Source organism: Falco peregrinus, chromosome 6, assembly GCF_023634155.1.
Source record: "Falco peregrinus isolate bFalPer1 chromosome 6, bFalPer1.pri, whole genome shotgun sequence".
Lineage (NCBI taxonomy): Eukaryota > Metazoa > Chordata > Aves > Falconiformes > Falconidae > Falco > Falco peregrinus.
Window position 1 is genome coordinate 54,764,722 of NC_073726.1, and position 115,983 is coordinate 54,880,704.

Genomic DNA, 115,983 nt, shown 5'->3' on the forward strand with positions numbered 1-115,983 from the left:
GTATCAAGTGGCCCATTAAACTATACAGTTTATAAACATTAAAATACATGAATTTAAATTACATTTAAATTTAATATGGCAAGACAAATATAAGCAATTAGACAAAAGATGTCTCAAGTAATTTTGAATATTATTAGAATTAATTCTGTTTTAATAGGAATATTGAATGTAAATAAGATTTTGATTCTGTATTTTAAAAAATTTTCAGAATTTAACATTTGAGAAGGTAAAGCTGTGAATGTGATTACAACCATGACCCTTTTGAATATTTAAAATTTAAACAGAACTATATAATTTCAGTATATTTTTTGAGAAAGATGTCATTCAAGGAAGCTTTGAAAAACAGAGATGCATATATTTCCTAAATATGGTGCAGTTTTTACCACCAGAACTGAAGCATGTAGCACTGAGTTAGCATACGCATCTGGGATTGGGGAAATACTGCATTTTTAAGTACGTTCTGAGAAGTATTGATAGTTTTTTTTCTTTTATTTGAAAAATAAAGCTGTACAGTGCAAACCCATTTTTAACATAATAAAAATCATAATGTAATACACAAAACAATTATATGTACAATCTTTCATGCTGCACTCCATATCAGACTGTTATTACTATCTGTGTAACCGCAGTTATTTAGATGTCCTATTTCACTACCCATCAAAATAATCTATTAGTTTTGCTACACAACCATTCTGGACATACAGCATATAAAATAATAAGCACTATTAAGAATGAGTTTCTCCACCTTCAGCACATGCCTTCATAGTTGGGTGTACACAAAAAGAACAACTTTTCTGTTCACCAGAAGCTTATGAGCACTTTTATAAGAGAAATGAGCTCTGAGTAACCAAGTTATTCTGCAACCACAGCTCCAGTGAGTATTTAAAAATTAGGCTGGCCGCAGAGTACAGCTAGATTTTAAACTGCACATTGCAGGATCAAACAAGATTCTGTTACTGAGCTAGCAGATCACTGTACAATGGAAGCTCTTAGCTAGCCTGAAGCATCTTGGTTTTCCTTCCTCAGCAACACTTAATAAAAACAAGTCCTGTGATATTTCCATCAGAAAGCACTTGCCAGCATGAATATGTTTAGCCTATGCAATCTGTGTACTTGTACAAGTCACAGAGAGAGGTATATGGCATTTCAACATATAAGGTGCTGATGTCTAATGAAACTTCCGGTGCTATACTTTTCTCTCCCATTTTCAACTGTCGAGGTGATCTGCGTTCAGTACTAGGTATGCTTTTTTTATTCACTCCTTATTTGAGTAAGGAGTTTCTGTGATTTACCTATCCTTAAAAACAAAGAATTATGATCTTAATACAACAGTTCTGTAACATTCTGTAATTTCTGGTGTAAAGAGTGTTTATTAACGCAGGATTGTAATTGTATGTTTTTTCTCCCCCAACATTTTCATGACTTTGTAAAACATGTTATTTGTTACAAAGAAATAAAATGTAAATCCGTATCTGCAGAGGTGAGACCAGGCAGTAATGCACACTCTTGCTCTATTCAAGACAAAAACAGTTCAGTCATTAAATTCAGAGACCTGGGATCAGATTTAGAATCCCTTGGTAACAGTATTCAGGACGATGATGTTTTTTAAAGTAACATATTGTATTACAACTATCCTGTACAGTAAGTTCATGTATTAAAACTAATTTCAGACATGAACCGAAGGAAGGACCATCAGTAGCATGTACCATAAGTGGATGAACCTAATCCTGACAGGTGCTGGAGCAGTGAACCCTAACCAGGCTTTAGAAAACCGCTGATTTGGGAAGCCAAGAGGGGATCAGCATCTCTCAGTATCAGGCCCAGCACCGTTAACTGCATGTTAACATTTAATGCTGATGACCACTATACACATATATCAAGCGGTGCTTACACTATTATTAAAAAAAAATACATTATAAAAAGTAATACCTGGTTCAGAATTGATACTATTAGTAGACACTACTGGACTAATTGCAGAGGGAATAGACCCAACCCAGAGCCTGGCAGAATCATTGGGAATATAAGTTTCTCATGAAATAAAAACATTTTTATATAAATGACATTTCATTAATTCTTACACTGCCAGCTGCAATTTTTCTTTTAGCAAAAGATTATGAGCTTTCCTGTTAGTCTTTCAAATTTAGAAACTGCAGCTGCTTCAAGTCTCACTAAAGATGGCCTAAGATTTGTTACTTTCCTGGTTAACACAAAACTACAATGATGCTTCCTTGTAAACCAAACTTTTGCAATCATTCTGTCTATGGCAAGGTAAGAATTAAATATGTGCACTCATGTTGCATGCATTGAATCAAGCTCTTTCAGAAAGATTATTTGTTCCCATTAAAACCCCAAGGTGTTGCAAGCTCTTTTTATAAGTACTTTTTAACAGCTTCACCACAAGGGCACATGCTTTTAGTTAAAAATAAAACAAAATGAAAATAGAAATAAAATAGCATATAATTCTCTGAATTATTTCTGGGTTTTTAGCAGCCACCTCAGCAAGTATTTCTGAAGTATAACGATGCCTTTCCTGAGGCCACAGAATATGGCCAAATTTAAAAATCTTCCTGGTCAACAGAAAACCAGTAGCCAATAGTTCTTTAGACTAATTTTCTAAATAAAGTCAGCCTAATTTGGGGAGGTGGGTTAGTTAAATATTTTTCAACATAGCTTATCTCATTAGAGAAGGAATATTGACTAGTAAGTAAGATTTTAGCACAATTCTGGTGTGTTACTTTTCTATGCTGGTTCTCATTTAAAAAATACTATGCTGTATTAAGACAGCTTTTATTTTCTGTTTTGAATACAATAGAACAACAATACTTGTGGTTCACTTTCAAAGCTTTGCATAAGTTGGAAATTTGAGTATTGTTCCATATTTGGTAAATATTAAAATTTCCTCTTTTTTAAAATCACCATATTATTTACAATACATTGCACTTCTGAATTTTATTTAATAACTGTGCAATATATGGTTATAACTCTGTGACTTCCTATTCAATATTGTTCAGGTTTGTCTAAAAAAGTTCCAAAGACTAATTTGTTTATATATTTGGACTCTAATGTTGAACATGAAAAGGCCAAAAAAAGGGGAGGATTTTCTGTGGTGTTCAACAAGTGGCATTCTACACAATTAGTTTTACACAACAGTGTTTTATGTATGCATAATTATATATCTTGATAATAAAACCTTTCCCAGTCAAAACTGCAGATAAAATCAGTTTTTTCTCAAAAGGCTTTTAAAATTGCATAAATTTTGAAACCTTTATAATAATCTTGCATCACAATTCTTCATATTTTACAGTTACATATTCAGAAAATGTGAATGTATTTTTTAGATATTAAAAAGTCAATTTTATATAAGGGTTGCTAACATCACTGTTACTATAACTTTTCCTCATTTGGGATTTTTTTTGAAAAAATTATTCCAGTAGTTCGGCCCTAGAAAATACATACTAGTATACTAGTGATACAAAATAAATTGGTAAGTTTGGAGATGTATTTCAAAACGTCATCGAATTCGGAATCAATTTCAGGGGGGAAAATCCTTATCTTTTATGGTGAAAATCATACAGGCAATATTTTAGAGTCAGATTAGCAATAAAGAGAATGTTTTCATTATTTTAATCAAGATAACTTTTCATCTTCCACGGGTCATGTTTGGAAAGATTTGGTTACACTCCAGAACAATAATGTTAAAAATCACCAAGTCAGCAGCCAAAATGAAGCAAGACCTTTTAATAGGAGTGGTTAGGTAACGATAAACATTTTATGTGATTTATGGTGGACTGCATGCTTTTCCCTTCTTTATGTCCCAGCAACTGAAGTTAAAAAACAAGCCTTCCAAAAACAAAACCAAACTAGCACATACTGCAGCCTTCTCACTTACAGGTCTTGCAGCAGCCATCATTATACATCTGCACAATTCCTCCATTCTAGGAAAATAAAAAAGAATATATCAAAAAAGACTGTGCCCAATGCAAAGATGAATTATATCTCAAGACATTTCAGGTTTTAAAGATGTCCAACTAATACAAAACAGTATCACTGAAATCAAGAGAATTACACAGTTATGTATCAGCTGAAGGTTTGGTTCACAAATTCTTTACAGCCTTTGACATTGACTTTTCACTGCTTATCTGATCTCATCTAGTCTCCTTTGAATAAACCACTTAGTTTCTATAAGCATCTTCTCATATCATCCACTACCATCTGTTTCCCCATGAGGATAGTTTAAAAAATTTGTATGTGTAACTTTGCTGATGATGTAAAAGGATTTACACTGATCATATGTCAAGAAGAAAATTAATACCTAATAAAGTAGGTCTTTACAACATTTAATATAGATATATATGTATACACACTTTTAAAAGTGCAGAATTTCAGAATCATTCTTTTTCTCAATTATAGTCTTTGGTTTTGGTTTCTGCTAAATGTACTTGTTAGCTAGAAAGTAAAAATGTATGGATGTGAAGAAAATGGCCATTTAAAAGAGAGCGGCGTGGGGGGAGAGGCTGTCGGAATCTGTCAGAATGGATGCAAGCAAGAAACAGGCACCCACAATTTTAGTGCATAACCTAGAACTGTGTATCAACCAGACAACTGAACGTAAATAGCACTCTTAAAATCCAGACAAAGACATTTTTAAGCTTCCATCTTCTCATGCTAGCATGCATTTTTTATCCCATTACAGAAAAAAATATGTAATAAGTTGTTCAATAACTTTTTAAATAAGCACTTAAACTCAGCACTTTAAATCCATATTCCTAAATTGGCTTGAGCTGCCTGTCAGAAGAGCTTTCTCTTTGGCTACTGATTCAAGTCTATGGTCGTCACCTCTGAAAAACAGGTCAGATCGATTCAGGAAGTTAATTTTAGGGCTCCATTCTTTAAAATTGTAATCATTATTACTTAGAAAAGATCCTAATAGGTAGTGACAAAAGAGTTCCAGGCAAGAAACTCTAGCATAACGTAAAAGTAGAAAGGCATTAATTTCAGATAAAATGCTTTCTTCAGGATTGGAAGAAATAAGGACTTTTTTAAACAAGTGGAATGGATAAGTAGGACTTATGCTAAGGTCCTATAAATTATGCTAAATTTATAATCTGTAGTCAAGGCAGCAATGGTACTTAGCCTCTCTACATGTATATTTGCTCTATTATTACTTGTAGCTTATATTAAATATATGGTATACTGCAAGTGCAAGAATGATAAGAAATATTACAAAATTAGAGAAGTATTAAGTTAGAAATTAAATTGTAAACAAACATGTAATGTATGTAAAGCATCCACATTCTTCAAACCAGTTTATATAAGTATGCCAAATTTACATTTTTAGATATATGAAGTAGGTAGATAGTCTTTCAGGTGTGACAGTTATTTTATGATATGTTATACAAAGTCTAGTTTAAGAGATAATAAAGTTTATATACACTCTGCCATCTTTCTAATCTTTGCACAACTTAGGGAATTCTTAATATAGCCCACTTTTACATGCAGCATTTCTGAATTGCTTCATCCAATTTATTTAGTGAATGTGTACTATGAACTTGGCAATTCCAAACAGAAATCAGACACAGTGGTTAGCACTTTCTATAGTGGTAGTCAAGCATACTTCCAATTCCACAATATTTTAAAAGCAGTCATCATTAAGACCCAAAACTAACTTTCATACTTCTCACAGATATTTTGGCAGTCAAAAAGCAAACAGGAACACAGCAAACAAGACTGAATTGCTCGTTTACATGTTTTTACTTACCACTTCTTTAGTTTAAAGAAAGTGCATGAGGTATGCATGTGTTGTCAAGTGTAAGCCAATCTCCAGATCAGTTATTGTCACTTACCTCACCCAAAGTACCCAAAGTACAAACCTTGGTACACTCCCTGTCATTAAAAGGGGGACAGACAACACTTGATCCCAGTATGATAGCCCCTGCAGCAGCCTTTGTGCAGTTGTAGTTGGTGCAGTTGGAGCTCCAGGTGCTTCCTTCCTGAATATATAAAACAAAATCACTGTCAGGAAATATAGAACATTTCAGCTTTACCTCCAACCTTGAATGTCTGTAAAAGCGGTGCCCTCACACTATGGTACCTGTTGGAGTGAAGAGTTTGTTGCAGGCTGCCCATAAGGGAGCAAAGGGAAAGACCGTCCTCTAATGACCGGTGGCTACTCCTCCCTGGAGCCATGGCTCTGTTCTCCAGCGTGCTGCTGAGCATGGGTGTCCTAGTGCAGAATGAAGAGGCTCTGTGCCAGAAAAAAAGTCTGATGGTTTCTTTTGCTCCAAAAGCAATGGGAGGTATGAACCAAGTTGTGGCCACATTTGAATTCCCTTGTATGTGGATGCTGGAACACATCATCGGGATCCTGAACCCCTGTACTTCAGTTTGTACACTTCCTTTCTGTTGAAACCAGGATGAGAAGAGTGGCCTTGGGAAGAGGGAGACACAGTAGTCCTGATGTAGAATCAGAAGCTCCCAATGCAACTAATGGACAGTGTATGAGTTGGAGTTACAATTTGAACCCTACCCTGCACTTGGAGCATATCCAGCCTTAAGTAAATGATGACATTTGCATATCTTTATGGAAAATAGTACAACCAATAAAATTAAATAAGGTGTTCACCCAGTGTGAAATGGCAGGTCTTTAAGTAAACACACTTTTTTCCTATCATATGAAGCAAGACTCACAGCATGAGTTAACACAGAAGTGACTGTCAGACACATGTTTATCATATCATTATAGTTATTTTCTATCTCTGTCTAGAGGCACTTACCTCATACACAATTAGTGTTCCATTCTTAGTATGAAAAGAACAGGACACATTTTGACAGTACCACAAGTATAGTGACTGGAGGAAGGAATACATATTTGATGCTGGAAAGAAAGGAAAGCAAAAAAAGGAGAAAAAAAAAAAGCATTTTATAAACATACAGTATATGAAAATTCGTTGTTTTCTGAAACTAAAAATACCAAGAGAAACAATATACAGATGGATGGATGGATATGATTATGTATGCTGCTAGAAATTGCCTCTGAAAATAAACCTGGAGACAGAAAATACATATCATCATTGTTAAGTTCTCAAGTTCTGGCTGAGCAAACAGGACTAGCAAAAGTTTTCGCTTTGACTTTTATCCTGATTGTGTAGTTGTGTTCACAAACTGCATTATTCCTGTATTTTAGGAATACTCACAGCTTCACATTGCTGGGAACAGTTCACCATTGTGAAATGCATAGCATTGTATCCTATGTTCTGATCTTTCTCTTGCAAACACTGCACAGTGTCACAAAGGTCTCCATCCAAGTACTGAATCACTGACTGTCCAGGATTCAGTACTGTGACCTCTTGGAAGATGCACACATCATCCTTCTCTAACACCAAAAGAAATAAATGTTACCAAAAGGGGAAAAAAATCCCCCAAGCAAATTAACAGAATCACTGTGAAGACAAAAGTAGGGCAAAGTCCTATGTTCTGCAAAAGTATTCTAACTTCTTCTAGACTTGATTGGTTTGTGGGTTTAATTACCAAACAAGGGGGGAGGAGGTATAGTTCATCTTAAGAAACTGCTACAAAATGCAAAACTGCCTAAAATTGATGATGTTCCTGCTATGGAAGTAAAAAAATAATATGTTTTTCTTATTTTTAATATTCAACATTGAGCTAAGTACATTATATGATTTATGCTGCACATCACAAAATGTAGCCTTTCTGTCAATTAAACTAGTATGTCTACAATTACCTGTGGGACAGTAATATGCTCAAGCTGTACCGTAACTCTGTTCTGTGCTCCCAGAGGCAGTCTAGCCTGGGCTGCAGTCAGGATAGCAGCATACCTCAAGCACCCTCATGCACAGCACAGCTGAAGTCTAGCCTTCACAGAGTAGCTGAGTGATGGAAGGGAGCAGAGGTCTAATCTTAAGACTGGGCACCTACCCTCGTGCTGGCTGGACAGATCTTTTGCTGTCATGTGAATGTTGTCTTGGTTGTGGTTGATGGTGGACTAATAGCAGTCACACCACTCACATGCAGCTAAGGTTAACAGCCTGCTTCCTGCCTGCCTTGCACCAGAAGGGCCATGCCTGACTCTGAAAGCATGGGCAGTTTTACAACACTCCTACACCCCTCCAGAACAGACACAAAATGGGTTAGAGGCAAAGCATCATATTGAGAAATGAGAGAGTAATTGCATAAGTAGATGGACACCCATAAAAACAAGATTAAAGGGTGTTTACATTTGACAAGGTTATCGTGGTCATATTTCTACTTTCTCTGCATGTACGTTTTACTAAAAACTGAAACAAAACAACTAGGAATATGGAAAAGTTACTGCAAATGTAGTGAATGTATCCACAAACACTGGAAATACTACTATCTATTTTTTTAACTTCTCCCTGAATTAAAAAGATAAAAGAGTTTGCAGTCATGCACAATTAAATGAGTACTAAACAGACATTTTTTCTCTAAAAATGTAAAATATTACTTTAATCACTTCCACCCCTGCTTTCATAAAAGAGAAAAATTGCAATGTACTCAAGAAACAGTAGCACGTTCAGAGTTATTAAATGTATTTATCTCTTTAAAGAGGAGTAAAGTACTTAATTTCCTCTAGGAATGCATATGAATAGCAGAGTCCCTAAACAGCAATATTTCCGGAGATACAAAGTTATTGAAATAATAAACATATTAGCAAAAAAACTGTGTCCTATGAATTTTCTTCCAAAAGATAGGTGAAAGCTATTGAAATTTGCCACACCTGTTTAGACTTTACATTATGGAGTCCTCATATAAAGGGAAGAGAAGGACAAGCTACTGGCATTTGATAGGTAAAATATCCCTGTCACTGTGGTAATAACGGGAGTCTGAACATTCACTCATAATTATTTTCCAGATTCCAGTCCCTATTATGAGAAAGTATGTGAGAAGCAAAATATTTATGACTTCTCATATTGGCTAAATTCAATAATATTAAATCATTTTAATCAAAACCATAAATGATTAACAAAATAACACATTTCTCCAGATGATATGTAAGATCATAAAGCTCATTCTTCATTACTTATTAAAAACAATTGGGAATTATTTACGTGGAAAACCTTCCAGCATATTGTTTTGAGTCAACATTGAACAGAATAGTATTACAGTTGGTTTTCTTCTTTTGACATCTTACAACACACAAAGTGAAATTTCCCCAAGAATAGCTGACAACACTGTGCAGACACCTGATGGAGTTACACGCTTGAGCTGGGACTGGGAGGTAGTCCCAGCCTGTCCCAGTTCAGCCTCATCACCCTTTACAACTGATTGAAACAAGGAATGGAAAGGGAGAGGGTAAGGGAGTTGCACACCATTAGTAAATATCTCTAAAGGACAGTGCTTACCAATCTACAGGTCAGCACAGTAGTGTTTTCACAGCTACGTTCTGAGAACAAGAAAACTGTGTTAGTTTTTATTTATTAACTTTTTTAATAAATAAAAATAATAAATAAATAATAATTTATTTATTAACTGATATTATCAATTAGCTTTTGTTAACAGCAGTGGCTAAGGAATAAAACAATATTTACCACAGTGCCATTCTGGACAACAGTGCCCAGGTATTTTTTTCTCCACAAGTGTCATGTCATCTGTGCAATTCATAGGAGGCTCAGAACAAAGATCTTCATCACAAACTAAGTGGGGGGAAAAGACATGTAAGAATTTAATCAAATTTCCTTTGAATTTTCCAGCTTATATTTCTCTTGATAAACTACTTCTAAAATAATGACATTTTAAATAATTTTAATTGTGTTAATTGCCTTAAAGCACGTTTAGATTTTCAAAAAACATCACACAGGAATCATTTAATATTGTTTCGACTTCAGAGTCACTCAAGCTGATAGCCGGTATTAAAGACAAATAAAATCACAGCTTTTGGAGAACATGTTTTTTTTTCTCCCAGCTAAAATTTGCTGTAAAGCACATTTCTATACAACAGAGAGCAACTGTCCTCCTGGAATGATTCTAATAAGAAGATACCTGCCTGCCTTATTGGAGGTGGCTTACTGGGACTCTGAAAGAAGACCACATATGAAGATCTAACTTTCTACCTGCCAAAATGTGGCAAAACCAGTGCCAAACACCTTTGCAGAAACTTTCACCTAAGTGCAAGTACTAGGAAAAAGAAAGGAACAAAATAGGGAACCACCTGAAGCAAAAACTGCTAAGATCCAAACTTACTGGAAGACAATTCAATTCATTAAAATTACGCAAAGACTGCAACAGGACAAGAGTTAATCTAAATTAAGCAGTTACACTTGTAGACATTACTTAAGAACATAAAGCACAATTTCTGTGCTTCACGAAGCTACCAAAGAGACTACATTACACTGCCAATATTTTTCTTCTGGCTGCTCATTGTTCAAATGGCAGTCAGCCTCGCAGTATTTGAAACCCTTGCCCTACTCCTTCCCTTAAAAGCTAAAAGTGCAAAGAAAATGCCTAAACACTAATGAATGGTACAACAGAGGAACAACAACATAGAAGCTATTTTATTACAGGTGTTTTATTATATGAAAAATTATATATTTATACTCCCAAGGATGGGATTCAGTTCCACATTAATGTATTGGTGTTGAGATCACCCTGAAAGTAGCTATATGCTGTCTGATGTACTAAATAACTTCTCCAGACTTCATTTGACTGGGTTGGTTACACCACCACTGAGTACATGAAGAACTTTGAACCTATCTCAAATGCAGACACCCTCTTTTTGATCTCTTAATCTCTGTCTAAAGCTCACCCCAAATGTTGAATCAAACCATTCTCCACACACACAGCCTGTCATTTTTACCAAATTTGCTAAGATACTGAACTGACAACAATTACACTTACTGCAGTAGTAATGAGGACAACAGTAATGTATGGTATTAAGGTCCACAGTGAGAATTTCCCCTTCATTACACAAGGGAACAGGCTTAATACAGGATTCACAAACTAAATTAAAAAAAACCCCAGACATTTACAAAGTTTTACATACTAAAAAGTTAGCATGTGAATTCTTTTTAACAGATTATATAACAAGTCATATTATGTTTGGTACCTGGGTAACAGTAACAGCTTTTATGGACTGACATTCAAATACAAAACCATAACAAAGATCAAGTATGATGTTCAAAGTTATGCTGGAAATAAAAGATCCCAAACCCCAAGAATAATTCATGCTAAAGTCAGCCTGACCTGTGTGAAGTCCCACTGACCTATCCAAAAATTCCTGGTAAGTTATTAGTTCTGGAACTACAGACTGCTTTTGTAAATACTTAACTATTCCTTAGTTATCCATGAAGATATCAGAGGCTTCTTAACACAGAGATAAGAGAAACAACAGGGATCTTCCTGTTTTGCTTCAACAATAAATTGATCTTCTCTGCAGTCCAGCTGGGAAGCCTTGAAACAAACTGAAGGATCACATTCTATAGGATATGAAATAAACACTATTTTAAAAAGAGTCACAGAAACAATACTAAAAAGATAAAGAAAATAAGTTCTACATCTACTCAGTAAAACTAAATACCACAAATAGACTGTAAATCAAAAGTGACACAGAACACAAACACAAAAATGTATTGGAAATTGTGGCCTGGTGCTATTTACAATGTCCCATTCTGTTAACAAAACAACTTGTAAGGCAAATTTTCTTACAATACATAGTACAAGTGTGGAAATTGTCCCAGTAACTGTATTTTTGTATTTCCCTTACCACATCAGTACTGTGGACAGCAGGACAGGGGGTGGTAGCCTATGACTAATTTTTCATTGAGTTTGCATGTTGGAATAATGGCATCACACAATGACATGTTGAATTCTGTGGGATAAAAACCAATCAAATTTAACATATTTGAAAGATGCAAGTGCAAGTCATATAGCTCAAGATATTTATACCATCTGTTATAGAGCACCATAAACTAAGAGCAGCCCTAGTCAGCTTAAAGTGTACTCCATACCATCATGTAGATCTCCAAGCTCAGCCCAGGGCTGGTGTAGCTCTATTCATGTGGCACTGTGCAAGTACAGTTATATCCCTCATCGAGTAGGTATTTACTTGCTCTGCTTCCTACACATGAAGCCAGCTAAGATGACCCGGTGAAAATATTCCCTAAACAAATTGACAGGACAGTGTTTGTTACAGGTAGCTTAGCTAATGAGCAAAAGCAGTCTATCAGCTGGACCATTTGTTGTTGTTTTCCTTGAAGATGTTATGAAGAAGTAGGTGTCTTTTGCTCAACATTTTCAGAGAAATAAATTTATTCCTTTTTCTAACAACCATGGCTAGACAGAATATTAGTATTCAGTGATCAGCTTACAGAATAATGCTTCTGGGAAACAGCAGTCGGTCAGAGGATACTGCTCTTGACACCAAAGCACTAATAAGAAAAGTGAACAGGCTCTGATGACTGCCCCAATTACCAAGGTACTTCTATCATCACGTATTTATCAATTTCTTTTGAAATTCCACCCAAGAGCTTAAAAACTCATTTTTAACAGAAGATTTGTTTGACTTAGAAAATTATTTCAGTGAGTCACTTCTTACAAAGAAGCCTACTTTGGTGGCTCAACCACCCACAAGTACCTAAAAATCACTTCTGAAAAATGTTACCTTGAACCCTGTCTAAAGATTGTCATCTGTCAGAGAAGTTACTGAAAACAAGTGTGGTACGTACCACAAATTTCCTTTGGGCAGCAAGCGCTCTCTTCACTGACATGGACAATAACTTCCCCTTCTCTTTCACAGAGTGGGGATGGATCCTCGTTGCATTCATGTTCTACAGCAACAATGCTTCCATTTCCTAAACAGTTGTACATGCAACAGCTTCTCATGGACCCATTCCAGATCTCCCCAGCAGAGCGGGGTTGTCCTTTGTTATCTGTACATGCTGAGAGAAAAATCATTACATCCCTTCAACAAGTAGAGTGCAGGTTTCCTGCAAGCAACTATGAATTGCATAAAATTATCGCATAAGACTGCTGTGCAGCATTATGATCAAGGAATCCAAGAAAAGATGATGACCTTATAAACTCCAAATGAACAAATGCTTTGCTATGAGTGAAAATAAATAATGAGTACAAGGGAAAGAACCTGCCCATGCTGTTCCTTCCTGAGTACTCCAGGAAAGAAAGCCTGAGAGCTATGAAAGAATTACTATAATTTTTCCCTAACAGGAGTACATCAGCACTGGGTCTTGAATCCAAGTGAACTGAAAGCACAAACTGTGATAGCTTGAGATAAACTAGACTCTGCTGAAGAGAGCTGTACAAGATTCACACTTACTGAGGGCTGATACAGAACTTCAACATCACTTACACTGAGCTGCAGTTAATATTAGCACATCTGCAAACCACACTGTCCTGCTGCACTTACTACATTTTTCTTCTGGTATACAGCGGTCAGAGTCTGTTTTATGGAGAATAGTGCCATTTTTACACACACAGTCTTCCCTTAGATAGAAACAGGGAGAATCTTCGTTAAACCATTTATTCAAGCACATCTTAGCTTCACAGGGTTGCACACAAGGCTGGTATTCCTTGCCCTCAGGACAGCTCAGTGCTGCAAGTCATAAAAATAGGACATTGAGTATTGCTGTTATTCTTTCAGCATTTCATTGGATAAACAGTGAGTGTATCACAGAAAGCATGCATTTATATTTTTAACAGTACTTTAGGTAAGTAACTCATTCAGTCAAGATTAAAACTGATTCATGGAACTTTGACTAAAACAATACATCTTAGGATCTTGTTCCCTGATTTACTAATGATGTGATAGAACAAGGTGGTACTTAAAATAACAATAGAAAGAAATATATTTTTAACTCATCGCTAAATACTGCAGCAGTATAATGCCACATTGGGGTATAAAACATAGCTATTTGCTTAAAACAGTAATCAGATGTCCTCCATTTAATGCAGATGTTGTACTTGTTGCATAAAGCCACATATGCAGAAACAGCATCACACTCATAATTCCAAAAAAAAATACTGTTGATCCACATCTTCTCACAAGACTCCTGTGGTGACACCTAGGAACGTACTGTAATTGAGAATTAACAGTAAAAGAGTTTTCTATAATTAAAATAAATAATTAATTACAAGAAATAATACAGCTGCAAGGGAAAAAATCACAAGCAGTGTCTAAAGTAAAAAATACCATTTTGTTCAGAATACGCATTCTGCAAAATTAAACTGCCAGAATTTTGTATGCTCATTAGTAGGCACAGAACACTGTCCTAATGAAACTGTCACAGTACTTGCAAGAACTTTTACATTATAGCTCTGTCAGCTAAAAGTCAACGATCTCAGCTAAACATTGCTTCTATACCCTCCATAAATTCCTGCTGTGAACAAATTATTACCAAGTTTTCTGTTTCTGTGTCTATAGGACCCGATAGCCTACATTACTGGGTCTAAATGCAGTTGATGCAACCTATCTATTTCTGGTTTTGTTTGCATAAGCTTGTAACAAGGTGGAAAAGTCAGATTTTGTTTCATTCTGCCTGTTCACTACTGTGCTGCAGCCCAGCTGTCCCTGTGATTTCAGCAAATCTTCAAGCTGTCACTCATTTCTGCCATGAAGTTCATTAGACAGATGACTGTTATTATCCTTGTACAGTTGCTTCATGCCTGTGAAGCGCATAATACACTCCATCTACTCTGGCTCTGCCACCATCATGTATATGAAGGAAAACAAATTTCATAATGGATTAACCAGATTCTTGGCAATTTTGATGGTATGCCAGGTTTTGCTAAAAAACAGGAAAAGATGCAATTGCACTGTATCTGAGGCTGAGTCCTCCTGGGAATATATATGAAGAGGAATTCTGACTATTCAGATTCTTTTAATTATTTTTAAATGAGATATGTTAAAACAATTATGAAAAGCATCCTGCTACCCACTGGTGCTACTCTCTCCCCTTTCTTGATTCCAAACCCTTTACCACTGCTCCCTCCCATTAACTTTCTGTGGCAAATATCTATTAATCTTTTTTTTTTAAAAAAAAAAATCCTCTTTAACCCCTTCCTTTTAGAAGAACTCCCTCCATTTTTTTTCTACCTGGGGAGAGTGAGGAGAGGTCTTGGGAGTTTGAAGGAAGGGGCTCAGCTGCCTGCAGTACCTTTAACAGCATTTGTCTGTCATGAAAACCAGAGAGTAACACAACACAAACCAAGGTGTCTGGACACATCTATCTCTGAGAAAGAAAGGGCCGCTTGAGCAATTAATCCTGATTTTTAATTTAGTGGGAAAAGTAAGTCAGACCTCAAGAGATCTGGGGCTTTCTCATTTCCCATTCTAGGAAGCAGCTGGGCTACACTACCCACCTCTAGGGGTAGTTTGCGTGCTACAGCTATATCCCCATTAGAAAGTATGGTGTCCATAAACGGACTATAATGATTTCTGTGAGAAATGCTACCAAATTGTTAACATAATAGTGACTACATAACATTTGTTTCACTGGAAATTTCTTTAGTCCAATCAGTCTCAGACTGTATGCGTTGCTGTTGTAGGCAGCAGAAGCATGAGGCTTTCCATTCTAGTGACCAATGTCAAGCATAAAAATAATTTTTGGAATGTGTTGGTGTTGAGATGATGAATTGGTGTCTCTCCTTTGAGCTTTGCCTGCTGAATAATTTAAGAAGCAGCGCAATAGCACAGGGATCCGTACAGATGTGTTTTTACAATGGACAACATGTCAAAAGTATTAGAAGCCAACATGACAGACGTATTACACAACCCATCCAGCTGTAAACTCATGAAAATAAGAAAACATTACAAATGTACATATATATCTCACTCTTTTCTTAACTATGCACCTTTTATTTAATTTGCAATTGGAATTTCTCTGATCTTTGTACTCACTTTCTTGTGACAAGGGATGAAAATGCTTCTGTTTAACAGTTCCATACAGTATATGCAGTTATCTTCAGTACAGTTTCTTACTGGCCTCCTGGTTGTTACATCAAGTGATTTCTCAATTTCTCAACTCCTAATGAAGAGTTCAATTTCCTCCATATTTGTAATTATTGTCTTGATTTGCATTTTCAGGTCATCAGTAGGGTCTCCATTACACACTCCTGGAAACAGAGCATCATATTCAAAGCACAAACAAACATTCCACATTACTTCCTTTGGGAAAGAAAAGTGCACTTGATAAGGTAAGCTCAATCAGGCTCACCTGTGAGAATTAGTCAACTGAATTTATAAATGGAGCTCTATGTCCACTGCAGTTCCAGCTTTCTACTTGTGATTTTAGTTGTTGGCTCAATGGCTTAGCAAAACAAGCAGAACTAGGTCTAGAACTTTCCTTCTGTTCAAACAGAATACGGCAATTTATTTTAAACACTTTGTTTATATGCGTATATAAACCATATCTGAACTGTTTTGTTTGCTTTTAAAAGTAGAAGCGGTTTAAAAGATTATAAAAAGTTCATTTTCCTGTTCAATATAAGGTAGATTCTGTAAAATTACAATGCACCAGAAAATGAACATTTATGATAGAATAAAGTAACTCTAAAATGCCTGCTTACACATTTCTATGCAATTTATACTGGTAGAGTAATAAAAAGGCTACCAGGGAAGCCTAAAACATGCTAAATTTACTATCATTGTAATTTAAGTCTGGGACACTGCAGCACAGTTTTGGACACTAGATCCAACCTTAAGAGAACTGAATTTAGATTCACTATGCTCAGGGGATTTGGACCCTTCCCAAGAAACACCTTTTACCAGGATTTGCATAGCAATAAGCTGTCACTGCCATTTTCTCCCATAATCACTGAAATATACTGTCACTATCTGAACTTCTTCAGCAACCAGTTTTCCATTGAAAATTTTCCCCTTTACTTGACTTCAACAATATCCTTAAACACAGGCAGAGATCAGTAATTTTTTTAAAAGTTAATTAGATACAATGATCATTACTTGCTCTGCAAACTTTATTAGCAAGCAGTGCTTTGAAACAGAATTATTGATTCATTATATTAATTACTAGAATTTCAGAAGCCCACCTCAAATAGGATTGTCAGTGTAGCTAATGGGGCTTACAAGGAGAGCTATGAGGACAGCAGTTCACAGACAAAAAAGGGAGGTGTAAATTTTAAATGGAATACTATTAAATAAGAAAAAAATTTCCACCACAGCCTCACCACAAAGGTCTTCTGTCTTCATTAATGTGTTAGAGTAATCCATACTGTATATCTATGATGTCTGTAATGTGAGCCCACTTGATGCTAATTCCAGCTGGGGTATTAATGACATACATTGCACCAGTATCCTGAATACCGAGTCCTCCTTTTGAAAATGGTAATGACTGAATTACATAGTCCACTACTATCTAAAATAAACCAAATACATTTTAGGGATAAAAACAGGTTCCAAAGACGTATTTTATACATCTTTACATTTTATGGCAAAATATATTTTTTACAACCTCCACCACATATAATAACAGTCACAGTGCTTAAAGCACAGAGCTTTCCATCAGTGATATTTCCTATAACTGTAAAATAATTAGGCATGAGATAAAACAATGATACAGAAAGGCCTGTAATTAATGAAACAATAAATCTTATTTATCACATATTGTATGATAAAACAAAATAAAAACCCCACCCTCCCAATTATTCAAAATTATCTGTTCTAACCCGTTATTGACTAGCAGGAAAGGCACCCTAAGGATTTATCATGTCTTGGAACATTTCTGTTTGGTTCTAGGGTTTTTGAAAATATGGTCTCAACTATAAATGCTTTTGCAGCTTCTTTAAAATCTCAAAAGAACTTTGAAGAATCCTCTTGGCTAAATGACATAGAAGTGAAGCATGGTATCAGAAGTGTATATTTTTTTGCTTCTAGCATACCATGAATTACTGGGAACCTGAACTGCAAAAGTAATCCTAATCCTGTAGTACATCCATTATAAATCTAGTCTATTGCATTCTACAACAGAATAGCTCTCCAGCTATCTTTTAAGTGGGCACATGCTATATAGTGGTGATATATACTTACTTTGCTTGCTAAACGATTGGTAAGTACTTTATATGTGCATGTTGTTACATTTAATTTCTTAAAACAGAGTCCTGAAGTGCTTGCAGGGGGAACCTTGAAAGAAAAGTGACCAACAAGTTTAGTTACTATTGTTTTTCTAATACTGCACCAGTGCTATAAGGATTTTTTCCAATATGTGCAATATTAATGTATTTTATAATTAGTAAAAGAAAAAAGTACTCACTAGATTTCTTATTGAATTTGCACTCTGGAAAACATGAAAAATAGATTAAAAGTGCAATGATAACTAGGGGCATTCTTATTTAGCAAAAATAAGTTGCCTGTTTTCTTTGTGTTTGAAGTTCTTCTACAATCAGCTTCATAATTAAACTAATATAGCATATTTGTTATAAATAATAAAAAATACACATTTCCCTGCTAATGTAGTGCAACTTTCTATGAACTCTTTCTGGAAACTTGATTTACTTGTTAAAGATTTAAATCAAAGGGGGTAATGTGGAAAATAACACAGAAAAGATAACACAATGTCCTGAACAAGTTGAATTAAAAATACATAGAAATACAATGGTCATGCCAATAAAATCCCCTGCCTTAACTTTGATATCACTGCTATTTTACCAAGGCATCTTTCTGCACAAGATTGCAGCTCATATATACCATACCTCAGCTGGCTTTTAACTAAACAGCTTTACCATTGAGAGCAACTCATTACCGGCATTGGAAGATTCAGCATATGCCACAAAGCCCTTCCAAAAACTTTTTTAAAGAACTACAGGTACAGACTTCTAAATGTGAGCTGCGTTCACACCTTTAGACTGCAACCAAAAAACAGTGAAGAGAGCAATTTAAAAGAAAACCTCTAAAACAGTGTAAGACTCAGGACTTAAAAATCAAGTGTGCAGTTGCCCAGCGAGAGTAGATAGAAGATCAAATAGGGGTGGGAAGGAAAAAGCCCGATGAAGATCCTCATCAGGAACTTTACCCGCAAACCAGAGATGGAAATACAATCCAATTGTTCAAGGGCTACATAAATTAGAACTATGGACAATGTAAAGGAAATGTATGTACAGATTCTAAGGATGAGACTAAACTGGCAGTCTAAAAATAAAGTGGCTGGATCCCCACTGTAGGCAATACAGAGAGTTAGACAACTACAAAGAACAACTTGTCACACTAATCCCGAACTCATTAGTACCTTCCTAAAATGACTACAAAATACTTTTGTGACTATTCAAAATATTTTAGTATTTTAACCATATTTTAAAGTACAAATTCAAGTCCTCGAGAAGATTTGTGGGTGGAGAGCCTGAAAGAAGACATGCAGATTCAGAAGTTGTGTCACCCTTGACAATTTAAAAGGAACCTGCATTTTAATTTCCTTATAACATAATATAACAATTACTATTTAAACTGAGATATTTTTTTTTATCTACGCAGCATGATTAATCATGGTCCCTGAAAATTAAGTAACTTGACATTTTTCAATGGGTATGGCTTCTACTGGAAAGTTCTAAGTGACATTTTTGCAGAATTTCATACCTATAACACAAAAATATTAAGAAACTTAAAATTATTGTGGAAATGCAAGAATCTTACCTGATTAGCAGGACATTTTTCAACACGAGCAACAATAATTTATGCTGGTAACTTAACTAAAATGTAGGAAGCCATATTACAGAGGGCTATGTTGTTTCCATCAAATGTAATAACACTCAGTTCAGACAGTACAGAACATTAACCTAAAAAAGAGCTGTCATTTAATGAGGTTACCACAGAACTGAATACTGGGCATTAATAAAAACTTGCATTTTTAGCAATATTTGCTTTTATACATACATTCATTTATACATTGATGACCCTGTTCTGCAGACAGCTTACTGAGCTGTAAGCAGAAGCAAGTATCTTACGTTACTCAGTGGAAATACTTTTAACCTACTGCTATGTGCCCAGCATAGGGGGGAAAGCTTAAATTGTTGAAAATTTTCACTAAGTCAGTGTTTTACAGGCAAGTTCAATGAATCTGTACATTGTGAGATAAAATATATGCATTGAAATAGGCATATTTTTGAGATACTGGTAACGAGAGACCAATCTGTCTTATCTTGAGGCAAATATTTTAAAGTGAGATATATTGGTGTCAATAATGATACAAAGTTTTTAAGCTGACTGCTCTTTGGCCCTTTTGTTCCCTTTGCAGACAGTCACCTGCTGATTCCAGCAGTTTCCAAGTATGAGTAAAAACTGTAGTTAGATCTAACTGAAATTTGGGGCTTCTGTCTTTCAGAAAATGCCAGTATTTAATTTTTTCTTCACAAAATGTTGAAATCTCAACATTTCAACAATAGAAATTCTGAAAAGTCTCAGCTGGAAAATGTTGATGTTCATGTTGCAGATTTCATTTCAATGTTTTTATTAAAAATAAATTATTTTTACTCTCTTGAATGTTAATTCAAAGATACCAAAGTGTTCAGTATATTTCATTCTGTTTTGTTGATAAACAGCTCTTTTAAATTCTTTCCAGTATTCAACCTCATAGTCCCACTGTAATAAACCCTTAATTTGTTACTCGAAATTTACAGATCAAGGCTCTAGGTTGTATTTAAAAATAAAAGAGTGACTTACAGGGACATTCCCATTCTGGAAACAGCTACCAGTGTTAACTTGAACTGGCATTCCTCAAAATCCACAGTCTGACTTCTGGCACATCTTTAGGGCAGTTCCTTGAAAGGTTGTATAGCATCCAACCCATATTAACACACACATATTGGCTACATTTGTTGACAGGTTCAAGGTATCTTGGCTATCATATATGGAAAAAACAACCAGAATCAACTTTACATTTATTGCCCTTATGAAGTCCAAGCGCTTACATGTTCATCACCCTGCTCTGAGACAGAATCACCAAATCTATGTGACCTCTCATCAGTTATTTTGGAATCAATTGCTTGCATGTGGTTGTAACAGGTGGCAGTGACATCCATTCACCCACAACCTTCCTGTTCCATCTAGCTTTGGCGGAATACCCTATGTACAGCATTACGCATTGAGGCTACATGTTATATTCAGTAATAATCTGAAGCATTTTAAGAAATACAGAATCATCCATCATTTTAAACACAATGACACAGAAACAAACGGAAAAAAAGGAAGATGGGGTGAGATTATGCAGAAATCCAAAAATTCCATGGACTATGGTTTTTTCTACACCTCAAATATCTTTCGCTATCTAGAATCAGCACATAGCATTAAAAGGTGTTTTTTTGGCAAAGCAATACATCCAGGTTGCAAAATGTACCAGGGCAGTATAAGAGCAGTGATACAGAAATCCTCTAAGAATAACTGAGTATTTTAAAATATACAAAGAAACAAAAGTAGTAGATATTTAAAATATCCAGTATTACACACATACCATAACAGAATGTATGGAAAACAATATGTATTTTAACACATAGGGGCAAGTAAAACTGATCATACCACACATTCAGAAGATGTAGACATCAGCGCATGCATCATTGTATCAAAGGAAGCCTTGTCAGCTACAGCTGTAGTTCTTTCTGTGCTTACCAGAGAAGTTTGTGTTTCCACAGACTCTGAAGAGGAAGGCAGAACCATTCCACCACTAGAATGAGATAAATCTGTTATAGTTCTGGTCTGCAGTTCTGTGGGCTCTGATAAACTGAAATAAGGTTTAATGGTTTTCTGTGTTGCGATTTTGGACCAATCTGATGCTGTTACATCCGGGACTCCAGAAAGAGATTTTTTACTGAGGTGGTATTTCTTGAAAAAGCCACAGTCTGAACTGCAGTTACTGTCAAATAAGGCAAGGAAGACTTCTCAGTTATGGTTGACTTTGTCTTGGTATCATTTCTCTCCTCATGTGAAGTCTGACCACTTCCAAAATTATCCACAGTTCTTTCAAATGAGGTTGCATATTTAACTTCTGAAGCTGTAAATGAGGTACTCTTCATCTGTGACAATGGACTTGTAGTACAAATTGTTTTCATGATCATAATTTTGGGAGTTTCTTTGGCATTCTGTGAAGCTTGAGTCACTGCAGATGTAAATAAAGATTTGTGTGACACATGCACAGGTGTTCCTATGGTGGTAGGAACTGAAGCCATATAAAACTCCAAATCGGCAACAAAAGAATCAGTAGTTTTTGTAGTAATCCTAGAGGCCGTAGTAGTGCCAGAAGCAACTAGTAAACTGGCTGGAGAGTAGGTGGTGTTTTCGCAAAATATAAGATGATTTTAAGGATGTAGTGTTCACTGTTGTGTTCGTGATCAATGTTGTAGTGGATTCAGTGATGATTCCAGCTGATATGGCTGATATCGTTCCATCTTCTTCTGAAGAACTTACCGAAGAACTCTGTTTTCCTAGAGAAACAGTAGAGATATGAGTGGTCTTAGGAGGAGGTGGGGACATAGAGACCCCACTGCACTGGCTTTCTAAAGTGGCTTCAGGAGCCGTAGGCATTAGTAAAGAGGGCATTACAGTAGATATCTTTAGCACTGCTGAAAGGCTTGTAGAAGGGTTTAAAGTGAATGTAGGAAAATGTATAGAAGAAGTTGGAAAGTCTGTAACTGGACTTTTTGAAGTTCCTTGTGTATCTAGAGATGAAACTGATGTTTGGGTAGCAGTTATATTTTGTGTTAATGATGGTATCCTACTGACTATGGGAATCAATGAAGAACTTGTAATATACGATGTCACGTAAGATGGTACTGATGTTGATAATGCGATTGTAAATAAAGATGACAACTTTGTAAGAGAAGGATCTTTGGGAATGAAAATGCCTGAACTTTGTGCCACAGAGTCAGTTTTCAATTCCGCGTGTGAACTGCTTGGGTACTCTAATTTCTGAAGTGGTTATTAATGTGGCATTTAGAGGTAATGCCAGTGTCCTAAGGGGGAAGACTGTAGCCATAATGGATTTCATTGGCTTTTTAGAAATAGTTGACATTGAAACAAAATCAGTGTGCATTATGTATTTATTTCTGTCGAAGCTTTCCTTGATACAGACATATCAGAGAGTGCTGGATTGACTAGAAGAGTGGAAGCAGCAGAAAGTATTTTTTTTGGAGGCAACAGTGACATCTGCCATAGCTTTGGGCTTCAGGGAGGTAGTCAGAGAATGCACTGGTATAGATATGCACTGTATGTTACAGAAGGACTCAAAGAAGTGTTTATAGGGATTTGGGAAGCAGCTTGAGGTGAAAATACACTCCTTATGGCAGAGCGGCAGAAACACTGCCTTTTACTAATGGAGATGTCTGCTTGGGAACAGTCACTGGAATTTCTACTGAAGATAAAAATGGCTTTGGAGAAAAACTAGCTAAAGAACTTGCATTTAATGATATCAGAGAAGTTTTAGACAAGAGTTTGGCTGTTTCAAAATATGAAACTGTGATTAATTGAGGAAACCTTGTCTCCAAGCTTGCAAATCTAGTAGTCATAGGAATATGAGGAGCAGTTGAAGTCAGTGCAGGAAAGGGTGCTGGGCGAACTGCAGTTTGATCAACACCAGACCTAGTTCTAACAGACAAACTAGATATAGGAGAAGTAGATGTGCTTAGTGTCAGCTGCGAACCTAAGAGAAATACAAGTCTTGTGACAGTTGCTCTGCCAGCCAGCAAAGCAGGCAAAGACACTTCAGAGGATACTGCTGCTCCCTTAGAATGACTTACTGAAGGACTCCTACTCTTCCCAATCCCTGAGGGCAGCTCAGAAGTAACAAAAGATCACTTGGAGATTAAAGTCGTTAATGCTGAGTTAGGGGGAACAGTTCCTGAGTGGTTAACGTTTCGAGTGGAAATGGATCTGCCACTAGGGATGTGGGTGTTAATAATGCAGAACGTGTTGGAATAGGACTTGCACAAAGCAGGGTTGTTGGAGTTGCTGTTGTAATGGGTAAAGTTACAGATGCGGTAGAACTGACAGTATGTGATGTGACTGCTGGTACTTGAAGAGCAGTTGGAAAATCTGTTGAAGAGATGAGTTTGGAAAGGACAGTAGGGCTGGCTGTGCTGTGAAGTACATCAGAAGGCTCCACTGTACTTGGTAATGAAAATGTTGAATAGGCGGCAGCATTAGATGCTTCCAATGACTAAAAGTCTGTAATGGCCTCTGCCCTTATATTCATTCCCCTTAAAGTTGTGTTTGCCTTCACAGTTACTTTGTCTGTCACACTGGTATGAGTTGACTGAGTCCCTGAAGTAACAAATAAAGGAGGTGTCTGAGGAAATCTCTCCGTAGTAGCACCCGTGTGAGAAATTAACAATGAAGGTTTTGTTCCAACTGCTGATTCTGTAGGTGTCACAGGTATGCCTGAAAGGAAAAATGCATGTTTCACTGTCTTTTATGGATTATTGGTAAAGCAAAATAGCAACATCTATCTCTGCTCAAAAGCCACTGAAATATTAGCAAATCAGAGCATCATTTTGCTGAGAAGATAACTTGCCAATGGTTCTAGGTTCACCTGAGGACTTTGAGGAACTCAACTGACTCAAGAAGTTTTCTAATTTTCTTTGTAAATGCAGTAGCTGATTTTTTATTATCAGTGAAGCCTTTGATTTTGCAAAGCAGTTTTGAAAAAACATGGGTATTCCATGGAAAATTTAGTAAATCCAAAATAGTAAAATATTTGGAATAAATATATTTTTGGAAGGTAGTATACTATATGAGATAACTTTGTACTAGCAAATATCAAGCATAATGAATTTAATTCAAAACTTGTAAAGTAAAATAAGAGACAGAATTAAAATTTAATTGCTATGTTAAGAATATTATATCGCCAAAATAAGCAAATTATATGCTAACTTCACTCATCAAAAACTACCAAATAGATGCCCTGAATTTGTTAGTGGTAGCTTATCAACTGAAAAGTCTGAACTTCTCACCACAAAAGTATTTCTTCCATTTGGGATCTTTTTCTCATATACATATGATATGCTAGCAGTATATAGTTAAATATAGTTGTGGTGAGTATAACACTATCACAAAAGGTTATGTTTAACACACTATTAGACAAATTAAAGAATTCAACTTTAGAAATGGCTTGATTGGATGTAGGAGATGTATTTTGGATGACTGGAAATCGAGTCTATGTCCTACAGAGACATTCTTCAAAAGAAGGAAGTTCTGGTAAAACATTTAATAAAAAAACATCAATGTACATTTGATTAAAATATTTCCTGAGATCTCTAGAGTGATTTCTAGGATTAGACCAATATAATAAAATATACTTACAGTCTCCTGGATAAACACATTTAAGCGCGACCTCATCAAGGATCATGTTTTTGGGACAGTATGGCAAGCATCCATCAAGCCTTTAAAATATTGTATAGTTAGTTCTAAAACCATGGTAGAAATAATCTTAAATTATTTTACTCTGGAAAAATGAAACATTTGAATGTCTTTCCCCATCAGAGTTCCGAGAACTTACCCGTGTAATGGTGAAGACAGCATTTTGAGGCATTTTTTAAGGCCAAAAAGACATTGAACAGCACAATTCTGTTTCTAAATTGTTAATCAGTTTTTCACATGGGCTGACAAACATGATAACTTTGGACTATTCTGCTTCCACAACCAGGTGGAAGCTTAGATTCCTAAGCAGAAAGGTTTTCCATCGGATGAAGAACTCCACAAGACTTCTGTTTTACCCAAATATGTTCATTTGAGATGTTAAAATACTTAGACTGACTCCATAGAAAGTCTCATTCTTGTGCACTTTCAGCATAGGAGAATGTAGACAAGTCCATCAATTCCATTACTTTTCATTTTTAGGAGATTTTTAATAAGAAAATCATGATATGAACAACCACTATGCCCATATGGAAAAAAGCTAGGAATACCAACAGAGAAAATTAGCAATATTACTAACATTCCCAATCATAAACTGCATATGCCTAGGGAGGTAGCCTGAAATTTAAAATACAATTTTCCACTCAATTTCATGCCTTGAGTTTTTAGGTATATTTTCTTTTAGTTTGTTGTGGTTCCATAGCTGCCAAAGATCTGGGGAGGCAGGAAATCTTGTTACTAAGTAACAAGATAACATCAGCCCTGTGAAATCCCTCACGGTCATACCAATGAGCATCTCTTAGTGTAAAGTCCCTTCCTCTTACAGGAGAGGGCCTGGTCCACTCTTACCATTCCTACAGGTTTTGATCTCTGTCATATAAACACCAGAAGGATAGTAATTTACAGCATCATGGGATGCTGATGTAGGATGTGAATATCAATCCATAGAAGGGAATAGCCTTCATTTAATTTAATAGCTTTCTACTTAACAACTACCAGAAGCTAATCCCCTGAGCTAAATGCAAACCCTCTTATTCTTCTGTTGGAAGATCACATGTAAACAGGAATGTATACTGTGGGAAATGAGAGGCTTGTTACAGACATTTTCACGTAACTTCTGAGAGTTGCTTACAAGAGTGATACTGAAATTTGAATGAGTGAAAAGGAATGGATATCGCAGCTGCAGTAATTTTCAGAACCCATATGGTACACATTAAAAAAAATTACAGTAGCAATATGAGCTTAATTTTACTTACAGGGGAAGGAATTTACATGCTATTCCTTCAAGATCACTGCATGTTTCAACACAAGGGTTAGCATAAGATTCATATCACCATTCACACGCTCTTCTATAAGGCACAGATGCACTGAGTTCTGAGAAAGAAGGAAAAGGTATTATTTATTGATTGTGTAGTCAAAAAGCTATAAATTTGTAGCTGTTTCTATAATGTACATTGGGGTTTTCCAAAAAATGAAAAAATATCAACTAAGTACAGAAATTCTTGAGAACTTTCAAATAGATGAGGTTTTGTTCATTTTCAGTTTGAAGTATTTAAAATTCAATCAAGCTAAAAGACACTGAAGCTCCAAAGATACAAACAGCTACTCACTGACTGTATATTCTGTTTAAAAACCATAAAATCAGTAAAACCTGGTGAAGGTACTGCTGATTGCAGAAGCAATACAGTTATCCCGTTCATTTAAAAGAACAGCTATCTATAGCTCACTAACAAAACATTAACACACATCTTTCTGTGACATGCCACATTAATTTTGAAAGAGTAAAGCAATGAAAATATGTTTCAAAGATAAAGTGATCATCATAGCTGCAAAACTTAGGAAATAATAGCATTTGGAGGCAGAATGGAAGACAAAGACAGAATAATCATTTTAAATAGGATGAAAAGTAGTTACTATTACTGATGAAAGACAAGTGCTCTGAAGGCAAGCAGAAAAAAAACGTACTTATCCCTGGGCATTATGCAAAATTTACCTTCAATACTAAAGCTACTCAAACATTTGAATTCTTCTGAATCATCATACTTTGCCACTTTAACACCGGATGAGGTAAGAATGATGAAAAAGCCTTTTTTACTGTGCAGTTCGAAGGCACTGAGCCCTGGACTCCAGAGACCTTGGTGGTGGAAGAAGGTGGCCTATCTCCGAAAGGAGGCACTTGCCTGCCACTGTTCCGACCCAACGGTTTCATTGTCGTATAAGTACAGAAAGTAGTTTGGACTTTCAGCAGATTCAAGGGAAACGAGAGAGCTTCCACAGAAGAAGAAAAAAAAAAAGTAAGATTTTCAGAGAAAACAACTTAAAAGTGAGATTAAAATCTATATGTTGGCTGTTAAGTGGCTCCTTTTATAGAAATGCTTTTCTCCAAAAAAAAATATTCAGCTTTATGTAACACAAAAAAAGTTAGAAATGCAGAGTCTAAAGGAGACCTCAAATGATCACATATTCCAGGGCCACCAGACAGCTAATCAGTCAGATCAAAACTACATTCAGCTTACTGCTACCAGCCTTCAAAATGATTCATAAGCAGTCTCAAACTGGAAGGTTTTTATCAAAGTTGGACAATTGTCTGATAGTTCAGCTGTACCAAAATTCCATTAGCAAATAACATCATGCATATATTTTAAGAGCATGCTTGACTTCACCTTGAGATCAGGCTTTTTTTACCTACATTCATATTGAGCAATACAGTAAGAAAATCTGTGGCCAAATGAAAGATTCGACCATCTATTTGCTCTACCCACGCCAGAAATCAAAGGTGAAGAAAATTCTCTGAAAGTTTAAGAACTTGGACAGAGACTGACTTTATATTTGGTTTTCCAATTGAACAAAATCTTGAAGTGTCTTTAATCTAGATGAATACTATCTCATTCCTTACAGATGTGAAAACTACATGTGTAATGATATCATGATGTACTGATATAATGAATGTTTTACTTCCACTTTACATCAGCTGGAGAATTGACAAGACTGAATTAATTCTTCTGTTCCATATACTTTCTTATTTCAAAATCATATCTAAAACCCTAATTTCTCTACTGCAAAACTGTCAACTGTGAATATAGTTTCAAATCTTACCGTGAAGACAGCCTTTCTCTATGTTGATTTTTGAGGGTATGGGATTTTTTCAACTAATTAAAATCCATGAGAAAGCATTGACAAAATCTGTATTGATTTAATTGGCACAAACCCAATGCATATGAAGACAGGAATATATATGAAGAAGGAAAAATACTTATTTATTTTTGGTTGCATACTTTGGATCAGTCTCTGGTGAGTGAAACATAGAGCTTAAGAATAACTGTTCACCTAAGAAACTCCCTTCTACATTGTATAGAGACGCTGCTCACTAACAATGCAGGAGACAGATTGGTTGTTCTAAGTTGCACATATTATAGTCCACTGAAAGTCACAATAAAGAGGAAAAGATAAAGTAGAAGTGATTTTACTGGAGACAAAAATATCCTGCATTTACCTTCAGTGTTGATATTTGCTAGATACACAATTTTTCAGTTTCCAGTTATAAAAACTCATTTTTTTTTCACAAAGGAACACTTGTATTTTGCAATAATTCAAAAGCAATCTTTGAAAAGTCAACTTTAAAGCTGACAGTGGGGTTTTCCAATATTTTTTAAAAAAAATCAAAAAATCAGTATTCCTCCTCAATTTTTAAATTGGCCACTTAATCCTCACCAATTCTAATAATTAAAAATATAGAGACTACTTTAGAAGATGCAGGAAAAATAATTCATATAGTTTGAAAAATATGAATTGCCATTAGCAAAATTGTTGAAAACACTTACATAAATCTTTATCTTTGAAAAGACCTGGAGTAATCATGAAACTGAAAAATACATTTTCATATGCTCCAGTTCTAGGCAGAGGAAATATCCTTCTACTGGACACATTGGCTCCTATAATTGTGTTGTTCTCTCCATAACTTGCTAAAATATAGGGTCCTTCATCAAGACTTAAAGGAAAAAATCAAAGAGAAAAAGAAAAATCCTCCTTGCATAACATATAAAACTTAAATCTTTGTTGACATAATATATTGCCTTAAATATTTCACCATACCTGGAATCAAATCCGTTTGGAACTACAGCTCAGTGCCTCAAGGTATTATACTGGAGCGGGTCTATCTATCTGTTCAATGTACTCCCTTATTCTTTCCTTGCTGCCCGGAATAAAACAGATACAAAGTGAGCACAAAAAAACGTGGGTGGCTGTCCTCACAAAATGACCTGCATAAGAAAGCAATCTGGGCTGCTTTGATATGGCGTGTAGTCTTTTACAAGTCCTTATTTCTATACTTTGAAAGAACAACAGAGCAACTTTAATAACAGACACTGAAGCTACTCTAAGATCTACAAGGCAATTCCCCTCCACAAAACAGTTTTCAGATTCAGCTCTAATTCAACTTTTGGCAGCAATATTGCTTAAGCAGCTGTCTAGTTCATCCTCTCCCACAAACCACTCGCTCCTGCCCCCCTACTGCCCATTTATTATGCCATCCTAAGTGCTTCAGCGGTGAAGTGGTCCAGCTGAAAAATAACCAGCTAATTTTTCCAGTCTGGTTTACCACATCGTAATTCAAAAGCTCATACCAATGTAACAGTGACAACAGCTTCAGCTGATTCCACTGCCAAAATAGCGCTGGCCTAACCATGGCCCTCAGCAAACCCTTGGAGCTATTTCTGCTGGGCTGGAAAGGCTCACAGGGATACATGCAGATATAACAGCATCCATCTTTGTCACTATATCCCATTGAAAGAACCAAGAGCAGCATACTTCTAAAACCTCACCTTGTGAGTAACAAACAAAATGTGTAAGTTTAATCCTTACAGTGAAAAGACTGAACCCCTTCCCAATCTAAGACAGCTCCTTTCAAATATGACTCTTCCAAGAGGGAAGGAATTCTCATAATGAAGAGATTTGGCTCAGCTAGAAGTTAAACATCAATTTCTGAAGAAAACCGCATGAAATAACTTATGGCTTTATACAGAAACTATGTTGGAGCTCATATACACATGAAGTCCACAAGCTTGCCACAAAATGACCACTTTTAAAAAAGTGGTGAGACAATTTATCTTAAAAAGGCTCTTTATCCTCAAATCTTTCAATGTTTATCCCTACATATTGACTGACATTTTGCCTATGACTTGAGCAAAAGCAGAAGTGAGCTGTAATTGATAAAGTTTCCATCAATATTCAACAGTTTGACATCATGCAGCACAAAAAAGGAATCAGAGGAGCCGTCCTAGTCCTAAAAGGTATTTTGCTGCCACTTGATGGTGAAACCATGCTCAGCACTGTGCTTAACTAACCCTGGCAGGCTGCTAAGCACCACACACCCGCTGGCTCACTCTGCTCCCCAAGAGAATCGGAGGGAAATAACTGAAAAAACTTGTAAACTCATAGGTTGAGATAAAGAGAGCTTAGTAAGTTCAAAAAGAAAAACAAAGGAAAACAAACCTAAGAAAAGTGATTCAAAAAACACCAGTTGCTCGCCATCAGCTGACCGATGCCAGCTGGACCCTGAACAACACTAGCCCCAGCAAACTTTCTCCCCATTTTTTATTGCTGAGCATGACGTCTGTAGTGGGTTTGCATGGCAAGGTTTTGATGGGGGGGGGGGGGGGGGGGCGGGCTACACGGGTGGCTTCTTTTAGAAGATGCCAGAAGCTTCCCCCACATCCAATGGTGCCAATGCTGGCTGGCTCCAAGACGGACCCTCCACTGGCCAAGGCTGAGCTAATCAGCAACAGTGGCAGTACCTCTGGTATAGCAGATAAAGAGAAAAAAAAAACAAAATTTGCACGAGCAGGAGAGAGGAGTGAGACTATGTGAGAACAACAACCCTGCAGACACCAAGGTCAGTGAAGAAAGAGGGGCAGAAGGTGCTCCAGGCACCTGAGCAGGGATTCCCCTGCAGCTTGTGGTGAAGATCTTGGTGAGGCAGGCTGTCCTGCTGCAGCCCATGGAGGACCCCACACCAGAGCAGGGGGACATCTGAAGGGGGCTGTGACCCCGTGGGAAGCCTGCGCTGAAGCAGGTTTGCTGGCATGACTTGTGACCCCATGAGGGACCCATGCTGGCATTCTGTTCCTGAATGGCTGTACCCCATGAAAGGGACACACACTGGAACAGTTTGTGAAGTACTGCAGCCCATGGGAAGGACTCACATTGGAGAAGTTCATGGAGAACTGTCTCCCATGGGAGGGACCCCACGCTGCAGCAGCGGAAGAGTGTGAGGAGGAAGGAGCAGCAGAAACAACGTGATGAACTGACCATAACCCCCATTGCCCATTGTCCTGTGCCACTCAAGGGGAGGACATAGGGAAACTGGGAATTAGTTAAGCCTTGGAAGAGGAGGTGTGGGGGGAAGGTGTTTTTCTGATTTGAATGGTAATAAATTAAACAAATTTCCCCATGTTTTCAATTCTGTTTTCCCCATGATGGTAATGGCCGAGTGATCTCCCTGTCCTTACCTCGACCCACAAGCCTTTCTTTATATTTTCTCTCCCCTGTCCAGTTGAGCAGAAGAGTGATAGAGTGGTTTTGGTGGGCACCTGGCATCCAGCCGGGGGTAAACCACTGCAGTGTCAGATGGTATGGAATATCCCTGTGGTCAGTTGGGGTCAGCTGTCCCAGCTGTGTCCCCTCCCAGCTCCTTGTGCATTGTCAACCTACTCGCTGGTGGGGCGGTGTGAGAATCAGGAAAGGCCTTGACACTGCGAGCAGTAGCTAAAACATGGGTGTGTTATCAACGCTATTTTCATCACAAATCCAAAATATATCACCATACTAACTATATGAAGAAAATTAACTCTATCCAAGACAAAACCAGTATACCTTATACTTTGTGAGTAAGACAAAATTCCCTATTGCAAAGAAATTAGGAGAATTTAACTATACCCAGCCAGATCTATATGCTGTTACTGTACTAGGCCAGACTCCATGGAGGGGGAAAAAATCATCCACTATGTGATGCTCATTATAGGATGCAAGTCACTAAAAAAGATGTGTCAAAAGTCACATTCATATCATTGCATTTAGTCAAGTTTCCCTTCCTTTTCAGTATCTTGCTCCCGACTGAGCACATGCACAGTATCCAAGTATAAGACAGGATGCCACAGGAATTGAGTCTATTAAATGAATACCATTCTCATTTTAAGGAACCATTCCTTATGGTACAATACTTGTGAGACCTGTGCATGAAACCTATCAATTTCAAAATATAATAGGCCCCAGTTCTGAAATTTAAAGTACAAGCACAAGATAACATCCTTCTAGGGCATCTCCTTGACTGCCAAGATATGCTGCTTGGTACATTAATCCACCCACACACTGAATATGATGAGGTTATTAATTGAGACATTAGGGATTACTAAGATAATTCAACACAGCTGGGATACTGACCTTCATTATTAAAACTAGAAGCAATGTTAAAACTACATATACCAAGTCAAAGAAAAAGCCCATCAATTAATTCAGATGAGTTTTTAATTGAACCTGAGCAATCTCTTTTATATTTCAATGAAAGAAAGAAAAATAAAACAAAGTAAGCCACTTCATACTGAAAACCCAGAAGATAATTGCATAGTGTGACAAATGTTCATAAAATTTGAGGCTTTTTTATTTTTTTCCAAAAATCATAGCATATTACTTATTATTCTGTTTAATCTCAACTCAGTATCATCAGAGATGCATCATATCCACCCCATTAATTTTTGCAGAAAAGGACTTTAATTTACCTGTGCCAAAGGCAATTAGTTCAGTGAGGTGAGAATTCAAATGGTAATAACCATGTATAACCTTCTAAAAGGCACAATTATGTGTCAGCATTTGAATTCCTTACTAATGTAGGATTGTCTATTTGTGTTTATATAGGAAAAATCTCAAGTAGTACATGAGATGTTGCACAGAAGAATGGTATTTTAGCTACCCATAGCAGAACAGGAGAGAAGAAGTCAGTATAATGACCTAATGATATTAAATAAACAAGGAATATGTCACAAAATACTATACAACACTCCAGGCTGCTTATACTAGTCATCTCTCCTTTCTAATGGATTTGAAGGTCCAGTGAGCTCAAGGGATTGTGACTATGCGATCCTGCCCTAGGGAACGAGGAGAACAGAAAAGAGAGAACCTCTACCACTGCTGCAGCTGACAGAGGTTCTTCTCAGCACAAGCTATGAAGGCTTTTATTTGCAGTGTGCACTGTATCATATTTCATCTGAGATGCAAGATGTATTGTTTTGCTTACAACTACTATGATATTTGTTTCCATGCTACCTCTGTCCCTGGATATAAAGCAGAAAGGCCCATGGGGAATTCTTTTGCTAACTTTGCTGAGCTCATTAAACTCACATAACCAAATGAGGAGTACCAAAAAAAAAAAAGGAAAAAATAATTCTAACCTTTGAAAGAGAGAAATGTTTACTATGTTTTCTTCCAGGGTTAGTCTGAATGAACCAATATAATAATAATATCTCTTGGGTATTCATTTTGAAAGGAGAAACAAAATAGAGGTGGGTGTGCGTGCATGTGTGTGTGTGTGTATAAGATAACGATCTCAAAATAGCATCATACAGAAAGAAAGATGATAGAATATTACTTCAAAGATGCCTTCTGTATTCTAGAGTGGTCAATGTGGGGAATTATCTGCAAATAAATGCTTTATAAAAATGGATTTGATTTTGGAATGGGGAGTACAGGCTTGTTTCTAGCATATAGCTAGCTGGTTTGCTAGAAAACATGAAGAGTAAGTGTATTCAGCAAGGTACACAAATATGAGGATGAATCAAAGACAGCAATATCAAATACTACATACCTTGATTGTAATATTCACAGTCGTAAGCTAAAAGAAAAAGAAAACAAGCACATTATTATTACCAAGTAACAACAGGATCTATGCATATCTGCATCCTGAAAATTTAAAGTTTACTTTCATCAGAGGAAGCTTAATTTCCCATAATGTATTTCAGTCAGTGACTTTATTTCCTTAGGCTTTTGTTCAGTGACATGCAGCTGTATTTAAATAGATGCGCCATGACAGCAGACCTGAAACATGAATTATTCTACAGCCAAGAACGCTTCTTACTGCCATTGAAAAGTTGAATGGACAGAAAGTCCTTGCAGCCCTACACAGACCACTGGATGTACCTCAGATCTGGTAGACCAGTTTCCAACACTGGCACACCCTGAGTACAGCCAGTCCTCTTCAATAAGACAGCAAATTTGGCTGTGTAAGACTAACAGCTAACACACAGACAGCTTGAAAAATGTGAAGAACATTTATTATCCACCTGCTTCTGGCATATTTCTATTACTGGGCAGCAAAAGACCAAAGGTGCCTCAAAGATGACTTCTGGTGTGAGGCCAACCCAGGTACATACCACAGAGCAGAGGAGATCACCAGTGAATCGCTGCTCCTTGCTGGCAGCACTTGTGGGCATAAGCTGCAATACTGGTACACAGGCACTCGCAGTCCCCACCAAGATCGCAGTTGCATGTATCTATGTGACAATTTTTCACAACAGAAGTTATATCAGTCTAGGGGAAAAAAAAAGAAGGAAGAAAAAAAGAGGGCTGGTAATTTAGTTGCATGAGCTGTACAAATTCCTGTGCCACCTCTGGATTGACTGAAAGAATTTAACACAAAAATAAGTATTTTCTAAGGTTGGGGTACATTCCTATACAAAAAGTACACTTCGAATTATTAGCTAGTACTTACATTACAGTCCAAGAGAAGGTTTCAATCAATGACTGTTAATATTGTCTGTCCACACACTTGCTGTTCATCAATTTTGAGGAGTATATTGAAGCTGGCTGTTCCGTTTTTATAAGGCAAATGCTGCCATCTATAGTCATCCTGTCAGTTTTGCATGAACAACAGCAAAGAGCTACAGCTCTGATTATCAAGTAATTAAAGTAATAATTTGTAGAAGGGGTTTTGGTGAGGGAAAGAAAGCTTGAGCATGCTGGTGACATTTTGCAGAAAAATGTTTCTGCACTTATCAAGATTTTAATATACCTTGCCTGTAAACCTTCGTTAGATCAGAAACCACATCCTCACTCTAAAATCCTATCACGTTATTTCGTGGTTTTACACAATACACTATTTCTTGGATTTTGATCATCTTTTTTGTAGTGTTGAGCAATATTTCCAAAATTGTTCTTATTCAACACATGGAATGTTTAAAGCAATGCTTTTCTTTGGTTTAGACTCTGGTCTAGATCAGTTGTAGAGCACTCAAATGGCACACATCAGATTACAGAAATACCATCACAGTAACAAAGCAGCACTTATCTTACATGGAGACAGCTTCTCAGCTGGCAGTTGCTAGAAGCTGGCAGGGATACAAAAGCTGGTTTTCTGCCTTCAGGAGAAAGGTGCCATTTTGCTTTCATTCTTTTTCTAATTTTGAAAATAGGGGTACCACTGGGATGGGGGCATGTGTTTTAGCTCCATTGAAAATGGCTGTAATAGCTTCGCAGGAACCACCAAACCACAAATTGGCTCCGAAGAGATGAACCTCCGTCTCATGTCTGCAGGACAGCATCTCTCCATGGATCAGCAACATCCTGCTGTTGTGACAAACTGGGAGCCTTGGGTTAAAGCTCCTGCTGAGTTCAGGAGTTATGAAGACCTTTTTTTCTGCAAGTGTTGAGGCTCCTTAGCCCCTGTTGAGTTCAGTGCTTAGCTGGGTAACTGCAATCCATCAGTCACTGCCAGCCAGAGATGCAAGATTTTGTCTCCCTGAAAACAGGGTTTTCCAGCCTCAGCTGAACTCTGAGGCTGCCTGTTCCATGGGCGGGAGCTTGGCTTCATGCACAGCAGGGCCCTCCACCGCACAGTGGGAATGAGTGCTAGGGGGCTGCTCCAAGCATGGCCTGAGATACACATCTACACCTTCTGTTCCTTCCATGTCCCCAGTGTCAGTCTCTGCTTGGGCTTTTTTTTCTTGGTACCCAGTTCAGCACCCGTGCAGCCAGCAGTCAGCTGCAGGTATCCTTGGCAGGAGGTCATTTCACATCACATTTGTGAGTCATATTTTCACATGCTAATGAATAGGTTGCAAAAACACCTGAAAGGTGTTTGCTTTACGAGCTGTCCCATACAAAATGGATATGTGCATGTGAAAATACTTGACTACTAATTGAAGAACACGTTTTGCAACTGACATGCATTTTTTAATGTAATTATGCTAATTTTTATGGCATAATGTTTGCAAATTTTAATCACAGCATGGATAACCTATAGAAAATTAATGTTTAAGAGGAAGCATCTTTCTCTCAAAAAGTTCCATTTTTATTTATTATGTTCCCCTTTGAAAATACACTCATTATTATGTTCTCAGGCACATGCTCAGAAAATTCTTTACACAGTAACTAAAGTCAACATTAATAAATCTCTTGGGTTAAACTACTGCAACCTCCTCTTCAGGCAAATTCCTAACCATGTTGATATCAAACTTCAGTCCTAAAAGTCAGGAGGTTCAGCTGGGACATCTAATGATCTCATTTAGTATTAATAGTCATAAAAAAAAGAAGAGACTGAGACAAAATGTCATAACAGTTCTTGCTTGCACAGGTGAAAAGAAGCCTTCGATAAATTTGGGGGGCTAAAATCTGAAATAGGGGAAAATGTATAGAGCATGTTTTGCATTGATAAAGGGTAGACTGAAATGGAATAAAAGATTCCCACACAAACTATTGTTGTCCCCATCTTGTCTAGACTGAACTTAAGGAAATTCTTGTATTCAAGTCCCAGGCTCAGCCAGGTATTGGGAAAACAAGGACATCAAAATTAGAGGTTTTGACAATAAGCAGATGGTGAGCTGTCAGCCAGTTAAAAATAGTGATAGCTCTGAAGCTGAAATCTCACTTTCTCATATTTATTTTTATATTGATCTGTATGGTTAACAAAATAAAACCATTTGAGATAAGCTGTAGGCACTTTACAGAAATGCTTATTTTAGAATTCTACAATATATACAGAAGTCTTAAAAATGTAGCTACCTATATAAATAAAAGATATAAATAAAATGTAAAGAGAACAGAACCTTGATTATCCAGTCTACTAACTCATGGCTCTCAGTTATCACTATTATGTTTAGGCTCCACTCTTGAAAGGAACAAAAAACTCTGCACAAACGTAGCCCACCCACACAGAGATACTTGCAGGGCTTTATTCTGTATCCTCCACAGCATTCAGACTGAGGGGAATGTCAAGAAGAAATTAATTACTGGAATTTTAATATTTTCCCACATGAGAACACATCTGGGATATTTAATAAACTTCCCACATTGCGACAAGGTGCAAAATGGAGCATTCCTTTTTGGCATAAGGGAACTTGCTCTGATGTACCTCACATGGTCTTAGTGTTTGATTTGGGCTCTTGCACTTAAAACCAAGCAAAACCACCACAACCATAAACATTTATACAAAGGTGTTTTGACCATGGATTCAGGTACACTATGGTATCATATAATTCAATATCTGCATACCCAGAAAACAAAATGAAAGTTTAATTGCTATCTTCATCTTCACCTTTCCCTGATTTGTTGTTATAATTGAAAACATTTGCACAAAAAAGAATCTTTGTGTTTTGCTCTAAGTACTAAAATGTTCCTGGTGTCTGCTCAGTGCATAAAGACAAAATGTTTTCTTTGTGACACATTGTAATCATTACCAGAGCAACCAGCTGTAAGATCACAAACAAATACATGGTCAAATCCATTCCTGGTGGTTTTGCATTGACTTTAAATGGAGTCACACTACAGATGGATTTAGCCCTGTAAGTTCAAATAAAGAAGCAGCAGTAGGAAGAGATCAACCCATAAAAAAACAGAGTCAAAGATCATCATGATAACTCAAAAATGGCTAAGGTATAACTTCTCTCTTACAGCCTCCTTTCAAGAAGAAAAACAAATGAACAGAAAAATATGACAAAACGACACTCAGCTCAGAAAATACAAGTTCACCCAAAACCATACTGTCTTGGTGCAGCAGGGAAGCCCATGAGGGGTAATTATGGATCCATAGGCATCACTGGGGTGTCTCGACATAGCCTCTGCTGCAGTGCAGTTGCCCACCTACGCTGCCCTCCTGTGTGGATGCTCGGACACTGAACTGCCGTTGGGGGATGTACTGTCAGTGCCAGGAGGGAAAAAAACTGGAAGCATCCCATGCTTCACAGTGCCAAGGCAAGCATGTTTGCCAGTAGCAGGGATGGGTTCTAGGCCTCCGGCTATCATATACTCCTTTGCAGTATTTAGAGTTAGCAGAAAAGATGACCAGGATACATCTCTATGAAGGCCAAAGGTCCTTTCTGAAAAAGTCCCTAGTGCTTACTGCGGAGGCAGACAAAGTATCAAGTCTGGGTGAGCACATGCTGCCTGTGAGGCCGATATTGAACTCAGATCCTGAGTGCTCAGGCAGCCACAGAAATCAGAAGATTATGTGACAATTTAGGAAAAAAAAAATTATATATATATATATATATATGGCCAAAAAAAGGCAAGTGCAAAATTGGGCTGCATAAGCAAAGGTCACAGCATCCTAGAAATTAGTGTGCTATGCAAACACTACACATGTTTTTAAAGCAGCCACTGAACTGAGAAATTGGAAAAGAAAAATTCATACAAAGTGTTTACACATTTCTTTACGTACCACCTTCCAGATGAGCAGTATAATTACCAATACTACACATTTGCCTTGCTTGCTCACACAATTTAAACACTTTATGTAAAGTGAAATAGATCCAAAGGGAGAGACTGAGGGAGAAGCTTCAAAATTTTTACTCCAAAGCAGAGTAGGTATCATATTCTTTCATGAGGTGAGAGATTTTGGTTCAATTTCCTGCTGTGAGTCAAGGAGAGAACAGATTAAAAACTGGTTCTCACAGGAGACTGCTATACAAATATTGATGTTTCAGGAGGTTCACAAGGCTATAAAACCTTATATCTTCTCAGCACAAATTAATAAAATACCTGTTCTCCTGTGCTATAAAGCACAGTTGGGGTCATCCACTCTCTACAGCCTCTTTCCTTCTCAGAAACCCAAGCTTCCATACTGGGTTCTGCCTGTTGCTGTTCTGAGCCTTTTCTGTCTCACCCTTTCACCATCACTCTTTTGTCAGTTTGTCCTCTGTTTACAAACTGCAACTAAAAAAAAAAAAATCACCTTTTTTTTTCTCCAGTGTTCAGAAAAAACTTTTTACCCAGCATTCAGATTCTATTTACTTTCATCTTGATGCCTTGAACACCGGAGAAATTACAATCATTTTTAAAATTGGGGTGATTCCAAAATATCAGAAACAATGTATCTAATCTTGTAGAAAATTGGATTCCAGATAGCTTTGATAATTATCTTATGTAAGGAAAAATATTTTCTTCCCTAAAGAGATATTTTAGTTTCATTTACATTCAGTATACTTGCTGTCATGCAAGACATTATTAACACATTTCACATCTACAGACACAGAAATTAAAATGTCCTCTTATACACTGACCACAAGTTTAGAAAATCCCTATACACCATGTGCTTATAACATGTTCATTTATAAATTAAAATATTATCATTTTTTTTCTAAATTTTTACTTGACATGGGACTTAACTGTCCTAATACCCAGCTGTCTCCAAATACCTGTGCATTTCTCACTTCCATGTTGTTTGATGTAATCAGATCATTTGAAGTATATTTGTCAAAATTTCCACACAAACCTGCTAGTTTACCCTAAAAGAGAAGGATTTATTGTTTTACATATACTAACAGTCAATAATCAGTAAATATTACATATATAATAAAAAATTATTAAACTGAAAAAGGTGAATGCAACTCTGACTTAAATTTTGAAAATATCTGACACTCTGCTACACTTACAGTTCCATATTGCAAATAACGTTTGATAGAAATTTGTTTTTCTTTTTTTCTTCCTGTATTCCATAACCTGTTCTTACAGTCTGCCTATGAAAAGGGACTGGAATCTAGGCATACTTTTTTCTGAAAGCTTAGGAGTGCATCCAATCCAAAAGTCAAAAGTTCAGTGATTTACCTCATGATTGTGAAGCCTGACTAGTTGTTATCACTAAAACTTGCTGCCTCTAATTTCAGCTCACAACAGCAAGAACATTTTGCAATGCGTTTACAAAAGAGACAACTGCAACTGTTTTGTGTTAGGGCATGTGCTGCTGATGGAAAAAGTATATATACATGCATACAGAAAAAGATACTTCTGCACAACAGTAAAATACTGAGTTGGATTTCTAGGGTGCTGTGGCTCTAATTAATTCTTTTTCCTTAATTTCTGCTGCAGACATAGTCTTACTGAACTGGAGACTCTGAAAGAAACAGTCATTGGAAACAGAGCTTGAGATATTTGTTGCATGCAACCTGCAGAACTCAGCTCCCTGCTAACTTAAAATTAGAAGAATTTTTCAGTATGTGTATTGATGGCTGATACATCAGCTTTTATGTGAAGTAAGCATTTTATGGCTATTGGGTCAAAGGTCTATAATAATGTTGTTTTAAAACCAGATGAGATGGTCATTGTAACTTTGACTTACACTTCAAAAAATCTGATACATATTGCAGCATAGAGTACTTTCTTTTATTGGAAAGAGCCCCCTCTCAGTACATGTGTTCATGGTTAAGACAAAGCAGGAATGTAATTATCAAATGTGCAGATAAGGTTACTCTGCCAGGACCCAAAGACTGAGTTGCAGAGACACCAAGGCAGATGATGATGTAGGAATGGAACAGCGAAGAGCAACTGGCAGGAGAAGGAGTCATATGTTCTTCCCTGCATCATGGCTGAACCCTGTCACAGTATACTTATTAGGTTTAAACACAAATTTTTGTCTAGATCCTTTCCTGTATCTTATTTTCTTAATTTAAACCCAAGATGTGACTCCACCTGTTCATCTCAGCAGCATCTACTGCATCTCAGGGTGCAGTTCCATCATCAGCCTAATCCAATCCGCGCTACAAACCTGCTATCTTTCATGTTGCTAGATATGGAAGCTTCTTTTCCACTGACTTCAGCGATTATGAAAATATGCAGTGAACTGGGTAACTCAAAACTAACACCCTGCTCCCATCCCCAAAGTAACTTTGAGTCAAAGCTTAATCACTGCATATCTGGAAGGTTGCAATGTGTGGAGCAACAGAGTAAACATGTATGTTAGAACCACTCCTTCTCTTCAGAAGTTCAGCCATTAAATCACATTCTCCATCTCTTCTTACCTGGGAAATGCCGGCAGCTGAACACTGGATAAACAGCTGTATCACTGGGAAAGTTAGTCATGGTAAAAAGTTATTGGGTAAGTGATCTCATCACAGATAGCTACATAAAATCGCAGGGTTTTATTTTGGCTCAACTTCCAGCGAAGTCCAATTTTAACGTGCATCATTGTCTTCCTATCCCACAGAATTGTAATGTCTGTTCTGGAAAATGTATCCCAGTATAATATCCAGCCTTCCAAAGGTGATAGATTTGTTTTCCTGTCCCCTTAAGGTCTTCTGACAGAACTTAATATTTATTAAGATTTAATAAAGTTATACTACAAAGATAAGCAGTCAATTAATAACAAAATTTATAGTGAAGAATACTTTAGCGTATAGCTGGATCAATAATATTACTATAAATGTTGTTTAATATTTTCATATTTTGCCTTTTCAATCCTTCAGGTTTGCTTTGACTTTGTACTTCAGTTTCCCTTTCAAAACCAAGTGGAAAGAAACAAATGTCAATATGCTTCAGCTGCTCGAGGCTTTTGAGCAGCCTGCTTTGTAGGACAAATAGAACTTGGGGGGGGGCGGGGAGGGGGGGGAGAGGAAAAAAAAAGATCTTTCCTGTGACCCTGCTGCTTTATCCAGGCCTAGGCACTTGTACTATGTTAACTCGGAGAGAAATTTTCCAAAACACATACTACTTTACAATTGTAATTTTACAATGCTTATCTTAAAGGGCAACCTGAAAAGGAAAGAAAATAACTAACCTGCTTCTCAGAAGGTTCACTAAAATAAATCTCAGTGTCTCCAACTGTGATGAAAATATTCTTTGAGCAAACAATATCATTGTCAAAGCACTTTTTGTTCTGAGAAATTACAGATATATTTGAGTTATCTGTGCCCTGAAATATGAAGAAGAAATAATTTTAATTATAGATTCAATTGCAATTCACTCCTGCAGATTTATTCCAGGCTTACCATCACATAAAATGGATAACTTAGTATTTGCACATCTTTTAAATTAAATTTAAGAAAGCTACCAAACAAGGAAATACAGTTTTAATTTCAAAGCTGAACCCACAACCAACTCAAACTTTGGAGTTAAACACATAGAGCCATTACATTCAGCTGTGAGCCGTCTTTCTGAGGACGTCACAGAGGATCAGCCTGCCGCTAAACTAAGTGTCTAGTTTAGGCTTTTAAAATGTGCTCATACATGGAATTCAATATTTACTGCACAGTATGGTTGTCAAAATCGAGCCATCAGATTATAACATTTTAGAGCCAGTGCAGCAAAAAGGCTGTTGAATGCTGAACATTAACCCAAAAGCAGAAATTCAAGGCAAAAAGGTACACATATACTCCAGATCTGATGCAGATCACATTCAAGAAGGATTCCAAGCAGCCTCGGAGGTCATCCTTAACCCTCTACCAACCAGAGTTTATAGATAGCTATTAAATAAATCTATAGATTATACCTAGTTCTAGAACAGTTTCTTCAGTGTTATTCTTTGTTCCTTGTGATGAAAGCATGGTTAAGGTAGAAAAGAAAAAAACTGGGGTTTATTTTTCTCTAGGCCTCATAGATATGCAAGCACACACCCATGTACCATTTTCAAATGGCTGAGCATGAAATGTCATTTACAGATTCTTCCTTTCAAACACATCTGTTCTGTACCTGTTTCCTTAAATGTTTGTTTCTATAGATCATCTCCCAGTGTTTAAAATAATTGCCCTCTCATGGAAACTTTCAGTTGGGCACATGAAAGTGTATGAACAATGATCCTACCTTGAGCAGGTAAGCTTGCCAGTCGCTGACTTAGTCATACTCCAATCCATCAAAGGTATAATAACGTCGATCACCATAAATAGTGCATACAGCAGGACAGGGGTAACTAGTGCAACTGAATATCCCTCTCCAACAAACACTGTAAGGAAGATTAACAATCAGTATCAGGGTCTTTTTATTTTCAAGAAGCTTTCTTGGGTTCTTTATTTCAAGTTGCACACAAATTCATGAAAGACAGTTAGTTCTCAGACTTTGAAACACAGAGCTATTCTATGGATTGCTTCTGAAATGATTGGTGATGCCATGGCAGAAAAGTGTTGAGCATCTTGCCATCAGCACATATGTACAATAAAAATGCATAAGAAATGAATGCAAAATCTTGACATTTTTATGGCTTATGCAGGTATTTCCATCGTTGCCTCCAGTATAGGTTAGACACCATGCCACAACACGCTTATTGCTAAAACATCAACGATTTATTTTTTCTCAAGAAATTTTGATAAAAATCTGTACATATTCAATACAAAAGAACTCCAGTTGCTACCTCTAAGATTTCAGGGTATCAGACAAGTACAGAATGAGTTTAAGAAATAAATGCTGATATTTTGCAGGATTCCTTCTCCTGTCAGCTACCTTCAATGACTTACATGAATTTGTATGAAGGTAGTACTGACAGCCTCCAGTTTTGCTTGTGTAAGAGTATAAGCTCAGTTGATTTGCCAGTGAAGTTTTTAACTAATTAAATGTTACCATGCCAAACTGTTTATTATAAATATATACTTAATATTTTGACTAACAAATTATAATGGATGAAAAACTATTTTGTGTCAGTATGAGTCAGGGAAGGCTCCTTAAAAAAGATGGTGGGTGCTAGCCCATTTCCTAGTTCTAATGCCCATTTCCTTTCCTTCCCTTCCCTCTCCTTTCCTCCCCTTTCCTCTTCCTTTCCCTTTCCTTCCCTTCTCTCTCCTTTCCTCTTCCTTTCTTTTCCTTTCCACTTTTTTTTTTTTAATGCCCATCTTTTCCCTATACAGTTGCCCGTGGTAACTAACTCACACTGTAAACAGTCCAGTTCCCAAAACAGCAGACTCTGTGTGTGTGTCTGTGTGAATCTCTGTGTCTGTGTGTGTGTGTCTGTGTGTCTGTGTTCGTGTGTGTCTGAGTGTGTGTGTGTCTGTGTTCGTGTGTGTGTGTCTGTGTGTCTGTGTTCGTGTGTGTGTGTGTCTGTGTGTCTGTGTTCGTGTGTGTGAGTGTGTCTGTGTGTCTGTGTTCGTGTGTGTCTGAGTGTGTCTGTGTGTCTGTGTTCGTGTGTGTCTGTGTGTGTGTGTGTCTGTGTGTCTGTGTTCGTGTGTGTCTGAGTGTGTCTGTGTCTGTGTTCGTGTGTGTCTGAGTGTGTCTGTGTGTCTGTGTGTGTGTGTGTGTGTCGCATACCAGTCTGAGACGGAATTCTGAGAACAGAATTAAGACTCAAAACGGAGGCAAGAGGCAAGGAACTTTATTTGCCCAACAATAAATCTGCGAATGCAAAGGGAGAGAGAGCAAGAGATAAAGAGAGAAAGGAAGGAAAGAAAGAAAAAAAAAAAAAAAAAAAAAAAAAAAGAAAGAGTTCAGAGCAATAGCTACCACCCCGGAGCTGCAGTGTCATGACAGTCCGATTCGTTTCCAAGTCTGGTGGGGTGATGTTCCATCCAGTGTTAGTTTGATCCGGTTTTTTATAGAGTTGTTACAAGCTGTTCTGCTTAACCACACCCTCCACCCGGCCACGGTGTACCTGCCCAACGTGGTCCTCAGGGGCCTCCAGGCACCTTGATCCCCCTGACCCCAGGTCTGGGCACACGCACAGGGGTTTGGTTGTTTTGCAGGATCAGCCTCCCCCGTTGCTCCATGGTGTCAGTCGGTCTCCGTGGCAGTAGTGTTCACAATGTACAGATAGATCATTCACTGTGCTGATGGCGTGAGCTTCCTGCCATAGCACCACAGCAATGTTGAGACAACACATCTGCTGTGGCGACGGTGGGTCTCACTGGAGCCGTCTCCTACCCTGCGTGTGTGTGCGCCCGCCCGTGTCTTCGTGTGGCTCTGTGTCCGTGTCCCGCTGCTGCCACCCAGCGGCGGCTGCCGCCGCGCCGCAGCCCGCCCCGGGGACAGGGGACAGGGGACAGCCGCGCCGCCGCGCCCAGGCCGGGGTTGGGGTTCCCGCGGGCGCCCGCAAGAGGGCCCCAGGCGGCACGCGCCCCGCTCCCCCAGCGGCTCGCGGCGGCGGCACGGGCCCGGGGCTCAGCGGCCGCCTGGCAGGCGCCGGCGCCGCATCCCCAACAGCGGGCGGGGGGCGGGGAAGGGGGGGGGGGGGCACCGCGCGCCCCCCGAGGGACACAGCCCACGGCAGGGTACGGCCGTGCCACACACGGTTCCGTAGCGCCCCACAGCCATCGGCTGGTTACCGTAAGGAACACGTGGTGGATCCCTCCGATCCAGCCGAATGCCCAAGTAACATTTCTGTAATGAGGCACGTTATTTTTTGTTCGCTGAGATGGTGGAGAAACAAGAAAAAGCCTGTGAGAATCAACAAAGTCCAACTGCATAAACCAACAATACCTGGCCATATGTTCTAATATGGAACAGCGAATAACTGCCATCCGACAGCAGGGCATCATCATTCCTGCATAACAGATGATGCAATTCATGCAATGAGATGGTACAGGTGAGTAAGTATAAAATCGTTAAAAATGTGAAATATTATGTATCGAAAACTCGGGGGAGGCAGAATTTGCAGGGCACACATGGAGAACCGGGCATTAAGATCAGACTGTAATACGAGAAATCCAACAGATCTCATGTCAACAGTGGTTACACTTCCTGTTTTTTTTTAACTTAAAAAACACCTGCTGAGAAGCATCTCTTGGGAGAACAATCTGTATGGAACCAACCTATCACTCAACTATGCTGGCCTCCTCCCCATGCATTTTACTGTTTTTATACTCCTCTTCCAGCAAGAACAGCACAGAAAAACTACTCCCCGAGCCGTAAGAACCAAACCTAGGGCAGTTACCTTCCATGACTTTCCCTGTTTTTCAAAAAAATATTTTTTTAAAATCTAGACTTGTCAAGCAGCTTGTACTTCTGTCAGCTGAAAAAAGGCAGGACGAGGGCGGAGAAGCAAGCAGTTCACAGTGCAAAACGATCCCCTTTCACACAGAATCCACACCAGAGGGATCGGATGCTGAAACTCGAACCCCATGTGTGACGCAAGAACAGCATAAACAGAGACATTTTAGTTTTCTCTGAAAGCATAAATGTCGTATGACAGTTGCAGCACTCTTTGGTTTCCTTTACGTCCCCCGTTAGAATTCTTCCTTGCTTGAAATTTTACATTAATCATAACTCGATTAAAGAATTGTTTTTATTTTTCCTGTCAAGCTGGAAGCAGTAGGAAAGAATACACAAAACTGACCCATAGGGGTAAGAAAAAAAAGTAACAAAATATTTTTGACATTATTTAGAAAATGTATGATCTATCAAATCTGATGATCCAGAAGGCCTGCCCTACTGCACTGCATCAAAGGGCAAGCAACATGGATCAGTCTTTTAGGTCCTTGATATCCTTAGGAGACCACGGATACGTCTAACAAGAGCTTGAATAAAGGTGTATCGTGACCGAACCTTGGAATATAAACCTTCAATGTCCAAAAGCTTCTTCTGCAGAGATTCACCAAAGCTGTTTGTGGCTTCAATCTGAAGCTGAGAAACAAGAGATTTGTTACAGTCATCAATAGAAAATCGCATTCTGGTATATCAACTTATCCATCATCAACTACCTGTTAACCCTTTCATTACAATTTATCCTCTAAACCGCTTTCAAAAGAATGTTTTTTCTGACTCCCCTAATAAGTACTACTTCCATTCTTCCCTTATGCTTTTCTCTCTAAATTATATAACGGATAGCTTTTCTATGGAGGTTTTTGGGTGACTGCATTTACACATTACCCAAATATTACCACCTTACAGCCTCTCTAGCCTTCTCTAAATTTAGGAATTAAATTTATAGTTTAGGAATTAAACAGCTTTATAAAATTCAGCTTCTTCTGTTACAGTCATACAAACACTTCTTTCAATTAAAATTTTCCTAGTCCCTTAAGGGCCGTTTAGGAACTAAGAGTCCACAACATTTTTTCATTAATACATATGTAAACAATCACTGAAAATATTAATTACATTCTAAGTATTTTAGCAAAATGTTACTGTATATTTTACTTTTGAACAAATGAAAAAAAGATACTTCATCACAAAACACACATACTACCTTTCTTATAATTCTAGATCTTATAAAGGTACTTGAGACTGAACAGGGCTTTGACAACAGGGTTTTTTCTGCACAAACAGCAGTGGAAATGTCAGTGGAATTTATTAATAAAACTGATCTTTTCTCCTGTCACCTCTGCATCAAATTTACACAAACTATTAAATCACTGTGTAAGCAGAAATCACTTTTTTGCTGGCATTCACATTTTATAGCTTACTCTGTTTCTGTTACCCTTTTTGATCTCATTTCTCTACAGCCTAGCTGCAGCTGACCTGTGGTAAACAGCTATAGGATCACAGAAAATTGGGAATCCTGCCCTCATATTGCAAGTCTTTGAAGGATCACTGATGTTTTCAGAGAGCTGTTACTTAAAAATACATACTGTTTGACTGGCTTACAAGAGAAAAAGAATGATTTTTTTTTATATAAGTTTAGTTCATTTTTCATTTAACTTTTTATATTAAGACTTTAAAATATGTGTGCAGCAGCACAACTGCTACGTGCTTCACAGCACTTTCCAAAAAATTTTGCAACATTTCACTAATCCTAAATTAAGTTATATCCTGTTGGTGTTACCACAGGTTATTCAATGATAGAAAAACTATAGTCAGACTGCTCTTGATAGCTGTATGGCAATCAAGCACATCCTGTACTATTCAGTAGACTGGCACCTCTCACCTGTTCTATATCATGTTGGCTCACTCGATTCAGTCCACTACTGAAATCCAAGTTAGGCTCCGAAGCAAAGGAATCTAGTGATAGAAAATGATAGTTAAAATTATGTTGGATGCTCCATGCTATCTTTTCCACATCAAGTTATACAATGAGTTTAAAACGCAGTGTTCCAAACTGGTCAGTAAATTTCTGCATTAGAAATAACACTGTTTTTTTGGCATAAATGATTTAGAGAAAATACCTTAAGAGCCATAAATAATTCTGATCACACAACATGGCACTTTAAGCAAAAAGCTCCTCCCCAGATCACTTCTCCCTCTTTGATTTCCTTCCATTCCCAATTTTTAATTAATTTTACTTTCCTTTGGAGGTTATGTCTATGATTCAACAATATTTGTATTGCCAATTCTCCAGCAGAAAATCCAAAGGTATGCCAAATCCAAAACAAAATCTCTTTTATTTAATATAAATGGCAAAAATGTTAATAGTAGCAAATCAGTTTTAAAGTTAACCATCAGAAGTTATTCAAAGGCACTTTGATGTCTGAGAATACCTCGCAGCCTTCCTTTTTTAAATGACATCCTGGAGGACAACAGAGGGTCTTGGGAGTCAGTGGGTGTGCAGTGCAGTAGATAGTGTTCCAGATGGCGCCAAAGAATGAAGAGGCATGTTTCTATAGTATCTGTAGACACGTCTAAGTGAAGGAATCTCACTTGGTTGTCTTTAGATTGTACGTTTACTGTATGAGCACATTTACATACTCTGAAATGGCTGAAGATGTTAGCTCACCTGTGTGTCGCCTCAGGCAGAAGCTTCTCACCCCCACTGCTATGGCCTGGTAATGGATCGCTTGGACTCTCCTTACCTGCTTCAGTGCAGTGCTGGCTAGGTTACTTGAATGACTGCTACTCACCCTGAAGGAGCTTTAAACCAGCACTCTGCACCAGAACAGAGTATGAATGCTCATGGGATTTGTAATGACAGCTCAGTTGCAGAGACAGTGGATTAAAGCAGAGGTTATAAAGCTGGGGATAGCAGTAACATCTTAAGTTACAACAGGTAGGTCTGCAAGAGCACATCTTTCCCAAAGTAGGTTTCAGAGGAAATTTTCATCTGCTGCAGACTATTTTATGCGTGACTAGTTATTTCCATGGAATTACTGGTGTTTATAACATAAGGTTTATGCAAGGTTCACTGTAAGACTGGAAAACCCAGTTGCTCTGATAGGCACCTCAAAATTATTTTTCAAGATATTTCTTCCACCACACTTGTACATATACAAATGTTTAGTGGATCTGGATACTGAAGAGTTGGGCTGTAGTAATAACTCCTCCATTATTATGTAGAAAGTCATAGCAGAGTCTCCATGATGAGAATTACCAACTTGAAAATGCTAACATTCTGACAATAGCAGAACAATACCCTCTAATAATTTAATTCTCAGTTCTTCAAATATCCTTTTTGCAAAAAGTGTTGTTTGAAATGGTCAGAAGTCTAGGTAAAGAGAACCTGTTCCTAATATTATGCTTTTCTGGAGCATCACCTTGAGACTCATTTTAATTTTAGAAGGATACAAGAACAGAGAGAAAGCAGCTTGGCTCGGTTGTTTATTAGCTTCACCAGGCGTCGCCTTGCCAAAACGTATTTTTGGGAAGTGGAGATTTTGTCAACCCCAGCTGGCATAACTGACTGACACAGCTGTGATAAGAAGAGGAAAAAGAATAAGACTGTAGCAAGTCACAGAGCATCAAAAGAAATAAGCAAATAAAATTACTTATCAATATCTAGAACTTCCTTCTCAGCTGCTATTTCTTCAAAACTGCGCTCTCTATTTTGAATTTGCATAACCTTGCTGACCAAAAAACGGAGAAATAAAATGTATCCCCAAGCAACTGTAATGAAAATCACAACTTTTACAAAGTTAATCCCAGTATCTTCCATCAAGTTTTAGGTCACTCATTTTATGGACCCCTCCATCAACAGTAGAGAGGAATATGCACAAGAACTGGAACTATTTACTCATCTAAGATGCTTTGGAGTCTCTGTTACAGCTATGTCTAAGTTACAAGCAATACAGTCAGAAGAACTATTACCTCTTTTATTTCATCTGGTGGGAGCTGTTCCACATTCTGCAGTTTGTTAACACTCTGACGATGGCTATCATAATAGCTGAAGAAATCACTAGTGCTCTGTTTCAGCAGGTATATGATAATGCCCAAGCCAGGCAAATGCCAGTATGGGACCACCGGTGCTTGTGTATCTAGAAAAGGTGATGAACAAGTTATAATAAATTTTAAAAACAAAACAAAAAAAAGAACAGGAAATCAATAAGGTATGCTCTCTGTCAATAAAGTAGTGAAAGACGTGAAAGAGCTGGCAAGTGTGCATTTTATGCTTCTGTGTCAGAAGTAATGCAAGTGAAAGTCTAGGCAAAAGTTCTGTGACTGCCGTACTAGAAGGTAGTCAGCATAGTACAGTACACACGAAATGTAACTAGACCAGAAGACTTACTATTTAAATATTTTAAATGCTTAGCTGCATAACAGCACACTGAACTCTTTCCATGTGGCATAATGAAGAGTTCCAGTCAGCATCTAAACAAGTCTTGCATGCCATAAATGAGGTTCTATGGAAAAAAAATATCCTCACCTTCCCCTGTCTTGTGCTCCTTATTTACCTACACATTTGTTTCTGACGTTTGCGATTCTGAGGCTGCCATGGGAAGTGAATTAAAAAAGATTTTTTGGTCACGTTTGTTTTAACTCAGATTAGTTTCCTGATTTGGCTCAGTTCAAGGCTGTGCAAGCATGTGTGCTAGAATTAGAAAATGGGCAGCTACAGTACTGGCACAAAGTGACTTAAAGTGTATGTGAAACTACAGCCTCTGGTTCATTATTTCCTCCTAGCCCAAATGTCACATCATTCAGTCTCATGAAATAGCAAGCCAAAAGTCTCACCCTGACGAGGCCCATCTCGGTTGGTTGATTCTGACAGGCTAGGAGTAAACAGACAAACAGCGTGCTGAAAACTGGGGGCGCTTTGCAACATAAGTGACTCACAGTATTCCATCACGTTTGCACAGATCTGCCAAAAAAAAAAATGTCAACATGTCAGTTACAATACCTACAGGCTTTGGAGCATTAAATTTTAAATGGATAAATGTCAATAAACAACATGTTTTGCTCCCTCTCTCTTCACCAGAATGTGATGATTCTCTTTTCTGATCAGGTATAGAGCCTCTTTTCTATTTCAGGTCTAGGACTTGCAACCTTGCCTCTTTCCCAAACCTGCTAGTTAAAATTTCTGGTCAATTTTAAGTCCCCCCTTCATTTTGAAAATTGCTGATCAATTTAAGGTTTCGAAGTTCACGGCATTTTTTTCCCCAAAATAATAATGGTTGCTAATGCAAATTTAAGTAACCACATTTTCAAGGTTTACTTTAAATAGAAATAAAATGTGGGATCCTATACCAAACTAAAAACAGTGTAGAGTGTTACCGCTAGCATATGGAAGTACAACAAAGCTAAACAAATCTGTGCAGCAGGAAGAATGTCACAACTTGAGACTGAAGGTTCTAGCAGCTTCTTGTGTCCTTACCTGTTGCATGGCCAACTCTATTTCATCCCTTCTGTTCACTCTGTCTCCCTCTGCATTATCATCTTGCAGTTTAAACTGACGTAGTCTGTCTGAACCACCAAACCGACTCAGAAGTCCTAAGCACTGGCGCTGCCGTAAGAAATGAACATTTTAATTAGTATCTCGACAAATGAAATGCACAATTCTTTTCACTTAAGTGATACCTATCCCTTAAAACACAATAGCAAGACAGCAATGCATATAAATTTCTGTTACAAAGTGCTAGAAGTTGTAAAAAACACAATATTTTAACCCAGATATAAAAACTAATGGCACCCTAAAACAGTTCCTTGAGAAATGAATGCAATTCAAAAGTGCATAACTTTATCTCACGTCTCTTCCAGACTATTATACTCACTAGCATCAATGACAGTTTAGGTTTACCCTTTCCCACTTAAAACAACTTTACCTATATAGACAAACTAACAAAATCTGAATATGAAGATAATAACCTCCATAAAAGTAGAGTGCAAAAACCAATTCAATAGTTTTATAAACAGAAGTAACAATCAATAAATGTGTTTTTAGTTTACATGTGGCTGTTAAGATCACCAAAGTGCCTCAGACTGTACGTCAATTTTGTGTGGAAAGGCAAAAAGACTTATCAAAGTTTAAAGATCTTTTTGTAATTACTTTTGGGGAAGAGTAGACCACTTAAATCCTTTTATTACTGGATGAAAATAACAGGACAAACTAGAGAGAAAAATGACAGAAAAAGCTGACTGATTCACACAGTTTTGGTCAGAACAGGTCAGTTTTCCAACTACCTAATTAAAACACCTTATAACAAAAACAACACAAAACAACCTTTCTGCTTTCCCATGGGAATTTCTTGCTGGCATGATGCAGCAGAATACCAAGTATCCCAGCATTACAGCATTCATTTACAGCTTGGTACTTTGCCAGGCTGGTGAGCCTTACAGTTCTGTCAAAGTGTACAGAGAACACTCCTCTTGCAACCAGAAATATTTGATAGGGCAGCCCCTTCTACGGGTAGTTTTCAATGAAATATTTCCTTATGAAAGTCCTTGTTCACATGGACCACAAAGCTTCAGAAACATTGATGGATGCTGAGCTGTAAAGAGGGTCTGCAGTGATAGCTGTTGAGCAAGACTTAGTTTATCTTGGCTTTCATTCTGATTTCTAAGTCAGGGTTATTTTTAAACAAGGAGGAAATAAATAAAACACTAGCATGTCTGATACTCCAGTTGTTGAGCTGGAGACATGCTTGTGGCAAAAGCGGTAACAGAGTATTTCTGCATTACTTGACCTGCTTTGCTGCTGACCTCAAATTCTTCTCCACATAAGGTAAATCCTAAGCTAGGGAGGGACACAAAGTCCCTGATGCAACCCTGATGTTACCAAACGTTATCTTTTCAACTGGGGGAGAGGGGCATGTGACACAAACAAAAAAAACCCAACCCAAAAGAAACAAACCACCAAAACCACATGCCACATAAACCACCGCACTCACACACAAACCACCTCCATCTCCCCCCCAAAAAACAAACTACCACATATTCTTCTTAATGGTGGAAAACATCCCTTTCATAACTGCTACTAGTCAGAGTAAAAAACCAAGAGGAAACCCATCTAACAACAAATCTAAAAGGACCAGTGTTAAATATACAACTTCACTACCTGAAATCGGCCTATATGTCCTTGTAGCTCCATCTGCGTCCCTTCATTAACATCCATGTCCAGCTCACTTAGCACTCCTGGTAAGAGATGCAGCCATTAAATTAACTGGGGTTTGTTTTCATGTTTTTAAAATAAACCAGATTTATGCAGTATGCACATTTAAATACAAGCACTGATTAGAAAAATTTCAGCCAAATGTAACAACTCAGATTTTGCACACTGTTGGAGGAAAACACTCAAATAGGAATGCAGCTACTAGGAGATGCATGACAGCATGTAGCTTACTGTTCTGCTAAGTAATTAAAAGGGGGGGGGGGGGGGCGGGGTGAGGAAGGGAGGTTAGCCTGTAAATTGCAGCTGTTGTGCAAAGCTCAGTATACTGTAAGCAAATAAATGTTTGGGTTCAACCTACAACTCCTTTCTATTGTAGGCAGACATCTCTCCTGAACAGCCAGCCATTAAATCAAAATAGAGAAGTTATTTTGAAATAGTAAGCAAGTTTTCTAGCATGCAGAAGTAATCGCTACATCCATCACAGTAATTATTAGTCCTCTGTGAAGATAAGTCACCCAAAAGAAGTGTCAGTATGCTAATCCACAGTGCTTCTCCACAGAAACTTCCTTTTTTAAATAAATAAAAATGGGTAAGACATTAACAAAGATACAGGTATGCAAATAATTGTCAGCCTTCATTTCCTTAGTCACAGAATCTGCTGAATGAATATTCTTTTTGAAGATACCACACGCACTTTGAACAATACTATGTGCAAGTCATCTCAAAGACAAAAAGTACTTACTGTCAGGTAGCTAAAAGAAAACGGGAAGTCAAATGCATATGGATAAGGGCACTGTGTCCACTGCAAATCTACCATACTTACTTCAAGAACAATTATTTGACATTTCTTTATTTTTCCCAGAGCTCTACATGTCAAGAAAATTCTGTACTGTAGTAGGTATACCCTTACATATCTTATCTTACTATTTCTTTATAGAAAACCAAGCCCGAGATTCATGCAGATGTAGCTACAAGACTTCAAAACTACAGTTCCTACCAGGCAAAGCTGCCTTGCTGATTATTCCTGTCAAGGAAGCCAGCTCCTGCAGAGATCCAACACTAACATCTTGACACCTCAAGATTGCCTGGATAGTATCTGAATGGGAAATTAGAAACTGCAAAACCTGTACCACAAAAAGAAAAGGGAAAATATGAACGACTAAAAATTTAGCAGTGAGCAGAGGAAAAAGCAATGCTTTTACTTCTGGAGAATCTTAAAGTGATCTCCCATACCAGTAAGGATAGTATTTTAGAAAAAGCTTACTCTCAGAGCAAAAGGACACATAATTTCTTTGAATGAGAAGTAGCAGTGCTACTCCAGCATGTTTTGGAACTTGCCTGTCCTGCTGCCTGCAGGTGTTGTGCCATGCTGGATGTGAGGATCACTTGGCACAGTTGAAGAGCGGGAAGAAGAATCTGGCGATAACGTTCCACTGGAGCAGGAATGAAGACTGGTGGATCTCTCATTCCATAGATTCTTAACAGGTTTAAAAAGGAAGAAAGATAAAGATAAGAAGATAAAAACAGTGCAAGAAAAGTGAAGCCGACTAGTGAGGCAGAGCCTCAACACACAATCACCCTCAAGAACATGGAAACATTCATATTTCAGTAATAGCTTTGTACTTGAACCGAGTTTTTATTGGAAAAGCAACACATTTATGATACACCTGCTGCAATTTACCTAGAAAGCTGCTGTGAGACATTTTCTCTAAGCAGAGAAAATTACTTCTTTGTACCATACCATATTAAATCAGATTACTTTGTTGCAGAAATATGACATGTTTCCTTTACTTACATATAAAACTAAATATTCCCAAATATTTTAAGAAGAGGTGTGCTTAATTCTAAAGCAGCTAATAAATATAATCCTCTACAAATGCCCTGTAGGTTTCATATAATCTTACAATTATATGATACATCTATTTGGCACTTTAAAACACAGTACTTGTTGAAGTCTTAAATTTTTCCAAAGTGTTTGAACCTGCAGTATGTCACCAAGAACTGTAAATTTAAAGCAAGGATCAAGGTTTGAAATCAGCTAGGGTGATTTCCCCTAATATGCAATTTCCTCCTCTGAGATCTCTTAGTCACCTCACAATGACTAATAACATGGCAACACATCAGGAAACTTGTCAAGCAATATATAACTGACTTTTTTTTTTAACCACATCATAAAGTATTTCTGAAACATTTGCTTCACTGCTCTCTCATTACTGCCTTATGGGGGAGGATGAACTCCACACTTTTTGTTCACCAACTGCAAAGCCCCCAAAAATAATTTTAAAGTGTAGGCTGGTTTTCAAACATTATAGTCTAAATTATTTAATAATAATAATAATCATCATCATCATCATCCTCCATAGACCATTCCTATCTAAAGTATCAAAGACATTTTCATATAGTCTAAAGTAACTGGGCATAGAAGTACAACTTCACACCCACTTATTTGGAATTTTCTCTCAATAAAAGGTAGTTTTAAACTGAACTGAGAGGTTAAAGAAACATACACACACACACACACACAGAGAATAAACCCACAAATTATTTACTCGAGACTTGTGGCTGTAAGAAGATACCATATGCTTCCAAGACTACGTTACAATTTCAAAATCATCTAGGGAACCAACACTTACCCCTGATGGTCTGTTTCAGGTCGCATGTCATATACTTGACACTGTGCCAGCCTCACAATCACTCCAGACCGCAACAGCTCCAATGCCCCTTGCTGACTTTTAGCTACTCTAGTGAGGAATGCCTAGAGAAGAGCAGAGAAGGGTAAGTATTGGGCATTCATGATGAAACTTACAACTATTATTTTCTCTTGATTTTAGCATAATTTCAAGTACTGTTATTTTAGTAAAATATCTCTGAGTACAATCAATGTGAAGTCTATTCAAACAACTTTTATTTAATAAAAAAAATCCCACCACCATGCCACAAAATAATTTCTGAAGTGCTATTACCATTTTGGACTCATAGGTGTACAGCGCTTTAAGTAAAGGGGGCTGAGGTGTGAGCAAGCTCTGAAGAGTCAGATCATCATCTGCTAGGCTATCCACAAGCACTTTCAGGTAACCACTATTGGACAGATACAACAGCCACTGCTGCTGCTTGTCTACTGAAATGATACGATCAAGCAAAGCCAATGCCAGCATCTGGGATAGGGGAAGAAAAAAATATTAAATCTATGAGATCAATGAGATTTTTAACAAATACATAGAAATATGAAAAGAAGTTGTTCGAAGCAACTGCTTAGCTTAAAAGCAGAATGCATTTCTGCACTACAATTGCAATTCTTTATATGAAGTCCTTTAAGATTTCCTGACTCTTTAGTATAGTATGAGCCAATTATCTTTATTATTCTTTAACAAAATACTGATATTGTTGACCAATAACTATGCTAAAATATTTTCATGAAGTATTACTACAAACACTATTACTATTTCAAACTAGTTTGCATTCTGACTAGATTCCTGTCTACTGAAGTTATTTCCAGAAGTTATTTCTTTCTGGTCACCAAACCGCCTCAGAGTAAGAAAATAAACCAGTAAGACTATGATTTAAAAATACTAACAAATAAATGCCACAGTAGTTCACACCTACAATTTTTTGCAGCAGTGCTTGCTAACTTCAATTTTAAACAATAGGACACACAACTTTTTTAAGAAAAAAATAATATGCATGTATGCCCCTGCTTTCAACAGCTTGAAGGATGAGGGGGAGGACAAAAACATGAAAGAGATTAACAAAAATGTTCTAGTTCTACCTCATGAAATTTCCCCTCTCTGCACAGCACTGAAATGCTCTTTAAAACAACAGTGATTGCAAAGGAGTAGATTTATTTACCCGGCCTATCTCATGACCATCACAAGCATCACGACAGACCACCTCCATGAGAGCTGCCCCATAAGTCTCAATAGTTGCCATGTTTTCCCGTTGCAGTTTACTAAACACATCTTCAGGAGCTGTCAGACGTTCCCACATTGTTTTTTGAGCTGTAAAAATGCAAATAAAACACAAAATGAAAAATGCAAAGATGGGCAGCTTAGCATTTAGCTTATCAACAGTACAGCCAAGGCTACATCCTTCAGGGCATTCTCTCTTCCTTGCAACTGAAATGCCCCAAACAATGGACTGAGGTTTTCAGTTGAAGCACAAATGTTTTCCTACAAATCCATTCTTTCCTGAGTATCACACACAAACCAGCCAGAACAAAAAAGGTATGTGCCTGTATACATACACCGCCCTTGTAGACAGTATGCTTAGAATAATTCTAAGATTCAGTACATGTAACATAGAAGATCTATTAGGCCTAAGAACTTTCACTGGGACCAAAACATTCAGTTTGAGGGAAGTAAACAAGGTGACTTAAGTGGGAAAGGGCTGAATCCAAAGCCAGATAATTATAAACTACAAAGGGGTTCTAACAAATTCATAGGTATGTTTTTTACTACTGTAGCTCAAAATGCTGACACATAGCAGTAGGGGTCTGCATGCACAGTTACTAGCCTCAAGTTTCTTTTTCAATCCTTATCCAAGCTCTAAGATTAAATAATTATTAGAAACACTGATGAATCAGGTATTTAAGCCATTATCAGAGAGAATGTGGTATTCACCATAAGCTCTCTTGGTTAAGCAGCAACTCTGGCTGGCTTATTTTTTTTGCTTATTTTTTTGGGGGTGGGAGTGATACTTTTTTGTTTGTTTGTTTGTTTTCCCCTTTGTAGTCTTCAGCTAAAGGAACAGAAAAATATGAAATAATCTTTGGGTTTATTGTGGTAGTTTTTTTAAACAGGATCACTGTGGTATGAACAATCATAGAGATGAGAGGGCAATATTTCTACAGTCGGACCTACCTGGGAACAGTTAGTTACAAGTAATCTCCAGTCCTTTGACAATTTTGTAGCTATGATGCATAGCTTTAAAATGGACACAAATGAAATACCTTCTTTAGTGCTGGAGGTCAGAAATTTGATGTCCTCATCCAGAACAATACATTTTGAATGCCTATGTAGCTAGGCAGGTCAGGACAGAGGATGATTTGCATCTTTTAGCATAAATAGCTAATTTCAGAGGCTCTTAGAGTAAGATGTTTTCTATCTACACAATTCTATTTCCAGAAGACAATTCAGCATGCAGAAACTGTACCACTCAGGGTTTAATAACAGGGGTTTTTTTGCTCTTCTCCATAATACAGTTGGACAATACCTGCTTCTAAAGTGTCTGGTTCATCTGGTCTCTGGGCAATCTGTAAATAGTAAAGCAATGATCCATAAAGGTGCGTCCTCACTCTCTGGAAGCCGCCACCTGTTAACAAGAAACATTCACATTTAAAACCAAACAGATGTGAATTCTGTAATGCCATCTTCCACTGGCACTTAATTTAACCTTCCTATGGCAGTCCTGGAAGAAATAAACGAAACAACTAGATTTCTTAAGTCAGAGTTCTACTGTTTGCATAAAAGTGTATTTATTAGTAAATTCAGCAAGTTTATGCTCCTCCCAAAAAGTGGCAATATGGAATTCCCTTCACAGTCATTTACATGTCTCTCTGCTGCTTGTTGTTCAGATAAAAGAAACAGTATGACTTTATTCTTGTTAGTAACATGACTTCAATGTATATTAATCATGTAAGCTCAACAAGACTGTAAAATAAAAATCTTCATTGCACTAACAAGAAGCAGCTCAGACCATCTTTTTACTCTTGGTGGTTGGAATTCCCACACACGCACTGCAAAGGACAACACACCTGTTTTCAAAATGAAATCCAGCAGCTTTTTTAAGATGATGTGGAGGGAGGAGTCACCAATAGAAGCAAAACCCGTGGATATGTTCTCAGAGCCAGGCGATGAGGTAAAAGAACCATCCAGCATCAAGACATATTGGGACTGTCCCGTCATAGGAAGTGCAAGTGGTTGTTTCTGCTCTGTTTTCACGGACTGGCTCAGGTGGGCAGTCAGGGTGAACACAGCCCCTGCCACCACTGGCATCAACTCCTGAGCTGCATCATCATCAAGGATCTTAACACAGAACGAAGCAATAAAAAAAAAAAGAAAAAAAAGGTAGAAAACTTGTCTGATTTCATGAGCCATTAAAGCAATTAATTTAGCCTCTCACAACTATTTAATTTATGTATGCATAAGGATTTCATTAACATGACACCATTTAAAACACATCAAAATCAGTAGCGTCAGAAACTTGTACAGAAAGATGAGTTGAAAACATTTTAATTGAGAAGAATATTAGCCTTCTAGTTTTTATTTACACAAATCACAGGCAGGATGATAATTAAATCTGGATGGGGAAAAGGGAAGAAATGTGCTGATGTGAATTGCTTATTAGTAAAATATCTAAACCTAAGTTAGGGAAGGAACAACTGACATTCTCTTGGCTTTACAGCTATTTAAGAAAACTATGACCATTAAAAACGTGAAGATACAATTTAAAAAACTCAAAGGGGTGAGCATCAAAGCAGCATTTAAGACAATGTGGAGAAACACTAACAAGAAGTTAGCACATACTCTTTAGTTCACCTCATCATTTAAAAGGTAAACCTGTTATCCTTATCACTGACACTCAAGGAGCTTTCCTTTCAAGCAATATAGTCATTCAGTATAGTAGTCCAATTATTTTCAAAAGAAAATAACAATAATTTTTTTTCTCACATTAACAAAAATCTTCACTGAAGTGTTACAGAAAATCACAGTCTGAATTTTTTTCTCTGTAGAGATTCCAGGAAAAAAAGAAATTCCTTTGGCTACTAAAGGCCCCCTCCCTTGTCTCCCTTTTTCTTCAGTTTTGTTCACATAAAAAACAAAACCAGCACTCTACTAAAAATAGGTTTTAGGTAACTCCTACAGAAAAAAATAATGGAAATAACAAAACCCCAAAAGGTTACTTTTTGCTTGAAAAATACCATATTTTCATAATATTTCTCAAAACACAACTTGTATAATCAGGAGAACTACAAACAGCCTAACTCTCACAATAAAGCAAAAAAAAAGTCCAATACCCTAAACAATATAAAGGTCATTCATTAATTTTTGTCTTTAAGTATGGCTGAGTCAGTAGTAACTGTCCAGTCTGTCTCAAAAATTATTACTATAACTCAGCAGTAAAATACCTAGACATTAAATATTTTAAGAGAAAGCAAACTCTCACATTTCCAAATGACCTTCCAATTGTAAAATCTTCAATTTATCTATGATGGAAGCTTCATTCAACTCTTTCATTTTTCAAAAGAGGCAGCAGTAGGATTTGCAGTGAGTCATCTAAAGACAATAAATTAGCAACTGCAATACTGTTTGCCTGCATCCTTTCAGTGAGTTCTTCTGTGTTCCTCATCAAAATGGGCTATTTCCTTTTCACATACCCTTTCCAGACTACCATCATACTGGATTATACCGAGATGTCTTTGAAATTTCCCAATATATGGTTTATAGCTCAACGGTAGCTATGCAAGTATAGAGTATCCCCTCTGTCCACAGCGCATCTGACTTCAGCATATTAGCAATCGGAAAAAAGAATACTAAAGACAGACAATTATTATTTTTTTTTATTACAATCAAGAATGCTACTTGAAAAGTAGTTTCTCTTTCACATAAAAAGATGTAACAACAAAGTTTGATAGGGTTGGTTACCAGTATAGAGTTACCTTGTCATGCACATCCTGCAATAGATCACGGATAATCAGTTGTCTGTCCTCAGCCTGTATGAGATCCTGGGGGCAGGCAGTGAGTATTATTTCCACCAATTGTCTCCATGACTCTAAAGCATGCTTCTTAGCATGGAGGCACTGCAGCAGCTTGTTCCGCTCCACGACATACTGCAGGATAGTGTTGATCTCCTGAACACCCACAACAAAAAATGTGAGTTATAATATACTAGAAGAAGTTAATGAAAAAGATTTCAAAATGACAATTTTATCTATTAGTAATAGTCTGGGGGCGGGGTGGGAAGTCTTCAGCTTATCAGAAACAAGCTGCTATTAATCATCTTAAAACAGGACAATCCATTTCTGAGCTGCTTTCCACAGAGCCTTTCCATCACGAATATCTCAAGTTTGTAGTAAAACTAAAAAAAAAAAATTAACCAAGTAAATTCTTTTCTAACATACTCTTTAAAATCAAAACAAAAACAACTATGAAAAGTTTATTTGTGCATTTTCTTCCCATTTTAGTTTGTCATTTCTTCTTCATCCTTCAAATTTCAAATCCATTTAGCCAATTTCAACTATATTTAAAAGATGGCAGAAACCTCCATAAATAATTAAGCTCCAAGTTCACTGAAACTACAGCTGTGTAGAAGAAAGGAGAAATAAATTGGCAACCCCTGTGAGAGAAAGGCAAGATAAATTTGGCTGCTGCACACTGTACTTGACGTCAGTACTTACTGCTTTCTGTAGCGTGGAGTGGGTGCAATTGTTATCAGTAATAGGGAGGGAAAAGGTTCAAGAAAAAAAAAAACAACAGATTTCAGGTCTGCTGTTTAGAGAACAGCAATTATCAAATTTTACTGTCTTGGTTTTGTTGGGTTTTTTTCCTTCAGGAATTACTAACTCAACAGTAAGACACAAATCCACAAGCTTTCATAATAAAGCTTACTGCCTGACAGTATATGAAATCCACCAAAAGCAACCACAAACGGTGGTTTACTTTTTCTGTACTTACCTCCATAAGTAAAGGTCTCTGGCCTATTGCTGCCATTCCTTGAAGGGCATTGACTTCTGCAACCAGAACTCTATGAAGGTACTGAAATTAAAAAATCAAAAAAGAAACTTTAATGATAAGGAAGATACATTTGTCCCTCCTAAAAATATTTGGGCATGGCTACATAATGACAGATGCAACTGAAGGACCAAGTTTCAAGTAAGTTTTACTCATTTTTGGGTTTCTCCCATACTTCATTCTCTAATGGCAGTATTTTTACCTGTCTGGTCTCTCTCCCCGATCACTGCACTTCTTTTTGCACTCACTCATTTCCTTCTAGTCCTAAGTTGTTCTGTCCTTTCATGAGCTCTTCTAACAACATCACTCTCCCTTTCCTCTTCAATCTCCACTATAGTCCTCTTGCACAGAAGGAAGGGTTTGTTTCCTCTCAAGCCTAAAATACATTTTACAGTACAGAACAGCTGGTTCCTAAAATGGAATAGCTGCACTCCTATCACCATTAAGATCACCTTTATGTTACATTCCACTCCTGCTCTGTCCCTTGTCTATCAGGCCACAAGTTTTTCAGGACTATTTATCATACACTTGTGAAGTACTCATCACAATGTGACACTATCTTAAAGCCTCTAAGAACTACTGCAGTACACAATGTACATAATTGTGTACACATATATAGTACTACATAGTTGTGTACTGGAGATCAATTAAATACATAAGGTAGATATCATATCTGCAGTATCACTTGTGTGTCCAAGATGGGGAAAACATTAAGATAGAAAATATTTACTGGGAGTGTCTTAAATGGTCTACTGCAAATGAGAAATCAGTGTGTGCAATACAGAAAAAAAATACCTGCATAAATCATGCACATACCTGAAACAGCTATACTTTTTATGTGAAAGCAAGTTTCAAGGTATCATTAATACACTGGTCATTATTATTATTATTATTATTACTAAGCTATAAAATACCACATGCAACTTGAGAATATAGAACACTGCATACCTTGACGTTGCAAACCACTTGTCCACGTGCATTCTTGTGTTCACAGTTAGCAATGACTTGCTCAATCTGAACCCGGTCAAAAAAATCCAGTTGTAAAGGCTCTGGAATGTCCTGACTGAAGTCAATTGAATCCAGGATACTTAAGATCTTCCTGCGTACTGGAAATGTAAATCAATTCAAACTGTATTCAGAAATATCAAGGGGAAAACAAAAATCACCCTGACAATAGGAGCCTAATTTACCTTTGTCAATCCAAATCTTAAATGTGTGACGTTTCAAAAGAAAACACTGGATCCTCAGAAACTGCTATCAATCTATATAAGGGGCTTAAAAAGATTTTCTAGAGCCTTAAATTCTTAACTTGTGTTACACTCTATTGTTCTCCTGTTACGTATGAATGTAATCCAATATTTACGAATACAAGATTCTAATTTTTTCTTCTAAATCAAAGCAGGCTGATTTTCTATGAGAACCATGCAGTCTTTTGTTGAAACTTAGAAACATTTTAAGGAATCTGAAGTTACTTACTTGGATTTTATATTCTTTGCCATGAAAATACATGTTCAGCCTTAGCAACTCTTTCTACTCTTAGCAGTAAATCTATAGACTGCCACCCCCCATTCTGCCCTTCCACAGATACTTAAACAGACTCTTCTCACTTCCTTTCCAGTTCAGTATTTTCCACTCACTCTAACCATCTACATCAACATCCCCCCCCAAACAAAATTGTTCCATGTACTGCTGCTGTTTATAAAGTCTATATTTTCTTTTTCAAAATGTCCTTTCTAGAGGTGGCCCTCCCCCCATTCAGGATGAGAAAAACATTACTGAGAAATAATCAAAAGCCATAATATAATGCTTACCTTTGCAAGCGGTGTCAAAGTGGAGAAACCCACTGACTGATCGACTTTCATCTTCCAATCCTCCCTCACCATCAGCTGAATGTAATGAAACATAATAAATAAACCAAAAAAAAAGAAAAAGAAGCCTAAGTGAAAAATACCACCTACTTTATTAATACTGAAAAAGACAGACAACACACACTGACAAACCTTTCACATCAAAGTCTTCTAATACAAATAAATATAGCCTTGACTGTTAATAAAATGTAAACAATACTTATCTCACAGAAGCTAGCCAATTATCAAATACAGATTAGACAGTACTAGAAATGCCTAAAAAGACACCCCGCCCTCCAGTATGCATAACACAGCTGGATGAACACTGTAAAATGAGTAGGGTATTTGGACATGCTTTCCCACACTCACATCTCCACAAGTATGAAAAGACAGTGTTCAAACCTACAAAAGTGAGCAAAAACACCATACTGCTGCAGCCCATTATGGTATCTTTCAGTTATTCTGTTTATTTTCTTCATGTAAAGAGTTTTATTGCCATCTGTTTCCATTTCTCTTGATTCACTTCTACTCTGTTATCTTGCCTTTTTATTTAACACTGCATTTTACATCACACTGGGATGAAATACCATTTTTGTGATATTATGTCAAAAGCCAAATGAACCTGTAGCTAACTATCTTCTGTGAGAGAGAGCTGAAAATGTGTGACACAGACAGAAGTTAAGACTGAGAAAACTCTGTCTAGAACTATCTATCAAGGAAGACCCTCCACCTTCTCTACACAGTAACAACTATAGATAGCATCCCAAAATAAATAACTTTATAATTTTAATTATTCTTTTTATATTCCCCTCTCTTACCCCATAAACAATGTTTATTTTTTATATCAGTGTATACATGAAGATGCTTAAAAAATGAAACACAGACAAATCAGCAACAACAAGAAGATGCCCTGACTTACTTAACTTTGGAGTCTACAACCACCATCACCTTTCTTCCTATCTCTCCAGTGGCAACTCCAGACCCAATACAACAAATGAACTGACTTAGAGAGGGAAGAATTCAAATAAAGTCTCTCATACTTTCATTTATTCCAGCTTGCTTACTCTCACAGTAAATTCCTCTTACCCAAGTATGGTTTCACAGGCATGTCATCAAGCAGCAGATGCAGCAGTCTCTGTGTGTGGGAGCGCTGGCGGTTCAGCGATGTCACTCGCATTTCTATAGCTGCAGTTTTCATCAGCCAAGACATTTGGTTCAGCATTGAAATCTCATGTTCTGGGTGGGGATAAGGAAACAATTATAAAATTGAACACAAATAGTATTACCTACGTCAAGGAAAGCATTTTTCACTTGAGAAAACTTTTAGAGGATGTCATTACTTATTATCTGCTCACCATTTGTTTACAAGACAAAAGGACTGAGAGATCTGACAAAAGCCATTAAATGGAACATGTGGCTATTGTGAAAACAAATCATACACATACATTAAATTAAGAGTATACACATACACAAAAAACTCTGTATACAACTGGTTCTAACAGTCATTGCGGAGAATGCAGTGCTTCATAAGCAAATAGGATCACTTTGAATTTCAGTGAAAATAATCACACATTTACCCAAAATTAACAATAACTTTAATTAAAGTTGATAAGTTTGAACATGGGTCTCCAAGAATCTTCATATTCTATATTCATCTAGTTTAGATTCTTAAGTTATATGAGTCATCTAAAGTGCTTTACCCATGCTGGATACATGTATTCAAATGCCAAGTTTACTTATCATTTAACAAAGGACTAGTGGTCAAGCATCTGATAAAGTGAATAAGTACATTTATTCAGTGTAAGACAGCTGAGAAATGTTGGGCTGAAACATTAAACATCTATTAACTTCCAATTAATGCCATCAGTACTTTATTCAGAGGAAGGGAAGATAGAAGTGGTTACAACTTCTATAACAGACTTCTATTCCCTCAGTTCTTCTTAGCATTCTCACTTTCCAAAAATTTTTTTTTTTTTTTCTTTAGCAGAGTCGAACAAAACTACAGTGATTATTGAAATAGATTAGGATTTGCTTCTGGAGACTTGATCCATTCCAAAACTAACACTCTTTTACAGAAGTTCAGCACTAAAAATTTGAACTTCCTAAATAGGAGAGTTCAACCTTTGCAGAATTAAAAGGTTAGCAGAAGCAGTAATTCAGTTTAAGAATGTTACCTATGCTTCTTCTGTGATTCCTAGGGAGTCAAAAGATGCATGAATTGCTTGAATTTTAAGCACGCACAATCTTATCTTAGCATAAAAATTACCTTTGATAGAAAACGGCAAATACTGCAGCTGAGTGAACAAGAAATCCTGACTGGTCCTCAGATACCTCATAGTTGGACCTGATGTGTCAGAGCATGCACACAACTGATAGATCACCTGATAATAAAAAACAGCAGATACCTACTTATGGAATTTATTTTAAAAACAAACCAATGGCCAAACCAAAAGACGCATAACACTGTTTCACCTCTATTTACAGTAAGTACATTTCGAATTACCTCTATTTACAGCAAGTTTTCCATCAGCTTATGCCAATGCTGAACATGTTATTTATAACAAATGTTGAATTATGACATTAAAGGACCATCAGCAGGTGGATGATTGCAACAGCTATTTGCCCACAATTTGATACTATATAAGCCTTTCTGTGTGTTCAGCTCACTTAAAAATTAGTGTCTATTTCAGACTCCAGGTTCACCAAGACCAGAAATGTGATGTATTTCCACACACACACACCCTCCTTCTACAGTATGGCTTCTTTCACTTTTAATAATGTTTAAAATATTTCCTAGATTCCACAGATTTTCAACATGATACAGATATGTAACCATATGATTATATGATTTAAGGCCAAACATCAGCTACCTTGCACATACATCTGATTCACCGGTCTTCCTCATCTCACCCCTTCAGACATACATACCTACATTTTCACTGCCACAGAATAAAGAAGATAATTTTATTGGATTATTTGTGATTATTTTTTAACTTACATGCTGGCAAATGGCAGTTTTAATTTTTTTTCAAAAAAAGGCATATGATCACAACAGATTCAAAGGCTCACCGAAAATATTTAGAACATTAGTTTTATAAATATATCCCTATTCCAAGTTCTGACATGAGTACAGACTCTTTATATTCTGTGTTGCTACAAGATAATACTTTTTCACTCAGAAGAAGGTAGTTCCATGTATATAAAAACCTGACAAATGCACGTTAAAAATGAAATTATTATTGAAATCATCAATCATCGGTATTCACCAACCAAGAAGTAGCTAATTTTACTTAGAGCATACTACGCCAACAGAAAATACATTGAATACCTGGTAACAGAGTTCTGCAAGATGAGGAGATTCCTGAACTGCTGTAGGTCCATTCCTTGTTTCGGTACCCTTCTCCAGTATGTTCAAAATAGCATGAAGGCAAGTCCGTGGGCAACCCAAGACACCTCAAAATAGAAAAATACTTTCTTACATTCTTGATCTTACTTACCTCCATAGCAAATACAGGCTAGTACACAGAATTACAGAAAATAAATTGTTCAGATACATTGTGCTGCACTATACTGCTCCACAGAGCTGCAGCAAAAATATCTGGTGAAGTTTTTTCTCTGTTAATTAAAATAAAAGAAGGAACTGTGTTTCAGAAAAAAATTAACGAAAACATGTATATTTAGTCTGTAGGCTTTTGAGATGCTGTAGGATAAATTATGCAGTCAAAACTTAAGAAATTTCTCTTCAGTTCTATTAAAAAAATACTCAATTGATTCTTTAATATTCTGCATGAACCAAATGAAAATTTGATTCTTGCTCTTAAAACTTTACCTGGATACTCATCTGACAATTTCAAAGAGAAGTTTTAAATTCCTGTGTTTATTTTACAATTACAGCCATTTTATGACTAATGCTCCTAAAGGCACTTGACACTGCAACCAAGGGAGATTTTAATTCTGAAGTTAAAATCTGTCTTTCTGCATACTTCCTTTAGCCAATTAATTCTTTAATCAAACCAGAAAGATGTACTGAAGCAGTAAAGGCATTGAAAACTGCATTTCTTACAGGGGAAATCACCTTCTCTGTTTGGACACATGGAATTTATGCTGTAGTAGGAAATTATTATCTCAAAGCAAACGGTTATAGTCATTATTTCTTCACATTATTAATGGGATAAATCACAAAGAGGTGTGCAAGGCTCTCTCATGGCTCTGAGACAAAGTCCCCTATCACTGACCTAACGCACAGAATTTCAAAATATTCAAGACACAGTCTGCTACTTTGCAGATGAAAAAAACAGGCTGGCATCTTTTTTTCATCATTCTGATCTATCAAATAACTTTAAGACTTCTTTTTTTTCCAAATAAAATTCAGGTCCTAACTACCTTCATTTAGAACTATAAAGGCACAGAAGGGCATCCAGGCGGGTTCTGAATGTCTCCAGAGAAGAAAACTCCACAACAGCCCTGGGCAGCCTCTTCCAGTGCTCAGTCACCCTCAAAGCGAGCAAGTTTTTCCTCGTATTCAGGTAGAACTGCCTGTGTTGCCGTTTGTGCCCGTTGCCCCTTGTCCTGTCGCTGGGCACCACTGAACGGAGCCTGGCCCCATCCTCCTGACACTCGCCCTTAAGATACCTGCAGGCATTGGCAAGGTCCCCTCTCAGTCTTCTCTTCTCCAGGCTAAACAGCCCCAGCTCTCTGGGCCTTTCCTCATCAGGGAGATGCCCCAGTCCCTAATCCCCTGGGCAGCCCTCTGCTGCACCCTCTCCAGTAGTTCCCCTTCTCTCTTGAACTGGGGAGCCCGGCACTGGGCACAGCCCTCCAGATGCAGCCTCACCGGGGCACAGTGAAGGGACAGGACAACCTCCCCCCACTTGCTGGCCACGCTCCGCCTGACGCACCCCAGGATCCCGGCGGCCTTCGTGGCCACACGGGCAGCTCACCGGCCACCAGCACTCCCATGTCCTTCTCCACAGAGCTGCCTTCTAGCAGGTCAACCCCAGCCTCTGCTGGTGCCTGGGGTTATTCCTCCCCTGCCGCAGGACCTACACTTGCCCTTGTGCAACTTCATGAGGTTCCTCTCTGCCCAACTCTCCAGCCCGCCCGGGCCTCGCTCAATGACAGCGCAGCCTTCTGGGGTTATCAGCTACTCCTCCCGGTTCTGTATCATCAGCAAACTTGCTCAGGGTACGCTCCGACCCTTCATGAAGGTCACTGATGAATCCAGCCAGACTCTGCGCTGCTGTTCACAACCCTCTGAGCTCTGCCATGCAGCCAGTTCTCAGCCCACCTCACCGTCCACTCACCTAACCCACGCTGCCTGAGCTTACCTGGGAGGGTGTTATGGCAGACGGTGCCAAAAGCCTTGCTGAGGTCAAGGTAGAAAACATCCACTGCTCTCCCCTCGCCTACCCCAGCCAGATGTTACATCGCAGAAGGCTTCTAAGTTGGCCAGGTATGAGTTCCCTTTGGTGAATCCGTGCTGACTACTGCCAATAACCTTCTTTTTCTGCACACGCTTAAAGAGGACCTCCAGGATGAGCTGTTCTATCACCTTTCCACTCCATGCCCTATCTGATACACCATGCTCTGTTTGCCTGCCCTTTTGGTAACACTCCTGGTTGCTAGCATTCCCTAGGGCCATTTGAACCTCCCATGGTGTCTCCTGGCAATGTCCAAGCTGCATCAGCCTCGTTCACAAGATCTGCTGACTCCTGGTGGGGTTCTCAGCTCTTGTTCGGGTTTCCCTGAGGCCAGGAACATCCCCGTCCACTTTGATCTAATGCTCAGCCACAGAACTTAGCGTTGCCACCAGTGCCTGCCTCGCCCACTCAGATCAGTTATGCTTATCAGAGCAGATTATTCATGGATTTATAAAGTTGGGTCTTGAAAAGATCCAAGCATGGAGACTGCGTGACCTGTCTGGCCAATCCACTCCACTGCTTCACTGTCTTCATGGTGAAAAAGTTTCTCCTATATGCAGTTGGAGCCTCTCCTGTTTCAGTTTATGCTCACTGCCACACACCTTTGAAGAGCCTGGCTTTATCCTCTCATTAACCCCTGCTTTGTAGGTATTCAAAGACTGCTGCTAGGTCACCCCAGAGCCTTCTCTTCTCCAGGCTGAAGAAGTCTCACTCCCTCAGCTTCTCTCCATAGGCTGAGTACTCCAGCCCCCTGACCATCTCTGCCAAACTTGCTCAAGTTTATCAATATCTGTCTTGTACTGAATACAAGTTAGAAGCTGAGGTGGCAAACAAGACATACTAACACACTATTTTTCTCACCAACTCCAGAAACTTTAGAAATGTCACTTCTGTTGCTTCAAGGTTCATCTTGTCATCTATTTATTCATACATGTATTAATATGTCTAGCAACAGAATGAAAACCCACGTATTCTAAAAGGTTTTATCCTACAGTGTTAAACAACAAAACTGGTTTTCTTCCCTGTAACTGATTTTAATCAGGAGTTTGAGGAGGGACAGGATAGTAGTCAATTACTATAACCAGTTCAAAGTGACAACCTGCTTTGTAGATTCCCCTGTTGTCATACACAGGTACTTCTTGGATCATCAAATCAAATTCTTTGTACTGTGAACACAATCCACACTGCATAATTAATTTACTATTTTAATGCTTCACTTCTAAACTATCATTTTCCACCGCAACCCTAATTTCAAGCCTGTTTCAAAATCTAACTTAAACAAAGGATCAGATCCCAAAGCTATTTAAATGCTGCATTTCAGCATCAACGTATCTTTTAATTTAGTTTTTGAGTCTTTGAACAAGGCCTGTTGTCTTATTCTTAACATTAAAGGAAACTGCTTCTCCCCATGAATTTTGCAATAAATATTCTCAGGGCTGGTAACAGAATTGATTAAATGCCAGATCAACTTTTCCTCTTCATACCTGGATCTTGTAGATTTGTGGTGCTGACAGGTTTCTTTAGTTCATATCCCAAGAGATACAGAGCAAGGCTGGGAGGACTACGCTCAAGAGAAGTGATAAGAAGATTCAGAATATGGATTCTTGTTTCATGATGGATTCGTGCCCGCTTCTTTTCAGGCTCCAGCTCTTGATTTGGGGGGGAGGGAGAGGGAAAAAAAAAAGTGAATAATGAAGTGAGGAAACCCACTTAACAGAGTAATCCTCGGAGCCTTCAAGTTAAATACAAGAAAGCTAAGGCATCAACTTATATTAGTATGAAGGGATACAAGACAAAAACTTCAAATTACTATTAATACAGCTCTAAACAATACATCCAGAGCAACGTTTAAATACTCGTCTTCTGAAAACAGACTCAGTTTGTAGTTGGCTTATCACACTGTGGACATATCTTAACAAGGCATTGGTGCTTTTCATTTGTTAAAGGTCCAGTTCTACAGAAAACAATGTAAGAAAAGGGTTTTCTGACTTGAAAGCATTTTCTTCACCTCTTTCATCAATTTCTTTCTACGCAAAAGACAATGGCATTTTTAAGAAGCCTTTTACATACCCTCATCTGGATTAATTAATTCTTCTGCATCTTCATTGTCCAAACATTCCACAAACCCAGCCATCAGCTTCTGGCTAATACTCTGTATTCAACAACAGAAGGATGAAAATGAAAAGGATTTCAAGAATATTAAAAACAGTATCTTTCATAATTCCCTCCATATAAGTTGACAGAAGTTCTAGACAAAAATTATATAACCTAGTTAATAAGCAGGAGTTAAGAGTTGTAGCTGTTCTAAGCAGAGGTTAGCAATTAGCCTCTGAACAGAAAAAAAATCTACTGTTGTTACATATGCTAAATTATCCTCACAGGCTGAAGGCTACAAAGTCACAGGAAGGTCTCAGTATCTCAAAGAATATTGTCCTTTACTTTCTCGAAAACATTTATGATACTGGTTGTTTTTCAATTAATGAAGTAGTGGCTTTTCACAATGCCACAGTAAAAGACTTTTTAGATGTAGGTAGATATAAGACAAAATATAGTTTTAATGTACTTGATCTAGAAATCTATCCTTTAAAGTAACATTAATGGAGAACCAGTATTTCACCACTTTCTCTTTCCAGATCCAAAGAAACTGGCACTTACTTGATCATGTGTGAAATCACCCACTAGCTTTATCTGGATGTTGGAATTACAGGAAATACAGCATAAAATCTTGGCACTTTCAAAAGCCAGTTCAGGGTTGCTGTTTCCATGATAAAGATACCTTCAGAAATACAAGATTATTGTAATGAAATTGTTGAGAATTTTGCTTTTATTTCAAGATGGTAATGAACAGATTAGAAATTAAACAACATTTAGAACAGAAGTGTTTACAAATCAAACTACATGAGATAACATTAAAGCTACAAACAAAATTTCACTATACACAAAGCACTTCACACTCCTCCATCAAAAGGAAGGTAGCAGGCTGAGTAGGGATAATCAATCTCTCCTGGAATTTTCACCATTCTGTTTTATCAAAACTCTGCCTCAGACATTGAAAACAACTGGTCACAGGCTTACCCAAGAAACACAGAGAAAATACCTTCACATCATGCAGAAATGAGTGTAACTGAGGACCAAAATTAGCTAAAATCAACTACTGCATGTACACAACATAGAAAAGACTAAAAACAATTTCAAGAAGTCTTAAAAGGCATGCTTTTTTCAAAACTATGTCAACTATTGTTACGTGAAAAAAGTAATATAAATGGAAGACAAAAACATATATAAAGAGTTAATATTTTAGTGCAGTCAGAATATCACTGCTTTTTTTATGCACTAAATTCTACTATTCATCAGTGTTTGTCTGTAAAGTTATTATAAAATTGATCAGTAACATAAGGTGTCAGTGGAAGTGGAAATCCTATAGTTTTGCATTTGAAATGGAGTTTCAGGTTACTAGCCTGATGCTTTTAATATAGTAACTAAGGGACAAACTGTAAAACATGTAAGTGACCAATAGCAACCAAATGAAGTTTTACTTTTCCATCCTATAACAAAGTCTGGGGCAAACTGAAAATTGTATGCAAGGAAATCAATGCACATAAGGCAACCAGGAAGAAGTCATGAGGGGAAAAAAATTCAGAAAGAAACACTTCAAATACAGATCCCAATCTTGACTAGACAATACATAGATCATACCACCTGTGAAGACACCTGCCACCACCACAAAATTTTCAGAGATGCTCTGTGCAAAGTGAAGCATTTGTCAGTAAAACTAATGAAGGGATCAGGATCCGAACACTTCTGTGCCTCCAAAACTCCCCCCTTCCTAGTACTTTGCACGCACCTAGCAATATTCACCACGTGATCGGCCTTTTTAGTGCGAGGGTTGATTCCTTGAAGCAGCTGCTCCAGTGGCGTGACAATAAGAGAAAGGTGGCTCTCCCGCAACAAATCCATAAAAAGATTCTCCTTCTGTAGGGTTAAGTCCAGAAGTGCAAGGCAATACTGTACAGCTTTCTCTAAATGCTTCTTCCCTGCAGTGCACAAACCACAAGAAACAAAGGAGCAGTTAAATAGACTACATTCATAAACCTCGTTTATCAAGCCCTGCACCAAGAAAGAACTTGTCAGTTGTCTACTGCTAGGAAAATTCCCCCCTGCCCGACATCATTTTTATATGTTTTATATGCAAGAGAAACATCTAATTGAAGATATGCAATGTCAGCTTTAAATCCTACTTAGTATGCATTTTAATTTCACATGAAAAATAAATTCTAGGCACATACCAGGAAATGGAGCATAAGTATCAAGCTGCTTAACCCCTTCTTCAAGCAAACTAAGGGACAGTTCCAGCATTGGGGACTCATTCAATAGATGATACATCAAATTGAATCCAGGTGGTTTATATGCTATTATTTCTTCTCCTAAAGCGAGAAGGGGGGGGAAAAATTAACATTAATAGAAAAGATTTCCATTACTCAATGTGGCTAGCCTGAGCTACAAAATGTAACAGTTCCTGTTGTTGTTGTAATCAACACCTAAACAGATGAAACATACTGCATACAAAGTCTTCAGAGGTTTTCTTTACAAATAAGCCATTTAGGTAATCTTTACATTTTGGAAAAAGTAGTAATGGCAATTATCATTACTTTTCAGTATCTAATAGCCCAACTTCAACTTTAACCAGTCAGACTTCCCCTAAGTAGACATGACCTTGGATTCAAATTAATGCAGACTTTATACCAAACTGAAGCTACATTAAATGGTTTTGCAAGACTGAGAAGTAACCAGAAAAAATGTACATCCCCCCAAAGCTGCTTGAAGACCCGGGATGAGGGGAAAAAGCATTTCCAGAAATCAAAGCTGAGACTTTGGTCCCCTGAACCCCGAATGCTCATAGTGTACAGATATTTGCACGTCTGTTGCAACAATGTATGCAAAAATGAAACTATTAGCCTAAAACTCAAAGACCCTCATGAAACAAGAAAAAGGGAATGTCTAGACTAATGTTTCTCATTTATCTAGTCTCCTAGTAAACTATGGTGGATAAAAGCAGGTGAACATTAAGAATCTTTTTTAGCATGCAAGTGGGAATGAAGATGCAGTTTCTTTTTGCATCAGCTTAAACAGTGTCCTCCTCCCTTCCATTCGTTCCATGTCTGTGCTGCTCCCCAACACACTAATAGATGTGCTGTGCCACTGTGGAGCCACACAGTGCATCAGTTCAAGAAATGGATCTAGTAAAAAAGATCAGTTTTAACCCATTTCTCCAATATATCATGTAATCATACAAACTGAAGGACTAGCTGAGGCCAGGAATAAACCAACAGAAATTGCTCAAGCCAGTTAAGCTGTCAAGAACTGTTTGTCAAAGCACAGAGCACACAGGTCTCCCAGATTGAAGCAAGCTCACTGGAGAGGTAATTCTTAAAAGTTGTTCACTTAAGGAGTAGTTCTTACAGCTCTCTACTGCTACAAATTCACAGCCGTAAGGATGGCATTCAATCTTGAGAAGAAACTTTGCATTAAAAAAAAATCTGCAGCCCAAATAAGCCTTAAATTTCCTAGAATGAGGCAACTGCCATCTACTTTGGTCTTTTAGAGAATAGTTATCCAGAACTAAATTACTTGGATCATAATTCTACTGCTACTGTCTACTCTGAATATTTAATGTATAAATAATATTTATATTAGAGGCTATATCAAATACACAGACACCTTTAAATTAATGCTATGAATAGTGGTGATTTAGATACAAACCAAAGAAATCCACAGAAACAAGCCCAAAACAAAAGGTGTTTCTTTAAGTGTCAAATGCTGCTCTTCAATCATATCGGCTACACAAGACAGACAGAAGTCATCCTCCTAGTAGAGCTAGGGAGGTAGGAGACAGTGTACGTGAAGCCCTAATGAATCGGCAACATAGGTCCCAATAGTATGTGGACATTTTTTAATGTCTTCCTATCTTAAAGCCTTGGTCTAGCTTTCTACCAACTCTACTTGCACTACTAAACAAGACCACAAGATAGAGGCAAGAGAGCAAATCAAGTTACGATTCTGTTTGTTAGTGAACAAATGAACAAGTTAACCTTGTAACTCCACATATTGGTCCACAAAGTCTTCAAGTTGAGGTTCATAGTCCCGCAGCAATTTGTAAAACACTTCCAGAACTACCTCAGCTACTTCCCACTGTAGATAATCACAAAATAAAGAAAAAGTCATACACAGGGTAAGATTGACACTGCAGCAACAAGACCAAGATGACAAAGAATACAACAGGCAGCGCAGTGATGTACTGAATCAGAAGTACGGCATGACCATCTAATTCTGAGATACTATCCAACAACACTTATAATTCAACACATAAAATTATTTGAAAGGCCAAACTTTCTTCTGAAGTAAAATGGAACACTAAAACAGATTTATTGCCTGTTCCAGGCTCTATTATACAATATACATATTAGTATACTGAAACTACAAGCAATAAAGAGTCTTTATTAGGTACACAGCTAATAACAGATCATCAATAGTTTCCAGGATAGAGTTTAGCATGCACTTTCATCCAGAAGTATCATAAAGGAAACTCAAATTCCTTGATTCAGCAAGTCAAAAATATTCTCTTAAAGTAACAATGAGGAAAGGACAAATCTAACTTGTAGATCTGGGCACATGCTGTTCAGAAGTCGTTAGCTATGTAGTAGAGTTGCAGAATCCTGTATAATAAATTAAAATTTAGAAATATAAACTTTTTATTTTTTAAAAGGATACTTTATACAGGCTCCTTTAGATAGTTCGTAGATCCTGACCACCCATGAGTTGAAAAATCACCTGCTTACAGAATCAAAATACTGAACTGCTCGAGGTTACCTCTGCTGCATCTAACTTGCACAGCTTCTCAAACAAATCTAAGCCACATCAGCAGTGCCAAATCATTTGAACTACATCCTAAAAAAACCCATATTTTTAAAACAAAAATTACTTTTTCAGCAGCTCTCCGGTAAGCTCTGGTGCGGAATCGAAGAAACACAGAATCCCTGAGGAACTGGAGATAGGGATCAAAGCCTGGTGGACGGAGACCTGCTCCCAAGTTAGAGGGGAATGAACTCTCCACTAGTGTGCTGATGAGTCGACAGAAGGCACGGGTTAAAGGATATTCCTCACAGCGGGACTCAATTTCATTCAATTCAACCTTCCCAAGATGACGGAAAAAACAGAAGGAGAAATATCAAAGATTTTGAGGGAGAAACAGGTGAGAGCAAATAATATAAGGGCATCATCTGTGAATTACTTTACCGTTAATTGACCTTGCTGCATTTTTGTCTACAGTACACCACAAAGCAAAGACAGTGAAGCAACAGTACTGTCGTTTCAGTTCAGCAACATCATCTTCATTCATTTCTGAGCTACCAGAAGACATGCCTCAACATTTACATACTTTGTTTTTATTTACCACTGTTATTAGAAGTGAGCTGTACTAAGATGTAACAAAAGTGAGGACAGTTTAGGAATATAGGAAATCTTAGTAAGAAGCGCTCATAAGGAATTTGAGGGTTTAGATGTTGCTCTGTTACTAGTATGAAGCTGCACTAGCCTCATAAATGGATAAAATTTCTAGAAATTACAAGCAGGCCTGAGAGTAAATTAAGAAGCAGTGCAATAACAGTGCCTATTCCAAGGCTTTCCCATGGACATGGCAGCAGATGCAGCCTCTGCAAGTGTTTCCCAAACTCGTATGCAGATGGTCAGAGAGGCTGCCTGGGTACAAGAGAAACCCTTACCTCAATACCAATTGCTTGTCGCTGGCCTGGACTTCTCACAGTTTGTAATACCTTCAAAACAGAAAGAGAAATTAAAACAGACAAATATTAAACATACTCAAAGTGTATCTCCATCATTTCTATCAGGACTAAAAGATACTCACCACTTTTTAGCTGTAAGAAGTATTCTCTTAAATCCATTTAAAAGGTAAAAAGCTAATTTTTTTCTGTCTGAAAGGTTGGGTTATATGTTGTACACTTGTATGCTTCTAGCTTTATTTATATCCTCAAGTATCTGTATCATGTTTATTGTTAAACAAAACAAAGAGCATAAATACTTTCACATTAATGATTTTTGTCTTATAGCGGTTACGGAAAAGACATTTCCCTTGTTATCCCTTACAACAGTGTATTTTAAGGAGTATCATAAATTAGGAAGCCAAGGCGGTGAGCATTCAAAATACTACTATTATAAGTTGTCATTACTGTCAGGGTCTTTTTATTTGTAATTAACAATAAACCAGCAGTTGCAGTTGAAATGCCTGATGTTCTTCCAATAAAACAGCAACTAGCCTGAACCGTAATAGACGCTATAAAATAAGCCCATCCTATTATGATTTTTCAATTAACAATACAAAAAGCATTTTCACTTGATACTCACCTTCCTTAGGATTAATATTTAAAATTTTCTCTGAAATCAAGACAGCAGGGAAAAAATGCTTTTTTAAAAGTTAGAGCTTTTAATATATATCTATCATTTGCCATTTAAATGTAAAAGTTGACAACAATAATCTGTAAATTACAATTAACTTCCCTGAAAATTAAACGCCTGAAAGTGGAGCTTTTTAGCTAGTCCCTTCTCTCCAAGAGTACCACTTACACCAGAAGAATCTTACCAAAAAAAAAAAAATTTCCCCCACAGAAAAATATGTAACCTGCAGAATATTGATTACTGGTGACACAGACTGAGGAAAACACATTGAACACACAGGACTGTCTTTTAGAAAACCTGTATTCATGTAAAATAAGCAGAGTCAATGAGATCTCTGAGGCATAAAATCATACTGTCATTTTCAAAATAATTTCGAAGTAAGAACTGCATTAACTAAGTGAAAAAGAAGACCATTCAACAATGTCAACAAGAAGATTTAAGAGAAAATGCAATACTATTTCAAATACACTGACAATTTCAATAGGTGGGATGCTATAGTTCCAAGCACTGAAAATTCTAAAATACCTGTGTATATTCCAGGGATTGCCAGAGTGAAGCAGCTATTTCAGGAGATCTTCCAAAAGCAGTAAGTGTTTCTAATAGCTCTGCTTTCAAAATAGGAGGAATGCTGCACTGCAGAAGTCCCAGAATGACCACTACTGGTGTCCACTGAGGGTGCTCACAAAGAGCTAAGCGAGCGTTCTCACTCTACAGTTTAACAGAAAACAAAACTGCAGGTTATTACTTTGAAGATTATTCATGTCTTACAATCTTTAATTCACGGTTAAGTATCAACAATTCTGCTTCATACTTGAAGGTACACCAGACATCAGAAGAATGGCAGACTATTCCAAAACAAACAATTTTAATGAAACAAAAAGCCCAATTTAATGACTCAGAAGTATTAGAATTGTGCCTATCCATACAGAAAAAATGTGCTTAATATAAGCTTCTTATAACAACTCTTTTTTTTTTATTTTTTTTTTTTAGTAGACACATTCATGGAATTAGTCTTGAATAAGTTTAAGTACTTAAACTCTATAGATAGCTTCTTCAAGCACTGGTAGAGTGACTTTATCAGTATTTCTATTATGAACTTAAATTGCATTTGGATATTTGCTTAGGAACTTTAGGAACCTAAAGGAATTTGCTTAAGTGTTAACAGTAGAGTCATCACCAGTGTAAGCTAATTTTAGGCTCTCAGATAAACACTGGACAGGAACAAGCCTCTAGATTCATCCCACAATAATTCCCTGCATCCTTAGAACAAATTTTCTTCTTCCCAAGTTATGGATTGATGACACCAGGAAATATTAGTTTTAAAGAGTTCCTTTTTCCCCATGCTTATCCGAAGTTCACAAGACAGCTCACATAGGAACACCCCTTTATCATCACTACCAAGGATTATTTTTAAAAAGCCTAATTAGTTTCACTGATCTGTCTTATGTTTGTGTCAGCAAAACCAAGGGTATCTCACTAAATCACAGATTTTTCAGGCTGCAGGTCTGGTGGGTACTGAGGAGCTGAAATCCACACTATCCAGAATTACCGAGACAATTCAAATCGAAAACCTGCATTGCAGTTTTATTCTCTTGGAATCCTCCCCCAGTCAACTCATGGCATGCTTTACTAGTTTGGGGATGTTTTAAATCTAACTCTGGAGGGAAGTTTCACAGTTGATCAGGTTGCTTGTGAAACTTCTATTTCCTTTTAAATTCATTTATTATTTTTGCCTTTTCAAACTCATAATCAAATGCAAAGAACTCTCCCACCCCATAGTCATTTCTTCTAAATATATCTCACTTCTTAAAGACATCTCCATGACACCAAAGTGGCAGGAAGTCATGAAAATCATCCCCCCAAAACACCAGCAACACAGGGAAAGGTGTCATCTCTTCCTGCTTCACCTGGACCATGTGTTTGGTCGTAACAGTTATTCCTGATGTCTCCCACACTTCTGAAGTTCACTAATCAAATGACAACTGCTAGTTAAATTTGCCCTACATACCTTTTTATTCAAATGAACTTCTCAGCTAAATTATGACGTTTTGCAAGAAATAAAATGCACTAACAAAGAAAACCAAATAAAAGGTTACTTACCCAATTTACTATAACAGTGGTCAGCTGTAAAAAAGCAATTAATCCGTCCTGTTCTTTCTGTGTAATTCCTCGGAGAGGCAGGTGACGATACTGGACACTGTCTGCACTTGGCAAGTCCTTCCTTAAGTGCTCATGATAAAGCATCAAAGAGTGGAAGAAATGCTCCCAGGAGACAGGGCTGCCACCTGCTCCTTGGATGTTTTCCGCTACAAAAATGACAAACAGGTGACAAGATTGTCTTTCTACTTTTTCACAGGGTGACAAGTAGGGTAGTTAAATTTAAAAGGAAAACTTTCTTTCTTATCTAGAGGAAAAAAATAAAGTTCAAAGTAAAGCTATTGTTTCCGAAACCAGTGTTTCTGGTTTGGGGTTTTTTGTTGGGATTTTGGTTTTGGTTTTTATTAGAGACAGAAAGGTGCTAATATGAAAAGCCAGGACAAAAAGTTTTCCATTTTTTTGAATCAGAATGTTTGCAGTATTATTTGTATCTTCAGAGGGTGGGGGTGGGGGTGTGCCAATTTGATCAATGCAAAATTAATGCAAAACACAGGACTGACCAGCATCTCTTACTTTGAGAAAGCGCTAATATATTACATGTATCAAAAAAATTCTAATGGAACAAAGTACTTCTGAAAAAAGTCAGCTCAGGAAATACATTTCCAAAATATACATCTTAACTTTAAGACATTACTCATTTTATAGTTTACAATAAGCAATACTGATACTCTTCATCTCTTATGGTGTTAAGACACAACTTTTTTAAAAAACACATTCCTACACTATGTGAATTACTTGCTAAGGTGCTCAGACATTTAATTACCTAATCAGTCTTTTTTTTTCCCAGATTGCACTTTCAAGTGAAGCCTTCCCATTTCATCTTTGTACTAATAATGAAATGTTGAAAGTATGAAACCACAATTCACCTCAAATGAGTCTGTACTTTTCTAAAGAAAAATAGTTCAGAAAGAGCTGAAATGTCACTTTTCTTACCATGACTACTGCCATTGACTTTTAGCAAACTAAAGCAGTAATGAGCACACTGAGGCCCACTAGCCAGTCCCCGCAGCATTTTCAAGTATGGGATGTAAATTGTGGAAGGAAGTAGATCTCCCATTTGCCTAACAAACTTTGACAAGACAACCTAGAACAAATAAAGATCGGTGTTTAAAAAATGAATTCAATCTGAGTATTTTAGGAAAAGAATAGGCAGCCAAAGTCAGAAAACAGATTCTAATGTGATCAGGGAAGGGTAGAGGGGTGGAATCACAACTCAGGGAAAAAAAAAAAAAATCCTTTGTAGATGGGCCAATTCAGTTTCCCAGAAGGTGAAAAACATGTTGCAAACAGGAAATAAACAAAAGAAAATAAATCATGCAATTGCAAAGTATACTAACTTTCCAATTCTGTATTTCTAGTGATAAAATTTACTTCAGCTCACAAATGCTGCACAGCAGTATTATTAACACATCTCCCACTGCAAGTTAAGTGGTATTGGGAAAGAATTCACTATGCTTGTCATGTCCCTGCATAGTAACTCACACACACAGTGGTTCCTCCGAGAGTCCTATTAGGGTGTTTGTAGACTGCACCAGGCCCTAACTTAAATTGCCTGGATTGTGAATGTGTCTTGAGATGCATCTGATACATCTCATACTAGGTTTTGCCTAACACTGCATGGTCCTTCAAGAAGCATTGAAGGCTGATAACATCTCAGGTATCTAAAGAGTTTTGGAATGTCTGCTTCATCTGTTTAGGTTGCTTCTTCATTCTAATTTTAACTGCTGTCTCTCATGGGCTATACCTTTTGGGCTTTAAACAACCACAATATTCTTCAGAATTTTTACCCCCCAAAATACCATCAACTACAGTTAATGAAGGTTTTTTACAGTTAAGGAATTTAACTTCTCAGTTACACCAAAAAGGTATGTAGAGCTCATGAGACAGAGAACACAAGAGCACTGTTACCAGAATTCATTTAGCAACTGCAACAAAATCAGACCTAAAAAAAAATTTTCGCAGAGGTTTGTTAGGACTCTTTCTTGCTAATTTTATTGACAACCATGAATGACTGACAGTAGCTCATGTTAGAGCAACCAACAATAACCATGTCATGCAGAACAGGACACATGCAGATAAGCCACTAAAAAAATGTCTCCTTAGAGGCTAGCTGTATTAAGTATACCAGAAACTTTGTTGCCTGTTTTTTATACTAGTTTAGTTTCAAGTCACTAGTAATTACTAAAGAAAATCTAGATAACCTGGCGCTGAGGGGGGCGCTGATGAGCTACTCCAAGGTAGGACCCCATGATGGTAGATGTCTGCAAAGGCTCTGATGGACACCAGTATTCAAGGGCAAGCTCCAGATTAAAGGGGTCTTTCCTATACAACTCAGCAATCTATCAAGGAAACGAAGGTGTTAGAAAAATATCAACCATATAAAGAAAAACCAATTACTTCAACAATATGCACAGCTACTAGATAAACTAAACGTGTCTGAGAGGCAAAGCATCCCACAGCTGGTGCTCCATTCCTTACAACTCACTGAAAATTACAGCCTCTAAATAGCAATACCAGAACAAATGACAGCCAGAGAAATTCAAAATACACACATAAGTGAAACTTTCATAACTTTCTACCTAATTAATATAGATTAAATCATTGCCAAGAAAAGTGTCATTTCTCCTTAAAAACCCACTTGTGTACCTTGATATATTAACTCAGAAACAAGTTAGCCAGTATCAGGATTAGAAATCTTAACCATTATCTGAACATAAACATTCTTCATAGTAAATGAAGAAGTAGAAATTAAAATCTAAGTTTACTATGTATCTCAGAGCTACTTAAGAAAGCATTTTACTATAAATTTTCCTGTTATGTCCTACAGCTCAAAGGACTACCTTTGGAAAAGACAAGCAGTCTTTAATATAGGGATTACTATACTGAAAACTGCATACGTGCACATTTTCATGCTAAATAAAGGGAAAGATACAAGTTTCTTAATTATTCATGAACAGAAAATATAAAATGAACCTGTTCAATATGCAAATCTGTTTTCTAATGTGGAGGGGGGGTGAAAGTGCAGTCAGGTAACCTTAATAACTAATATTTACATAAACCTATATATTTAAATTTAATTTCCAATTTATTTTATTTCAATTTTCTTTATTAAAAAATATGACAGAAACAGAAAGATCTTTCTTTTAGATGTGTACACCTGTGGTCAAAATTCTACTGAAGTTCAAGAACTTGTAATTCCAGCAGCCTTAATGGGGTCACCTTGCCCAGCCTACTCTATAGCAAATAGAAAACAGTCTTCCAAAATCCTCATTACAAATATAACACCACATGAAAATTATTTAAACATTTCAATTCTTTATTGGAATAACTGTCAATAGTAGAGGAAACCCCCTGAAACCTAATTATAGTTTACTCACAGTAAATAGGGAGAAATTTGAAGACTTGGAGAAACATAAAACACTGTGTAAACATTAAGATCTAGATACACAGTGGTGTTCCATTCCAAAGAACTTCCATGCATTTAGCCAGATCTCAACTCCAATGATAGCCTGTAGTCTTAAAATTCCTATTTCTAAGTTATGCTAAGATAATCTTATTATAATTTAAATTTTAGATATTAAAATATTTTGTGAAATAGCTTCAGCTCAAGAATCTTCAAACATAAGTATGCAGCATTTACGTACTAAACAAGAACTGAATGACACTTCATTAACATCAGAAGCCAAGACAGTAAATTAATGAAAAAGCTTTTTCATTAAAAGTTTACACGAAAAAAAAAGTTACAGAAATCTACATAAAATTTACATGAAAAAATATAGAAAGTGTATATATTTACAGGAAAAAAAATCCCTCCGATCCAAAAAGGGAAAGATACAGCACTGTATGTTATCGCTCTGATATGGGTTTTCTGATGAAGGAAAGTCAATCACTTTTTGCCACACTAATTTATAAGGAAAATAAAAATAGGGCTTACTAAAAGCATTAAATGCTCCAGATCTCTCCGAAGGGAAATAGGTGGTTCGTTACCCATCTGAATACTCATGTGGATCATGCGAGCATCTTCATCAGCACGGTTTCTCAGCTGTTTCACCTACACAATTCATGAAGTGGAAAAAAAAACAGTGGTCTGTATTTAGCTAAGAATGAAACAGAACAGAAATAACAGAATTTTCTACACCATCTACTAAAATCTAAGAAAGGAAATGAACTTGAACATACATGACAAGAATATTCAATTATTATTTTTTTTTAATCCACCCCCAAAGAGTTACATTCAAAGATATATTCACTTTCTTACTGTCAAGGCCCTCAGTTTAGAACTTATATCATGGGAGTTTTTCCCATCTGACTTCACCAGATCCTCTGGTTTGGCCTCAAAAGGTGGATCCTTTTCCTCTTTCTACTTCAAAAGCAAGATGGGTTATCTTCAAAGTAAGTCAGACCATTATCAACAAGCAGTGAAAAGAAACAGAAACACTAAAATAATGTTTTCTGTATATAGACCTGTGAATACATCTTAGCCATTTAAGGCCACTTCTACTTACAGCTACTTTATGTTTTGAAAAGTTTTGGATTGATGCAATTACTTTGGACCCAGTCTGTTGCAACTAAAGCATTACCATGTCAATAAATACTGGGGGGGGGAGAACAACTGCAACAATTACAAAAAAGGAAAAAAGGCCTTTAATCAGTATCCTAATATTCCTTGTGTTGAAAAAAACTAATTACTAAACAAAAAATAGCTGACATTCTGATATCAAAAAGCCTTTGACAAAACACTCCACCAGAGGCTTATATAAAGCAAACAGACATGAGATGAAAAGTTAAGTTTTGTCAAATATTAAGCAGATATTGAGGAACAAGAAACAGAAATAAGTATCAATTCAACACAACAATAATTAAAGCAAGGTGATGGCTAATAGAGACTGGCTCATGGTCTATAATATATATTAATTTTCAAAACTGAATGAGCAGCAAAACAATTGTGTCTTATTAAGAAAAAATAGTTAAAAACTAGAAATAATTGTGGGAAGGGTCAGAGCAAACTAGCCAAATTAGTATACTAACAAAATTAACATACAGACAAAATAAGAGTGTTGATAAATGAAATAATTCATTATCTGAACAACTAAAGCTAATTCTTGAGTTCTGAATGTAATGAAGTAACCAAAAGATTTACCCAAATCACCACTGGCAAGCAGCATAAATGTTAAAACTATACAGAAGAGTTAAATAAAACGCTGACTTACAGATTTAAGTAAAACTGAACAAAGAGGTTTTGTATATATAGATACACACACGTATATATATACACACACAAAAAAAAAAAATCCTGCAAAACAGACACTTCTCTTGCTCCAAAATTTGAGATTCGGTAGAAGTAACTGAGTACATAAGCCAACCACAAACTGATAGCAGTTAAGACAAAAAATTCCTACACAGGGCTATATTCCCATTGCTTACTAACAAAGTCTTTCCTGCAAAACAACAAGTACTGACCTCTGTCAAATTGGAATACAAGTCAACGGTCAGATTTCTGCTTCTATCCTGTATTACAACATCTACTTGTAATAAAAAAAAAATATACATCTCTCTGCATCCTTAGGCATCAGCTACGATCAACTGCAGATCTGAACTAAAGCAAAAAAACTGAAATGGAAAAGAAATACTCTTCCCAGAGATAAAGCCTCCAATTCCATAATGCAACAAAGGTGAGAGATATATCAACAAACCAACCAACAGCCTTGGGATTTTCAGGCAGTTCTGTGGAAAACAGGAAACAAGGTCATACCTGTTCTAAAATCTAATATGGCAGCACCTTTAGTCTGGGTCAGTCTCCAGCTCTTCCACCTTGATTCGAAAATCTACTTTATATCTTTTTCGTAAAAACTGGTATTATGGGAGACATTTCATCTTTCATAAAGCAACAGCATTCAATGACCAGCTGCCTCATAAAAAACTTCCCAGTTCCAGACCCCTTTGCACTTGATTGTTAACAGGCTTCGGACATCTTACGAAGGCTGCATGCAATGGTGTTTTTTTGTAATACAGACACAGTAGCCTTTAGCAATCTTTGGAATATATGAGGAATATGTGACTTATATTTTATGGAAGTTCCTTAAACAATGTGGTAAGTGTATGCAGCACTTGCGGTATTACAGGCTGCCACTGCAGAGAAACATAGCTGCAAAGTTATCAATGTGAACTTGTATGAACTGACATTATACTTGTTCATTAGATAACCTGTGGATTAAAAATACATCTTAAGAAAGCAACACGCAACACCAGCAGATTATAAATAAATTAGGATTAAACTTAAAAGCTGTCTACACCATGTTCATATATGCTCTCTAAGATTCTTAAGGCTCAAGTATTGTTTTTCCTGCCAATATTGTTCTCATTCTGCAAGGTTACAATAAATAAAATATATCTTTTAATACTTCTTTTTGCACATTGAAAAACGTAATTATTTGGCAACTCCAACTACAGCTCAATGAAGGTCACAAAATAAAGCCTCCATCAGTTAAAAGCATTTTCATAGAAGTTTAATTTTCCATGTCTAGATACAAGGTCTTGCACAAAAGAAACCGTTGTAATTGCTTCGAATCAAAGCAATTCAATTGCTTGCAAAAACCCTTCTGCAGCATTTCTGCTTTTCTAGTGAAAACAGCTGCCCATTTTTCCAACAATTGATACTACTGAAAAAGCAGAAACCCTCTCCTTAAATATGGAAAAGATCACTAGTAAACGGATAAATTAAAAATGTGAGACAAAACCCGTAAGTTAATTTAGGTTACACTACTGTATCAAAAAAATACAATCAATATCCACATACATTGCCATCAATTTCAGCATTCATTTAAATTTTAACCATGTAAAACAAAACAAAACCACTACCACCACAAAAGCTTGCTCTGCAGATCTTGCAAATCTCACCACACTGAAGTGTTTTAAAAATCACATTCTACTTCAATGTGGAAAACAAACACCAAATCCTATGGATTCCATAAAGTCAGAAGTTTTTGCAGCTGCAGCACCTGAAGCTGAGGGTCGTAGCTGAATCTCTATGCTACCTGTCCTAATGTTAGAAACATAGAAGAGATGCCCACATTTCTCAAGCACTGCTGTTCACACAACAACTTACTTTCATTGGCATGAGTGCAAGGAAGTCTGTGACAAGGTTATGAATTTTGCGAATGTAAAATTCCTCCTGGTAGAAATTTTCAGACCCCACAACAGATTCAGTCAGGAACAGGAAGACATTATCAGCAACTGCTAGCTCTGCCATTGCTTCATCTGCCTCAGTGAATTCTGCAAGAGCTGGGCAACAAAAATCAAAAGAGGGGGAAAAAATAAATTACAATTATTTGTTACCAAACAAAACACATTACAGAATACCCGGCTGACGTGCAAATCAACATGCTTCTATCAACTATTATTTTTTGTACCCTACAGGAAAGCACCAGGCTGAAAAAGACTAGTTAATGTTGGGTGATGATCTCAACTTTCTTCTTTATTAAGTGTTAAAGTGCATAACCCATTTACCCAATCAAATCTAAGGCTGTGAGCCAAGAATCACAAACTAACCTTAATTAAACATAATTTATAATGTTTACATTTTCTTTACTATCTGTTCTGGAGTAGACTCAATTTTGACCTATTAGGGAGCCTGGAAAGCTTATGAAGTACAGAGACACACAAAATAAAATTAAAAATAGATTTGTCCTCTCAGGATACTGAGGTTTAACACTGACAGATGTAAAAAGTTATAAGCATAAATCTGTTCTTAATTTAAGTGTTCAAAAGATACTAAAGCTGCTAAAATGCAATCTTTCACACTTTTCAGTACATTAAAATCTCTTTCATTTCAAAGAGACACTATGAAATATTACTTTCTAATAACTAACTATTTCTAAACCTAAAAATGTGTACACTTCAAAGCAATTCATTCTCGACAACCAAACTCACATACTGAGAAAGCTTTACAAGAGCATCAATGGTAATTTTATCATAAAGGTAAATACTAACACTTCAAAAAGGTAACAGATACCTTGACTTACACCACTTGCAAACTCTGAATACTGATGTGTAGCAACTGCACTTCAGTTTTTCATTTACCTGTCACATCAGATAATTGGGATATTCCTCGTAATGCCAGTGCCCAGGCTAATCGAACAGTAGCTTGCAAGCCTGGTAATTTCCAAGGCTGTGACTCCTGAAGACGAGTGTGTATTGTTGCTATATACTGTCTTTCTGTTAGCAGAGGGAGCCGGTGCATCAAATCTTGAAGAACAACAAAAACAAACACAACACCAACACTCAGTAAATGAATGTGAAAAAAAACCATGCCAAATCCTACCAATTCGTTACTCAACAATAACAAAATTAATTAACCATTTATCCATCTGCACAGCATAACCTCTGGGAAAACTGCCAGCATTACCTTCACGATCCTCTGTGCCTTGTTCCAGAAAGCTGACATCAAAGCAGTAAAGGAGAGCCATGAGAAGAGACAAGTTCACGGCATCCAACGAGCCATCAGCTTCCACTGTTACTTTCTCCAGGTAACTTATGAGGATCAGAGTGTCATCCTTACTCAGTGGTGACTGGCAGGTCCAGACAAACAGACTTTCAGCCAAGGACTGTCGGCATTCTTTAATGAGGTCAGAAACCTTTAAAAGAAAAAAAACAAACAAAACCCACTGAATATAAATATTCTGGTAACGTTCAATTTGCTTTTCTCAGTCAATCAGGATGGCTAAGTTAAGTTTAAAATTACTCTAAAGACAGCAGCTACAGAAAAAGTTGGGTTTTTTTAATTGCTACACAACAAAAGGCACACTTCTGCTTTTTAAACGCATTCATATTTCCATGTATTTCATTTGAGGTGTGAGTAGATATCCTAGAATAAGTCTACATGCAAACCAGCATCTCTGTCAAAGCAGGAGACACGAATCTACACAGAACTTTTGTAGCTGTAGATGTATCTCACAAAAGTCACCATTTCCTATCCCTAAGACACAGCTGTAGTGGTTGCTATATTCAGATAAGGTCATATAGTCTCCCTCTTGCTCCAAAAGAGATGCCCTCAACTGACTATACAAACAGCTAACTTTTAAGACCTTGAGAAATATGAAAAGACATCTAAAATCGTAACTTTCTTCCTCCAGACAAAATATGGATATCAAGAATATAAACATAAATGAAACTATCACCCCCTATGATATGGAACAAATATCATGCCTGACATAAAGGCTACCAAGGATTTTCACACTAATTTTTTTTTTCTTTTTATTTAGCAAAATATTGCATGCTACGATACAATTAAGTACAATGGCTCTTGAAAACAAAGATTATCTCCTTTATAATGTTACACCAAAAATTACCAGTTTTCAAACAAGGACAAATACTTATTTAATTTGTTAACTCCACTCCTCCCCCCAAGCTGAGTTTTAACTGCTTTAAGTCTTACCAAAACAGTAAAAGTTAAAAAAAAAAACAAAGCCACTAATGGACTTTCATACTGGTCTTTGCAAAATTGTATTTTATTTAGCTAAATTATGAGCTTCTAATAATGTTCTTGCCTTGTATCCATTGAACCAGGTTAAAGAAAAAATAAAGAGCTATAAGCATTCTAGCTCCAGTAAAATCACCCGCACAGTGACAAACAGAAAACCTTTTCAACATTTAATATAGCAAGAGATTTGCTCAAAGACTTCAGCAGAATAACAGTTCTAATGAATACAGAGGGAAATATGGCAGTCCACCTAAAAGGAAGAAAAAGAACTTCTAACATTAAGCATTAAATTAATTTTAAGGTAAAAATAAGGTACATTAAAGCAATTTTAGGTAAATCATAGGGATATTCTTTGAATAGTTTCTAGATTAATAGCAAAAGTATAAAATGACTTCTTTATTTGGTGGAAAACAAATTAACTGATTATAACATAGAATAATTTTCAGATATATCACCCATTAGAAAGAAGTTCAGAAATTAAAACAATGCTTTAAAATCTCCCTACTAGGAACATACTCTGCAGTTAGTCACAATCTCAATCAAGTTCAAGGATTACAAAAAAGAGAACTCATTTTCAAGCAGTTTTCACTTCACTATTAGAAACACTTCTGTTTGTATTAACACAATTGGATTATTAAAGAGCATTATTTGTCTGACTAGACTTGGTTTCAATCTGGTTTAATAATTTGTGAATTTTTATTCCAATGGTGCTGATAATGGTAGCGTTGAGAGCAGAGGATCTAACATAGTGTTAAGAATAAAATTTAAAAAAAAAAAGAAATTTTTACATAGTACAAATATTAGGTTTACTTTTTTACTGTCCTTGATTACACTTCTTCACTAAAAATAAGGTATGCCCTAGCATCAGGAAGCAAGATCAAAACAGAAATGCAAGAAGTAACCTGGATTCCACACTGGTATAGCATAAGCTGTGGAGTAATTAGTATGATTCCTCAGACAGTAACAGAGCTTGCAAAGGTAGAGTACAGAAACTAGTAATATAAAAAACCAAAAACCTCCATATCTTTTGGCAGGCTAACTGTATTCTAATCTGTGCAGTAATTCAAAAGAACATTCGTACCCCATGAATATTTACCTCTTTGCGATGTTTCTCACTACCCAGTCCTCGCTCTCTCTGGAGTTTATCAAATTCATTGTTCAAATCAATGTGAGACACAAGAGTGAGAATCTTCTGAGTCAAACCCTGCTCCATTAGATCATCTGTAAAGCGTGTTGTCATGGTCATTAACTCTTGACTATAACAGAAAGAACATAAATTTAACAATTAATCATACTATTTGCAGTCACAGAGGAAGTCTAAAATAATGAAACCCATCAAATGTATTTGCTGACAGAAAATGTACAACTACATTATATACATGACATAACTAAATGTGCATTGCTCATCAGTTTGCAGTGCCATCTCAAAACATTATGCTGAATGGATACAAAGTTCAGGTAACTGGGTTCAAGAACACGGAATATGAGAATACAACATGCATCAGATAGTTAAGAATTCTATCAAAAGGAAAAAGTATTATACATAAGATGTACATAAGTCACAAGCTCACATCCTCTTTCTTACTAGTAAATGTAACTGTCCAATTACATACACCCTACTGAAGTGGTAGAGCTAGTTCTAAAGTAATCATTTATTTTATGTTTCAGAATGTATATTTACACCAGAATATATATTTTAATCTTTCTTTAGTTGAGCAATCACTGTGCATTGGAAGTAAACACTGCATACTGTTTTATACTTTGAAGTCTGAAATACTACATTCATCAGTAGATAGGGCATCCTTTTTGAGTAAAGGTAGGAGCACGATTCTCTTGTTTTGCAGGCATGGGAAGTCAGAACACAGCAAGGGCAGAAACTCAGTCTCTGTAATACTTAGTGACCATCACTAGTTAAAGCAACTTTGACAGGGAGGGTGTCTGAAGTAAAACACTGCCAAAAGGTGAAGAAGCATGAAAGAACTGCAAGTAAAATGGATATCCTTATAATCCAATAAAAATATGCCTAAGGAAAAAGGAATGTTGTGCCTAAAAAACAAACATGAAAGTAGCTGCATCAGGTTATGAGAAACAAACGAACTTGAGAATATTCACATTCCCTTGAGTCTAACTAGTCCTAAAAGCACTCAAAGCAGAAAGCTTTGATGAGCTCATCACCACAGTACAGACCTGAGTTCCAATGTCCATGTCTTGCCTTGGCGTGACTGGATGAGGGTTCTCAATGAATTGGCAATGCATCTTTTCCCATCCCAGTACAACAGAACAGCCACTAGACCTCTTGTAAGGCCAGGAAAATGAGGTTGCTGGTGTTCTCCTATTGAATGAAAATGCACAAAATAGTCACAGGAAGTTTAACGTACACACCTTGGTAACAGCTCTCTTATCTTTTTATTTCTATTGGAAATGCAAGTGTACTATTCAAAGCAACCACAGTTTCTGATAGAAAAATTTGATAGATAGAAAAACTATCACTAATTTGTTTCAGGCACTTAAAAGAAATCACAGATATTTTGGGTACTATTATTAAAATTGATACTCAACTATTAAAACATCCGAAAATTTAAAAAGAAACAGAAGTGCAAGTTCAGAAATATCCTAGTCCAAATGGTATTTGCCACTGATACCTAGCCGTCTTAATAATCAACTCAAGATGATTATCAGCAAAATAAGTTTTGTTTATTCAAGATGAAATTATCTGTCTGAATTTACACTGAAAATTCAAGTTCAAAATAGAAAGTGAGGTTGATTTGAAGACTGCTTTCCAAAGGTGACAAATTCACAAGCTACTTCTTTAATGAATTTTTTAAAAGTTAATGATCAACAGTAGCTAGTAATGATAACTAACAATTATATTTTAATAACTCTGAAATCAGTTTTTATATGCAAAGCATGTGTTACTTTCCAGATTACTTCCCTTACTAATCAGTTATTACATTACGAACCAAACAAAGTCATATATCAATGTAAAACTAATACATAATTTGAAGAACCAGTAACTATTATGGTGCTTTATGGCAAAATTCTCAATCAATTATTTTTAAACTATTTTTACATTCAGTGATGAAGTAAATCATAAAAAAACCTCAGATGATTCCCCCTTTTTGCAACAGCTGCATAAAATGTGAACATTAAGGTTCAGAACACTGTTATCATATCACATTACAGTAACAGCAGATTTCTTTTTAAAAACATTTCACGTTAGGAAGCTAAGGCCTTGATTGAATCAGGCATTTGTGTTAAGCATATGCTCAAATAAGAAGGCCCTATTTAAGTTGTATTTCTCCAGCTCTTAAATATTTTCCCTTCTCACCAGCTAGAAGGAGCTCAACAGCTGCCAACTCTCCAATATCAAAGAGGTCACTGAGGATAAAAGCTTCTCTGATGAGTTGCTCTGGCAAAAGCCTAGTTCCCTGCTGACCCTGGATAGCAACCCCTTCTGTACTTGCTTTCTGAATTTTCTCATGCTGCTGAACATTCTTTGGCTGCAAGAGAAACAAGCATTGGAAGTTACTCAAAATGGCAAGATCAAATAATGAATAAAGCTTTACACATTAATCGTTCCACACAAATACAGTTCTGGCAGATTAGGTTGTCATCATAAAAACAAAGGCAGTGTTTTTAAACACAGAGATAGTAAAGGCATCCTAAAACTGCTTCACATTTGCACAGCAAAGGTCTTTTTGTGGGGACATACCAAAATAATCTTAAATATCTCATTTACTCAGAATAATGAAGAGTGAAAGTAAATTTCGATACAATTCTTAACAGGAATTTGTATCAGCTTAATGAAAGACATCTAGGTTGTTGATCAGAACTGCTGCATTACTCCAAGGCACTGCTTTCTACATCATGCTTTTTTCTATTAAACTTAGACACTAAAATATACTGATGAAACTCCATAGCTGACTCTCACATTTTCTGACTGTCAGTTTAAAAAGCTATATACTATTGCATAAGTAAAACCACTGAAAGAGAACATTTTTCTAGTTGCTACTTTGTGATCCATCAGCCAAGAAACAGGGAGTTTCTCCACATCATCTCACATTCCTAACAAGACACATTCTATATTTCGTAAATTCATGTGTTCACCTGTTCTGTACATTCATTAACATGACTAAAGCATGAGCATGGACCAAAACCAGACAAAATAGCTTTATTTCAGACACACAGGAGTAGTGAAAAAGCTAATACTTGACTGATGGATCACCAGATACTTCTATTATTCCCCTCAAAATAGTATTCAAACAAAGCGAGGAAAAAAAAGTTATAACATTATCTCGTACAAGACACAAAATAATATGTACTATTCAAGCTATTTGTATTCTTACAGCAGAATAAGATTGCTGTAACACATTTGTGTTACGTACTGTAAAAACAGAATGAAAAGAATGGTCAGGGTCTAAATGATATGTAATACAACAATACTAGACAAAGCACATCATCAACTCTCCAATTCATTCTACAAGACAGCATTAGTCCAGTACCGGATTTCTGAAGAGAGAAATGAAGTCGGATTTGTGTTTCTTTAAAACCTGGTCGAGGCGATGAATAGCTTCAGGCTGCCTTTTCCAAATGGCATTCATTACAGTCTGCCATATGTCCTTATATGGACCCCACAGGCTGGCAGCTAAAAGAAGAAATAAAACAATGTATTTGAAATCGAGAAAGAAAGAAAATAAATTATTTATACACTATTTTCAATAAGCAGACTTAATTTTTAACTTACTGTTAGTCTCAGTTTGACAGTGTAGACTGTTACGCCCATCAAGCAATGCATACTTTCCTTTCTTAAGGCACAAAAATATAACAACAATGGTCTGATATAAAACTTAATTGCATTTAGGGAGCTAGAAAAGCTCCCTAAGATGATATATGCAGCTAACTTCTGGGGAGATATTTGATACAAGCTCTGTAATCTTTCAAACGTATATGCCTAAGGATTTCCACCCACTTTGGCAAGATTAAATGGTAGCTAAGATCTGAAAAGCAGACCTTGCATCTGAATGCAACTCAGCAAGGCAGACTTCCTGCTTTCTGTTTTTGATAAAAAAATCTAAAACAAAGCAATACCTAATATATGAGGGACTGAAAATGAACAGCAGTGCTATCAGAATTTGTCCCATCAACAAATCAGTCTGTGTAGAATAAATCAGAAACCAAAAACGTAAGATTAAAGGCAATATTACATAAGAAACAAAGTATCCTTAGGCTTATGATTTTTATCTCACATTTATGCATCTTTCTCATTTTCATTTTAGAAATAAATACAAGTACTTTTGATCCCTAAAACATATTTGCTGCTAACATTCTGTCCAAGAGCTTCATAAAGTTATAAATTTCCTTTACTAGAAATAGATCAACATATAAAATTACCTATGTTTAGAAGACACCAGATTATCTGTGGAAGCTAACAAGCACAAATATATTATTTAAGAGAAATCTGACTCGACTCTAGAAATACACTCTCTCCCTCAACACTGAAAAAAGTTTCCTTTGCATATTTCAAATCTGAATTTAGTACTACAGCTGAACGATCTCTTCCTCACTAGAAGTTGTATCATGCAGAACCCAAAGTCTGTAGCATGAAGGTTGCACTAGAAGATTCCTTATCATCAGGTCTCATGAAAACAGTATACCAAACTAATGTTCAGACTTCAGCCAGAATCTCTATCTAAACTGAAAACCTTACAGATGGAAAATTATTCTTACCACCTGGTATTAACATCCTATTTAAAAAAAAACAAACTAATTTTAAGACCCACATTAAACAGAAGTACCAAAATATTTCCACTGCTAGGTATCATCTGTATTTGTGAAAGTTTCAGATTCTACCCACCACAAGTCACTTCTAAACATACCAGGTAAATTTATTACCAATTGTATTGTTTGCCTGCAAGCTACTACATAACTGACACTGCCTGACTGCAGGTAGTATTACATGTTCCTGAGCATCTACTGAGATGGTGGTCCCTGACCCAAAGATACGATAAGCTAGCAGTGGTTTCTGCATGCTATAATTTTCCTTGTGGAAAAGGTACTTCAAGAGATTGTTGCCCTCCTTCATTCAGAGTCACTTGTTCACACCATATACCTGCCTGCTCCATTAACTCTGATGGACTGCACTGTAAATCATTATAGTCAAATGTTCCAGATTAAATAAGAAAAAAAAAAAAAAAGAAAAAGACTGCACTGTAAGTCATTATAGTCAAATATTCCAGATTAAATAAGAAAAAAAAAGAAAAAGGAAGCAACATTTTGCAGAGTTCTTCCAATCTTGTTTTTAAAAATGAGAGTATTTCATCAACACAGGTTACAAAGTTGTCCCGCTAATCATAAAAACAACTGAAAGAGAAATGCCTGAAGCACAGAGGGCAAGAACAAGTGGGTAGTGAATGGCAGAGACCTCTGAAACTGGCTTTGTTTCTGGAGAAATTACAAAATAGAACTGTGCCTTGCAGAGTAGCCTATATACAAAAAATACTAGCATTTCACCTAAAACTGGTTTAACTATCCCCCACCTTCTTTTTAATGTACAAGTTAACACTGTGGTATGAAATCAAGTACCGAGGTCACATTTTATCTTCATGTACCTTGTTCTGACCAGCTGTAACTAAACCTGACTAGGTGCATCAAAGTCAAATATAACTGCACCTTGTCTTGACCAGGCTGCTTACTTTAAGACAGCAAGCAAGAGATAGCTACTCTGATGTGAAGATGCCCCTTTCTTCACACAATCAAGACGCCTCCTCAAAGTAATGCAAAATGGTATACGAACACCCTGAATAATAATGCAGCATAAGCCAAGTTGAAGTGTAGTGGGTGCGCATGGAGACAAGAGCAGGTCTCAGAGTGAGACCACGGGTTTCAGTCAGTTTTACCACTACATAAGGTGTCTTGGAAGCAGTAAACCAAGTAAAACTGCCAGTTTTATTCTGTTGCAAAGGAAGAAACCACACAAAACAATAAGAACAGAACAAACCCTCTCACCCCAAAAACTATCATCATTTATGATGCAATTAGCAGCCAGTAAAGCTGAGAGGACAGCCTGTAAAAAAGGACAAGGCCTCTCTCCTTTTTAAGCATCAGAGTGTTTTAACTATTCAATGTCACCCCTGTCTAAACAAATTCACTAAAAATAGCTACTATTGGATAAATAATTTCACACTCCAGACTGTAACTGGCTCTCCCATATAACTTCAGAGTTCAGAGATTTACTTCCACTCAACGCTTTTTTCACTCTTATTAAATTACAGAGTCCAACAAACACCAGCAGCAACCCACAGCGCCTGCCAAAAGCTGTTCAATTATTTCCCTGGCCAATTTTTTTGCTCTTGTCCCTACGATGTAATTGCTTTGCACCAGCCCAAATACATGTACTGTACGGCATTAAAACAAATTAAAGATCTAACTTTTCTAACTTAAAACTAATGTAAAAAAAGAGTTAAAGAGTTTATTTTCAGCAGGATCACATCTACAACCCAGTTTGCTCTGTGATGGCACAAACTATGCTAGTAGAAAGATAAGGTATTGCAGAGAAAGGAATAAGCAGCCGGGATGGAAAAAAGGCTGGACTTCAGCAACCATGCTGAATTTTTCTCACTTAAAGCTGTTTCCATTATTATTACATTTTTAGAAATGCTGCCCATCCCATCAGGGACAGCCAGGAAGGACAGTTTGGATTGCTCCTTTTGGCAACAGTAGCAGCTGAAACTTATGCCTGAACTTTTTACCAAGTTATAGACTTAATCACACTATGTCTATCCCCACAAATAATATAATATAACCTAAGGCAAAATCTCCATTAGCTCTAGTGCCACATTGGCTTTAATTTTTATCTCATCTTTCATGTATAAAGCTCCTTCTTCCCCCCTTTTTTTTATTATGTTATAGAATCTCTTGCCATATAATTTATACAATAAAATGTAGTCTCATTTGAACTAGTCCAATTTTCACTTTAACAAAGTCACATTTCACGTGAAAGGTCTTTGCTTCAACTAGTACTTTTCTGTGAGGGAGCAAGGATGTAATTGATTCGGTTAGATCAAAATACCTTCTCTGTGAAATTCACTCCTTGCTTAACACAGAAATGGAGCTTTTAATTTTATTAACCCGTCACTAAGACCTACAACACCTTAGTTACAGACCTTTTGGCCATACCCATATTCCAGCCACAACTGCTTTTCAGAGGGTCTCCATTCTCCCTGTATTAACCTAAGGAAGTTCAACAACAGCAAATGCAACGTCTTACACCAAAGACAGAACACCACCGCACAATGGTACAAGCAGGGGACCAAGCGGCCAGAAAGCAGCTTTACAGAAACACACCCAAGTGTCCTGGTAGACAAGTAACGGAATGCTAGTCAGCAGCACATCCTCATATCAAAGACAACCTCTATGCACCAGGTTGTATTAAACAAAAGTTGCAGCCAGCAGGTGCAGGGAAGTGATTTTTTAGGCACCTCTGGGTCCTGTGCCTAGTTTTGGGCTTCCCAGAGCATAACACTGAAACAGGGGTCAGGCTGAAATAATTGACCTTGTTCAATCTTAAGAAGGCTAAAGAGGGACGGCAGCTTTATTGTCTTCAACTACCGAATGCCACTATACACAGAAAACAAGAGAGAGAGAGGCACCCCAGGAGAAGCTCAGCAGCAATGACACAAGCTGCAATACCAAAACTTCCAATTAGCCATCGGGGAAAAAGTAAGTTACTGTGCGTGTGGTGACACATTGGAACAGAGGCCCAGAGAGGCCTCTGGGAAGAGCTTCATCCTTACAAGTATTCAAAAATAGTTTAGATAAGCCCCTGAGCCACCTGACCGAGGTGGCCTTGTTTTAAAGGGGAGGAAAAGAAGTGTTGGACCAGACAACCTCTTAAATTATTCGCCAATTACCTAGTCACTTCTTCTTATATTACATTTATTCCTGTTATACTGGGTAAGTGCTACCTTAGTAACTTGAACGTGCTCCTTGTGACACACTCTAAAAAAACCACGGATGATCATGATGCTCCTCATCTTTAGCAACACTCAACACAAGAGAATGCAACCCAACATTTCCAGTCTCCTCGTGTAGCACAGAACAAAATCCGGGACACGTTTCCTTTTTGCTTTTTATTGCACATCGTATTAAGAGATTAGTGCAATACACAACCGATTCTTAATCACTTATTCACTGAGCTACCGCAGCCCTCCAGCACCAAGGCGGCCTTCGCTGCCTCCTGCCGCCAGCCGCGTGCACCGCTCGCCCGGGCCAGCCGGGCAGGGCGGCAGCTCTGGCCGTCGAGCTCCATCACCGGGGCACCCCTGCGCGGCCCGAGCCCCGGGCACGGCCGCACGGCAGGAGACCCGCACTGCGGCCGCTCGCCCCGCCGCCTGCCAGCGCCACCGCGGCCCCGCCGCCCGCTCGGGCCGCGCCGCCTCCTCATGCCCGGACCTCCCCTGGCCGCCGCCCCCAGGGCTTCGAGGAGGCGCGCGGGGCCGGCGCCCCGCGGGCGGGCGGGCGGCGGGGAGGACGACGAGCGGCACTGCCGCGGCAAAGAGGAGCCGCAGCCCCACGTTCTGGTTCCTCTTACCCGAATTTACCGCCAACGGCGCCGCCATCTTGGGGAGAGGGAGGCGCGATCGCGGCGCCGCCGCCCGATGAAGGCCCCCCGGGCTGCCGCGGCGGCGCCTCCCGAGGAGCGGGGCAGCGACCCGCCGGCCCTCCCGCCGCAGAGGACGGGGAGGCGGTCCCGCGGCTCTCCCCTATTCCGGCTTCGGGGCAGCCCCGATGGCGAAAGTTAACGAACGGCCGCTTTCGCGCCGGCAGCTCCGGCAGCGGCAGGGGTGGTGGGGCAGGCCCGGGGGCCGGCCGGGGCGCGGGCTGACGGGAGCTGTAGTCGCAGCGGGGCCGGGGCCGGCTGTTGCTGGTCCCAGGGGCAGACGGGGAGTTCATCGCGTCAGTCGGCGTCGCGTTCGCCTTGAAACCTTTCCGAGTGGGCTACGGACAAGAGGGAGCTCCGGGATTCTGCGTCCCCGCGTTCGCGCCGCCGTTGTAAATAGCGCATCGCTCCCGCGCCGTTCCGTTCGGTTTTCCCCTGCCTTTTCCACACCGAGCTGAGGACAGTCCTGCCTTTCCAGCCCTGCCCTGTAAGCCGTACGCATTGAATAAGGCAAAAAGGCCTGAAGTCAGAGGCTGCACCGAGAGGTAAATTTACTAAAACGTTTTCAAATTTTTTTCAGTGAAAAGAAAAAAAAAAGTGCTACTGTTCTTTTTTTCAAAACCAGAATAGTTTCGGTTTCTATGGTTTCAGATTGAAGTCTTCGAAAAAAAATTTGAAACAAGTAATTTGTAAATGTTTGAATGATGGATGATGCTTATTTGAAATGCAAATAATTAAAACAGCACTATTCACTTAAAACCAGTAAAGTAGCTTTTTGTTCAACTGTGTTAGCAGATGTGTAGCATATGAAACTCATGTTTCTTGGGCTTCAATTTGTCAAGTAGGTTTTACAATCTTGTATTGAAAAAAAAGCAGCCTTGACAGGGGTTATCCTGTGAAGAAAGCTGCATTTAAACTCAAAGTATGTGCAAGAAAAAAGTACCAGGGATGAAGAAAGGAAAGCAAAAAGGACGTTTGTACATGTATGTATTTGTTGTGATTTAACCCCAGCCAGCAACTGAGCCCCATGCAGCCGCTCACTCGCTCCCCCCACAGTGGGATGGGGGAGAGGATCAGAAGAGTAAAAGTAAGAAAACTTGTGAGTTGAGATAAAGGCAGTTTAATAAGTAAAGCCAAAACTGCGCATGCAAGCAAAGCAGCAGAACAAGGAATTCGTTCACCCCTTCCGATGGGAAGGTGTTCAGCCATCCCCAGGAAAGCAGGGCACCAGCACACACAACAGTCACATGGGAAGAAGACAAATGCCACAATGCCAAACATTCCCTCCTTCCTCCTCCCCCAGCTTATACATACTCAGCATGACATCATATCGTATGGACTATCCCCTTGGCTAGTTTGGGCCAGCTGCCCCAGCCGTGTCCCCTCCCAACTTCCCGCATCCCTCCAGCCCTCTCATTGGCAGGACCCAAGAAACCAAAAAGTCCTTGACTTGGTATAAACATCACCCAGCAACAACCAAAAACATCAGTGTGCTATCAACATTGTTCTCACACCAAATCCAAAACACAGCACTGCACCAGCTACTAAGAAGAGCATTAACTCTATCCCAGCTGAAACCAAGACAGTATCTCAGAAGTATCCTATATTTGAAGTCAATTTACCACCCTCTGTCCCAGCAGTAATCAAGTCTCCTCCAGAAATTCCCTCCTGTATTACCTTTAAGATAACAAGACTCCACCAAAAGTATGTATTCATTTTTAGTGCCAATATTTCCCCCTCTTGAACTTTATTGAAACAATATTTCACCATTGCAAAACCATGTCCAATGAACTAGACCCATGGGAAACTGGCAAAACAGCTATCCCTGCTTCTCTAGATCTTCCCTGCAGTGGGATGGCAGAGGGGGCAATATAAAGAGACCAGTGGTCTTGAGGTGAGAGTGAATTGGCAAGGCAGCTGTAAGAAAAAAATACAGAAACCAGAGAAAGTTTCACAAGGATTTGTTAGAAGAGAGAAAAGGAAATTTAAAAAGGGGGGCAGAGTCTGTTCTGTTAAGAACAGCTCCTCTCAGAGTTCAATAGATGAACCCATTCTCATTAATTTGGCCTAACTTGCTCATTTAGTTGAAGGGTCTGTATTCCCCTAAGATTTCCCTTTTCCGGTCTTAGCCATGAACGAGAACAGACCTATTGCAATGAAAATGATAGACAGTGAATCACTTATTTTGTTCTAGGAAAGGAAAAGGTGACAGTAGAAAATGAGTGAAGTTATTCCACAAGCAGCAGAACTAAAGCAGCCTTGGTACCTGAGTACAGCATTCCTGTATCTTCTCCCATGTATCCATCACTATGAAGCCATAGCTCTGCTCCTACACACTACCCCAAGACCTGTGACTATGAAAGGCATAAATTTGGAGACACGGGCTCATTGCCTGGCCACAGCAAACGTAATGGATAGCTTGAGGTTTTGCTTCAGCCTTTCCAACCATACAGATGCTAATTTTGATCTTTTTCCTTTATACACTTCCTGAGTTTCACAAAGTTTGTGAGAATATAAGTGTTTGAGCCCTTTAGCCCTTGATCAGATTAAGTTGGAATTGGTTCAGGAATTGCAACAGGTTCAAAAGTTACTGGAAAAGTTTGGCAGACAGAGTGTGATTTCCTAAGCCTTGTTTCCTTAAGAAATAAGACTTTAAAAAAAAAAAAAAAAAGACAGAGAAGTAAATAAATACATCTATTTTTTTAAAAAGCCTTGCCCAGGCATTAAGAGCTGTCATATTTCTTTTGGCATTCAGATGCAGCCAGATTGCACACACTTTTTTTAATCTCTGTTGGAGGAAAAAATCCTTTCTAACAACTGCAGATTTAATATTTAAAATTTCCAGATAATTCTTTCCTCTCCTTGCCAATTGGCCAACAGTCACATAGCAACATGAAGAGAAGAACACTGAAAAGAGTGGATGGCATGGGGTAGGTCATTGGGCAGCTGAACTTCAGCAGAAACCCACCCTATTTAGCTCCAGCTGCACAGCATTTATTATACTCTTTCTCTGTCAGCAATGTGATATTGTAATGCAAAATAGTTGTGACAGTACAGCTCCTAGTATGGATGAAGTAAGAGAGGTATCTAGATACGCCATACCATACATTCTGCACATACTTATATTGGCATAACTGCATCCATCCACGCTTCGATGAGTAGGCAAGTCCATGAATAGTAATTCTTTGCTTATTCTCAATTTATTTGCTGTCCTTTAATTTAGGATCTTATTGTTTACCTAGGATCACTGTCTGGTTTGGTAGACTATTTTTGCCAAGTCACTGTAGGGAAAGAATACCTTGTTCGTCTCCCTAACAATAGCTTTCAGCAAGTTCTCCAATACATCTGGGTTCAGTGAGGGACACCAGCTTCTTTCATCCTTAATTACTAGACAGAAATCTGTGAAGTATCAAAGGTAGTCTGACACTAAGTACCTGGGATGGATAGTAATTCCTCTGGATTCCATGGAAAGGAGGTCCCAGATTGCCTTTGGGGTAGCGAATTCTGCTTGTGCAGTGAGAGACCTTCATGTAAGAGATGTTATTTTCTGTATGTGGAAATAACTACTAGTAATAATTAAAATGAGCTGCACAATGGGAACCTGCTCTTTGACTGGAACTTCTAGGTAGTTTGTGATGTACTAGAGGTGTAGCATTCTTAATTGTAACAATACTAACTTTAGTCACTATGGTTCATAGCCAAATCACACATCAAGATACAAAGATAACGATGGTGATGATATAATTTATTTTCTTTATACTTTATTATGATCAGGAAGAATAATTATTGGGAGGGGGGGGAAGTATTATTCAAATGCCTAAGAGAGGCCATGCTTAATTTCCTACTTTTAATCTTGAGTGCCATTGTGATCACATCCTGCATAATGGATTAAAATGAAAATTCAAAGGCTTTTTTTAACAGTGCAGCTAAAAAAGATGCCTTGTAGAAGTGCATCCACAGAAATAGACTGGTCTTTACATTGTGAAATATGCCTCTTTGCTCAAAAAGTCAAAATAATTTCTGGCCACTGATTAGACCATAAAACTTCCTTGAACTCTTAATTTGACTGACACTAACTGTGTATCTCGGCTTACTGGTCTGTAAAAATGGGTATAACATTTCACAGCAGGCCTGGAATGCCGATTGACTGGATCTTTAACCTGGCCACATCCGAACAGAGAAAAAGAATGTGGTTTTGCATTAGGTTAAGTTGGCAGAGTAAAGAACCCTGAATTCTCTTACTGTGCTGGCTAATTTTCCTGAAAACTTCTTAGCTGGCTATAATCCTGGCTTTGTTACAAAGAGTGTGTTTTATACATTGAGATAGTCAGCTCGGCATCCAATCTTAGAAGAAAGTCGAAGACATTTTCCTGCAGTGATTCTCAACAAAATAACTGTAATTTCTCTGTCTTCCATCCTAGATAATTCTACTGTCACCATGGTATCTAAGCTCATCAGAGAAACTTCATGAGGTTGTTGCTAGCTTGGGTAAGTGGTTTATATAGTCCAAGGCAACAAGGAGCTAAATGTTCTCAAAGTTACGTGAATACCTTCCTCAGGGTCTGGGAGCAGAGGGAGAGGAGCTGAACAACACCAAGTGCTGCACTTTCAGTGTTGGTAAGGGCAATTGTTGACTATAGGCATCTAACCAGAAATTAATGCCTTGATAAACAGTATCACTAACTTTCTTGCTTGACAATTGGGTCTTTATGATCCTTATTCAGGCTTCACTGTTAAGAGGAAAATACTGGTTTTGGCTGTGTGGTGTGTTGTGAGTGATTTTTTTCCTAAGTCCTGCTTTGGGGCCCTTAGAGGTATCTGTCTTGTTATTCTTTCTTCTCTATCCCAGAATGAAGAATAGCTTTTCTTTTTTGTAATAATTTCTCCATTCAGCCTCTGAAAGGAACAAGTTAATAGCCCTGAAGATAATCTGATTATTGTAATGATGTAGCTGCTAGCAATTGACAAGAGGTGGAGAAACATACAGCAGGGGAAATGATAGAAAGACAAAGTATGAGCAAAGTGGAGATACTCGATATGATAAGTAGAAGTGTTGGCACATCAGCTGCCTTATTTATATTAATTCTGTTCAGTGATTTCCATTACAGATGGTTGCTGTTTTTTCTAGTTGCCAGTCCCCAAAATTCAGAATTTGTCCTGAAATTCACACTGAGTTCTTTCTGAACACTGTTGTATATATTCTGCAGGCTGAATTATATGCTTGTTGCATCTTTTTGGGTTTCCATTAGAGAACAGATGTGTTGGAATAGGTGTAAATCTACAGAAGTGTAATGAGGTTACTTGGGCAACGCTGAAGGTGTGTAAAGTTACACAAAAATGTCTGTGATAATAATGTAAGGCATAGAGTTTCTATAAGTGGATATAATACAGGAGATCGGAGCAGAAGTATCTTGACAGTCGATCTGAGCTAAATTGGAAGAAATCATTACCTTATACTTATAAACCAAATGAATTTGATATGGGAACCAGTGAGACTCAGGAAAAAGGGCATCTCACAGTGCCATCTCTACTGCAATGTAAAATTGCTTCACAGATTATACTACCATTATGTTAATTATCTTCCCAGTACTGTCCACTTCTTTGGAGTTCTCTGGGTACAAGATAAGAAGCTCCTGTATACCAAAGATGCACGCAGAGTTTAGCTTGTGCACTTCTGACAGTCAGTTACTGAAATACTTTCCCTGGCCTCATGTTCTGATATCTTGTTTGAAGGAAAGCCCTGTCTGAATAGGTAGCATAAGAAAGGATTGGCTTTCTGCTCCAGTCCATTTTTGTTTTGTTGAAGTTTCCTGTGGATCAGGGAGAATTATCCTCAGGAGCAACAATCTGAAGGACCTGGACTGAACAAACCCCATTTCTGCAATAGGCACCTATATTAATTGGCTGTGGTGTCAAAATATTTCACTCCAAGTTACATGTCTTATTAAAGTCTCCTCCTGCCTTATTTGGTTATGACTGTGCTGCAGAAGGATAATGAGAAGCAGTATCAGCTGTTCACAATTAATGGGACAATTGTTGAGACCCCATGTTCAATAACTCCTACCAAGGTGACACCGTAGACATTGAAGCACTAAATTATATTATGTGCTTGAATGATTAAGGCTGAAGTTTATGGCTTATGCTCATTCAGTTGCTTGAGTGCTTAAGAGTAGAATAGTGAAAAACCTTTATCTTATACGCAGGTTTCTGAGCTGCTTGGCACATACAACTCTCATACCTTTCTTCTAGATAGTGTCAGATGGTCAAAATTAATTTCCCTTGTCATTCAAGAATATTCCTATGCTAAATCAGATGAAACTAAATCTGTCTGTGAAATGTAGTGCTGAAAAACACCTGGTCAGCTAACTCTCAGATAAAATGAGACCCTAACCAATGGAGAAGACAAAATTCTCAGAGTTAATTGTGTGTGTCCAGCATGGTAGAACACTAATCCTTTAGGTCCTTCTGCAAGCCAAAACAACTACTGTTGTAGATTAACTTCTGTGGAATTGTAATGAAGCATCCTTAGGAGAATAGTCCACTCCAAAGTTAATAACCTGTTGAAAGTATGCATACAAGAAAAACTGATTTGAAGAACAGAAATTCAAAGGTCAAGGCCTACATTTATCATTATGGTTGGTCTCTACATAAAGGGTCATACCACTTCTCTCTAAGTAGACAGCAGTAAACTGTGATTATGATCTCAGGACAGCTTCATGTCTTGTGCTGTCTCTTTACAAACAACAGTCAATATTTGCTTGGAAATAACACTCAGAATGTGTCACTCAGGTGCATTTCTGGGCATCTACCTAGTAACAATTTGATTTTGTTTTTCTTATGCATCACTCTGTCTTAATACACAGTCATCTTCCGTCTGAAGAAACTAAGAGGTTGCAGTGAGGTCCAGCCCAGGAGGAGCTTGACTCTGACTCATCCTGAGACAAGGAGGGAAAGGTTTCCTTGCAGCTATATTGAGACTATAACTACGCAAGGACACTAACCTCTGAGAAAGCCCTAAAAATTAGGTGGCCTTATTTTTAATGAAGATTTGATTGTGCCTTTTGGGTGGCTTAGTTTGACGCTGTTTTATACTGGTAGATGGTAAATGTGTTTCAAAGTACAATTTCCCAGAACTTCTCAGAAGTTCTAGTGTCAATTTTCAGGTAAGATCCAAACTGCATTATAAGGAAGATTAATGCCTCCCTGTCACTGGAGGAGTTCAGAACACTTGTTCAGGTTGTAAGAGGCTTGCTAAGTTCCTCCCCACCAGCTTAACGTCTTTCTCCTACCTCTCATAAAGGTTTGGAGGGAGCATTGGCATTGTATGCTTTCCATCTCTCATTAGCACCGCTTCATTTTGCAAAAATAATTAAACTTTCACCAGAGATGGAACTAGAACCTGCTGGGGAATGAGGTAGAGATAATCCTACCATTCAAAAGACTAACTTGACCCCCCAGGTAAAGAGTATTTCTCCTGCAGTTTGTCTCAGTGATTAAGTCTTTTGGACAAAAGCATCAACCAAAATAATGGAGGGAAGCACAACCCAAGGCCCTCAGCTGCCTAGAGCTCTTGATCAAATTATGTGAGACTCAAATACTAGTTCACTTTCTGCCTAAATCACGAAGAGATGAACTTAAGCGTCTAATACTTTCGAGAGTTCTTGAAAGCCTGAGCCATATGTGAAAGGGGGCACTACTTCCATCATCTCTGTCAACCTGAGCAGATACAACCTTTTTTTCTTTACAGGTATTCCAAAGAAGGCAATCTGTATTCTAAGGAGGGAGTGGTGGTGGGTGGTGTTCTGGTCTCAACAAGAGCAAAAAGATGTTTTTGTTTTTATTGATCAGAGCCACTATTGATACTTTTTGGTTTGTTTGCTTGCTCAGATAATTCACTGAGTCATGTAACCCCAGTGCTCTCAATAAACTGATTTCTTGTCTGAAAGTTCTGTGTCTTTTCTCACTATTCACAGCTCCATAAAATAATGATCCAACTCCAAGTCTTAGCTCACACCAACTTTCATGCATAACACCAGAAAACAAAGTTTTTGAGGAACTGATTAGCTCTAGAGCTTGCAGCCTCCTCCTGATCAGGGAGTTCTACAGAAATTACTTATATCTCCTCTTTAAATACTGTGCAAATGCAGACTTAGGGAAACTTAAGAGCATAGCATTAATTGTTGGCATTTTAAATTAAGGGGAAAAAATAAGGGGACAGTAAGTACACACAGAGCAAGTATCACCCAGGGCAGTTTATGCTCATACTGATATGATACTTCTCTGCCCACATCCTTCACTCAGCCAAATCACAGCTCAAGTCAGCCATGACATTGTAAGTAGTTCTTCAATGGAAGCCTGGCTGCCATTGCTAGAGCAATTTGACACAAGGACTGCTGTGGTAGAACAGGAGAAATTACCTTTCTGGTAACCTTTTGTCACATGCTATGACACGAACAAACTGCACAAGCTGTGCCTTTTCACAGTGGAGCACACCTCACAGGTCCCTGTGCTGCTAGCCTGCTCCACAGTGGCTGTCAGCCCTCTGCAAACTGACCTCCCAGGGCTCACTTTTAGAGCTTTTCTTTAAAACAACTGCTTAAATGTCACAGGTGCAAGAGCTTAAGCACTGGATCACTTCCTAAAAAGAGGGCTTAGAGCCACCATCCTTTTTAACTTTTATATGCTGAATTTTTTTAGACATCTTTCATGAATTGGTTGCTTCAAGGCATGCAGAGCTCTTTTATCCAAATGTAAGGAGGACATAAATAAGCTTTAAAGGTCTGTACAAGATGCAAATGAGCCATGAAGACCTAAGGTGGCTCTATTTATCTTCCTAATTCCTTGGTTACCTGAGATGAAAAGTGCCAGTTAAAGGTGAATGCTGTATCATGGCTAAATTTTCTTTAGAAAGTACACTGCTCAGAATATTAGCGAGGTGCCTGTTACAGTTGTGATTCTTCAGTCACATTAACAGCTAGAAAGGAATACCTAATAAAACTCTGTTAGTCCTTTACTTTCTGCTTTTTATAGGAGTAGAACAGAACCACTGATATTCTTTGAACAATTTTACTTCAGATTTTGAGACCTACACTCTTTGTTTCTGCTCTTTTACTTTTCATTAAAGTAGTTGTCCCGGTATAGTTGTACCTGTAAAATAGGTGCTGTACCTATTCAACTATTTTAAAATAAAATCCACAGGGGTATTTTCACTTACATTACTAAACTGAGAGAATTTTAACTGGATCCTGAAGATGAAAAAATAACTCCCTTGTCTTTACTAAGATCTCAGCAGAGACAAGTTACTGTTTACCTGCACTGAGGTGAGAACATATGACTTCACTCTTGTGAGAAAAGGTCTGAGGGTGCTCCCTCTGATTCCTGTGCCTTTGAAGTAGACCTGCAATGAGTCAAGGTATATACTGCTCAGAAGAATGAGGAAAGGTATATATTACTCAGAAGGAAGAAAGTCCAGTGTCTAGATTCCTATCTGCCAGGAGTAGTGAAGAAGCAAGCAACCAGCAACTCACTTCCCTCTTGTCCCTGATTTTTACCCAAGTGGGAAGTAACTGGCTGCCCACCTAATCTTAATGCTTTTACTCTGCTGCTTCCGCACTGGACAGTGAAGAAAGTGATAGCCCACCATGTCAGCTGAATGAGTGGTTTGCCTCTGAAGGACAATGAAGCTGTCCACACACTTATGGCAGAACCTACTCTTAGGCATCACCCTGTGCATCTTATTCCAGTGTATATTCCCTGCTGTCTTCTCTCAAGAGTTTCTTCATTACCTACTATTCTGCTTACTCGTAGTTTTACCCTGAAGTCTCTTCAAAATTTATTCCAATGTAATACAGCCAAGAGATTAAACATGGAAGATTCTGGATACATTTGGTAGAATCTGGTGGGTGATCACTTTTTTTTTTTTGGTATCATAATGCTGCACCCAGTGTTTTCCACAGTGTAGGTCTAATATTCAGACTGGAAATCTGTGGGGGAAACTTGCAGAATGGAAGTGACTTTCAGAGAAGATGAGTTTTCGTTCACCTCAGGAGAAGTTGCAAATACTCACCTGTTTTGGAAATTGGGCTACTTTTATGAGGTCCTGTGCAAATATAAATACCTTTAGTTTTGGAAGTTGTGGCTTTTAGTCATTACACTGTTACATTTACTAGTTAGGAGAAATACTGCTAGGCATGGACTAAAACCACACAAAAAACTCAGTATATCCTTCCTTCTCCCTGCGTCACTCCAACAACTGTGCAGTACATTTTAAGGCCCAGCATGCAGTGAGTTTGCATAAAACGAATCATAAGCAGTTCAGGCAAGTATGACACAGTACACTGTCAATGGAAGCGCTGGTGGCACATCTGTTCTGAAGCCTTCCATGCAAAAATTAATTTTGGTTTCCCAGGGATGATACCAATACAAAGGGAGTACAGAGAAGAAAAAAAAATGAAAGTAAGTTAAACTAAAAATCAGCGCATGATTTACATGGTTTAGCAAAATATGGCTCCTGTCAGAGGCTGACTGGCTACAGTTTAAAATAACCTATTTAAGAATAAGAGGCAATTTATCATTCCTTAAAAAAATCAAGTGTTAGATTATTAGGAGTAAAACAAACTAGGTCTACCTAGGGCTTTAATTCTACATCTGGCCTGTTAACAGGAAATTCTCCTACCCATACAGCAATGTGCCAATGATTTTAAAATGTTGCAGGGGAAAACACAGTAAAATTTTAAAATGCATATGAAAGAATAAAAAATATATATTAAAATAGAAAAATATGTACCATCTTTTAGGTGTCTTGGTTAGCCCATACAATACACTGGAGATACCAGCCTGGTCTCTGCTCCCACTGGATACGATCCCTGCCCTTGATGGCTCTCTGCCTAGCCCTGTTATGCTGCAGGGTGCTGGAGGGAAGATGGAGCAGAAGGGGAAAGAGAATGGAGCAGCACAAGGCACACAGCACAACCTTCACTCTGTCAGCATGTCAAGCACAGGCTGTTATGAAGAGGAAATGTTTCCTATCAGGATATAAGGGCCCAATTTCTCTGTACAACAAGTGCATCTATGTCATACAGAGTCTCAGTTACGGTGCAGCCTACATGCAAGACTGATCTTATTATTCTGGGATCTCTCATTTGTCATCATCACAGTCGGGTTCCTGCAGCTCCTTAAGGAACATACTCATATTTCTGATTAACGAATGCTTCGATTTTCCTATTTAATCTATTATTTTGCCTGTCTAACCTATCTAATTTCAGACTTGTCTCTCTATCAGCATTATTTATATAGCATAAAATTAGCTGTGGTAGCTCACATTCCTTTGCCAAAAGGAAGTAGATCTGCCTGGAATACTGCAAGGTTGCAGCTGGAGCTTGGCTGGTGCAATATATTTACAAACATCAAAGTTCACCCCAGCCTTTTAACGCAACGTCATACTTTCTTGACAGGAGAGCTCCCATCACACCTGGCCTATGCAGAACATGAGCTCCAACACCAACAGTCAGTGGAAATTCTTGTAACAGTTCCTGTTTATACGGTGGCCATGGAATCAATACACAGGATGAAGTATTGCATTTTCTCAAGTTGTGCACTTTTTATTTCATCTCAGCAAATCCCATATGGCTGAGGCATTTCTATAAGAATGCAAGCAATTTTGAGCTCTGTGGAAAATGCTGAGTGCTGTCAGATGCAGGCAGAGAAGGGCAGGAGAGAAAAAAATATATTCCTTTGAACACACTAATATAGGAGGCAATTAAGGAATACAAAAATAATGAACAATCATTCTCTCTCATAATGTATGTTGCACTTTAAAAAGCAGGTAAGGACTCCTTGAAAACAATAACAAGTAACAGGGATGTTATTTCAAGTGTTTTAGATGAGTTGGCTTGAGTGCATACACCAAGATTGTTTTAAAGCATCTTGGCTTTCTTTTTGCATTAGTGAAATCCAGGCTCAGTAGTCCGTGGCCTTCAGTTACGAGTTGCATCAAGCTCATGAAAGGATTTTGTCCCTTTTTCAATGATTTTCCCTCATTGTATAATGGAATACCGTTTATTTGCTGTCTGGCCCCTGAGTGCCCTCTTCTGTTACAGGATCATCTGCATTAGGTATGTTATCACTCTCGCTGAATGCTGATGGCTTCCTTTGCAATTCCAGTGTGCGTGTGTCCCTCTAGATTCACGCATTCTTTCAGAGCAGTGCCTCTTTTACTCCCCTGATATTGTCTTACGGGTTGTGTGTAGCATGTCCAGCCCCAACCCTATGACACTGCCTCAAATACTAGGGTTTGTGAGTTTTGGCCAAACTGAATGCAAGAGACAGACATTCCTGAGAAATGGACCAGTGCCACCATAAAGCAAAATAACACTGGCTGGTCTACAACAGTACAAAGGATATGAAGAGAACCTCCAGGACTTCTAACTGTCCAGAATAGGATGAGCTGTGAAAGACTTATCCATGGGAAGTCACTGCTGAACCCCAATATTGTCATGTACCCAGGTGATTTACCACAGCTGTCAAATGATGTCGCTTCAAATAGGGAGTTGTAGAGCTAATTTTTTTTTTCAAACCACTAAACTGAAATGCAAAGACTGAGGCTACAAAAATGCTGTTTGGAATCCAGATAGACAGTCAGCTTGAAAATGCTGCAGAGAGAAATATTCCTATCATGTTCTGTATTATATTGTAGCTCTGCATCTCTAAACCAGGTAGTATCTTGGTAGCATCACTGGTAGTGGAAATGCGCTGTATGAACCATAAGCCTCTTTCCATGTTTGGCACCGCCTTCCCTAGCGTGGTCATTGTGGTGCTCCACAAACAACAACTCACATCTTCTGTCCCCACCTCGCGCTGCTTGTCTGTGCATCTGGGCTTGCTGCTACTCTTCCTGCCACTCAAATAAAGTGGCAGCACTGCATGAGTTAAAGCAAATACAGATTGCAGGGCAGGCATATTTATTGCAACAGCGGACACAGAAAAAAAAGCAATAGCAAATATACTTTGGCTCGTAGTTTGTTCAGCACTCTTTAGCTCCTTTCACATTTTATGAGACGAATTACCAAAATTAAACATTTCAAACTGCTGAGATTATAAGACACTTACAATAAAATCTTTAGCAATATAAAATTCTTGTATTTGGGCCAATTGCTCTAAAGTCTGTTCCCTCCTAATGCACATGATGCTGACCTGTATGTATTATAGGAGATCTTAAGGCAAAGTCTGTGCTCCATTTTACTATGCATAGAGCAAAGCAATGCAGCCTTTTTGGTTCCTTATCTGCATGGTGTCTCTCTCTCACTTCTGCAGTTGAATATATTTTAGTACCCTTCTATGCAATGCTGCATATCTTTCTGATATATCCATTGCCTTTTTCAGTAAGACTTTTTCTCATCTCTTGGAAATATGCTTCAAGGTAATGTTGCTACAGAGGTGCACATAGAACTGCAAACTTGAACCCTGTTACTATTCACTCTCATTATCCCAGCACCTTCTTCCCTCCTTCCCATTCCAACACCAGCACAGGATTTCTATGGAAAGGAGATGTAGAGTGGGAAGCATCTTATTTTACTACATGCTACTGGGTTCCCTGGGAATGTCCATTTCCTAGGAAAGCCCAGACTGGAAAAATAGGTGGGAATGACATTCCAAAACTGAGCAAAAAAAATGAAACCTATTATCATTGCTTCTGAGTTCAGTGTAGAAATGACAAATATTTGCAATTTGTCTCTGGCAACCGAGGCACCATTATTATGAGGAACACAAGCCTTGCAAGCTGCTTGATGCATAAAAAATGTTTCAAAAAAGAAAAGTATAGGAAGGAGAAGTCCAAGCATTCTGTGAATGGATTTCAGCACAGGAGCCAGAAGGCAAAAAACAGAGCTGGGAGGATGCTTGTGGCAACTTGTATTAACTTTCACACTAGTGTCTAGATTCAGGGGAGTCTGAGACAAGGAAAACAACATACAGGAAGATTTGCTATAAGTTGTGCTGAAGGAAACAGACCTCTGAAGAATATTAGGACATTATACTGATACCACTACCTCAAGTGCAACCTGAGGTTTACAAGACTAGTGGTTGCTTCCCGGAGGTCCCCACTACACCCTTTCCAGAAAGCAGGGGTGATTTCTGCTTTCATTTGTAAAGACAGGTGCACTTAGCAGATAAGATGCTCCCTGCCAGAGTTATGCTAAGTGAAGGTTATCGTGAAACAATTGGCTGAGGCATGCCACTAAAGTTCTCATTTTCCCCTAATAACACAAAAACATTAACAAAGGTGCATCTCTTTCATATCTTTGGCTATAATACATTCATTTTTCACCTCTGCACTCCCTCATTTCAGAGGGAGCAGGATGAATCCCTCATCCTGTTTCCCTGCGCAGCATGAACACCTCCTCCTTCTCCCATGGGTTTAGAGTAAGACATGGTGAACATCTGCCACTTGCAGCCAATCAGTGTTGGTAAGGCTCCTCCACCTGCCCTTCCATTTCCCAAGAAAGTCCTTCAGTATTGTTCTACAGTTACTCAGAACAGTCATACAGTTCCTTTCTCCAATACACTTGCCCGGTAAAAGGCACCACTAGTCAGAGAAGGAGAAAGATGTCTGGATCTCCAAGAGCGACAAAAGGAATGGACGTTATTAACATCCATTGCAGCTTGCGGAGAAATTCTTATTTTTATTGCAGTAAATAAGGCTGAATTTCTAAAAAAACCTGCCATCAACTTCTATATATCATTCTGCATTAATACCTGTGAACTTTCCATAGTAATCAATGAGGCTTTGCAGAAGCTTGAAAAAATACTTTGTTTTTCCTAGTTACGAAACCTGACTTTCAGTCTGAAATACAGGCACACACATCCAGTCAGTGCTTCCAGCACAACTCAGAATCATGAATTTTCCAAATCTTGAAGTACTTTCTCGGCACCAGCACTCTGAAACACACGTGTAATACATATATCCAGCCAGTGTGTGCTGGCAGACCAGCATCAATCCAGTGAGCAGCAAGTGAACTGGATTGCTGGTTACACATGTCCACATGCAGAGATGCTTTTGTTGCTGAATATTCAGACTGCAGTCTGTACAGATGTTTTGCAAACTTCACCATCCTGAAGTCCCAGTGTAATTACTCTTCATCCCAACCAGGCATGGGAATTACTTGATCTCCACCTTCTCTTCTGCCAGTATCGGTACACCACCATTGTGTCTCTTTGTAATCCTTTATCAGGACACTTAACTATCAATCTCTGTTGCATTTCCTCCATACAGCTTGGTAGCCATTTAAAAAGGCAGTGACTTAACACCAGAGGAGTCCTGAAAATAGCTTGGTTTCACCCCAAATTGCAGAATCCCGATGGGTTCCTAGACATGTTCCATGAGATGGTGACTGTGAAGCGTTGCCTGGGAGAACACCTTCCTAGTGTGTGGTGTGAATCAATGCAGAACAGTGCATATGCAGTGGATCACGGGGAAATGGCGGCTGAACCCCAATAAATAAATCATATGGATGCACATTTTTACTCTAGCTAGCACACATTGGTTATTTCCAAGAAAATGTATTCTGAAGGCTTTTCCTTGTAGATATGGAAACGATTTCTTAGAAACAGTCATGCTCTGTTATAAGACCTTTTCAAACCAAATGAAAACCAAACATTTCCAAAAGGATATAAGGTGTCAAAATGTGGCTATGTAAGACTAATCTAATGAAAACAATTGCAATTACAAAAAAAAAAAAAGCAAGAAAATAAATTATTTAAGGACATCTTAAATCTTACAATGGCCACATGATGGCCTAGTGAATTATTCTTACCAAATTAAAGCAGAGGTGGAAGCAGGGCTATGGGTAACTTTCAGTAACATCAGACAAAGTAATCTTCAGACATGTAATTTTTTTTCCACATTATTATTTGATGGTGCTGAAATTTGTGTTCATGCAGGGCTCAGCAAAGGGATATGAACAGACTCTTACTAAGGGAAAGACTCCTTAATACTGGATTAAAAGAAATCACAGAATTCACTTAATAAACAGCCTCAACTCTGATCAAGAATTGCAGCTTTTAGATATGTGATTTTCAATCTTTCTTTCCAAGTCAGAATACTTGCTTTTATTAAACAGGAAATTTTTCAGGTATTAGGTGTGTCAACCGTTACATTACTTATATAAGTCACTTACATAATGGGTACTTCTGGAACCTAATTTTTTTTATATATGGGTTGATATGAAAATGTGAAAATTAGAAATGTTTTGAGAAATATGTTTTATGTATATATATTCACCTGAACTTGTTTGACATGTAGCTATATATATGAAGTATATGTTACTATTGAATATATATGCAGAGAAACATGAAATTTCTCACATATATATGTGTTTATATTCCATTGTATATTTTGTTTTCAAAATATTATTGCATTTGCGTTCACATGTCAAGACAATGGCTGAAAACAGCATTTATTTTTATGCAGACCTGGGTCTTGCCTACAGCCGGAAGAGGTAAAGTTAATTCATAGCACTTTTCTGTTATGGATGTACATCTAT

General features: G+C 37.8%; 1 protein-coding gene, 2 long non-coding RNA genes and 1 pseudogene across 5 annotated transcripts; 1 reads left to right on the forward strand and 3 right to left on the reverse strand.

The window, feature by feature from the left end:
* Positions 1 to 235: 235 nt before the first annotated feature.
* LOC129784720 (otogelin-like) lies at positions 236 to 35,940 on the reverse strand (annotated as a pseudogene).
* Positions 35,941 to 39,995: 4,055 nt separating this feature from the next.
* LOC129784717 (uncharacterized) lies at positions 39,996 to 45,319 on the reverse strand. Its single transcript, XR_008747732.1, has 4 exons — positions 45,156 to 45,319; positions 43,385 to 43,523; positions 42,363 to 42,497; positions 39,996 to 40,098 (listed from the first exon to the last, which is right to left on the reverse strand). It is a non-coding gene; the product is annotated as an uncharacterized LOC129784717 (long non-coding RNA).
* Positions 45,320 to 46,766: 1,447 nt separating this feature from the next.
* Positions 46,767 to 99,546, reverse strand: NUP205 (nucleoporin 205). The gene is made up of 43 exons (XM_055807702.1): positions 99,377 to 99,546; positions 94,290 to 94,432; positions 93,116 to 93,287; positions 91,975 to 92,119; positions 90,884 to 91,043; positions 88,714 to 88,942; positions 88,389 to 88,553; positions 87,415 to 87,590; positions 84,244 to 84,360; positions 82,511 to 82,648; positions 81,243 to 81,393; positions 80,253 to 80,458; positions 78,678 to 78,860; positions 77,462 to 77,512; positions 76,663 to 76,872; positions 75,773 to 75,872; positions 73,970 to 74,107; positions 73,528 to 73,717; positions 72,339 to 72,459; positions 71,754 to 71,835; positions 71,168 to 71,332; positions 67,592 to 67,716; positions 66,530 to 66,644; positions 65,350 to 65,499; positions 64,228 to 64,302; positions 63,365 to 63,522; positions 62,360 to 62,440; positions 61,345 to 61,536; positions 59,440 to 59,710; positions 58,899 to 58,997; positions 57,537 to 57,685; positions 56,654 to 56,845; positions 56,324 to 56,445; positions 55,029 to 55,167; positions 54,688 to 54,814; positions 53,637 to 53,713; positions 51,957 to 52,085; positions 51,317 to 51,443; positions 50,453 to 50,619; positions 49,934 to 50,057; positions 48,913 to 49,041; positions 48,363 to 48,436; positions 46,767 to 47,122 (listed from the first exon to the last, which is right to left on the reverse strand). Exons 1-43 carry the CDS (start codon positions 99,402 to 99,404, stop codon positions 46,970 to 46,972), a joined length of 6,045 nt encoding a protein of 2,014 aa, XP_055663677.1. The 5' UTR covers positions 99,405 to 99,546; the 3' UTR covers positions 46,767 to 46,969.
* A 107-nt stretch (positions 99,547 to 99,653) lies between these two features.
* LOC106112812 (uncharacterized) lies at positions 99,654 to 107,390 on the forward strand. Of its 3 annotated transcripts, none has more exons than XR_003556769.2 (3): positions 99,740 to 99,990; positions 103,867 to 104,062; positions 107,193 to 107,390. It is a non-coding gene; the product is annotated as an uncharacterized LOC106112812 (long non-coding RNA). The 3 variants fall into 3 exon arrangements; XR_003556770.2 differs by having other exon boundaries at positions 103,867 to 103,933; XR_008747731.1 differs by having other exon boundaries at positions 99,654 to 99,990; positions 103,867 to 107,390.
* The last annotated feature ends 8,593 nt before the right edge of the window (positions 107,391 to 115,983 follow it).

What these genes read in the sequence shown, in the direction of transcription:
- NUP205 (XM_055807702.1), bottom strand. Translation starts at nt 99,404, where the DNA reads ATGGCGGCGCCGTTGGCGGTAAATTCGG. An exon ending in TGTTGAGCTCCTTCTAGCTG is followed by an intron (nt 92,120 to 93,115) that starts GTGAGAAGGGAA and finishes TTCATTCAATAG; the next exon opens with GAGAACACCAGCAACCTCAT. An exon ending in CAGCAAGGCAGCTTTGCCTG is followed by an intron (nt 53,714 to 54,687) that starts GTAGGAACTGTA and finishes ATCTCTTACCAG; the next exon opens with GAGTGCTAAGTGAGCTGGAC.